Below are 126,978 nucleotides of genomic sequence, written 5' to 3'. Positions count from 1 at the left end.
ACAGTCCCCTTTGCCAATGGAGATCTCCAATACTCATATGTCACGTTCTGAGAGGGAGAGGAGGCGTTGTGCTTTGACTGTGGTGACCATGGTCATCTCTTGGCCAAGTGTCCAGTCTGACCACTTAAACCCCAAAGGGAAGATCTCTCCCATAATGAAACCAGCTCTACCAGCCCAGTGAGTTCTAAATCCACTTCAGTACAACAATCTCTTAAGATTCATGTATTGTTAAAACTCCCAGACTCGACCCATGTTCTTTCTGCCGTCATAGACTCAGGGACAGAGGGCAATTTCATTAACCTCAAAGTTGTCCTAAGACTCAACTTACCCACAGAGACACTCCAAAGACCAGTAAGTCTCAAAGTCATAGACGGTGGACCCACTGGGGAAGGGCTCGTCACTACTCGCACCTTGCCCATAGAGCTTCAGGTTGGAGCCCTCCATGTTGAGCACATATCCCTGTTCCTCACCTACACTGCACATTACGCTGTAGTTCTGGGTTTCCCCTGGCTACAACTCCATGACCCACTCATCACTTGGCAGCAAAGAGAGATTCTGAAATGGTCATCCTCGTGCTTTCATAAGTGTCTACAATTTCCACAGATCACCTTGACTTCCACGTCAGTAGAGAGTCCCTCACCCAGAGGTATCAAACATGTTCCAGCCTGCTACCATGAACTTCAAGAAGTGTTCAGTAAAGGTAAAGCCAGTGGCCTGCCCCCTCACCAACCTGATGACTGTGCCTTTGATCTCCTCCCAGGCACAACACCTCCACAAAATTCCATTTATCTGCTTTCCATCACTGAACAAGCTGCCATGGAAGAATATGTCCAGGAAGCTTTGCAACAAGGATATATCCATCCATCCAAATCCCTGGCATCTGCAAGCTTATTTTTGTGGAAAAGAAGAAGGGGGGGCCCTCTGGCCCTGCATTGATTACAGAGGAGTAAACCAGATTACAATCAAGTATCCTTACCTGCTTCCACTAGTACCATCTGCTCTAGAGCAACTAAGAACCACCAAGATGTTCACTAAACTAGACCTCAGAAGTGCATACAACCTGGTGAGAATATGTGAGGGGATGAATGGAAGACTGTTTTCAGCACTACATCTGGTCACTTCGAATACCTGATGATGCCATATGGACTTTCTTGCACTCCTAGCGTCTTCCAGTGCTTCATCAATGACATCCTCAGAGACATGCTAGGAGGATATGTTATAGCTTACATTGATGGCATCTTGATTTACTCCTGATGAAGCCACTCATCATCAGCATGTCAAGTCAATGCTGACCTGGCTCCTAGAGAACCACCTTTATGTCAAGGCAGAAAAGTGCAAGTTCCATGTGATGCAGATTTCCTTCCTTGGATACATAATTAGTGTGGAGGGCGTAAGCATGGATGCCAGTTAGGTCTCCGCGGTTACCACCTGGCCCACACCAACCACTGTTAAAGAACTGCAACATTTCTTAGAATTCACCAATTTCTATCACTGTTTCATCCAGGGTTTCAGCACCATTGCCTCTCCTCTCACTACCTTGCTTAAGAAGGGTCCCAAATAGCCTGGGCCTGCCCATCCTAAGTGTGACGCAACACGAGGGCCTGTTGCGAGCTTAGTCTGGCAAGGCAAGCTATCTCCAGCTCTTCCAAGCTCCCGAAAAATCGGGAGCCAATCAACTTTAAGCGTCTCCAACGGCCCTGGGTAGAGGCGTGTTCAAGGCAGTGACGTAGTAGAACTGCGACCGGAAGCCATAAATTGTTTACAGAATCTATGCCGGAAGCGCTTCATTCACTAGAAACATTACGAACATGGAGCAGCGGCAAGCCTTTGACACAGCGGTAGATGCTGTATTGAAAGCATTCAACGGGAAGTTCTCATTGAAAACGGAGCAAAGAGCAGCCCTGGAGGTATTTATCTTCTTCCTGTTACTCAAGCAGTTTCTGTCGCGTCACATACGTCAGAGGAAAGAGTGATGTGATTGGTTTAAGCTTCATCACAGCCTTTTCTGGCTTCGACCAGTAGCAAACTGAGGCATTTCAGGGAGGCGGGTCAACCATGCCTTTGGGAAACGGTTGGGCTTAATATCTTTGCCAGACCAAATGCTCGCAGAGCTTTGAAGTCGCGTTAGCCAGACTAGGTCCCAAATGCCTCCAATGGAACCAAGCTATGAAGGAGGCCTTTGAAAAACTCAAGATGGCTTTCATGTCAGCACCCATTTTCAGGCCACCAGACCCAACCATACCCTTCACAGTGGAGGTAGTCACCTCAGAAATGGGAGTAGGAGGGGTGTTGTCCCAGCGCTTCAAGGAAAAGCACAAATTACACTCCATGGACTTATTTTCCAAGAAATTCGGACCAGCTGAACCTAATTACGATACTGGAAATCAGGAACTTCTTGCCATCAAATTGACCCTTGAGGAATGTAGACATTGGTTAGAGGGGGCAGCACATCCATTCATAATCCTTACTGATCATAAGAACCTTGAGTACCTGAAAACCACTAAATGACTAACCCCCCGGCAAGCTAGGTAGGTACTGCTCTTCACTAGATTCAGATTCTCCATTTCATACCATCCCAATTCAAGAAATACTAAGGCCGATGCCCTCTCCAGAATTCACACCGCCTCAAACAATAATCCAGAACCCCGTCCCATTCCATATCCTGAATGCTTCGTCAAAGCAATTACCTGGGACATTGACAAGGGTATAGCTCAACCCAACCACACAATCATCTGGAAGCCTGTCCTCCCGGTCTCACATATGTTCCTCCATAGTTCCGCGGCTAACTCATTACCTAGGCTCATTTGTCCCCAGCTACAGGTCATCCCAGTAGTCAGCACACCTCATCAGTAATAAGTATTAGTGGGAGAACATGATCTTTGAAATGAACAAAGTTCCTTTCCTCCTGCTCTACCTGCACCAAAACCAAAGTGCCCTAGACTCTACCCACTGGCAAGCTTTGCCCGCTGCCTATACCCCAAAGATCCTGGTCACACATAGCCATAGATTTCATCACCAACCTACCCAGGTCTCAAGGCAATACAGTCATTCTGGTGGTAATCGATTGCTTCTCAAAAGCTTTGAAACTCATTCCCCCGCCCAGCCTACCCACAGCCTTTGAAACAGCCAAACTCCTGTTCACTCACGTCTTCCAATATTATAGGATCCCAGAGGATGTAGTTAGCAACTGGGGCCCTCAATTCATGTCCAGAGTTTGGATAAAGTTTATGGACAAGCTAGGGTTTCTGTGAGTTTAACCTTGGGGTATCATCCCCAATCTAACGACAAGTGGAACGTGCCAGTCAGGAGATCGGGTGTTTCCTCAGAGTGTTTTGTATGGAAACCCAGAAGGATTGGGCACAATACCTTCCTTAATACAGAATACACGCAAAACTCATTAAAACATTCAGTCACCCAGTTAACTTCATTTTAGTGCTTTCTTGGTGGCTACGTCTATTCCCATGGGACGATTCACCCTCACAAATCTTGGCAGTGGATTCCTGGTTCAGGAGGAGTGAGCAAGTATGGGAAGAGGTTCATCAAAGGCTAGAACAGGTAACCGACAGGTATAAACGCTATGCCGACAAGCACAGAGGGGAAACACCCGTATACTCTCCAGGCAACAGGGTGTGGGTATCCACAAGGGACCTACGAGGACCCAACTCATGCAGAAAACTTCATGCCTGGTAGATTGGGCCCTTCAAGGTCCGCCGCTGAACAAACGAGGTGTCTTACAAACTAGAGCTCCCACCACATTGCCGCATGTCCCCAACATTCCATGTATCTTGCCTAAAGCCTGCTATTCAGGGAGCCCTAGCCATGAACATGCCCACTAACAAACCCCTTTCTCCCGTAGAAGTAGGAGGAGATGCAGTTTATCAGGTACACAAGATCCTCAACTCCTGTTGTAGACAAGGCAACTTAGAATACCTCGTGGACTGGGAGGGGTACAACCTGGAGGAACACAGCTAGGTAAATGCAAGAGACATCTTAGACCCACTTCTCACCCAAGAGTTCCACTCTGAACATTCAGACAAACCAGCACCCAGGAAAAGAGGCTGCCCCAAAAAGGAGAGTGCTCCCAGAGCACCTCAGGGTGAGGGGAGTTCTGTTAATAACGCTGAAAACCTGAGTTTGGAGTGGCAGCCAAACATGGCCACTATGGACTACATTTCCCAAATGCCACAGAACTCCTCTTCTCAAGAACACTAAAGGCACACCTGTTTCCCATTCTCCCAGTAATTAGCCCTGCTACTTCAGCACAGCAAACACACGCACTGCGAAGTAACATCGTGTCTCCATACTTGATCGTACCAAGCCGTTTATTTAGTTCCCACATAGACCAACCGACCGACCCCTGCATGACCCTGACTTCATCTTTTGGCTCACGTATTGGATTTTGTTACCAGTCTCCCCTGCATCTGCGTGTGCGCTTGTATATATGCATGTTTGTTTGTTTTACTCTCATTGATTCTTGAGTTTTTGGACACCCTGGACATTAAATAAAAAAAGTGTGATTTATTTATTGATCCTCACTGTAAAATAGACAACACAGTAAGATTGAGATCTACTTTTTAAAAAAATATGAAAGCTCACTGAAAATTAGATTTTTATCAGCCTCAGAATTGAAGACAACTTCATAGATCTGTATAATTTTCAGAAATATCATAGTGATATGACTTTGGAAGGTCTTACCATTGCTACACGATGTGACCAAAAGTTAGCACCTTCAAACCACACCCACACATGCTTGTTTAACATCCCATTCAAGATGTAGACCTCCTCTACTATTATAATAACCTCCACTAGATTTTGCAGCATTAGTGAAGCACTAATGATGGGCCAGGAAGCCTGAGACACAGCTGGCATTCCAATTAATCCCCAAAGATGTTCAGTAGGGTTAAGATCCAGGCTTGGTCAGGTGTCAATATAGTGTAGCTCAGTTATGTCACATTAGATATTGGAACAGTTCAGATTTTAATCCAAACTGGCACTTACCGGTATAGGGAACAAAAGACTTACCTTTCTGTTAGCCAGTGTCTGTCATTTGATTCAATTTCCTGTGTGTGAATTCACAGGTGCACTTGACTTCTATTGGGTAATGGGACTTTCATTCAAAGACAGAGGGGAATGCGCTAACAAAACATCACACTAATACATGGCCACACTTAATTTTATATATATATATATATATATATATATATATGCATGCATATGCGCCCTGTGATGACCTGGCGACTTGTCCAGGGTGTACCACGCCTTTCGCCCGTAGTCAGCTGGGATAGGCTCCAGCTTGCCTGCGACCCTGTAGAACGAACAGGATAAAGCGGCTAGAGATAATGAGATATATATAAAAAGTCACCAGTAGGGCTCTGCATTTCTGCAGTCTTCATGTTTTCTGCCGAACATGAAAACATTCTGGGAAGATGATTCCAAGTTTGTGGTGTGCGGACTCAGAACATTCACTCTAGCTCTTCATGTCTCTTATGTCAGATAAGTACAGCAGTTAGTCCTCTTCCTCCTCTATTCTGTTTTTTTTAAATAAACAAACATCTACAGAAAAAAACCACACTGACAACTTGAGAATTTAACTGTTACAGCAGCTGCCGAATCATCAGCTTCACTTCAGCTGAAATACAGTAGAACTGTACACTCACTGTAACAAGTTAACCCCCCCCCTTTTTTTCTTTCAGCCAAAGGCAAATGTCTTTAAACACCAGGGATTTAATTATAATCAGATTTCTGACACTAATGATCTGATCTCAGCAGTTATCACATTACTCAAGTTGTCATGATCACTCTAATCGGATTAAAGATGTAAAATCTGATTTTACCACAGTAATTAAAGTTCCTCAGTACATGTACTGCACACTGGAGAGAGACAATCCTCTATCCCCCCCCCCTTATTGTGTCAGTTAATCTTACTTCATGGTTCTCACTTACCCTCTGCGCTCTCTGGATATGGCAATGAATGTAAACAGTCATGACCATATCACTGATCAGAAACAATTTTAAAACAGTTATGCTTTTGTAAGATTGTACAGAAATCTTAAATCTCTCTTTAAGAACCCAATACTGTTCATCTCTCTATCACTTATTTCCTCATGAGTGCAGTGCTTTGTTTGGCAAGGATTTACAGCTCACTGCTTACAGTTAACAAGCTTACAGACAGATATGTGTTTATGTTGAAAACTTTTATTTCTTCCTGTAAAAAGAACACTAAATGTGCAGAACGTGGAACTGTCCACACTAATCAATGTGGAACATGTGGACATGCCTTAACCTTTAAAAGAAGTTCATGAGTTTTGCAGTTACAGAAACATCTGCATTTCATGCACTACAAAGAAAAGCTGATCGTATTTCAACGAAAACAAAATATATACGGCAACCGCGTTGCTTTAAAAATCTTTTTAATGTTTAAAATTGTGTTTCGGGTCCCTAATACCGTTCAACTGTGAAAGAAGGCATGAACATGAGTGAAAGAAAAATTTAACAATGAACATAAGTTGTATGCGCAGCTCAGCCACAAATGTTCAAAATGATTGGAGAAAAAAAAATAGGGATGAACCCTTTTAAACCTGCATTCAACAAAACTAATTAGGAATACAAGCCAAAAAAAAAAAATCCAGGTCAAAGGAGGCAATTTGATTATGCTTTTTACTTAGTTTCCCAAATGAACATGCTCGCCTTCATAAAAGCAGATGAAAACAGACGAGTCATCCAGTGTGTAAAGAAAAATAGACCAAGACTGCCTGTAGAGGGGTTATGTATGAAGATTTTATCTATTTTTTGCAATATGATTAACTGGGGGGGAGGGGGAAAAAAGGGGGGGGGGTGAATTGGGAGGGGGAAGAACCCAAAGAGCTTTTAGTCATCATCGAAGTTCTGTTGTAAAAGGAAATTGGCAGCCAAGTTCTCGTTCTTCTCACAAGCGAAGTAGGCCTGAATAACAAGTCCTTCTGGGAATCCAAGTGCCTTTAGCTACAGATGTGAAAGAAAAGATAAGGGGTTAGTGTTTCATCGTGGTCTTAACACACACTAAGGTTGTAATGCAATGACACGATATGCATTTGAACCGGAAGTTTAATTAAAAAAAAATATGAACCCATTGTGACCGTGACCCCCAAAATGGGAAAATCTGGAACACCACATGCACACAACAAAACACGCTGGAAAAAGAATGATTAGCCCGTAAAACTTTTACAACAAAACACAGCTTGAACTTAAGGTATAGGTTAATAGTTTATTGCTCTACCGAGAAGTGACAGAGGTGCTGTAACACGGAAATGGCATTTGCACACAGGCCATAGTATTTGCATAACCTCTCTTTAGGTCACAATTTTCCTCAGTTGCTGCGAAGGTCTACATTCAGCACTCCCTTCAGTGTGTAGTGAATCTCAGACCCCTGATGGCTGTTTCAATTCCATGGACTAGTGCACCATGTGGTGAACATGGTGTAGCGTTCCAATGTGACTCACCCTCTCAATTGCTTCCTTTTCCTGGGGCGTGACCTGGATGTAGTTCATATGCCCACCCCCAGCCTCAGACACACCCCCTCCACCTCCTTGCCCCGTTTCCTGTGCTGGTTCATTCAACATCTGAATAAACTGCTCCTGGTGGCTGCTGATTTGCTGATGAAAGAAAAGGTACATGCACAACAAAAAACTTGATTGGATGATGAGCTGGAACTAACTGGCGATTTTATTTTGGGGAAAACAGGAGATTTCATAAAATACTTAAAACACAAAAATCACACAAGAATGCGCGTTAATGTGAGTCCTACAGCTACCTGCACTGCATGTGTGTTCATATTACTGTACTTGTGAGGTCCAACTATTGAGGTCCTACCTTCTAGTGTGAGCATTTTGGGAAGTGAGGTCCAAAATACTGGACTTCAAGTTTTTGCTTAAAATGGCCTCTTATGACCACAGACTCATGCGACAAGGTTTCTTTGAGGCCCTTATATGAATAGTAAAACGCCAAATTTGACATTTGCTTGTGCAGTGACTCAAAAGGTCACACTCCTGTACCAGTGGGTTGACTGAAGTAAAGAGCAGGATTTTTCTGACTGGGCTGTGGTCAGCCCACTCTAAACCCGAGATTGGCCAATGCTTTTAGAGGGAAAATATTTTCCCAGCATGGGCGTGGCTTGTCCAGAGACTAAAAATATTGCAAATTCTTATTCAGTCAATTTAAAACCAGCAAACTATTTAAGCCCATATTTGTTGGTGTAATTATTCACACTACATGTTTGTCTAGCAAGAATTTCTCTCTCTCAGGATTATGATTTGCATTTCTGTGCAGACAGCGTAATATGGTTGAAAATTCATGTCACTTTACACCATGTCTCGCATTGTAAAATGCTCCACTTTGGTAGGAAGTCCTGACTGTATGAGGTTTATGCATCAACCAGATGCAGAAGGTCCAGTTTAAATACAGAAACCAAGACACTGTCCATATAGTCTATAGAGAATTAGTCCTACATACTGTTTTAGTTACCACAGAAACCAAAACGATATTAAAATATTTTCACCTGTTGTAGCCAACGCTATCTGAAATAACAAAAGTGGCAGAATCAATGTGTCCAACTCCTCCCACCTTGTCAAACACTGTACAAACAATGTTCAACAAATAGGAGCACATTTTTTTTTTGTCCTCCGACAACACTGTCGCATCGGACATTAAACGTTAAATAACAGTCATTATATCTTTATTTTGGGAAATACACAGTCTGACCCACGTTCAGAAGGCTGATGCTGCTCCTTGCTGATGAACGCTCCAGGATCCCTTTTAAAAGCTTTTTAATCCAGCCTTGAACTGCAATGTATTTTTGGAGACTTTATAAAATAATCAAAATCCAACACTGAATATCTTCTGCGATTATTTATCCACGTGACTGATCAGAAGCTGTGTGTATGACTGGGCATGCATGTTCTCTGTTATGATCAACACATTCCCCACTGGAATAACACTGAACACAGTCCTATCAACAGATCTACACTATTACAACTATACCTGAAATAGTAGCAGAAAATTGTGTACATTCCCCTTTGCATCTTTGGATAAATGGTGCTGAGCTGCTTTGAGTATTCCATGGATATAATAACTGATAGTGTGTATGATCATGTATATTGTTATATACAATAGTTGTGGCATCAAAATTTAAAAAAAAATCTTATTTATAAAAACAGTCAAGTTAGTCAGCCAAAACATTAAAAGTCAGTACTTTGTAGCTGTCAGTTAAAGTTGAGAATTTACAAATTGCAGATTTTTGCTTTTACTGCATTTAAAAAAATATCCCAGCTTTTCTGAGAATAGGATTTGTACATTCACACTGAAACTACACCTCAACCTGCCGTTACTCCCAAAGTACTGAACAGATCTTAAGATAAATTTCTTTAGAAAGCAGAGAAGCTTTTTAATAACAGTATTCACGATAGAAAATATGCAAGAATTAAACAACAACCGATTTGGAAACTCAGATGACCGTCTGCACGACGACGGCCAGCGAGCATCTGATATGCCGACTACTAGCAGCCAATAAAGCACCAGGTGGTCCCTTCCACCCTGTCAGGTTTATGTCGCACCCGTGGCCAATCAGAAAATACCACCGATTCCACCAGCCGATCAACAGCCGGTCTTCACTTGTGCGACATTCTACACATTTGCTTGAGTGTGTTGGAAATCTAAAAGTAATGTGTCGTATGTCTGTCTGTAGCCACTGAGGGGGCCAAAGCCTGAATACCATGAGAAAGGGTGGTCCTCAGAAGAAGGCAGCCTGACAAGGTCCTCATTAGTATAGTAAAATGTTTGTGTACCTGCAGTAACTGGGGCTGTGTGCATGCATGGGTGCACACATACCTGCAGTAACTGGGGGTTCTCTCGGCCGATCTGTTGCAGCAGGGCAGGCAGCAGTGAAGGGTTCTGTTGGATGATCTGCCTCATCTGCAGGAACTGAGGCTGATTCCTCAGAAACTCCAGAGGATTAGCTACACACAAAATAAAAAAATAAAATAAAAAAAAACCCACAAGAAAAACAAATTATACATACCATTTCAAGTCAAACCACTAATTATCCATTATAAATTGAATAATTTCACAATTTTTGTATGAATCCCTGCAAGCAGCCCTCCAACCCACTAGGACTGACGCGCAATGTGGCTGTCATATGATTTACAAATAATCAACATGGTTTGATTTGTTGAAGTCCACACTCATTCGCTGAAGTAATACACGGCACTGAAATAACATTGGAAAGAGTAAAAATCCTACAATTAGACAAACTGCATCGCGTCCCTTACAGGGACCTACCATTCAGGTTCTGTTAAAATATCTCAGTGGCAACCCTATCAAATACCTGCTAAAAACTGCCTGGCCAATGGGAGCCATGTTTAAGTAATAGGGCCATTAAAAATCCAAAAGATGTAGTGCACCAAATTTCAACTTTATTGGGCTTGCAGTCCCTGAGAAACAGTTATCAGAACTTGGAACTCCCCTGTGCGTAACCATGCCTCAAATTTGTACATGATTCCAGAATCTGGTCCTGTATACATCTTTCAATTTTCATGCAAATCCATAAACTCGTGAATATTTGCATGATCAGTTTGAGTAAATTAAGCTGTGGTGCATGTGGCAGCCTTATGGTTTACAAATGTCAACATGTTTGACACCAATTTTGTTAAGACACGACAAAAATCCTAGGACTAGTTTGCAAAGTAGGTTCCACAAGTTATGCAAATTGGCTCAAAATCCAAGTGGAGCTTAATGGGTCAAACTGCAGATTACATAATTAGCAAAGGAATCGGATGAAATAATTTGGTCTCTAGGACTCCAGGTTCTCAAAATATGGGGCAAAACATACAACGTTGCACCATGGTACCAAACTCAGGCTGACTGGGTTAAGCTTGCCTGAGTAGCAGGAGAGACTTTTATCTATTAGCCAAGTGTCACGTTTCTATGATTGATAGGCTGGTCTGCTAATATTTCAATATAGGTGAGAAAAAGAATAAGAACCAAAGCAAAAAAATAATCGTGTTTCAGCACTTTATGCTTGGACCCCTAAACATACCTTATATTAGTTTGTAGAAATGCAGTTTATTTTTAATACATTTAACTTGATCTGTTAAAAAGGCTGTTGATGTGAATAAAATAATGCATGAACTTTCTTTTCCTTGAGGAAAATTAGTGTGGATGCTATAGTGATGACTGTGTGCATATATTTGGTTGTATGATTGTGTACCTGCTGATCCCCCAGTGGGTTGCGTAGGTGTTGTGCTGGATGGAGATGAAAGTCCTGTGGGAGCAGCCGGTGCGCCCCCTGCTGGAGCTGCAGGATCAGAGCCTCCCACATTCCCCTCACTCTCCACTGGAATTCCCTACACACAAATTTAGAAAAGTAAACTTTCAGCATGTGTAAATGTGCCAATACAGACAATGCAACAGCAGTCCTCCATCCCGATTATAGCACACCCTTCATCATCCCCAATATATCCATCAATATCCTCCCTCATTCCTAATCCTCTTACGCAAATATCCTACTCACACCAACAGTCTCCCTCCACATTCCCATCAATCCAAATCTCCCTCCACATTCCGAACACTTCCACAATTACCCCCTCCGACCCAATCCCTCACAATCCTTGCCTCATTCCTAATCTCAACAAACCCTTGCTAATCCATCCATAACCCCTCTGTAATTTCTCCATCATTAATCCCTATGCAAGTCCTTTCATTCCAACATTCCCAATGTCTATAATCACTACCTCAAACCCAAGCCATGCATAATTCTTCCCTTATTCCTAATTTTTCCTCTACAATCTCATTCCTAAGCCCTACCTCATTCCCAGTCCTTACATGATTTTCTCCATTGCTAATCAATTCATGATGCTACCATCATTCCCAATCCCTCAATAAATGTTCTCTCATTCCTAAACATTCCATAATCGCTCTCTTCTTAATCCAGCCATAACCCTTCCCTCATTCTGAATCTATCCATGATCCCTCCCCCTCTCTCAATCATTCAATACCTCTTCATTCCTCCTCACTCCTAATCTCACCATATCAGCCTTTCCTTAGTCTCTCCTTCCCAATCACTCCATATCCTTTCGCTTCTAATCCTTCTATAAAAGATCTCCCTCAGATCTGGTAACTCCAATTCCTACATAATCCTTCCTTCATTCTCAACTCTTCCATGCTTCTTCCCTCATTCCATCCTTAAGTGATCCATCATTCCTTCATCTGTAACCTGTCCCTCTTCTAATCCCCCCCCTCAGAACCCCCCTCCAATTCCCTGCCCCGCCCCTCTCACCATGAGCAGGTACTCGACAGCTCGGTCTGGATTGTTGAAACTGGCACGCAGCGCTGCAACCACCTGCTCCCTCTCATAGCCCATTAACATGATCTCAGTCACCATGTTCTCGTATGACTGTCCCGTCACTGCGTGAAGAGAGACAAACAATTCACAATACAGATTCATCACTGATCATTAGAGCTAATGATTTAACAAGTAGACTGCTCATGTGGCATTAACTGCTTTCACCTCAATGCCTTTTGAAGTCTACATCAGCACAGTACATTCCTCTGTGCATTATCAGCTCTAGTGCCATCAGCTAACCAAAACTCTTTTGGAGCTTGTGCAAGGATATTGTCCCTACACAATTTCACATAGTCAAGATATTCAGTGATGTTTATTGCTGATCATATTACATCATCAGAACCACCACCCCTTTCCCAATCTCACATGCACTGAACCTGCATGTCGCTTTCTGCAAAGGCTGAGTTCGTTACTGCAAAATAAAATCTGGGTATGTTTAACTTGATAAATATATACTTGTCTAATGTTAAGCATCTGTTAGTTACAGTGCCCTCCACAATTATTGACACCAATGATTAGTAAAAAGGGTTGGGGGGGGGGAATCCACCTTTTGGTGAAGTAGTTTCATCTCTCACACAAAGAGAAAACCCCAGTCTTCAGCTGAAATTTATTCAGAAAAAAAAAGTTCAAGAAATTATTATAGAAATTATAGAAGCAAAAAAAAAAAACCAACAACATGTACCACTATTATTGGTACCCCTGAGTTTAATTCTTTCTACAACCTCCCTTTACCAGTAAAACAGCATTTCTCCTGTAACATTCTATATCAGGTTAGAGATATAGCGCAGGGCATCTGAGACCATTCCTCTTTAGTGTCTCTCCAGATCATCCAGGGTCCTCGGCCCTCTCCTCTTCAGGTTCCCCCACGGGTTTTCACAGGACTGAGATGGCCATAGCAGAAGCTTGATTCGGTGGTCAGCTAATCATTTTTGTGTTGATTTGGACATATGCTTTAGATCATTGTCCTGCTGGAAGATCAAATGATGACCCAGTTTTAGTTTCCTGGCAGAGGCAGCTAGGTTTTAAAATGTCCTGGTATTTCAGGGTCCATGATGCCATGTACCCCAACAAGGTTTCCAGGGCCTTTGGAAGAAAAACAGCCTCAAAACATGACAGAACTTCCATATTTTACAGTTGGGATTGAGTTCTTTCCATTATAGCCACTCTTATTTTTACATCAAGCCCACCTTGAGTGTTTACTGCCAAACATCTCCGTTTTTGTTACATCAGACCATAGAACACGGTTCCAGTCAAAGCTGTAATAGCATTTCACAAACTTCAGGTGTTTACATTTGTGGTTAACTGAAATTTTTTTCTGGCATGTTTTCCAAATAATCTGTTGGCATAGAGGTGGCATTTGATGGTGGTTTTGGAGACTGGGAAACCCCAAGATCTTACTTTTTCTTGTAATTCACCAAAAGTGATCCTTGGGAATTTTGATGACACTCTTACCCTCCTCCTCACTGTACACAGGGCAAAATAAACTTGTCCTTTTCCAGGCAAGTTTGTGACCATTCCAGTTGGAGTTCACTTTTAATTATTGCCCTAACCAGTAGAAATGGACAGTCACACAAGTAGCTTTTTTTTTTTTAAATAACCATTCACTGACCTTTGTAACACACTTCTCCCTCATTTGGTTTGTGTTCTCTTAGTCATCCATCAACATGGGAAAGATAAGGGAATTTGGCCTCTGCGTCACCTCATTTGTAGCCCAATGAATCAGTAAGCCATGGCTTCCAATGTGAAAGTTCCTACACACTCCAACCAACTCAAATATTGAATTTAAATGGGAAGCATGCTTGTTACATTGTGTTCACTATAATTTCCAGGGGTGCCAATAACAGTGGCACATGTAGTTTGTTGAAAGTAATTATTTGAGGGATTTGTTTTTCTCTGAATAAATTTTCCCAATTCAAGATTGGATTTTTCTCCCCCCAGTGTAAGATGAAGCTACTTCACCAAAAGGTGAATTTTTTCTAACCTTTTTAACTAATCTTTACAAGGGGTACTAATAAATCATAGAGGGGACTGTACATTATTGGGAAGATCACTAAAAAGATGGCCAAATAAGCCCTTTCAATTTTCAGCCAAAAGAGGAACAAAAAGTATTTTGATTAAAATAGGCCTACAACAAATTGTAAGGTGTTAGATATGACAATGGTGTTAATGTGATGGCAATTAAATGACAATTACATTCACTATTTTGTTTGTTTTTTTAAACCATTCTCCTGCTTGACAGAGCTCTAAAAAGGTCACCCAAGTGAATATTAGACAACCTAATTGTAAAAGACAGTTGGTTTATAAACACTGCAGTCTTCTCATGGAGTGATCTTTACCCAGAGCAGAAGTCGCCTCATCAAATATGTTGGCGTTCGTCGGGCTATCAGAACTGCAGGATAAAGAGGACAGGAGATGCATCAGACAGGAAGTTACACTCAGTCAGTATTCACCCAGCTAGTGCATCTATTCACTTAGCATTTACTGCAAAAAACTACAGAAATAAAACAATTAAAAGTTAGAGCAACCTCAACTGTTGGTCAGGGGTGTGTGTGTGTGTGTGTGTGTGTGTGTAGTGTTTCAGGAGTGCAGGAGGTGTGAAGTGTCATTAGGTGTGCGAGATGCACCTGGCAGGTGTAGATGATGGTGGTTTTTCCTCTGCTTTCTCCTCTTTGACACTGCTTTCAGATGTCGTGTCAGTGTTGGTGGTGGTGGTGGCGGCAGCGACAGGGGGGATTGTGGGAGTTGTAGTGCTAGAGGCGGGACTACTTGATGCTGCAGGAGTTGAAGGTTGAGTGGCTGCAGGAGCAGCTTTAGGCTGGAAAACACTTGCAATAATCAGTCCACACAATCTGAAAAGTCTTAAACCTGCACAGTTCTGCAGAGCATCTGGAACAGCAGCAGCTTTGGTAATAGCTGCATTTACACCACTCTAATCTGTTGCTTTAGGCTAAAATTCTAACAATATTAGCCTGCAGAAGCATCTCACAGCATTAATATAGCAGTGTCATTATTAGAACTTAGTATAAATATGCAGGTGATTATAGGAAATCATGTGCACTAATCTGATCAAGAAATAGTCCAAATTTCTCGATCGATCACCTAGAGTGACTTGACAAAATGGCTGCCATTCACTGTCGCAGTAAGCGAGGAAGAATTACAAATTATGAAAAAATGCTGATCCTAAAAGCACTAAAGAGGTTATGAAGTTTGGTCTAAAATTATTCAAAACTAAGGTGGACTTGATTCATTTTATCCATTTCAAAACAAAGTATTTTACATGATTTGGCATAGATAATTGACAAGTCTGTGCTGCACCTTTATTACATTTGCATGGTGCTTTTGAAGTTTGAAATAAGTCTTTAAAAAAAAAATTATATATATATATATATATATATATATATATATATATATATATATATATATATATATATATGAATGAATGAGTGATTCCACGCTTATGGGTACTGAAATGGGGACATTAACTTATTTTTAAAAATTCACCTAAAACCATTTCTTTTTACCATCAGGTCACAAAACATGTAATCTTTAATGAATGATATGTTAAAAGATAACTTTAATTTTCTGAGATGTAATAAAAACATTTATATGCTAAAGTCAGAACGTAACAGAAGTGTTGTGAACATATATATTCTCAATTTTAACAATGTAGAATTACTTTTTGAAACATAGGAAGGTGATGTTTTAGCAAATATAATTAATGAACATGTGTAGTAGAATAAACATACACATTCTTTCAATAAGATTAACATGGTATATAGCTAGATTGTAATTAATTTGTAACAGACGTGAGATGGACAATCGTAACAGAAGTAATGTAACAGACATCATTTTGGAACTCATAGGCTTGACTTTGGCATATAAATATGTTATTACATCTCAGAAAATTAAAGTTATCTTTTAACATATCATTCATTAAAGATTACATGTTTTGTGACCTGATGGTAAAAAAAAGAAATGGTTTTAGGTGAATAAGTTCATGTCCCCATAAGCGTGGAATCACTCTCTCTCTCTCTCTCTCTCTCTCTCTCTCTCTCTCTATTATATATATATATATATATATATATATATATATATATATATATATATATATATAAAAAAATGATTGCCTGTGTATTTACACAAACAATTATCCACCTCAGGCTTGGTGAATATCGATGAACAATAAACCCTGACTTGTCTTGGTTATTATTTTACCCAATGTTCACTTCATTAAATACTGACACAGTTTTATAAAAGTAAGTTAATTAAAACTCCTTACTCTTTCAATCACTCCGAGTCCAGCATCACAAAAACTGCAGCAACACCAAACTCATAACATGTTGGCTACATTAGTTTCGTGTCTGGTGCTAAATTGAAAATATTCACACAGCAACCACTGTTTGATTCACATGGATCCAGCTGATCCCCATTTACAGTCATGTGAAAAAAAATAAAAGTACATCCCATGGAAATTGTAGACTTCATATTTAAACAAGCAAACATTCCACACTTGATACAATGCATATAGAGAAGTGATTCTTGAACAAAAGAAGGAAAATTAGCTCCTTCAATCACTTATTCAACAAAAATATATCAATAGAAGTAATATGCTTCTGTGCAGAAAGCAATTAAGCCCTTGGCTTCAGAAGCTAGTATTGCCCCCTTTAACAGAAATAACTTCTTGTAGGCGTTTTGCATAATTGTCCACCAGTCGGACACTGGCTTGCTGAAATTTTTGACCACTCTTCCATGCAGAATTCCTTCAGTTGCAAGTTTTTTGTTTTCTTAGGCATGTGCTGAGCTTTTCAAGTCTTCCCCACAACCTTTCAACGGGGTTCAAATGTGGGCTTCGATGAAGCCATGCCGTAACCTTCTATTTCTTCTTTTTGAGCCATTCCTTAGTAGATTTGCGAGTGTGCTGAGGATCATTATCTTGTTGAAAGGTCAACTTTTGAACAGATGGCCTCACATTATCTACAAACTGTTTGAAACCTATGCCACTTGTAGATGATTTTCCTTACAGTGGAATGATTTATTTCTAATATTTAGAGAGAGTTTTAAATCCCTTGCTAGATTCATAAGCATCCACAACCCCCCGAGGTCCTTAGAGAGCTCTTTAGATCTTGGCATGATAACACCAGACCCTAGATGTCAGGTTTAACTAAGACAGGTTCCAAATCAACGGCATGTAATCTGGAAACACCTGATTCTAGTTTTATGGACTTCAAAACGTGTACTTTTTCCCAGTTTCTTTTTTAACTCTTTAAATTATGAAAACTACAAAAATGTCAATTTCTGTGTCATTTGTTGGAGTATATTATCTTTGTCTGTAGGCATCATAAAGAGTGAAATGTTTGCTTGTTTAAATGTTGAGAATCTACAATTTCCGTGTGATGTACTTGTTTTTCACATGACTAATTTCACAGATCTGTAGCTTTGTGTGATGACCACGACAGCACTACTCTCCTGCTGAACTCATTAAAAACTGAATAGAAAATATAAAACTAGCATTTTGTTTGATCAGAGAGATTCATTACTTACCTTTGCTACCATGACAACCACAAAGTTCTTCTCATCTATCTTATACTCCTTTAGTGCGGTGTCATCATTTAGGATTTTACCTGCAGAGCAAAATCAGCAAAATAATTAGACAATTTATCAGCCACATCTTCATTCCTGCCCGTCTCATTCTTGCTCTCACTCTTCTTGATTCTCTCACCTCATTGTCATAGCACCTCTCATGGCCCACAATGCCCCCCCCCCCCCCCCCTATACACAACTAAGAATATTTTATTAAATGTGAGTTCAATCAGAATTGAACAAGTTTGTGTCGATACCTCAGTCCGAACAGAACACACCAAGGTCAATCTGAATTAAAATTTTATACAAATAAACAAGGTGGATAATCCCTTTATAATCCAACAGAACAGAAGAATCTGCAATTGGAATAAATTAATTCAGAGCAGCAAACGTTTTGCACATCAACACAGCCACTGTCCATCTCTCTCTCCCTCCATGTGTCTCTCTCACACAAAAACAAAACTTAGCTTTGCCATAGTGAGATATACATGTACATCCATTATGGCTAGGAAACCACCGCAGCTTGCGCCAATTAGGTACAATGGCCCTATTGTACCTAATCTGCATGTCTTTGAACTGTGGGGGAAACCAGAGCACCCGGAAGAAACCCACACCAGACATGGGGAGAATATGCAAACTTCATACAGAAAGGCCCCGTCAGCCATGAGGCTCAAACCCGGAACCTTCTTGCTGTGAGGTGACAGTGTTAACCACCACACCACCCATCCAAACACTGTTCCTCTCAGCCCATACACAGAGAGAAAGACTAACCTGCATAGATCAGCTTTTGTCCAGCAACAGGAAAGCTCTCCTTTCCTTTCTCATTCTCAATTTTCTCCTTTAACGCCTTTACCTGGAAAATAAACAAACAGACAGCTCAGCGGTACAGTGGGAGCATGCACTGTACACACACTCCCCAATAAATATTGATCACAAAATGTTGCAATTATGGACACTTTGCATTTTGGAAGCTGTTTCTTAAACACACCGAGTACTTCAATCTAACACTATACACCGCAAAGATGACTACACAGTTGATACATGTTCGTAGTGCAGTGCCAAAAATCATCTCTCAGATTCTAGCATAATCATCCAGTTATTACATCTCACTAAGCACCCACACTACTGCACAGTTTGAAACACAGCTCAAGTTTCCATACATGTTCTCACACACCAAATAAAGAATGACAGAGGAAAAAGTCAGATTTAATCCATGGGTACTCTGTCCTCGTTTTGTTTGTGGAAGTTACATTTAACAACTTTTAATGAACTATAAATTGTGTTCCAATTACATTTAGTCTATTGTGCAAAAGTTTGAATACCCTTAGGACATATCGGTGTGCTGCTTTAGTAAAAGTACTGAGTGACAGGGTGGTGTGATGGAGTAGCTACTGTTAATACACAGAGGATTCTTATTTTCCTAACACAGATTGGTTCCAGATGTTATTCCTCTTATACCACAGCAGCACTTAACACGTCAGGTATTTTAAGTTACATTTAATACTGTGGAACCAAGCGAGTTCCTGTTATCGCTTGCTTTACGTAGCCAGTCACTACTATGAAATAAACCCTGACAGAGAGATGCAGGGTCCCAATAAGAAGCAGAAAGATCTCGAATCACTCCAGAGAGGTTTATTTCACAATAATTACTCGCTGTACATTATCCCATTTAATAAAATAATAAATAATAATTACAAAATATTGATTTAAAAATGACTGTTTCTGGTAATGATAAGGTCTAAAGCACCAGTCTGTTATACAGAAATAATGTGGAACTTCTGGCACATAAGTTCCTGCGAATGAGTTGTTACTATAGTTGTAATATATAGGGCCAAATTACTCAATTCTGATTGGTCAATCAAGGAGGGCTTTTTCCTTAACACGGGGCTGTATTTCTGAAATGGTATTGGCTAATTCGTTGCTGGGTTACGGTTACAAAAATTAGCAAATTGTGTCAACAAAATGGCTGACTCAGCAATGCCGTGATCCGCTATATTTGACGAAGAAATGATAAACCAATTGAAAGTTGCAAGCGAAAATGAAAATACCAAAAGTATGAATTTTTGGCTTTCCGTGTTTAAGAAATGGGCCGCAGAAAGACAAATAAACAACTATCTAGTGGCATATGAATGCTGTGAGTTAGACAAGATGCTATCGCAGTTCTATGCAGAAGTGAGGAAAGAAAATGGGGAAAACTACGAACCAGACTCTCTTAAAGTAATGCAGGCAGCACTGGATCGGCATCCGAGACAAGATAAATATCCGGGATCAATCCTGAAAGATGTTACTTTTCAAGAATCACGAAAAGTCCTCGAGGGAAAAGCAAGAGATTTGCGAAAACAAAGAATGCTTTAGAAACTGATAGTCTTGCACCCTGATTGGTTCAGAAAACGTGAATGACAAAATGTTGTGAACTTGAATGGCTTCCGAAGTATGAATTTGGCCCTATATATTATAAACAAGTAATCATATGGCTCCTCGTAAAATTAAGGATCAATTTCACTCATGATTTCGAAGTTTTGAAATTGCCCTCGTCGCGAAACTTCGAAATCACAAGTGAAATTAATCCTTGATTTTACTTGGCCCCATACGATTACGTATACAAATAATTTATTAGGAGTACATTTGTGACTTACAGCTACACTATTGTCAGAGCTGCTGTAACAGAAAGTTCAACACCACCTTGTTACCAATCAGAACCAAACAGTAGTGATGTCTGATATGAGAAGAAGCCTTTGTCACACGTACACACAGTGAAATTCTTCCTCTGCATTTAACCCATCTGAAGCAGTGAACACATGCACACACAAATGAGCCCACACATATACCCAGAGCAGTGGACAGCTATGCCACATATACACAAATTAAGATAAATTTTATACACACATCCTGCTTTTTTAAAAAGTTCAAAAAGCACCATTTGTTTGGTGCTATATACACATATATGGTTCCCACTGACAAACCATCAGTGACGAAAAGAAAATTACTAACCGTAATGACGACTGTATTTGTCATCTTTTCTAGAAAATCACTCCATAAATCCCAACCCCAGTGAAAAGATGGCGTGAAGTCAGAGTGTAAACAACGAGCACGTGCTTGTGACCAATAAAAATCGACTACACAATGACCAAATGAGCGCCAAGTTTTTGACCAACAGCAATGTGTCTTAATAGGCCTGGTGTGGTGGTGTAATTATCGCTGCATGAATGAAACAATGGCACAGTCTAGGCTGAAGAAGATTTTTTGAGTGGTCTTCAAACACTGAAGATAATTTAAGGGCTGAAACAGCCCCAGGGAAAAAATACTCAGAGCCCCGACCGTCCAGGAGCACATCGGACAGGGGTCTGTGTGTGTGTGTGTTTTTTTTTTTTAAAAACACCCTTGCCAAAGTGAAAGTGCTATCAGCTGGCAAGCAACTGAAGGGGGCCATGTTCCATGGGGCATGACGTGTCGAGTCCCCGTGGCGAACATATAATGAACGCAGTGTCCTTCTGTGTTCAGCTTCTAAAGCTACAGGACTCCACTGTTGGTTGGTCCAAGACTCTTTTCAACTGTAAATCAGGTTGTGTGTTGAAGTAAAGGGTAAGGGGAGTCCTAATACCTCTTTGGAATAATTCCATGCTAAAATAACCTTAAGTAAGCGCAAACTAAAGAGGTTTATTTTAGTTTGATGGTGCGCAGGGCAACCAAAACCAAATTATTAGAGACTGGAGTGAAGCCTAAGTTTTATATGTAAATGGAGAGGCCTTTATCTGTATAAATATTTGAATTGTGTCAGCTTGGTTGGTATAAACCTGCATTAAGTCCACTTTGATATGTCAGTAAGTGAGGGGAAGAAAAAAAAAAAACAGACCAAGTGAAGAAAAAATTAAAAACGTGAATAATTTCTTTGACTTGATTTCTCGAGGAAAAAAAAATCAGAACATTTTTCAGAACTCAGAGGGACCACTGTATTAAAAACACACACAAAACATGCCAATGTATGCATGTGTGGATATATATAGATCTCCCACCATATAGTATGGATGTGTATCTCTCTCTCTCACACACACGTGTCTTCCCCCCCTTTTAGAAAAGACTGTAGACACATTCATATCTAAGTGTGGTTCAGAGTGCTGGTGTGAACATGATTTACAGTTCCTGCAGCTGCACGGCTTCAGGCCCGACCTCAACTTTCTCTCCCTCACCTTTATCATGTTTTCATAAAGCCATGTCATCGGTGATCCCTATCAGGTGAAAACGGAGTAACCAAAAAAAAAGTGCTCATTTGCATTCAAATGAGCAAAAAAAACCCTTGAATTTAAGTTCGCTAATTATCCAGTTAACTTAAGTGTGATTCAGCAGGCCACGCAATGCTAGCATGCTAGCTTGCTCACGTTAGCACATCAGCCCCGTGTTCGTAGCTAAAAGTAAAAAAAAAAAAAAAAAAAAAGCACCATTTACGAAAACTATGCTATACAAAAAAAAGTTAATAAATAAAGATCATGTTGCTCAGCACGGTTTCCTAATGACTACAGAGTTTTATTCGTAAACGTCAGCTAGCGTTAACTATACAATTAGCCAAAGGGCAGAAAAGCTAACTAACAAACTTGGTACCATTTTCTTAAATAATAAATAAAAGTACTGTATCAGAAATTGGGTCTTAAAATATGTTAAAACGTTCACACCAAGTTCAGGACTACTGATGTCAAACATGCTAACTAGTAATCACGCTAACGTGGATAGCAGAGGTAGCTAGCTAGCTAGTTAGCTTAGCATCTCTGAATTGGCGTTCTCAACTTTTCTCTCACAACTCAACTAACACACAGTTCACGCCATTCTCCGGAAATGTTAATAATTTAGATAAACTAGTATTCAGTTTACACATGTGACGTTTTTAGTATCTTATATCGGTCACAAACACGGATTATGCAGTGTGTGTGTATCGTTAGCATAGCTTAGCCACAACCCAACTTTCGCGGCCCCGTGTCTCGAGCCCTTAAACCGAGTGAATCTCTCTCACCGTCTCCTCTGCGTCGATGTCGATTTTAAACGTCTGCTGCTGCAGAGTTTTCAGTGTGATCTGCATTTTGAGCAGTTTCCGCGCGTGTGTGAGGAGAGACTGTGATCTTTCCCGAAGTGTGACAGTGAGTCCAATAGCTATTTTCGCTAGCTCATCACAGCCTGCTCGCCGCCATTACGCTCTCGCTTTTTTTTTTTTTTTACAGCGCATAAACAAACCACAATCACACCGCGCATGCGCCGACTCTACAGCTCTTTACACGCCTGCGCAGTATGGATGTATGACAGACGTTTTGATTTTTAATCAGGAACGTCCCCTTTTTTGTAATTGGCTGTGGCTTCTTAAAGATAGAGGTGCCATCAAGACCTCATCAGAGGCTCACGGGTGTGAGTTCGAAGGTGGTCGTTACGAAGTGGTTTTGGTCAGAAATATGGACGCCGAGGGTGGCACTGTGGCTTGACAGCAAGCAGGCTCTGGGTTCAACCTATTGGTCAACCCTGGCCTTTCTGTGTGGAGTTTGCATGTTCTCCTCGTGCCTGGGTGGGTTTCTTCCCAGTGATCCGGTTTCCTCTCTCAGTCCAAAGACATGTGGATTAGGTCAATTGGCTACACTAAATTGCCCATAGGTGTGAATGTGAGTGTGACCGGTTGCCTGTGTCTCTGTGTTGGCCCAAACAGACTGGCGACCTGTTCAGAGTGTACCCCGGCCTTCGCCCAATATCCAGCTCACCCATGACCCGTAATGGATAAGCGACATAGAAAATGGATAGATGGATGGATACTGACCATGATTCACCATGCCTTGTTTTGTTTTTAAGCATAGGGATGATGATTTTCAATGATCACGAATAAAACGTGGCGGCATGGTGGTGTAGTGGTTAGCGCTGTCGCCTCACAGCAAGAAGGTCCGGGTTCAAGCCCTGTGGCCGGCGAGGGCCTTTCTGTGTAGAGTTTGCATGTTCTCCCCATGCCTGCGTGGGTTTCCTCTGGGTGCTCCGGTTTCCCCCACAGTCCAAAGACATGCAGGTTAGGTTAATTGGTGACTCTAAATTGACCGTAGGTGTGAATGTGAGTGTGAATGGTTGTCTGTGTCTATGTGTCAGCCCTGTGATGACCTGGCGACTTGTCCAGGGTGTACCCTGCCTTTCGCCCGTAGTCAGCTGGGATAGGCTCCAGCTTGCCTGCGACCCTGTAGAGCAGGGGTCTTCAATCCTATCCACAAAGGGCCAGTGTGGCTGCAGGCTTTCATTCCAACCAAGCAGGAGCTACACCTGATTTCACTTGTTTAATCATTTCACCCTCGTCTCCAGTCAACAATCAAGTGAGCCTCCAATTTGGCTGTAATGAAAGCCTGCAGCTACACCGGCCCTTTGCGGATAGGATTGAAGACCCCTGCTGTAGAGCAGGATAAAGCAGCTAGAGATAATGAGATGAGATGAGACGAATAAAACGTGGAAATTGCGCAATCGCTTGTCTGAAACAGAACTGCCATTCTGATATGGAAAACAGGGTTTGTCGGCATCCAGTTTCAAAACCCAAGAAATTCAATCCACACAACTATACAGCGAGTTTTTTTTTTTCTTCTTTCTTTTGGCAAAAAGTAATCAAATCTTTGTGTAAACCAGGTTGTCAACAAACTATCAACGTCCCACAATGTTGTAAATTACGCGAGGGCTTATGATCAGTGTGCACACTGATTGGATAAAAAAGATACCTGGGCATTATAAGCAGGAACGCCTCACCCTGGAAAATTCAAAGCAGCTCAAGATGCTGATGTACAATGGTGATATTGAGGCTTGATTTAGGTGAATCATGCTGAAGCGGGCTTCCATCTGTTTCTTCATCAGTTACCAATTCATGTTCATTGCTATTTTTGTGATTTGAGTACTTTGTGAAATTATGTTGATATTTCATCATGCACATGCAGGGCTCAACATTATAACAAGTGCATGTGTAAAAGTAACCATATCGTAATATATAATTATAGATCATTAGACTTTGAATTAATCAAAATTCAAAGTCTAATAATCTATAATTAGATATGAGTCTTTCTGGGAAAAAATGGATGAAGTGGTTGAAAGTATGCCAAGGGAGGAGTGCGTGCTGATAGGAGCAGATTTCAACGGACATGTTGGCGAGGGAAACAGAGGAGATGAGGACGTGATGCGCAGATATGGTGTAAGAGAGAGAAATGTGGAAGGGCAAATGGTGGTTGATTTTTCAAAGAGGATGAATTTGGCAATAGTCAATACATACTTCGAGAAGAAAGAGCAGCACAGGGTGACGTTTAAGAGTGGAGGAAGATCTACACAGGTGGACTACATACTCTGCAAAAGGGGTAATCTGAAGGAGATTGGAGACTGTAAAGTGATGGCAGGGGAGAGTGTAGTTAGACAACATCAAGTGGTCGTGTGCAGGATGAGCTTGAAAGTGAAAAAGAGGAAGCGTGAAATAGTGGAGCCGAAGATTAAGTGGTGGAAACTAAAAGAGGTTGAACATCAGAAGGAGTTTAGGGATGAAATGAGACGAGCATTGAGCGGTCATGGAAGTCTGCCAGAAGATTGGAATACTACTGCTGTACTAGTAAGAGATGCAGCAAGGAAGGTAGTAAGGTGGTCATCGGGAAGGAGGAAGGAAGACAAGGAGACATGGTGGTGGAACAAAGAAGTGCAGGAAATTATAAAAGAGAAGAGCCTAGCAAAGAAGAATAGGGACGATCAGAGAGACGAGGAAAGCATGCAGTTATACAGAGAGGCGAGACAGAAGGTAAAAAGAGCGGTAGCGAAGGCAAAAGCAGATGCATACCAGGAGTTGTACAAAAGACTGGAGACCAAAGAAGGAGAGAAAGACCTGTACAGACTAGCTAGGCAGAGAAACAGGGAAGCAAGGGATGTACAGCAGGTAAGAGTGATGAAAGATGTAAATGGAAATGTGCTGACAAACAAAGAGAGTGTATTAAGAAGGTGGAAAGAGTACTTTGAGGATTTATTAAATGAGGAGAATCCAAGAGAGAAAAGGTCAGATTCATTGGAGACAGCAAATCAGGGAGCAGAGTTGGTTAGTAAGGATGAGGTGAGGGCAGCCATGAAAAGAATGAAGACTGGGAAAGCAGTCGGACCAGATGGTATCCCGATTGAGGCTTGGAGGTGTTTGGGTGAGATGGCTGTGGAGTTCCTAATGAGATTGTTTAATAAGATCCTAGAGAATGAGAAAATGCCAAATGAATGGAGAAAGAGTGTGCTAGTCCCAGTATACAAGAATAAGGGAGATGTACAGAGATGCAGTAATTACAGAGGAATAAAACTGATGAGCCACACCATGAAGTTATGGGAAAGGGTATTGGAGGCGAGACTGAGAAGAGAGGTAGCAATTTGTGAACAGCAGTATGGGTTTATGCCAAGGAAGAGCACGTCGGATGCAATTTTTGCTTTAAGAATGTTAATGGAGAAGTACAGAGAAGGCCAGAGAAAGCTACATTGTGTGTTTGTAGACCTGGAGAAGGCATACGATAGAGTGCCGAGAGATGAGTTATGGTATTGTATGAGAAAGAGTGGAGTGAATGAGAAGTATATTAGAGTGGTGCAAGACATGTATGAGAACAGTGAAACAGCAGTGAGGTGTGCAGTTGGAACAACTGAATGGTTCAAGGTGAAGGTGGGACTCCATCAAGGATCTGCTTTGAGTCCTTTTTTGTTTGCCATAGTGATGGATAGCTTGACGGACGAAATGAGGCAACAGTCACCATGGAGCATGATGTTTGCGGATGATATTGTGATATGTGGTGAAAATAGAAAGGAGGTTGAGTTGGGTTTGGAGAGATGGAGGTATGCATTGGAATGAAGAGGAATGAAGGTGAGCAGTAGCAAAACAGAATACAAGTGCATCAGTGAGAATGGAGATGAGAGTGTAGTGAAGATGCAAGGAGTAGACGTAAAGAAAGTTGGTGAATTCAAGTACCTGGGGTCAACTGTGCAGGAAAATGGGGGCTGTGATAGTGAGGTGAGAAAGAGAGTGCAGGCAGGGTGGAGCAGTTGGAGAAGGATTTCGGGAGTCATTTGTGATAGGAAAGTCCAAGCAAAAATGAAAGGTAAGATGTGTAAGACAGTAGTGAGACCAGCTGTGATGTATGGATTGGAGACCGTACCCTTAACAAAGAGACAGGAGGCAAAGTTGGAGGTGGTGGAGTTGAGGATGTTGAGGTTTGCGATGGAAGTGACAAGGTTGGACAGGATAAGGAACGAACACATCAGAGGGACAGCACATGTGGAGAGCTTGGGAATTAAGCTAAGAGAGATGAGACTGAGATGGTATGGGCACATTCTGAGAAGAGATGCAGAGGATGTGGGGAGGAGAATGTTGAGGATGGAGCTGCCAGGAAAACAAAAACAAGGAAGGCCAAAGAGGAGATACATGGATGTGGTGAGAGAGGGCATGAAAGTGGCAGGTGTGGTAGAGAAGGATGCAGAAGACAGGGAGCAATGGAGATGAAAGATCCGCTGTGGTGACCCCTAATTGGGTGCAGCCAAAAGAAGAAGAAGAATTCATTGAAATTGGAGAAACATGATCAAATACCTCAATAAAATAAATATGTGGTTATTCTTCGTTTCATTCAGACATTCATTGTAATTTATTTATTTATTGTATGGTACACATTAACCATCACAAATGTTGTAAAATATTTCAGGGGAATTTTATGACAGTGTCAAACTCACTTATGGTTTGTTTTCATTTGCAATGTGATTCTATCACCTTTATGCCCAACTTGTTTTCTTTCGGTTTTATTTCTTTAAATTCATTTATACTTCACATTTTACTGGATTAGTCAAGATTTAACTTTATTTCCCCCAGAAACTTTGAATTCGGGTCAGTCTAACTCTTAAAACTGCAGATCAGGGAATGGGTTATAACAACTGGATAGTTTTTATTGTCAGGGTACAGGCACTTACAGATGCAAACACAGGGGAGAGTGGGTGCATCACAAACTGGTAACCAAATCCAAATCAGCAATCGAAAGACATAGTAGGGGACAGGCAAGGGTCGGTCGATTAACGAACGTCGTGTCAGATAACAGGTGAAAACTCAAAGTCCATGAAAGCATGCAAAGGAGGTCAAAGTCACTGAAAGTCAGAACGGGACTGCAAGGCTCAGTATGATCAGGTATGTGGACACAGAACAATACTTCACAGTGAGCATTTGTGAGTGCTGGGCTTATATAGGGGAGTAATTACGGGGAAATGGGAAACAGGTGTACTTCCTAGAATTCGGGAGATGAGGGGTGCTGTGGTGCTTGGGAAATGTAGTCCGGAGCAGGCATGTTTGGAGGCTGCTCTGAACTCAGGTTTTCAGTGCTATTAATGACAGAACACCCCCACCCTCCACCCCAGAGGTGCTCACTCTGGGAGCAATCTCCTTTCTGGGATGACCTCTTCTTCTTGGTGCTGGCTTGTCTGGGTGTTCAGTGTGGAATTCCTGAGTGAGGAGTGGGTCTAAGATGTCTTGAGCATTTACCCAGCTGCGTTCCTTCAGGCCATACCCTTCCCAGTCCACTAAGTACTCTAGTTGCCCCTGTCTGTACCGAGAACTGAGGATCTTGTGTACTTGGTATATTGGGTCTTCCTCCCATTTCACGGAGGGGGGAGGTTCTCTGATGGGTGTGTTTGTAGCTAGGGAGCCTTGGATGGTGGGTTTCAGGCATGACCTATGGAACATGGGAGCCATTCTGCAGTGAGGTGGGAGTTCCAACTTGTAGGAGACTTCATTGATTCTACGGATTACTTTATACGGACCAATGTATTGGGCTTCGCGCTTCTGGCAAGAGTTGGGCTCTCGTAGATCCCTAGTGCACACCCACACTTGGTCATCTGGGGCATATTCAGGAGTCTCCCCTTGATGTTTGTCTGCATATTGTTTGTCCTTGCTGTTGACCTGCTCCAGCCTCTGATGAACCTTCTCCCACACCTGCTTGCTCCTCTTAAACCAGGAGTCCACTGCCACGATTTATGTTGGGGAATTATCCCAGGGGATGAGTGATGATTGATAACCCAGGATGCACTGAAACAGTGTTAACTGGATGGCAGTGTTTTAACAAGTTCTGGGCATATTCGGCCCAAGGAAGGAGCCGTGCCCAATCCTTTTGATTCTTCATACAGAAGAGCTTGAGGAAGCACCTGACTTGCTGGTTAGCGCACTTCACCTGGCCGTTGGATTGTGGATGGTATCCTGAGGTTAGGCTCACAGATGCCCCTAATCTGTCCATAAACTTGGTCTATACCCTGGAGATGAACTCGGAACCCTAGTCGCTGACAATGTCAACTGGGATGCCATAATATCGGAAAATGTGATTAAACAGGGGTTCTGCAGTTTCAAATGCAGTGGGTAGGCTGGACAGAGGAATGAGCTTGAGGGCCTTGGAAAAGCGATCAGTGACAACCAGGATGACTGTGTTACCTTGCGATCAGGGTAGGTCAGTGATGAAATCGATGGCTATATGTGACCAGGGTCGTTGAGGTACTGTACCAGGAGCAGACGGAGCTTCCTGGCAGACAGAGCCCGAGGCACTTTCGCTTGGGCACAGGTGGAGCAGGATGAAACAAAGTGGTTAATTTCGGACACCATGTTCTTCCACCAGTACTTATTCTGGAGGAGTTCATAGGTTCTTTGACTGCTGGGGTGCTCTGTGGCAGGAGAAACATTTGCCCAGGTGATGAGTTGACCTTGAAATCAGGGCAGCACATACATGAGTCAAAGAGGACAGTTCTCAGGTGAATTTGGAGGTTGTGATTGTGCCGTTTCCCTATCTACTGGGCGGCGCGGTGGTGTAGTGGTTAGCACTGTCACCTCACAGCTCTTGAGAAAGGCACCCAACCCCCAACTGCTCCTTTGGTGCTGTAGCATAGCTGCCCACTGCTCTGGGTATATGTGTGCGCTCATTGCTCACATGTGTGTGCATGTGTGTGTTCACTGCTTTAGATGGGTTAAATGCTGAGGAAACATTTCACTATGTTTGTGCTTGAGTGTAAGTATGACAAATAAAGGCTTCTTCTTCTTCTACTACTACTTCCCATGAAATGGCCTGTACGAAGCACTTGGGTGACTCCAAGCCCAAGTCCTGTCCAAAGCTCGAGCCCAAGTCCAGTCAGGAACACAAGTCCTATCCTGAGCCCAAATCCATGTCCAGTCCAGAGCTCGGGCCCATATCCAGTTCAGAGTCCAAGTCATGTCCAAAGCTTGAGCCCATATCCAGTCCAGAATCCAGGTCCGGTCAAGCACTCGAGCCCATGTCCATTCAAGAGCTCAAGTCCATGTTGAGTCAGGAGCTCAAGCCCAAGTCCTGCCTGGAGCTCGAGCCCATGTCCAGTCCAGCATCCAAGTCCTATCCTGATCCCAAGCCCACATCCAGTCCAGGGTCCAGGTCCTGTCCAGAGCCCAAGCCCAAGCCCCCACCTGAGCCAAGAATCCAGTGCCATGTCAGCACAGAGCGGAGCACCGATGGCATGGTATCCAGCGTCAGGCTGGATACCAGCGTTATCCCCAGGACTAGGGAAGATGGATTTAAGCTTCTGCGGGGGTGCTTCTATCACACCTCCATGGATCAGATAGACTCTCAGGCGCACTCCGAACAGCGCACACACCAAGAGGACTCTTGCATGTGTGCCGTAAATGACTCAAACCTACACAGGATTATGGCGCAATCAGCGCACCAGTAGAAAGACTGTGAAAGCACAATTACTCTGCAAAGTATTGAGTTGCGTTGCTGACACTTTACCAAGCTGTGTTCCTTGATTATTTTCCTGGTTTCCTGATCCCTGATTTTCTATTTCTCGTGTTTGGTTCCTGCCTAGTCTTTGATGGCCTGTTTGTGCCTTGCTCAACCTATTGCCTGTTTCACCGTTTTATGATTTTGCCTGCTGTTCTGGATTGTTTACCTGTCTTCACTTTTATTAATAAACACACCTTCTGCACGGCGGCACGGTGGTGTAGTGGTTAGCGCTGTCGCCTCACAGCAAGAAGGTCCGGGTTCAAGCCCCGTGGCCGGCGAGGGCCTTTCTGTGCGGAGTTTGCATGTTCTCCCCGTGTCCGCGTGGGTTTCCTCCGGGTGCTCTGGTTTCCCCCACTGTCCAAAGACATGCAGGTTAGGTTAACTGGTAACTCTAAATTGACCGTAGGTGTGAATGTGAGTGTGAATGGTTGTCTGTGTCTATGTGTCAGCCCTGTGATGACCTGGCGACTTGTCCAGGGTGTACCCCACCTTTCGCCTGTAGTCAGCTGGGATAGGCTCCAGTTTGCCTGAGACCCTGTAGAACAGGATAAAGCGGCTAGAGATAATGAGATGAGATGAGACACCTTCTGCACTTACATCCATCTCTCAACCATTCCTGACATAAGTTCTGAGACTTTACAACTAGAGGCTTGTCCAAACTTTTGCACACACTATAATTACTGTTTTATCCCTATTACTTAAGTTAATCAAATAATAGGTAACAGCATTTGCTGAATGAAAAATGTTAGTTTTTCATGAGTTAGTTTGCTATAGAGTTTGTGTTTAATTGTTTTAAATGTCAAAATCAACAAAAATATATAATTTGGCCAGGGTTGTCCAAACAATTGTGTACAATTGTATGCCATACATGTTTGAGCCAAGGTTGAGTGTCAACAACACTGATGCTTAAGATGAGCTGCAGGATCATCATTGGGAGGCTTTTACTGATAGAGCAAATGATATTATTTACTCATACTGATGGAGAAGCCCTGACAATGTATAAAGATGGAATTGCATTTTCTATCAGTCTGAGGTAGCAACATTTTAGCATTGAACAGCCCCAAGTTGGTAAAACACTCCTCTGAAAAATGTCTGTTACAAAATCACCAACTTTCACAAATTCCACCTTCTTCCAAATGAATAATCTCCAACCATTGTTTTCTCCAGAAAGCAATAGTTGGCAAAGGAAATGGCATGCAGGAAGACACATTGCCTAAAATACACCCACAAACCATGATTCCTGTTAACATGCTTCTACTGTAGAGGAAGACATGACCCTGGAGGTGGGGCATATATGCATTTAATTAGGGGAAGTCATGGTCTAATGGTTAGAGAAGCAGCTTTGGGACCAAAAGGTCACCGGTTTGATTCCCTGGACCAGCAGGAATGGCTGAAGTGCCCTTGAGCAAGGCACCTAACCCCCAATTGCTTCCTAGGCTGCTCTGGGTATGTTGTACATCGCTCTGGGTAAGAGCATCTGCTAAATGCCGATAATGTAATTGACACGAGTCTAGTACAGAAGCATCATCAGAAACTTTGAAGAGCTTTCCTGAATGTGATGAACTATAAAATTAAGACACAAATATTTTTGTATTTATTTTTCTAGATGGGCAGCACGGTGGTGTAGTGGTTAGCGCTGTCACCTCACAGCAAGAAGGTCCGGGTTCGAGCCCCGTGGCCAACGAGGGCCTTTCTGTGCGGAGTTTGCATGTTCTCCCCGTGTCCGCATGGGTTTCCTCCGGGTGCTCCGGTTTCCCCCACAGTCCAAAGACATGCAGGTTAGGTTAACTGGTGACTCTAAATTGACCGTAGGTGTGAATGTGAGTGTGAATGGTTGTCTGTGTCTGTGTGTCAGCCCTGTGATGACCTGGCGACTTGTCCAGGGTGTACCCCACCTTTCGCCTGTAGTCAGCTGGGATAGGCTCCAGCTTGCCTGCGACCCTGTAGAACAGGATAAAGCGGCTAGAGATAATGAGATGAGAGATGAGATTTTTCTAGACATACTGTCCTAAGGGACAGGCACATCAGGCTCCGAAACACCAATTTGATTGATTTACTTTTAGGAAAGGTTCTTATGATTAAGCTTGAAGATCAGAAACAGAGCTCCTCATTTATGAGCTAAAAAATAATAATTGAAATTAATATGAATTTATTTAAAAATTATATTTCCAGTACCTTTAAAAAATTTTAATGTGTATTTTTTTTAAACATTATCCTGTACAAATGTCCAGTTCAGCCTGTTCCCGCTCGTCGTGTCCCCCATCACTGTGTGTTTGTGTGGTAACAGAAAGATAAAGTGACAGATGCAGAAGCAATGGGAGGTGATGGTCTACAGGAACAGAATGGTTTCCCAGATAAAAATTCCCCAAAACACGTCATCATGTCCCTGAGGAGCCGATCGACACATTGCACTGCCAAACTGCTCCAAGTGCTTATCACAACACATTAAGTAGGATAACTAGGGCCTTAATTATTACAGTGGTGCTTGAAAGTTTGTCAACCCTTTAGAGTTTTCTATATTTCTGCATAAATATGACCTAAAACATCATCAGATTTTCATGCAAGTCCTAAAAGTAGATAAAGAGAACCCAGTTAAACAAATGAGACAAAAATATTATACTTGGTAATTTATTTATTGAGGAAAATGATCCAATATTACATATCTGTGAGTGGCAAAAGTATGTGAACCTTTGCTGTCAGTATCTGGTGTGACCCCCTTGTGCAGCAAGAACTGCAACTAAACGTTTCCAGTAACTGTTGATCAGTCCTGCACACTGGCTTGGAGGAATTTTAGCCCATTCCTCCGTACAGAACAGCTTCAACTCTGGGATGTTGGTGGGTTTCCTCACATGAACTGCTCGCTTCAGGTCCTTCCACAACATTTCGATTGGATTAAGGTCAGGACTTTGACTTGGCCATTCCAAAACATTGACTTTATTCTTCTTTAACCATTCTTTGGTAGAACGACTTGTGTGCTTAGGGTCGTTGTCTTGCTGCATGACCCACCTTCTCTTGAGATTCAGTTCATGGACAGATGTCCTGACATTTTCCTTTAGAATTTGCTGGTATAATTCAGAATTCATTGTTCCATCAATGATGGCAAGCCGTCCTGGCCCAGATGCAGCAAAACAGGCCCAAACCATGATACTACCACCACCATGCTTCACAGATGGGATAAGGTTCTTATGCTTGAATGCAGTGTTTCCTTTCTTCAAACATAACGCTTCTCATTTAAACCAAAAAGTTCTATTTTGGTCTTATCCGTCCACAAAACATTTTTCCATTAGCCTTCTGGCTTGTCCACGTGATCTTTAGCAAACTACAGACGAGCAGCAATGTTCTTTTTGGAGAGCAGTGGCTTCCTCCTTGCAACCCTGCCATGCATACCATTGTTGTTCAGTGTTCTCCTGATGGTGGACTCATGAACATTAACATTACCCAATGTGAGAGAGGCCTTCAGTTGCTTAGAAGTTACCCTGGGGTCCTTTGTGACCTCGCCAACTATTACACGCCTTGCTCTTGGAGTGATCTTTGTTGGTCGACCACTCCTGGGGAGGGTAACAATGGTCTTGAATTTCCTCCATTTGTACACAGTCTGTCTGACTGTGGATTGGTGGAGTCCAAACTCTTTAGAGATGGTTTTGTAACCTTTTCCAGACTGATGAGCATCAACAATGCTTTTTCTGAGGTCCTCAGAAATCTCCTTTATTCGTGCCATGATACACATCCACAAACGTGTTGTGAAGATCAGACTTTGATAGATCCTTGTTCTTTAATTAAAACAGGGTGCCCACTCACACCTGATTGTCATCCCATTGATTGAAAACACCTGACTCTAATTTCACCTTCAAATTAACTGCTAATCCCAGAGGTTCACATACTTTTGCCACTCACAGATATGTAATATTGGATCATTTTCCTCAATAAATAAATGACCAAGTATAATATTTTTGTCTCATTTGTTTAACTGGGTTCTCTTTATCTACTTTTAGGACTTGTGTGAAAATCTGATGATGTTTTAGGTCATATTTATGCAGAAATATAGCAAATTCTAAAGGGTTCACAAACTTTCAAACACCATTGTAAGTGTACATTTGTTTGCAAATGGTTTGGTACTCATCACAGTCCAACTCACACACTGTTGATTTTTGAAGTGAAAAGCCGTAAAAACAACCTCTGCAGCAAATGCTTAAAAAAAATCTGAAAACCTTAATGCACAGTTAATTTATATTCAATTAAATTAAAAAACAGGAAATAATAAAATCATAATTATAGCATGTGCAAAAGTTTGGACACCCTTCAAGTCTTGAGCAAAGTCTCAAAACTAAATTAACTTGTTAAGCCTGGTTTATTTGTTAAGATTTGTTACTCAGGGCAAGAATTGTGAACACAACAAACATGGGCTCCTCTAAGCAGCTACTGAGTTAAGTTTATCGATGCTTACAAAGCACAGGAATGCACTTAAGAGGAACTGTGGAAGTCAAGATGCAGAAAACTATGAAGACTTTTAAATACAATGGACTGTATGCTGGGCAGAAAGGCAAAGCAAAATCTCCAAATAACAGCAAGGGCCTGCAGGAAGGTTGATCTGACACATGAGTGGTGCACTGTTCGATTCTGCAGCGTTGCTTGCACAAACATGATCTGCATGGAAAGCTTACCTGTGACCTTATTGCAAAAGTCAATGTCTGGTGTATACAAAACAACATCTGGATAAGCCAGAGGCATTTGGGAAATAAGTGCTAAGGACAGATGAAGTAAAAAAATTTGAACTTATTGGCAACACTCAGCAAAGGTGAAAAAAAAGGAGTACGGTTTGATGAAAAGAATATCTTCCAAACTATTTAGCCTGGAGTGGATCTATTATGCATGGGGTTGTGTGGCAGTCCGTGGCACAGTAAACATTGTATGGGTAGATGGAAGATGGATTCTAGTATATAACAGCAAATTCTGGAAATAAATGTGACACAGCCAATGCTGATAACAGACTGGCTTCTACAACTGGACAATGATTCAAAACATACCTCAAATTCCACCATGAGCTACTTCAAGAAATATAAGCTGAAACTTTTGGAATGGTCCTTACAGCCCTCAGAGTTGAATATTGTTGAAAATTTGTGGGTATATCTTAAACATGTTGTGAATGCAAGGTCGCCCAAGAATAACTCAGAACTAGAAATGTTCTGTAACAAAAAATTGTGGTTGAAAAATTCTTAAACAATAAACGAACGATTCCTACATGGCTACAAAAAAGCCTTTGCAAGCTGTGATAAAATGGGTGCCCAAGGGGGTGTTACTAAGTACTGATGTCCGAACATTTGCACACACTACATTTTCTTTCTTCTATTTTTTAAGGTAATCAATTTGAGAAACATTTGGGGAAAAATGTTGTTATTATTATGCCTCCACCACTAGGTGGCACTATGTTTTTGGATTGTTCATGCGTCTGTCTACCCGTGCATCCGTCCAAGTTTCTCAGTAATGTCTCATTTACAGTGGATATAAAAAGTGTACACTCCCCGTTAAAATGATAGGTTTTTCTGATGTAAAAAAATGAGACCACGATAAATAATTTCAAAACTTTTCCCATCTTTAATGTGACCTATAACCTGTACAATTCAGTTGAAAAACAAACAAATCTGTTACGGGGAAAAACAAATAAAAAACGTACAATAAGCTGGTTGCGTAAGTGTGCACACCCTTAAACTAATAGTTTGTTGAAGCACCTTTTGATTTCATTGCAGCATTCAGTCTTTTGGGGTACACACCCACCATCAATTAAAATGACTCTGATTAACCCCAAATAAAGTTCAAACCTTTACTCAGTTGCATCCTCCAGCAAAAGCCAGGGTTCACAGAGAGCTTACAAAGCATTGACGGGATCTCATTGTTGAAAAGAATCAGTCAGGAGAAGGGGACAAAAACATTTCCACAGCATTAGATATACCATGGAGCACAGTGAAGACAGCCATCAAGAAGTGGAGGAAATATGGGACAACAGTGACATTACCGAGAACTGGACGTCCCTCCAAAATTGATGAAAAGTCAAGACAAAAACTGGTTCGGGAGGCTGCCAAGAGGCCTACAGCAACACTGAAGGAACTGCAGGAATTTCTGGCAAGTACTGGTTGTGTACTACATGTGACAACAATTTCCTGTATTCTCCATATGTCTGGACTATGAGGTAGAGTCAAAGAAAAACATCCAGGCCCGGCTAAATTTTGCAAATAATACATCAACTCTCCCAAACACGTGGGAAAATGTGTTATGGTCTGATGAAACCAAGGTTGAACTTTTTGGCCACAATTCCAAAAGGTATGTTTGGCACAAAAACAACACTGCACATCACCAAAAGAACACCATACCCACGATGAAGCATGGTGGCAGCAGCATCATGTTTTGGGATTGTTTTTCTTCAGCTGGAACAGGGGCTTTAGTCAAGGTGGAGGGAATTATGAATAGTTCTAAATACCAGTCAATTTTGGCTCAAAACCTTCAGGTGTCTGCTAGAAAGCTGAAGATGAAGAGGAATTTCATCTTTCAGCATGACAATGACCCCAAAAAAGTTTTGGAATGGCCCAGCCAGAGCCCAGACCTAAATCCAATTGAAAATCTGTGGGGGGACCTGAAGAGGGCCGTGCACAAGAGATACCCTCGCAATCTGACAGATTTTGAGCACTTTTGCAAGGAAGAGTGGGCAAATACTGCTAAGTCTAAATGTGGCAGGCTGATAGACTCCTACCCCAAACGACAGAATACTGTAATTAAATCAAAAGGTGCTTCAACAAAGTATTAGTTTAAGGGTGTGCACACTTATGCAACCAGCTTATTGTACGTTTTTTATTTTTTTATGTTTTTCCCCTAACAGATTTGTTTGTTTTTCAATTGAATTGTACAGGTTATAGGTCACATTAAAGGTGGGAAAAGTTTTGAAATGATTTATCGTGGTCTCAGGTTTTTCTGATGTAAAAAAACTATCACTTTAACGGGGTGTGTACACTTTTTATATCTACTGTATATGAAAATATCATTGTATCCAGCAGGTCAACTGATTAAATACTGGCAGTGGTGGCTCAGGTTGTGTGTTACTGATGTGAAAGTCAGGGTCAAAGTCCCAGCACTGCCATGCTGCCATTGTTGGGCCCCTAAGCAAGGCCCTTCACCGTCTCTGCTCCAGGGATGTCATCTCATGGCTCACACTGTGCTCGGATCCCAGCTTCCTAACAAGCTGGGATATGTAAAGAAAAGAATTTCACTATGCTCCAATGTACATGTGACAACTTCCTTTCTCTTTTAAATATATTATGTACAAATTTGTAACAAGAAGGACCAGGCTTGTTAGTCTACTTTTTATTTTTTATGCCTCTGCCACCGTAAGGTGCAGGAGGCATTATGTTTTCGGGTTGTCCGTCTGTCCCGAAACCTTGTGAACGCGATATCTCAAAGGCTAATGAAAGGAATTTCACTAAACTTTCACCATTTGTGCGCTTTGGGACAAACATGAACTGATTAGATTTTGAGATCAAAAGGTCTAAGGTCAAGGTCACTGTGAGGTCAAATGTCTGTCCAAAAACCTTGTGAACACAATATCTCCAAGGCAGATGAAAGGAATTTCACCAAACATTCACCATTTGTGCATTTGGGGACAAAGATAAACTGATTAGATTTTGAGATCAAAAGGTCTAAGGTCAAGGTCACTGTGAGGTCAAATGTCTGTCTGAAAACCTTGTGAACACAATGTCTCCAAGGCAGATGAAAGGAATTTCACCAAACTTTCACCATTTGGGGACAAAGATAAACTGATTAGATTTTGAGATCAAAAGGTCTAAGGTCAAGGTCACTGTGAGGTCAAATGTCTGTCTGAAAACCTTGTGAACACAATATCTCCAAGGCTACTACAAGTAATTTCACCAGGTCAAGATTACTGTGAGGTCAAATGTCCATCCCCAAATCACAACTTAATAAGGTGTGTGGTCTACCAGGCGGAGGCATCCCCATCGATGCCGTTGGTGTCGAGTTCTGTCTAGTTATTTTTTTTAAGTTTGCTTCAGAGATTGTCTTTACTTCAAAAATCAATGAAATATGTAAGCTGGTGAGGGGTGCTCAAACTTTTGCATACAACTGTATATGAAAAGACCTACAAATGAAACACGGCAATGTGAGGTTTTAACTTGACAGCACTTTAACTCGTGATTCATGTAGCCTTTCTCTGATGGCTTTGTCTAACAAATTGAAAATGGCATACTAGTGAGCCGGTCATGTCAGATATCCAGTTTCAGTGCAAATGATTGCGTCCAGGTAAGCTTATTTTTAGCAATATCATAACATTTAAAATTTATTGTTATATGTTGATAAGTTTCATTTTTAATTTAAATGTGCGGCGGGCACATCGGGGCACTTGCCATGATCGGTAAACGACATTTATTTTTGGGTTTTGTTTGACTTTTAAGAACACTGACAGCTGTGTGATTGATTTGGATGGAGCTTAAACAAGCTTTAACCCAGATAAGTTTCTCCCACTTTGCGCTGAATGATGGTGAAGTTCATGTCTAATATGATTTATCCTGTAGATTGTGAGTGCGACTTTAACCAGTTTAAAACCCATGTTTAAGTGGAACAGAAGAATGCAGACCAGCATGTTTCTTGTTATCTGATAACTTTATTAACAAGTTAAAAAAAACCCAATGAATTACAATATTTACAGAATATCCAGAAATCAAAGTGTAAACAACAAACTTCTAGTCAACATCACGGGTTTCACAGGAAGAAGGCGAGATGGAGGAGCTACTGTCCAACTAACTCCAAAACAAACAAACAAACAAACAAAACTAAATCATATGTACAACAATCCAGTGTGTTCAGAATTTAACGGGTTTCTGTCTTTTACAAACTTTTAGGCTTATAAAGAAAGAAACTATTTATTTTCTTTTTTTAAGGTAGAAAAAGAAAAGTATTTCCTATAACCACACAAAATAACGTTTTTTTTTTTGTTAAATATGGACGACACAAAACCCCCACCATATTCCCAAACACTTGACATGATGCTTATGTTAAATGAAAGAAAGGAAAAAAAGAAAAAAGCAGATTACCCAGAATACACATGGATTCTCCTTCCCTGCTAATCAGACAAGGCAAGAAAGATAATCATGTAGGTGTTGTTTTTTTTTCCTCATCAGTGATGTCACAGCTCCTGATGATTTCTGTTTCGTTATCAAAAATGTGATGAATTCTAAACTATTTTTATAAATTATTTTTGCTTGCTTGCACACAGACGTGCTGAAATTAAACTATTATTATGCAGGTAATTGTGTAATACTATGATAAAAACATTAAATACAGAGTCAATTATTACAATATTTTGTTTCAAAAAAGTTACTAATTTATTCTGAGAATTCTCTGAGAATTATGGGATTGCTGTAGAACAGGACAAAATTAATCTCACTGCCCCAAAAAATGTTCCCTTACTTTGGGACGTAATTGTATTGTACTGTGACTGCACCAAATTGTGTTTAGAAAGAAACGGAGCAAAATGACTTCAATAATAATAATAATAATAATAATAATAATAAGGCTTCAGGGTTTTTGAGCAGCAACTTTCATCGCATACAATCTATTCATTGTTCCTTTAAGGAGAAGCATAAAAACAATTATTCAAATAAAACAATTTTTTTTTATTGGCGTGATTGCTTGTTGGGACGAGCTGCTCGATATAAAATAGCTAAACCCAAAATGCTACTCTTCATCAGTTCTTGATTCCTGTAATCATGCATAAAGAAAATGGAGCCATGGAGTTGAAGGTGCTTTAAGTTATTAGATAAACATGTTTTTTTTTTTTTGGTTTTTTTTAGTTTTGCTTTCATACATGAGGGAGTGCAGGAACATGCCTTAAAAGCAGAAACTAAATAAAATTAGAATTAAAAATAGAATAAAACTACAGTAGCAATTTGCTACAAAACTTTGGGGCCCAGTGTTTGTCCATATACTAAAAAAAAAATTAAATAAAAATAAAATCAACAAACGTCTGATACAAATAAGATGGCAACTATTCCTGATGGAATTCAGCTACAGGATTAAAGATTAACACAAGGCTAAAAATGTAAAAAAATATTGAATCTGTAAGTCAGCGTTCAGGTCAAATCACACGATCTGTGTGTCCGGTGTTACAGAATCATCAATAAGGGATATCTGTCATTTTAGTGTCCTGAAGCTGTAAAAAGCTCGGTGTTTTTGAGCTGCAGTAGAAATAATTTCACTGGGTTTATAAGAGAGTTCTAAGAAAAAGAATACACATGAATTTTGGCTCCCAGAAATGAAGTAGTAATAACATATTTAAATGCCTAAAAACCCTGCAATTTAGTGTTCTGAACATATACAATAACAATTCTGTCTTTTATGTTGATACATGTGCCAAATAAGTAAATAAAAATATATTACAGACATGCTTATTGGTGTTTAACACAGCCAGCAATTTCTTCTTTAAAATATATTTTTATAATATAATAAAATACAATTAAATTTTTGTCAGTATGGACAAATATTATGTGGCTACAAAATATAAAACCCAATCCACTAAGTATTTGCTAAAAAACAAACAAACAAAAAACAACATAAAAAAGAAAAATTATTTTAAAGTATAATTAATTTATTTGGGGACAAAATAGAGACCAATATAGCCATAATATCATAAATAAATAAATAAATATCATCATCATCATCATCATCATAATGTTGAATCCTATACTTGGACCAATTAAGTATCTTCTGGAGAAAATTCACACACAATTTTATTGATATTAATCTTCCATGGGGTGCTGGGGAAACAAAAACTGTTCCATTTATACAATTCCAGTGGAATGAATCATTCTTCTTATTTCTCCCAGTGCATGTTTCAAAGTTTGAATAGTTTTAGCATTTTATCATTAATATATTGGGCATTCAGAACGAAAGCAAACTGGGGGACATTTTTAACACACCACTTTACAGGAAGTGTTTATTTGACCTGAACAGAGTTCTTACAGATTCGTCACTATTGGTTACCAATATATTATTAGCATCTGTCCTATGGGACCAAGTCACACTTTTTAAAGGATCAGCGATTTTAACACACAGCTAGGATGTAACACAACCTATAGAACCCATGTTTAACACTTAAAATCTAACAATGCTTCAAAACCATGAACAGTTTTGCTTTTTTTCCTCACTTTTTAAAATCAAGTGTCCATGAAGCAGCCTATTTTTTTTTTTCAACAACAAACCATACACCATTATAACACAGTACATTTCTATATGTCATTTTTGGTCTCTCAATTTTCCTCATTCGGAACAGAACTCTCCGACTGGCTGGACTGATACACTCTCTCGACTTCTGTAGTGTTAGCTGATTGGTCAATGCCCCCATCTGTTATTGTTACCGAGGCAACTGGGCTCATAGCGCTCATGCTGCTGTTAACAGTCCTGAAAAGAAAAAAAGTCTCAAAGTTAAACCAAGTTTGAAGCTGTTATTATTTTTATTTTTGTTAGTAATACGACAACAACAGCAACAACAATAATACTACTAATAATATATTTAATGTATTTTCTGTGGTGCTATTGGTTGCACTTGAACATAAATATGACTGAAGGCTGCTCACTCACATGCCGTGGCGGAGAACATGACGTTCCCATTCCAAACTAAGAGAAAACGTTCGGCCACAAAACTCACATGGAAACTTTTTTCCTGCGCTCGGAGAACACGGCATCATCATTTCTGTAACAGCACACCATCCCGAGAGACGAGAGAGAGAGGAGGGAAGGAGGAGGGAGGGAGACACACAGAGACAGAGATGGTTAGTGTCAGCAGGAAAAAAGGCTTTAATAATACTGTAGATTTCTTAAATTAATTATCAGTCCTTGTAAATTCACTAGTTTTCACGTTTCCAGTTCCTCAGTCTTGTTTAAATGGACTAAATAAAAAAGTTAAATGAATGTATCATTCAAACTTTTATAAGAACATAATTCTTAATAACTTTTTTATGCAGTGATGTAGTTTAATGTTTACCTGCCGTCTCTGCTTCCTGTTTATTCTCTTCCTGTGTGGCTGTCACGTCTTCCTCCTCCATCTTTTCCTCTTCTCCGCTTCCTGCCTCCTCGGTTTGCTCTTCATCCTCAATTGCCATCAATTCCTCCTTTTCTTCCTCTTCCTCCTTCATATCTTCTTCCTCTTCACTGTTTATTTTCTCTTTCAGAACATCCAGCTGATCCAGATTCACTCGGCCCATCAACTCAAAATTACGGATGACCTGGTACCAAAAACAGAACATAAATAAACAACTTTACCATCAGCATACAAGTGGAAAACCATCAGCATGTGCCATTAGCATTTGTGTGTTACGGTGTTTAGGACAGAGCCATAAAAAGTGTTGAAGTTTAAGTAAGAATACCATGTAGTGTTGATGTGCTCTTTGGAACAAAGGATTGAGGCTGACCTTGTGTTCGTCTCGGAGGTGATCTTCAAGCTGCTGCTGGTGTTTTGTGTCATAGTAACACAGTCGACACTCATATGGTTTGGGCTCTTCGTGTTTGTCGATGTGCTGTTGCAAACTGTCGCCACTTGAACATGTGAACGTGCACTTATGACAGCGGAAGACCAAACCATCCAGGTGACGAGACAGTTTAGAGCGAGACACTTCCAAAGGGATCACTCGCTCTTCTGGGGGGGACAAAGAGAGAAATGATCAGTACTATGGTCTAGAGGACAGTGGTGTAGTGTATAGGGTGTAGTGGAGAGTACTATAGACCCCTTGCACTGACGTCACATTTACGTTAGCAACCGTCACTACCCTAGTCCTGGGGGGCAAGCGAACTTTGTTTACATACTGTTCACATACTGAAGCCAAATGAAGATGTCCAATGTCTGTTGCTGTTGTCCGAATAAAACTGCAGCTAAAAAAGTTTTACAACCGGATTACTTGGATAATCTTAGTCAGAAAGAAGCAAAGGATATATATATGCGGAAATTCAAGTTTATTGGCGGTTATAATCCGTACAAAGTTCCTCGAAATGACTGGAGTGACGGCGGAGATTTGTGGCCTAGCATTAGCTGCAGTCTCTTGCAAAAGCATTCATCCCCCCTTGGTGTTTGTCCTGTTTTGTCGCATTACAAACTGGAATTAAAATGGATTTTGATGGGGGGAATCACCATTTAATTTACACAACATACCTACCACTTTAAAGGTGCAAACTGTTTATTTATTTAATTTATTTATTTTTATTGTGACAAACAATTAAGATGAAAAAACAGAAATCTGGACTGTGCATAGGTATTTACCCCCCAAAGTCAATACTTTGTCGAGCCACCTTTTGCTGCAATTAGAGCTGCAAGTCTCTTGGGGTATGTCTCTATTAGCTTAGCACATCTAGCTGCTGGGATTTTTGCCCATTCCTCAAGGCAAAACTGCTCCAATTCCTTCAAGTTAGATGGGTTGCATTGGTGTACAGCAATCTCCAAGTTATGCCACAGATTCTCAATTGGGTTGAGGTCTGGGCTTTGACTAGGCCATTCCAAGACATTTAAATGTTTCCCTTTAAACCACTCCAGTGTAGCTTTAGCAGTATATTTAGGGTCATGGTCTCAAACCTCTGGCTGACTCAAACAGGTTTTCCTCCAGAATTGCCCTGTATTTAGTGCCATCCATCTTTCCTTCAGTCCTGACCAGCTTTCCCGACCCTGCAGATGAAAAACATCCCTACAGCATGATGCTGCCACCACCATGCTTCACTGTAGGAATGGTGTTCTCATGGTATTGGGAAGTGTTGGGTTTGCGCCACACATGGCATTTTCCACAAGGGCCAAAAATTTAATTTTAGTCTCATTTGACCAGAGAATCTTCTTCCATGTGTTTGGGGAGTCTGCCACATGTTGTTGGACGTTTTCTTATTTTTTTCTTTAAGCAGTGGCTTTTTTCTGGCCACTCTTCCATAAAGCCCCACTCTGTGGAGTGTACGGCTTAAAGTGGTCCTATGGACAGATACTCCCATCCCCACTGTGGATCTTTGCAGCTCCTTCAGTGTTATCTTTGGTGTCTCTGTTGCATCTCTGATTAATGCCCTCCTCGCCTGGTCTGTGAGTTTTAGTGGACGGCCTTCTCTTGTCAGGTTTGTAGTGGTGACATGTGCTTTCTATTTTGCTATAATGGATTTAATGGTGCCCCGTGGGATATTCAAAGTTTGGGATATTTTTTATAACCCAACCCTGATCTATACTTCTCCACAACTTTGTCTCTGACCTGTTTGGAGGCTCCTTGGTTTTCATGTTGCTTGCTTAGTCGTATTGCAGAGTCAGGGTCCTTCCAGAACAGGTTGATTTATACAGACATCATGTGACAGATCATGTGACACTTTGATTGTACACAGGTGGATCTTAATCAAATAATTATGTGACTTATGCAGTGAATTGGTCGGAGCAGCTCTTATTTAGGGGTTTCATATGAAAGGGGGTGAATACCTATGCACACTCCAGATTTCATTGTTTGTGTCACAATAAAGCAACAATTTGCATCTTTAAAGTGATAGGCATGTTGTGTAAATCAAATGGTGCTAACCCCCCAAAAAATCAATTTTAATTCCAGCTTGTAATGCAACAAAATAGGACAGACACCAAGGGGGATGAATACTTTTGCAAGACACTGTACATAGATGTTGGAATGTACCTTCTTTTTTCTGAAGAGTCCCGACATGGAAGAACAGTTAAAAAAAACTACAAAAGCAAGGAAACCTTATTTGTGGAAAGAATTTTTCCCAACATCAACTTTTGTGAACAAAATGTGGCGAAAGCCAAAGCATTTACCCTCAAAGGACTCCTACCTGAATTGCTGGCTTGATGGTATTCCCAGCCTTCCATGTCTCAACAAAGACATCTAGTTACAGAGCTATTTGCACCCTATCATTTATACATTGATACTTATTATTTTTAAAACAATATCTGAAGTGTTATTTGTAAAATAACAAAATATCTTGGTCTAGACTTTCAAAAAATATTGTAAGATTTTCATTTTAATTTTACCTAATAGCGGATAGTACAATAATTACAGGGGCAGCACGGTGGTGTAGTGGTTAGCGCTGTCACCTTACACTGTAAAACCCCTTTAAGGTCACTGAGCTCAAAAATTTTATTGAAACCGATTACGTAAAAATTTTTGAGGTAAGTAACTTAAATTTTTTAAGGTAAGATTTCTTAAAAACTACACTATAGTTACACTTAATTGTAATTTTTAAGAAATCTTACCTTAAAAAATTTAAGTTACTTACCTCAAAAATTTTTACATAATCGGTTTCAATAAAATTTTTGAGCTCAGTGACCTTATCGGGTTTTACAGTGTACAGCAAGGTCTGGGTTCGAGCCCCGTGGCCGGCGAGGGCCTTCCTGTGTGGAGTTTGCATGTTCTCCCCGTGTCCGTGTGGGTTTCCTCCGGGTGCTCCGGTTTCCCCCACAGTCCAAAGACATGCAGGTTAGGTTAACTGGTGACTCTAAATTGACCGTAGGTGTGAATGTGAGTGTGAATGGTTGTCTGTGTCTATGTGTCAGCCCTGTGATGACCTGGCGACTTGTCCAGGGTGTACCCCACCTTTCGCCCGTAGTCAGCTGGGATAGGCTCCAGCTTGCCTGCGACCCTGTAGAACAGGATAAAGCGGCTAGAGATAATGAGATGAGATGAGACAATAATTACAAGCGCTAACAGAGTCCAAACATTCCAGTTGTAGCTGTAGTCATATTGTAACTACAATCACCCTTGCAATAATAATTTCAGTAAATGGTTAATGTTCAGTTCCCTCTTCATTTATTCTCGATTCAAGAGGTACAACTGAGTCACACAGGCTGATCAGTGTGTAACAGACAGTAACAATTTTATCCAAAGTAGTTTTTCCTGCCTTAGTCGATTTATTTCCGTTTCACATGTATGCAGCTGTTGTAAAGTTCAGTCTGTTTGTGTAGAACACCCGCAAACTGTAGGGTCATTGCTACACTCTGGCTCCATGGGGACATTTTGCACAGGACTGGGTTCCTTTGATAACAGAAGCAAAGCTTCAGTGCTCGCTGCTCTGAATCTTTTCTGTTCTTTCAGGATATATCATGCATGTCGCTCTTTATTGTTTTTTTTTTACTGAGTTATGTCCGAGTTGTTTGCTTGATGCCCAATCTGGGTTTTCCGTGTCGAATAAGGAAGCTGGTTCACCTGTCAGAAAATCAAACACTTTCATGACGAAGCTAACTCGAATGTGAGTAGAAATAAAACAAGATTCTTAAGTAAACTCTTCCATACTCACTTATGACTTTCTATTTTTTTTAAAGTACAAATTTTTACCTGAAATAAACTGATTGTTATAAACGCAGGTATTCACGAATTTCTCTGGAGTTTTCAGGCTTAGAGCCTCTCATCGTATTCTCTTTAACCCCTCATTTCGTCATTGTTCTTGAAGCATTTGCTTATTTGTTTACAATTTTCTTGATAGGAGGGAAACAGTAATACCTTTTATCTATTTCTCTATTTAACAGATTTGAACAACCAAAAACAGCGCAAAAATGAACCATATTTAAGACAGATTTAAGACAGAAAGGGGAAGTCATGGCCTAATGGTTAGAGAAACAGCTTTGGGACCTAAAAGGTTGCTGGGTCGATTCCCCAGACTAGCAGGATTGACTTAAGTGCCCTTGAGCAAGGCACCTAACCCCCAACCGCTCTGGCAAGAGTGGTGGTGTACCTTGTGTCTGATTAGCCAAAGAAAAACTGATGATGTGATCATCAGTTCGGGCATTGAACCCGACCAACTGAAGACAGATTAAGCCTTGTTTACATGAAAGATGGTGTCTGTTTGTCCCCCAGGTGAAATTATCATGTGATGCATGATGTCATGCGTAAGGGGTCTTTAGGGGTTTGGTGGTGCAGAGGACAATGGTATAATGGACAGTGGTGTAGAGCAGTGTTTCTAAACCACTGGGCCGTGGCCCACTAGCGCCATCTAATGGGCTGCAATTTTTTTCCAAGTTTGAAGCCAAATACTAAATAGTTCAGGATGTCGTAGTGTCCCAAATCCGGTAGCTGGTTTGACGTACACCTTTCGAGCGGAATAAATACATTTGTGGGTAAATTAAGAACAAGGCTTTATTATTGCTACGTCCCCCCTTTGTGCACGCGTACACACACAGAGCACAGGCGCACACGCACACACACAGTGTGCACGTGCAGTGGACAGAATAAATAAATATGTTTGTGGGTAAATTATATGGATCTGCTGGAAGAGAAAAGCAGGGAGGACTCAGAATCGAGCGGCTGTGGCTTGTTTACACCCAATATTAAAACTTCTAGCGTCCTAGCAACTAGAGGTCTGCGCAGGACAGAATTTTCAGTCCCGCTTCCACATTGTGCAGTCCCGCTCCCGCCTGCTCCCGCAAAGAATTATGATTTTCAGTCCCGCTCCCGCCCGTGCCTGCCATATTTTGTCCCGCTCCCGCCCGCAAATCCCGCATGATGCAGACGTTCGCGTTATTTCTCACGAAAGTTCTTGTCATTGGCTTGGGGAATTAAACATGCTGAGCTTAGCTGAGCTCTCCACTGACCGATCCTTCACCTAGCACACGTAGCGAGGGTGCGCGTTGCCAGGCGGCATGCGCAGCTGAGGCTTTACAGAGATACTCAGAACTTTTTGGCACTTATCACAACAAGCAAAGGGCAGCTGATTTCCCTCTGTGTCGTACATGAGTGAGAACGACTTCCAAATGTCTGATTTCAGGACTCTTGACTTTTTAACGGAAAATGTACCTCTTTTTAAAGCAGCACTTACTTCTGAAGCACTGTGAGCTTCACTAGAGGAGCTCTGCTCTTCTGCCATGATCGGAGATCTCAAACACGGAAGAGTGGAAAGGAATCGGAAACGTACGCGAGATTAGACCACATCCGCAAATTTAGGCATCTTAAAATGTTTTTATTAATGCCAAATAAAATATCCAGCACAAATTATATACGATAGACATAAATTAATAATTTATAAATTTTATTTTAAACACGTTTTTAGTTAGTGGGACTGAAGCTTATTACCTCTCCCGCCCGCTCCCGCATTGTGCACTCCCCCTCCCGCCCGCGCCCGCAACGAGCTTTCAAAATTTGTCCCGCGCCGCACTGCTTTGCGTTGGGTCCCGCGGGACTCCCGCAGGAGTGCAGGGCTCTACTAGCAACCATCGCAAAGACGCATACAAAGCCCAGAAATTCCTCCTTATCCGGGCAAAAACGATACAGGATTTATCGTATAGTGTCCTGATCCCCAGATCTTAAACCCAGACACACATAAAATGTTGTACGCCTCCACGCTCTTCCAGGTTTTCATCTGATTGTTCATGTAGAACGATGTCTGCAGCACCAGGAAGTTTGAGATGTCTGGGAACTCAACGGATGGATAATTTTCCAACTCGTAATGAATGAATGAATAATTATATTTAAGCATAAGTTGATCAGCAGAGCTGGTGGGGTCGTGCATGTACAGATACAAATAATTACAAATAAAAAAGACTAAAACTAAACACAATCTTAAAAAAACCTTAAAATCTGTTGATTATCTGTTAATTATCTTCACATTAAGTTAATTAATAGTATGCATAACTACTGTCTTTGTATTTAGTTTCGGCTACAATAGGATCAAAATTTATTCTACTAATGTCAAATTTAGGTGGTAAATTTTTCTTTCATAGGAAAAATCCTTCTTTGTTAGCGTGTAAGGATCTAATCCCATTGAGTGGTTTCTATATCCACTTCTTTTGAGTGCACTTCTTGGTTTTAATAATGTGCTTGTTTGCTGTACACAAACATGGCAATAAGTTCTTGTGTTAATCGATCAGACTCCACTGTTGGATCGTTAATCCCTTTTGACTGAGAATGCCCTGCATGCATGGTTTGGCTTCTGGCACATCCATACAGTTTTAAATACAATACACACAATTAAAAACAGTTTGTTTTTATTGCATTTAATTCCTGGGCTCCCATCTGTAACAGGGAGTGATGTTGCATCCCATTAATACACGTTACAATAGAATATTAGATTCTAATAAAATAGATCAGCCAAAATAATTGGGGATCTTTTTTAATGGGCCCAGACTCGTTATAAGTATGAATAGGTGGGCCTCAAAGCAGAAAAGGTTGAGAACCCCTGGTGTAATGGACAGTGGTGTAGTGTACAGTAGTATACAGGATAGTGGTGTAATGGAAGGTGGTGTCGTGGACAGATGTGTAGTGGACAGTGGTATAGAAGATGGTGGTGTAGTTGACAGTGGCGTAGTGTACACTGGTGTAATGGACAGTGATGTAATGTATGGTGGTGTAGTACACAGATGTGTAGTGGATGGTGGTACTGATGAAAGTTGTGTAGTTTTGTGGTGGTATAGTGGAAGGTGGTGTAGTGGACAAATGTGCAGTGGACAGAGGTATAGAGGATGGTGGGGTAATGGACAGAGGTGTAGTGGATAGTGATGTTGTGTACAGATGTATCGTAGATGTTGGTATTGAGGAAAGTGGTGTAGTTTGTGGTGGTATTCTGGAAGGTGGTATAGTGGATGGTGTGTCCATACCTCTGTGAAGGAGGACATGGTCGATCATGTGACTCTTGGACTTGGTGTGATAGAGACAGAAAGGACACCGCAGTTCTCTCAGTCCATCATCAGAGGTGGGACTGTGTCCGGCCTCCACATGCAAAGTGAAGGTGGACCTGCAAGACAGACGCCAAATAAATAACAAAACAAAGCACTAAAACAAACTTGAATAACACCAAAACAAACAGCAAACAAGATCAACTGTGAGCTACTGCTCACTTACGTATATCGCCGCTCTCGCTTATATCAGAATGCAAGCAATCGAAGGAATAGGACACTTATTATGAATGTTGACTTCAAGAAATAATTAACCCTTAAACAAGTAAGTAAAGAGCAGTGTCCTCCCCAGGGATTTCAAATAGCATCCTGGTAAACTGCCATTTTGAAATAGCATTTTGCTTCTTGAAATAGCGTCAAAATCCACCCTATATGTTTCGTAAATACATTCAGTCGGTAAACAGGAAGCCGATGTGGGACAGACGTGAAAATGGTATACACAGTATAGAACCCCAAGCTGAAGCTCTTTACCAAATATCAAGCGGTTGTGATTTGTAATTACTGAGAAAAGTGTTACGAAAATTTTGTAAATCCACCCTATATGTTTCGTAAGTATATTCAGTCGGTAAACAGGAAGTTGATGTGTGACAGACCTGAAAATGGTTTACACAGTATAGAACCCCAAGCTGAAGTTTGATACCAAGTACCAAGTGGCTATGGTTTGTGGTTGCTAAGAAAAAGGGTGTTTCGGACGGACGGAGATATGGACAGACGGACAGAGGTAAACCAGTATAAACCCCCCCCCCCCCCCCCCCGGAATGGGGGTATAATAATAAATAAATAATAAACACCAAACAACAGTTGAAATAACACCAAGGGAAAAAAAAAACAAACTACCAACACGAAAATCAAACAAAACACAAAAAGCAAACACCAAAGCAAACTCAAATAAACACCAAAACAAAAACAATTAAAACTATGAAATAAACATCAAAGTAAACACTAAAATAAACACCAAACATCAAGAAAATATACACTCAAAACAAAAACCAAAATAAACACATGTTGATAAAGTGATTATGATGACTATGATGGTAATGATGATGATGATGTATTTACTTGTAGCAGGTGAAGAAGGAACAGTCTTTGCATTTGAAGAGTTTCTTCCCTCCGTGGCGGTCTCGGTAATGTCTCCTCAGACTCTGCATATAACCCGAGCTGAACTCACAGAATTCACAGGTTAGGGTGGAGTCAGGGCGGGACAGAGTTGCCCCTAACGTTTCTGCTGCTGTTGATGGGGAGGGCCCAGGAGAAACCGACAAGAGAGGAGGTGGGGCCTGATTACGAGACGCCAACTGGTAATGACTCAACTGCTGTTGAACATCCGGTGGCTCCAAATACACCACAGGGTCTGAAATACAGAGAGAGAGAGAGAGAGAGAGAGAGAGAGAGAGAATTGAAATAATAAAATAAAAGAACATTTGACCATGTTGTGTCCAAAATTTCACTTGCTCAATATTAATTTCTTGTTAATGGAACTGTTGTATAACAGCAATATCACACTCAAGGACGTGGTGCTGTTGTACTGAATATCAAGATGGCTGTGACCGTACTATGACCAAATAACAGCCGTGCAAATATTCAAGTACAACAGCACTCCCTCTCGTGTGATAGTGCTTAATTTACACAACCTTCATGAGGATAATGCATGTCTATGCGTGTGCCATTATTGGTCTAAATGTGTGAGCTTTGACCTGAGTACAGTGTTGGTTCGTACCATTAGTGGTGGCGTTGCTAGGTGTGTGTTGTGTGTCGTTGTGTGTGATTGTGTGTGTGGTGCGCAGAATAGCTCGGGCTCTCAGTCGGGGCAGCGTGAGAGTTTCTCCGTGTTCTCGCAGTGAGTGATCCTTCAGTTGACTAATCGTCATCGTTGAGAATGGACATGAGATGCACTTATACGTGTTCTCACCTGAAGCAAACAAACATGCAACAATAACAACAACAACAAAGGCTACAATAACAACAACAACTGACACCTAGAAATCCGTCACAGATAAGCCAAACACAATTGTGCAAGTGTGGATGTGTATGTGTGTACCTGCATGTGATTTGTGCAGATGACTCTTCAGACGGCTCAGGTAGGCTGATTTAAAGGGACAGAGTTTACAGCGGAACGGTTTGTAATGTCCGTGATGAGACTGAACATGTCGGTCCAGACTGAAGGATGAGACAGATGCAGATGAACAGAAGTTGGTTCCATGCTAACATTTAACTGATATGATAAAGTATAAATTGGCTGTTTCATTTTTTGGATATTTCTCGTCATACTTGTGCCTGAAAGCCGACTGGAACTGACAGTACTGGCAACTGTACTTGTCATCTCTGCTGATCATTGCTGTAGCTGAATGGCTTCGTTCGTGAGATCGGAGTCCCTGCATGGACATGAAAACTCGATCGCACATCTCGCACCGATGTTCCGGAACCCTCTCTGTGATGTCTGTCGCCATGCTGACCAACACGCTGTCCTCTGTCTCCGTGGGAATAGAGTCTGTAGTGACCACATCCTCAATGTTGCCGTTGGCGACGCTGTCCGAAATTTCGACCACTTCCTGCTGTCAGAAGAAACAGATTTACATATAATTCACAAATTTACATAACTGCGTTCATGATCTTTTTATTTTAGCTACAGTAATGATTTTTTTAAACTTTCGTTGCTAGTTCCTTCATTTCAATAAATAAAACTTGCGTCTGGTTGCAGGATAAAGTCTGCAAGATGTAACCAAAGCAACAAACATATATAATGGTAGCTTATAGAGAAAGTTATCTAAATAAAATGACCGCATGATGCAGTTTTCATACAATTTGTGGAAGTACAACATGAATAGTGTTTTTACCTCCACGTGTCCTTCTTTGACTTCGCCGTATTGAACATGCTTCCTCAGGTGATTGCAAATAGCTCTAAGCGTCGGATGAATCTCAACACAAAAGTTGCATCGGTAGCCAATAGGAGCTTTTTCAGCTGAGCCATCCGTCTGTGAAACAAGTGACAAGGTATTAGTTTAGTCCATTTTAGTGTTAGGCTTAAACATTCCCAAAGATAAATAAAACAAAAATGTACTCATTACAGCTCACCTTGTTTTCTGGTTGTTTCTCCAGTGTCTCTGTGGATTTCCGCCTGTTCTGGAGCTGCTTTCTACGTTCATGGCGCACTGTCCTTTTCTCAAACTTCTCATTGTGCTTCATAAGGTGGATGCTCAGCTCAGGAAGAGTGAGGAACTTGATTTCACAGTGAGCACATTGGTAAAGCTCAGCCCCTTCCCTCACTGGGCTCTGTATGGTGACAAAGTCCCGCTTGAGCTCGTTGCTGTGGTAATCATTGTAATGCGAGACAAGAAGGTCTGTGGTGTCAAAGGTCAGCTTAGAGCACTTCATACACTTGAACTGTGGCCATTCCAAGTCATTCTCCATATGTTCTCCATCATTCTCTGATTTTACTTCCACAAGTTCAACGTCCTCTATAACGGCTGGTGTCTCTGGATCCTTGGGATAAATCACAGTGAAGTAACGACCGAGTTTGCTGGAGGATTGCTTTTTTGGAAAAACCCCCGGGTGGCGCTTGACATAGTGTGAAATAATGCTTTTCCTGCTGAATGCCTGGAAAGAGCACAGTGAGCACTTCCGTCGGTCAACTGCTTGCCTCAGCTCCTCACTCATTGCTGACTTATCTTCTTCGGAGGCCAGAGGTAAAGTCACTTTGTTCGGTTTCTCACCCAAGGTCTTGGAAGCAGCGAGACAGTGTGTGTAGTAAGCATCGATGTCATGCCGTTTCTGATAGTGAGCAGCCAGACCTTTGCGGATGGGATTGGTGTAGGAGCAGAGGGCACACTTAAAGACATTGTTCTTGCCTTCGGGCTGAGCTCGTACATTGTTGTGCTTGATGCGGTAGTGCCGAGCGATACCCTTCCTGGTTGAGCAGAAGTATTTGCAGAGCTGACATCTGAACACGGTATGTTTCTCTCCCTTTGCAAACTCTGAGAGGGCATGGTCAAGCTCGCACTTTTCAGATGCTTCAGTCACACTGCTAGCACTGCATTCAGCAACAGTGTCCTCTTTTCTAACCGTGGACTGCACATGCGTTGGCGTAAATATATCCGAAACAGACTGGTTGTGATATTTCTCATAATGAATCTTCAGTTTCTCAAGAGTTCCATGAGTATAAGGGCACATCTTGCATCTATAGGCACCGTATCCCTGCCTCTGGTTTTTTGATTTTTCATCTCCATCTGGCACCAAGTCTTTGACTTCCTCAATATCATCAGCAAAGTCTTCAGCTGTGACTTTGACCAATGGATGCCGTTTCTGGTAATGTGTGAGGACCCCATGGATGCGGGAGTTTACATATGGACAGTGCCTGCACTTGTAAACTGAACTAGGATTGATATCTGCTTCCTGTGCAAAATCTGCAGCCTTCACTTTCATGCCTGGATGTTTCTTGCCATAGTGAGTCAGAAGTCCATGAAGGCTATTGTACTCAGACAGACACACAGTGCATTGGTAGGGATTGTTTGATATAGAGGAACTGGTGGAGAAGGAAAGGTGGGGATGATGTTCAGGTGCTGATCTGCTAATCTCCACAGTGCCTTCATCAGACTGGTGACTGTTAAATGGGCTGGCTGTTGAGACATTTCCCTTTCCCATCGAAGACGTTAGCCTGTCTGATGTATGGTTTCCTTTAATGATGTCAATGAGAACAGACTCGTCATCTTTGATAGCCCACGGATGAACAGCTTGATAATGGTTGGTGATGTCCCAAACAGAACAAGCCTCAAAGGCACAATCTCTGCATTGGTAATGCTTTACCTCAGAGTTTCCCCCCTGCTTGGAGGTGGACGTATCAGGACCAGCCCACAACTTGCTGGCCATGTAAGCATAATCAACATTGTGCTCTGGGTGTCGTCTTTGGTAATGCATGAGCAGCCCACTGGGCTCAGCATGGGAATAAATACACCATTCACAGTGATAACCAGCTTCCAAGATCCCATCTTGATAAGCCCAGCGCAAGATGGTCATGGCTGTGGCCTTCACAGTGGGGTGATCCTTCTTAAGATGCTTCTTCAAGGCATATACGTAGGGTGATGTGTAGACACAGTGTCTGCACTTTAAAGCTCTAAGTGCTCTGGATTTCTCTGCATCAGTGGCTGAGGTTGCAGTGGATGTGGAACTTCCTGTTTGGATCATCTGAGCCCTTTCCCTTTGACTGCGAACCACAGCTGTGTGTCTTCGAACCAAATCTGCATTTGCTTTTACATCTCTGTGCTTCTTCTGGTAATGGATCAACACACCTTTCACAGTGCGATTCCCATAGTCGCAGTGCTGGCAGAAAAACAGCATCTCACCCTCCCCCTTCTCTGCAGTTCCTTTTGGATGCAAGTGATTGGATCCATCAGTTGCACTGCTGCTTAACTGTTTCAGAAACTGTTTAGGAGGTGCAATCTGCAACTCATCCATTAGTTTCATCAACCCAAGTGTAGGAGGTGCATGCTTTATGTATTTAGCAGTCACCTTAATTTCTGGATGGCGCTTTTGGTAATGAACGAGAACACCTACCACAGATCGGTTGTTATAAACACAATGTTTGCAGTAGTAAAGCTCATCATCTGGAGTCAAGGGCATAACAACATTTGAGGACTTTGGAGTACTTGACAGGGTAAATGTGGAGTTGGATGATGATTGTGCTTGATCTACTGATATGACTCGCATGGTCTTCTGTATGCGAAAGTATGATGCCTTCTGTTCAGGATGCTTTTTCTGATAGTGGACCAATACGGAGTGCATATTGGGGCTTGCAAATGAGCACATGTCACAATCATACACCACAACATTACCATCGACAATTTCTCTAAAAGCTTCAGTGTCCATATTTGAGTCAGGTGTTTTGATCGAGTTCTTAAGGGTGGGACTGGAAGAAGCCCTTGAGGCAGAGTGGGTGAAGCTTTTGGGCCCTGAATTCAAGATTTCTCTCAGTGTCTGTGACTCTGTAGTTCCTTTCTGGGGCTGATCAACTACATAGCTTGAGAAGATCATGGCATTGTTGATTTTCACTGAGGGGTGCATTCTTTGGTAATGAGGCATCAGGCTTCTCACATTTGGGCTGGTGTAAGAACAAAAGCGACATGTGTATACCAAATCTGGCTGGTTGAAGTTGAGAACATTGCTAGCTTCAGGATGGTGATCCATATAGTGCTGGTGTAAGTCAGTGAAGTTGTTGTATTCTATGAAACACTCTAGGCAACGGAAGACAGCACTCTGATCCTCTGGATCAAGAATGTATTTAAAGCTAAACTTAATATAGGGGTGCATACGTTGGTAATGGGTGCTAACACTGCGAGCAGACTTGTTTTGGTACTCACAGTGTTTACAGTAGAAAAGGTTACCAGGTTCCTCTGTGTACTCGGTGCTCTCTTGATATGTCTCTCTGCTGTCTCGACTGCTTTGATCTTGGATATCTTTAGACTCTGCACAAAAACTATCCTCATCATCAGAAACAGTGACTTGGATAGGAATGTTTCTTGATGTTAACTTTGACTGCAAGCTACGCTTCCTTTTGCCGACACCACGCTCCGTTTGAACACAACCAGGTTTCCTGATGAACAAATGCTGCGTATTATAGGTGAAGCGTCGACTTTGAATCTCAGAGTTCTCTTTCTCTTTTTTCTCATTGCCGGGATTTTCATTTTCCTCTTCCTCATCCTCCATATCATCAAGATTAATGACATCCTCTTGCTGCTGACTTTGACTGATTTTACTTTGAAGGTTATTTGCAATTTCATCAATTCTTGTCCGTTTCTTGACTGGGGAAAGATCCAGAGGCAAGTCATTTATGGACTTTCTGGCCGTCTTTCCAATAAGGTGCTTTCTGGAGGAAAATCCAAGGATTGATGTTTGAGTTTTTTGCACAAAGTTCAATGCATCGTATGATTCCGATTCAGAATCCTGCTGCTCATTCAGTGAATCATTTTGACTTGTAGGTTGCATACCATCACAGTATGAGTGCTTATGTTGCTGGTGGACACGTAAACCTTTCAGTGTCATTGTAGAAAAATTACAGAGTGAACAATGATGAGAATTTTCCTCTTCTACATCAATGGATTTCTGGCCATTCATGGTAGAGTTGCCATTTCCTCCATTGACTGAGTCTTCAATTTGGCCATCTTGGCTTTCATTGGTTAGGTCCATGATGTCCCATTTACAAGACGAGCCACTGTGACATTGCTTATGTGTGGCAAGTTTTACTGAACTGGTAGAAAGAAATGTACACTTGTCACACTTGTACAAGGTGCTTCGGCTGGCTAAGTGTATGTTTTCTATATGCTGAGAGATAGTGCTATAATGTTTAGCCAGAAAAGAGCAGAATGGGCACTGGAACCTATTCATATACCTTCCAATCAGAATTCCTTCCATCTCCAGCAGTTTATTATCTTCCTCTGACAGAAGCAGCTTCGCAGAATCCTCAGCACACAACGAGTTGGTATCAGTAGGATCATCAATGTCATTGAGTTCATCATCAGAGCTGCTCTGTGAATCATTCAGCACGCTGGTATCCAGATCTACCCTTGAGTGTGACTTGTCTGACATAGCAAAAGTTGACCTCTCGGACAGTATGGAAGATCCTGTGCTGTTGGGAACCTTTCCTGCAATCTGGGAATACTGAAAATGTGACAGCCCTGATTGGGACTTCACTGAAGCACTGCCTTTCACAGATGCTGAGGAGCCTTCATTGCCACTTAGATCAGTTGACATCAAGTTTGATGTTGGAGTGCTTCTTGGTGATGAAGGAGAATTTGATTTGGAAGATCCTGCACTTCCATCTGCTTTGGGCTTTTGCAGCGATACCATAATCTTAACCATGTTTCGATGCTTCTTCATCATGTGCTCACATAACTGTTGTCTTTGCAAGGTCTGGAAGCCACACCACTCACAGCTGAATCCACCTCTGGACCGGGCTTTGATCATGGATTCCAAAACATTATGTTCAGTAAGATCCTGTGATTCCTCATACTGTTCTTCCGAAGACATGGCATCTGAGTCCATGTCCAAAACCTCCATTTCGGCTTCTACTTCAACAGGAGAATCCGAATGGGCCAAAATATTATCTTTGTGGTGCATACTCTGATGTTTCAGTATTCTCGCTCTACGAGGAGATTTATATGTACAATACTGACAGGAGTACAGCTTCTCTATGCTATGATGCGCTTTAACGTTGAAACCTGACTTGGAGGTATCGAGTGACTTTGAATGGTCATTTGAATAAGCTCCTACTTCAATGCCATGGACCTTCTTAGCATGCTCATTGAGGAGGGATTTTGATCTGAAGTAGCGCACACAAAATTTGCACTGAAAAAATGGGTTTGTTGTCTTGTCGGCTGACTGATTGTAAATCGTTTGGTTCGAACTGGAGAAGGGCCCCGAATCTGTGGTGAAGGCATTGAGGCCTGAAACATAAACATAGGAAAAGCAGCATTTATTTTCTTGCACATCATTTATTTGCATATGCACTTAAAGAAGAAAAGGCTAGGTGTCCTTTCATCTGGAATCTATAAAATGACCCTTTATGACAAATAGGATTTTACAATTTACTACATTGCTTAATAGTATCATAAGCAAGAAGAATACTACAACAAACATTAACAACAAGGTGATTAAAAGCAATTCATAAAATTATTCTATATGTGGTGAATGACCTGGTGCCGTGTGTGTCAATACTGCATCCACACAATTTTCATGCAGTTTTTAAACCATGCCTACACACACTCCGAATCCCAAACCAGCAAATTATTTAAATGTTATTTAATTTAAATGAGATGATTAAATGTTGTTCTATAATCTGTTCCAATGCACATAAAAATCATGTGCATGGAAACTCAAATTACGTTGTTGTTCATGTGGGAAATGAGGTTACATTGAACATTTTAAGCCATGAAAGTATAAGCAAAAGTGTAGAAATGAAAGCATGCATGAAAGATGTCAACACTGTTAGAAGACATACTAAATGGCAGAATTAGGATGGAGCACTTATTTATTTATTGGGCAATAAGGCCTGTCGTATGAACAGATTTTGGTTTCCAAGTGCTATCCTCCTCATGACCGCCTTAAAGAATCACACTACTACTAAAGGCCAATTTATGCTGACAACCCAGTCCTCGCAGACAGCGTCGCAGATAGCGTCTGCGTAGCCCCCCCCACCTTTGCAGACGCTCTGCGCGCACCTCCCAAAAACTGTGACCACCGCAGAAGCCTCGTAGACAGCGTCGCAGACAAGAGGGCTCTGATTGGTCCACTCTACATCCGCTGTACACGCACTTCCGCTTCCCTACTTTCCCGGTTTGGTTTGTTTTCACGACCGCCATTTTTAAAAACACGAGCGAAGATGGAGCAGCACAAAGAGCGGTTGATTGAGGAAGTGAGGAAGTACGTACATCTATACGACTCCAGTTCTAGTCATTATAAGTAACCGGAGGATAAACACTCCACTAACCACACCCACCAACTACTCCTAGCGATTTCGTGACTTCGTGCCCCCTTGCGTTGTGGCGGTGAATAACATCGCGCACGCCTATTACTCCCCGCTCAACGATAAATTACAACTGTCTGCGAAAAGCTATCTGCGAAAGCCTTGTTGCAAGAGCATGCAGAGGCCCTAAGGCTTCAGATCCTGACCAAAAGGGAGAACCAAAAGATATCTCCTTGAACGTTGGCCTGCACAACGTGAGCTGTATGGGGCCATATATACTATATGTCACCCAGATACATAAATTTCCTAATACTGTGGTTAAACTGACCACCTGCACATGTGTGTGATGCAATGAAGACGCAGATGTTAACATAAAGCATTTTTCATTTCATCAATATGCAGCTCGACATGATTCATGACGTGATGCACATAAGCCTGACTAATGTTGTGGAAAGATGTCTAGGGTGATTCATTAATTCTGAGAAAAACAGTAGCGATGAAGCAGTGTGTGCTTTGATAAAAACAGCAGCGTGACCAGGGCCAGAGATAGAACAGAGAAAATGGAAGGACACTGGGATTCATGGGGAGGTGGACATGGTTTAAAACACAATCATATCAATGGCATAACAAAAACCCACAGGGCTGTTTACGTAGGTCTAACAGAACAAAAAAAAAATTCTGGCAGGCTGATAAAAGTTTCGGTAACACAAATTTTCTTCGCACTCAAACGCGTATGTTGTTAAATGATAAATCAGTCGTCAATGACCAAGTGTGTTCACGGCGCAGCTGTATAGTGATACCTACAAAAGTCAGAGAAAATCTCACAGAGAGCTGAAAAGGACTAAGGCCGAATCCCATTTCACCCCTTGGACCAACCCCTTGGCCCTTCCCCTCCATTTTGCGCGTTCACGTGAAGGGGTAGGGGTATCCCAATCCCAGTTAACGCGGAGGGGTAGGGGAAGGGGGAGGGCTTCTGTACCCCTCCAAACGGAGATTTTCCTGGAGCAGACTCCGAACGAAGGGGTTTGAGTGATTTCCCACAATGCCATGCGGATTTCAGCGAGATTTCATGCGGATTTCATAAAGATGGCGGTTCCCGCGGCGAAAGATTGTCATAAATGTATTTTCTCCATTATTTACGTGTTTTAAGTTGTTATCCAGAGGAAACACGCCACTTGATTCGCTTTCGAGCTGAGAATGAGCAGCGATTTCTGAAATCCAAGCTGCTGCTAAAAAGCTTTGGGAGTGAGTATTGTTTTCGGTTGCTTTACTGCGTACGTTTTGTTCTGTTATTCTCGCTTTTATTGTTTACATGAGTGTTCTGACACCTCATTCTGTCGGATGTGGTGCACGAAGCGCCAAAGATATCCCATTCAGTGGTGTTAGTTAACAAATCACACCCTGCCAGCAGAGATTTCTGGCTCTGACTGTAGCGGCTGGTCGCAGCCAATGACGCATTTGGTCGCGTTTTGCTAACGTAAACGCTGACGGAGGTACGCGATGACGTATGCGATCGTTGAAGGGCTATCCCAATATGTAAGGGTTGAATTTCAAGCCCTATCCCTTGTAGCTCAGTTTCAAGGGGAAGGGCCAAGGGGAAGGCAGAGGGGAAGGGGGAGGGGTAGAAATTAGAATTGGGATTGGGCCTAAATGACGACTGCATATGAATGACTGCCTCTTAAGTGTTGTGTATGTTCAACTTTCCAGTAATGCAGCTCAGCCAGCGCAGCATGCCGGTTATTATAGACACAATAGTTTTTCCTACTTTCACAGGGTGTCATTTTGTTTGTCCTAATGAAACACCTCGTCTCAAAGTTCAAGTTCAAAGTGTTTATTGCCATATGCACAGTAAGGACATGTCCTCTTGCACAATGAAATTCTTAGTTTGCTGTCCACCATGAATGCCAATTACAAAAAAATAAAATAAATAGGCAGAAGAAATAATACAAAGTAAAGGCAATACAGTGCAAAATAAAAGCAAAAAAAACCCCAAAACACCCAGTATAGTACAAAATAAAGTTAAATGTAGTGGAAAATGGGTAGTGTAATACAAAAATAAGGCAATGGTCGGACGTAACAGCAATAAGGGCAGTAATGTGCAAACAATGTAACCAGATGTAAACAGTCAAGGAAACATCTTAATAAAGTCTTAATTATGGTCTTAATTATTGTTTGGATTGCTTGTTTTCAGGTCATTATTATGAAATGGCAGAGTTTGACTCTATTCCAGCCTTTCTCAACCGGGGTGCCGCGGCACCCTGGGGTGCTGTCTGGCTTCATTAGGGGTGCCGTCAAAAATGATATATTCTAATATTGAAATAAATAAAATGAATTAAAATTCCAAAAAACGATAGTTACACTAATGCAGATCATTGCTGCCTCATGCATCATCAAAATTTGTCTCACGGCCCCCTTTCCCATGTCACAACGTCACTGCCGGGGTCAGTGAATGGTCAGCGTGACTGCGTATATTTTATATGGGGGTGTCTTGAGAATTTGCATACTTCTGAAGGGTGCCGTGACTGAAAAAAGGTTGAGAAACGCTGCTCTATTCTACTTGTGTACTTGAAATAAATAAATAAATAAATAAATAAATAACTTACGCTTGACGTCATCTGTCCATAAAATTTCAGTAACTCATTGCCAGATATACAATTTGAATCCAATCAAAAGCTGTCAGTGAATCTCCTTATAAGTAAATTTCTACAAACTCAGGAGCAAAATGTAGTGTATGAACATTTTTTCCAACCAGACTGTCATCACTACCAGTGGTGCAAATGCTCAGAATACCAATGCTTTTTTTTCGCAGTCAGTTGCTCACATTTAGAACCACATTCACAAATGTGATCAAACTGGAATTCCTCGAAAACTAAGGTGTGGAACACACATCATGCTGCTGTGGAGACCTGTGTTCTGCTCAAAACAGGAAATGTAATGTTTATTAAAATAGGTGCTGTTTACATGACACAGTTTAACACCTCATTATCACCTAAAACTAACACGTCACTTTCACGCTGGCTCTACTGCTGCAACTTAAACAGCATGAGTTGCAATGTTCCCGTAACACCAGAACCAGGTGAATGGAACTGAGCCAATAGCCAGGGACGCTTGTGAGAACATCACTTTTAACATCTGTCCTTTTCTATTTTTAAAACACCCACCACTTTATCGGTGTTCGTGTTTGTTACTAATTTCAGACACCAATTTAGGCCAAGTTTACATTAGACCGTATCTGTCTCGTTTACTTCGCGGATGCACTGTCCGTTTACATTAAAACGCCTGGAAACGCCGGGAAACGGGAATCCGCCAGGGTCCACGTATTCAATCCAGATCGTGTCTGGTCCGGTGCTGTGTAAACATTGAGAATACGCGGATACGCTGTGCTGAGCTCTAGCTGGCGTCGTCATTGGACAACGTCACTGTGACATCCACCTTCCTGATTCGCTGGCGTTGGTCATGTGACGCGACTGCTGAAAAACGGCGCGGACTTCCGCCTTGTATCACCTTTCATTAAAGAGTATAAAAGTATGAAAATACTGCAAATACTGATGCAAATACTGCCCATTGTGTAGTTATGATTGTCTTTAGGCTTGCCATCCTTCCACTTGCAAGTGGTAAGTGACGCGCATGCCCGATATGCACTAGGATCACACACACAGCGGCTCAGTCCCGAATCACTGCTCGTGCGCTATACTCGCGCGCTCTGTAAGCTGCGCAGGGCCGGAGTGCGCACCCTCCAGAGGGCACTCGCTGTTCAGGGCGGAGTGATTTGGAGCGCAGGATGCCTGCGGAGCCGAGCGTATCTGTGTATTGGCGTTGCTGTGTGCACGCAAATCGTGTATTGGCGTTGCTGTGTGCACGCTAATCATTTTAAAAACGTTAATCTGATGATCCGCTGATACGGTCTAATGTAAACCCCACCTTAAACTTCCCATGAATCAACAACTGATATTAATTATGTCACCAGACAAAGAAAAGAGAGGATTTGTAGGCCAAAGTACAATAAAAATTGAGAAGGAGAAAGTCCAAGAAAGTGGAGAAAGTAGAGGCGGTAGAGATGGAGACCAAGAAAGTAAAGCAAGTGGAGAAGGTGGATTAAATTGAAGAAGGTAGAGAACGTGGAGTTGGTGGAGGAACTGGAGAAGTGAAAGAAAGTGGAAAAGGTGAAGGAGAAGAAGAAAGGAAAAGATGTAGAAGATGGACAAGGTGGACAAAATACAGAAGGTGGAGAAAAAGAAAGTGGAAAAAGTGGAGAATGTGGACAACATAGAGAAAATCTGGAAGGAGAAGGTGGCTATAGTAGAAAAAACAGAGAACATGGAGAAGCGAGAAAATAAAGTGGAGAAGGCGGAGGAAGTAAAAAAATACATGCTAGAGACATTAGATAAGGTGGAGAAACTGGAGAAGTTAGAGAAAGTAGATCAGGTGTAGAAACTACATAAGGTAGAGAAATTGGAGAAGGTAAAAAAGTGGAGAAAGTACAGAAGTTGGAGAAAATAAACAATGTAAAAGTAAAAGAAAGTAGATAATATGGAGAAAGCAGAAATGATAGAGAAATTGGAGAAGGCAGAGGAAGCTAAGAGGATTCTCCATGTTTGTATAATTTTACATTGCTCAGAATGGTTAAGAGAAAAGATGTACAGGATCCTTCAGGCTTTGTGCTTTCACCACACTTATGATACATCAGGTGTGGGGAAAAAAAAATTAAAAAAAATCCTGAGCTGGACCTCTAGGTGCAGCTGTACCTGTTTCCTTGTGTGGAAATTCACATTCATTATTAGTGATATCCTCGTCGTCCTCCTCCGTGTGACTGAAGGAGTTCAAGGAATCGGATCTTGACCTATGAGGCGATTCGTTCCCGACATCTGTAGGCTGCAGGAAAACGGTATGAACATCCTGAATGTGAGCCTTGAGCTCATCGCAGGACTCTGCACGGAAATCGCAGCCATCGCACTGTAGCACCTCCATCACTGAACACTCCCTGGAAAATCAGGGAAACCTGCAAAGAAGAGAAAATAAAATCATTAATTAATTAACAAACAAACAAACGAAGGACTTGGTGATGTGTAGAGATGTCTCTCATACTGCAGCGACCCGTCTCATCACCCCAGCCCTAGATTTTAGCACTACGGCAATCACAACTATGTTAAATCCCCAGTGCATCTTCATTTCAACCTCACCAAGATCGATATGAACAACACTGATGGAAACGGCACTGAAAACCCTCCTCATGCTTGATGCGTCTTATATTCTGACACAAAAGACAGCTTGTTTCCAGGAACACTTGCTGAGAAGGGATTACGGCTGGATTCGCTGTCTTTCTTCTGACCTTGGGATAAAGCCGCAGCTGGAGAACACTGGCGTGTCTCCGTATTTACATCACACGTCTTCGTCACACTGCCTCAGGTCCTTCTGGAGCGATGAGCACTGCTCGGAGCCATCAAATCAACCGGAGGTGCCATAATTATCCCAGAACCCAGAGATAATCAATAACAGTCTCACTGAATCTCTGCCACACCGATAAATTTTCACTAAAATATGGACAACTGTGCTTTCAAAAAACCTGACATGTTTACTGAAGCAAAGCAATAAATACAAAGAAACTGGTAAACCTCCAACACCTCCAACAACACACTTCATATATGATGCAATAAAGCACACAATAAATAAGTAGTAAAACACAGTGTGTGGTGCTGCTACAGTAAACACTGAGTGACGGGGTGGTGTGATGAAGCAGAGTCACTGTTACCACCCCAAAGTTGATTATTTTCTTATAACAGCACATCCTAAATGTTTTCATCCTCTTGGCCCATAGCAATTTGCCAATGTTTTCACATATGTCATAACCGCTATAAACATTCTTTTATTCACCAGAAACATTCTCTCTCTCGCGCTCTCTCTGTTAATAAGACAAAATAATACACAGCTTTGAAACCACAAAGGGTAAAATTCCCTATACTGAAGACTTTCCTATGTCAGAAAATTTAAAGTTACACCTTTTACGTGACTGTCACAAAGCATTAACATTGTTTTATATATATATATATATATATATCAATAAATATACAGGCTTTTTAATGGGTTTTTGTGGCGCTTCTCCCATACAAGTCCTGATGAGTTGTTACTATAGAAACAATAACGTATTAGAACAAAGGTGTTAAAGGAGAACTGAAGGCAAATTTTTTTATAAGCAAAATTCTATTTATCTCCTTTTATAAAATGTAAGAATGCATTCTGACAGCTTTTTTTGTCACTGCTATAGGGTCAATCCATGTGAAATCACCAGAGGCCTTGCCACTGACCGTCTCAGATTTGCTTCATACTTTCTGGAAATATTGTCAGTGTGCCCAATAAATAGTGTACAAAATTTTAGGCTTGTACCTTCATTAGTTTCTGAGATATAGGGGCTTAAAAAAGGGGGCGTGGCCCCAATTTCACTGTTGAAACGCATGCTACAGAAAACGGACCTAACTTCCGTAAGTCATTACTTTTAAACTATTCATGCAAGATACATGAAATTTTCAAGGATTGTTCTTCAATGCCAGATGCCTTTAAATACTATAATAGAAAGTTCACAGTTCAATATTTGCCAAGTTATGGCTTGCTGAAAATCATAAAAAATGTCTTCTATCGTGCTTTGGAGCAAATTTGACGCCCCATATCGCCACATTAAAGCACACCAGATCTTTCAAATTTTCTTATTTATTACTCACGTTATAGTACTCTTTAGGCAACTAGGTGTGTGTTCAAAATAAATCAAACTTTCTGATTTATTAGGCTTGAAAAATAAAAAAATACATTTTGCGCCGATAATTCAAATGCATATTGCAAATGTATGACAAGGTCTACCATAAAAAGAGTTATACCACTGGAAAGAGCTCGTTCTGATTAGCAAATGCACAAAATATTAAGTTGGTACCCTAAACCAAGCTATAAATATTAAGGTATCAAGTGCGGCATGTTTTACGATAATCGGAAATGCTGTTTTAAGGCATATTACAATACAATTACAAACCTACAGTGTAGGAAAAATAACCTTAAAAATACTTTATTTGAAGAGCTTAAACAGTGTATTGATTTGCTTTTCCACGTCAGATGGAAGTTTATACTGCCTGCCAGTTGATGTAAGTGGGGTATCAGTGATTTTCATGACATGCACCAGAGGGACCCAACAGTTATCCTCTCTGCTGGGCCAGCTGTAAGTCAGATACCCCTTTTCCACCAAATCAGTTCCAGGGCTGGTTCGGGGCCAGTGCTGGTGCTGGTTCACAACTCGTTCAACTTGCGAGCCAGCTGAGAACCAGTTTGCTTTTCCATAGCTCGGGGTGCTAAGGGGAGCCACGTCATTACGTCGCTGCATACGTCAGTTACGTCACTGCGTTTGCATTAACCTTGGCGCGAACATCGAAGCAACAACAACATGGAGAAGAAGAAGCAACAACAATAATAATGGATGACTTCGCATTTGTACAGCTGCTGCTTCTTGTCGCTTAAAAATGGCGACCTTTCGCGGTCTTGCTATTGTTGTTGGTCTTAACAACTCCGCCTCCCCCCCGCTGACGTAAGCGGTTCTTTCCTCTGGCCCAGCAAAGAGTTGGTGCTAGCCTGGAACTAGGGTATTAGGCAGAAAAAGAAATTTACCAGTCAAAAATAATATTTTATATAATCCTGATAAGCGCCGCAGGTGCGAAGACGAGCGCCGCAGGCGCGAAGTCCCTCTAGGGGGGTCTGGGGGCATGCCCCCCCAGAAAATTTTTGAAATTTAGACTTCATTTCCTGCATTCTAGGACATTTTCAGGGTGAAATGGCGTGTAATTTTTGATCAGAAATATTGCATATTTTTACTTTGTATTTTTTTCAGTTTCACTCCTGAATGTATCAGATGTATGTATGGTGTTTGATTTGGTAACAAAAGTGAAAAGAAAATAAACAACAATGAATTGTATATAATCTTTTGATCTAGTTACAGTATTTAATAAAAAAAAAAACCCAACAGTATTCTATTTTACCATACCCCAATGAACCCCCCTTGTTAATCAATGTATCACACATACCTTTTCTGTCTTTTTGTGGAAAAACGAATCAGTTTTTGTCACATTCAATTTGGGGCGTTTGTTGGGATTCATCTTGATCCAGAAGAGTGAGTCAGCAAAAAAAAAATGCGGTTCTCCCGCCAAGAAAGAGGAAACTACAACGCAGGGTGTTTGGCAATTTTCGACCAATCAGAATTCGCGATTTATTCAGTCCGCATGTTACAAGATTCAGTGCGGGCCAAAATGGCGGAAACGATGAAATATTCTGATTTTTCATTTCAAGTTTTCAGTATTTTTCGTATTAAACTGTGTTTCTTACGATTTGTAAATGATGGCGGAACCACACACGGACTGGCCATCGGGAGTAGCGGGAGTTTTCCCAGTGGGCCGGTGGTTCAGTGTGGGCCAGCGGAGAAAAAAAAAAAAAAAAAAACAGTTGCGCGCTGGCCTTTAATATGATAAGCAATGTTAACAGTTTCTTTAACAAACTGTTAACATTGCTTATCATATTAAAGGCCAGCGCGCAACTGTAATAAGCAATGTTAACAGTTTGTTAAAGAAACTGTTAACATTGCTTATCATATTAAAGGCCAGCGCGCAACTGTTTTTTTTTTTTTTTCTCCGCCGGCCCACGCTGAACCACCAGCCCACCGGGAAAACTCCCGCTACTCCCGATGGCCAGTCCGTGTGTGGGTGGAACATAACTGGATTTATCGGATGACATGTGGGAGTATTCATGTGCGAAAATTTTCGGCATTATCGTCCGTTTCAGTATCCGTCTGTGTGTATACTTGCCCGTTGAAATCGGCAATTGCCCGTCAAATTTACGGGTGGACGGGTCTCTGCCTAATACCTTACCTGGAACCGGTTTTTCTGGCCCCAGAGCCAGTTCTTTGTCAGTGGAAACAGAAAACCCGGTTCCAAACTAAGCACTGGCCCCGAACCAGCCCTGGAACTGCTTTGGTGGAAAAGGGGCATGAGAGGGACCATGAAGATGCATAAATGTTACTTGTACATCTTGTTCCTCCTCTGATAATGCATGAATGTTGCCTATCCACCACTGTCTGTCATACAAACATACAACATATTTACCAGGAATTGTATCGGCCAGAGAGACTGCTGATTTAACAGGGGTTTTATGCATTACTTGTGGCTGATTCCCACTCTTATCCACAATGAACCTTGGACCACCTGACACCCTGCTGACCTGCCGCTGGTTGGACATGACTGGAACGAATGAGTGGTTGTCTCTTGTTCCAGGAATAGTAGCTGACCTTGAAAATCTTGTCTCCAATGCTTTTCCACTCTCCATAACTTCCCCTGTACCAACCCAGATGAAATGGATGTTCTTGATATTTTTCTGCCCACAAAAACAGATCAGATGGGGTTAGTATGTGATCACTCGTGACTGCCTGTAAACTAGCTTGAGCTGCTGACCGCTTTACAGTGTCTCCAATACCATCACAGGATGATTTACCATGAGAAGTGGCAAAGAAATGCCATTCTGCCAAAAGTCCAAAATCGTCTGGATGCTTTATTAGATTTGTGAAATTTTTATAGTTTTTGTATTGGGCTGCTGATCTGTCACTGAAGTAAATGACCTTTTTCAGCTGGGGATGTATCTGGCTGGCAAATGGAAGCTCAAATATGTGCTTCTAAGGGATAGTGATAAAAATCCTCATGAATTTTGTGGTTTTTCAGTTTTTATGCATCTCTGGATGCATCCAAGTAGATTATATGCCTTAAAACAGCATTTCCGTCTATCGTAAAACATGCCATACTTGATACCTTAATATTTACAGTTTGGTTTAGGGTACCAACTTCATATTTTGTGCATTTGCTAATCAGAACGAGCTCTTTCCAGTGGTATAGCTCTTTTTATGGTAGACCTTGGCGTACATTTGTAATATGCATTTGAATTATAGGTGCAAAATGTATTTTTTTTTATTTTTAAAGCCTAATAAATCAGAAAGTTTGATTCCTTTTGAACACATTCCTAGTTGCCTAAAGAGTACTATAACATAAGTAATAAATAAGAAAATTTGAAAGATCTGGTGTGCTTTAATGTGGCAATATGGGGCGTCAAATTTGCTCCAAAGCATGACAGAAGACATTTTTTTATGATTTTCAGCAAGCCATAACTTGGCATATATTGAACTGTGAACTTTCTATTATAGTATTTAAAGGCATCTGGCATTGAAGAACAATCCTTGAAAATTTCATGTATCTTGCATGAATAGTTTAAAAGTAATGACTTATGGAAGTTAGGTCTGTTTTCTCTAGCATGCGTTTCAACAGTGAAATTGGGGCCACGCCCCCTTTTTTAAGCCCCTATATCTCAGAAACTAATGAAGGTACAAGCCTAAAATTTTGTACACTATTTATTGGGCACACTGACAATATTTCCAGAAAGTATGAAGCAAATCTGAGATGGCCAGTGGCGAACATTTTTCTAAATCTGGTGATTTGGGGTGGAATTACCCTATAGCAAGTTAAGAGTGTTTGAAATATGCTATGTAATATATCAGTCCATAAGTCAAAGCAATGGCCGTAAACGAGATTCGTTGAGACCTGTGCGAGACTTCGTAGGACGGAAGTAAAACGTACAGCGGAAATCAAAGTGACCAACATCTGCCAACGTTGTCAAAAGACGCACGTGCCCTCCCTCGAATGCTGACGTGATCAAGCCGGAAGTTTCCCCTGTGTCCGAAATCGCTCCCTGCTCACTATATAGGGCACTATATAGTGGGGAGGCCATTTTGTAGTGCTGTCTGAAACCTTAGTGAGAATTATGTGGGAAATGCACTCAGTATAATATGTATTTATTACAAAAATACATGCATGTATTTATTATTTTGAAAACCCACCAGCCGCCTGATCTGGCACGTTTTAACTGTGCGACAGTAATGACGTAAATACCAGCGCAACAGACTAGTCCTTATCCTGTCATCTTTCCAACTCTTCTCTATGCCATGTTGGTTTGAGGTCGTATGGAATAATCTCCATGTCATGTACGCGAGGGAGGCGGATGTATACAGAAGTATACAGTTTAATAAAGTGCAAAATATTTATACAGTGAGACAATATATACACAGGTAAACAATCCAAAACGGCAGGCTAGATCAAAAACGAGAATACAGACACAAGGGTCAGTCGAGGCGCAAACAGTACATCAAAGGCTAAGCGAGGACAAGAACGAGAAACAGGCACAAGGATTGTGAAACAGGAATCAAGACAAGGGGTAGAAAGGCTTGGTAATGCGTACATGCGTATCGTAATACTTCACGATGCAAATGCATCAGCACAGTCCCTAAATAGGCAAACGTATAGTTCCTTAATTGAGCCCAGGTGCGCCTTGTTCTCGGTGCGCGAGCAGCCCGAGGTGCGCCTTCAGGTGCACGTGCCACAGCGCGCAGGACTGACACTCCATCACCGATGAAGCTGGCAAATCTCTAAATTAATCTAAATTGGAATGATATGGCGATCTGGCCGCTGTGTAAACAGTTTTCAAAATGGCGGCGCTGACACTTCACGTTTGAAGTCTCGCACAAGTCTTGTGAAGATCGCGCGGATAAGCGATGCCTGCCGTGGACCATACGAACGACATTCAACATGGCTAAAAAACGAAAAAGCTGATAAGTGTAATATAATATGCCAATACGAGTCACGATATAAGGTAAATAAAACCGAAAACGTAATTGAATAACACGTTAATTCAGAAATAAAGCAAGTTTACAAATGACTTCAGTTCCCCTTTAGTATAAACTAGAGCTGCAACTGACAATTGTTTTGATAATCAATTAGTTATGAAGTAATGTGAGAAACTCCTCACAGGCACTAACCTGAGCTTAGGATCGAACCCAGAACTCTGGAGCTTTACTAAGTCTGAGTTCACACAGTCGTTTGCAGATACACCATGTGTCTTATCTACATTTCAAACCCCTATTTGTTCAATTCTGACCAGACAAATTCCAAGCAAAAGCAAAATAAATATCTCACTGGCTGTCTCACTAACTGACTCTCCGATGCTAAACTCATTTTGTTCATCTCATGTGTGTGCGTGGGGTGAATCATTTTTGGTGTGTGACTCCAAAACTTTTAATTGTCAGAGAACTCCCTACTGTTACAGCATGTTTACAACAGAACAAGCCATGGCAATGCTACAAAACTATCAAGAGGTTCAGGTGCATGCTATATATATTAGTGCTGTCAAAAATGTCGCGTTATTAACGCGTTAACTTGACTCAATTTTAACGGCGATAATTTTTTTATCGCGAGATTAACACTCTGTGGCATGATGTAGGTTTTTCATAAGCTTTTGAAACTGCCAGGAACTTGGAACAGAGACTTTGGTTAGAAAACCGATAGCAGCTAGACTGTAATGCCCCGCACAGCCAGAGTCCTCTGCCCCCCAAGAACCAGCGTGGGCAGGGCGCGCTAGTAGAGATGGGATTTATGGCTCTTTGATGGGATCCGCATCTTTGTGATCCGTTCTTTGAAAAGAGCCGTTCAAAAGACTGGCTAATTTGGCTCTTTTTAAATATTTATTCAGTTTTAAGAAGACAGCGTCTAAAGAAGCCAGATCCCTCTGAACTGTAAACTCAATGCTATCCCAGAAATCCTTCCTGTAATATGCAAATTTGGCCGCCTCTGATTGGACAGCGCGACGCATCAACAGGCAGAAAGTGTAAAAGTACAAAATGTGTTAAGTGAGCTGAAACAGTAAAGATCAGATTCAATGCAATATTTATCAACGAACAACTTAAACTTAATATAATAGTGTACTTTATATTATAATCAAGCATGTCAAGCCTACCGTCACTATGTAACCTGTCTCTCTGAGTTGTAGACTAACTCAAACAGTAGATCATTTCACTCATGGTTCTCTTGCTAGCCCCGCGCCGGTGCTCGGCTTAGGTTTCACTTTGCGGTGGCTGTGTCAAGACGTGTTATGCTTTGCAATAAAAAAAAAAAAACATTGGTACAAAGCAAGCCCATTCACTTTTTTATGCTGATAAGAGAATTACAATGGTTTTTTATGTGACAAAAATGTGCGATTAAATTGCGATTAATCGCGAATTAACTATGACTGTCGCGACATTAATCGTGATTAAATATTTTAATCGCTTGACAGCACTAATATATATATATATATATATATATATATATATATATATATATATATAAAGTGTGTTTGTTCATTAGGTTCAAATGGCATGTCCAAAACTGTCAATCACCGCATCAACCACAGCTTTTATTTATCATCAAGCAACTCCAATAAAACATATTTAATATAGAGAAAAAAATGTGTCAACTGAACATGAAAAAAATTACATGAACACTATTCCTGACCAGAGCGTCAGCGACACAGTAGCTTATATGGCCGTACCATGAGAAACCAGACTCGTTTATAATTAGCCAAGTTGCTCTTCATGAGAACAAATAGAACAATTTGATCTTTCAAACAAAGCAATCAGAATCAAAATCCATTGAAAACTGAGGAAGGAGTAGCGATTTTCCCAAAAGTTCGTTAATCTGCTTAATTAGCAACTTGTTAATGAGAAATCACAAAACCAGGGAGTAACTTTTGTGCAAACTGATTAGATCTTACAAACAAAACAATCAGAATCTAAATCCACTGAAAACTCAGGGACAGGGTGGCACGGTGGTGTAGTGGTTAGCGCTGTCGCCTCACAGCAAGAAGGTCCGGGTTCAAGCCCCGTGGCCGGCGAGGGCCTTTCTGTGCGGAGTTTGCATGTTCTCCCCGTGTCTGCGTGGGTTTCCTCCGGGTGCTCCGGTTTCCCCCACAGTCCAAAGACATGCAGGTTAGGTTAACTGGTGACTCTAAATTGACCGTAGGTGTGAATTGGAGTGTGAATGGTTGTCTGTGTCTATGTGTCAGCCCTGTGATGACCTGGCGACTTGTCCAGGGTGTACCCCGCCTTTCACCCATAGTCAGCTGGGATAGGCTCCAGCTTGCCTGCGACCCTGTAGAACAGGATAAAGCAGCTAGAGATAATGAGATGAACTCAGGGACAAGTAGCATTTTTTTGTGAATTGTGGAAAGGTGGACGGACGGACAGACGACGGACACTGCGTGATGGCAGTAGCTCATCGCCCCTTTGGCCGGTAAGCTAATAAAAATACTTTATGGATATGCCATTTAAAAAGTAAGTTTGGCTCCTTCTCCATTCACTAACATGGGAATGGGCCACAAGAAAGCCTCCGAGACATTTTGGCTTTACTTTTAAATCCCTCTGATATCCACTCATATATAGTCATTGAGCACAACTCAAAGCACTTAAGAAGCAAGGTTCAAGCAGGTACCTCATGCTGCCACCAACAGGGAGTGGGTTCTGTGCTGGTTCATGTACCAAACTTTGAACCGCCCAGAGCATTTTGACCAAAAATAAAGTGGCTTGGAACCTGAAAAGTTGGTTCACAGCTGGAACCAAAATATAGATGGTTTTTCCAGTACAAACCATGATGACATCCGTAGGCATGTCGCTAGTTAGGAGAGGAAACAGAGCACAGCAATGGAGAAGGCAACAGAAAAGGATACATCTGAAAAAAAGAAAAAAAAGGACTGAAAACAAATATCTGCAATAACAGAACAAAAGCTCGCAGGTAATCAATGTGCACTGCCATCTTGCTGCTGTTTACTCCCGTTGTGAATTGTGCAACGCCTGCCGTTCATGACACATCCTTGGTTACAACAGATCCACTCAAAACTGGTGAAAACACAGGCTGGTTCAAAGTTTCTGAATGGAACCGGTTCAAGAACTTGTTCCCTGTTGGTCAAAAAGTAAACTACATAGTAATGTAACAACTGACTACGTAGTCATTTAACGATTCACCCAATTCATGAGTCATCCATCCATTATCTGTAACCATTCATCCATCCACTATCCATAACCGTTTATCCTGTGCAGGGTCGCAGGCAAACTAGAGCCTATCCCAGCTGACGATGGGCAAGAAGCAAGGTACACCCTGGACAAGTCACCATATCAACGCAGAGCTAACACAATTCATGATTCAATTTTCTGATATTTTGAAAAAAAAAATTAAATGAAAAACATTTTATTACCAAAAAATGCTAAAAATTATCAATATAATATTCAGTTTGTTAAATGAAAACCTTTTGTTTCATTTTCTTAATAGCCAACAATAATTATTTACACACATTTGTAAAGGTTAGAGAAAAATATAACAGCCTATTAACTAAAATATTCCTTTTATTAACTAGATAGAACTCGACGCCAACGGCGTCGATGGGGATGCCTCCGCCTGGTAGCCTTATTAAGTTATGATTTGGGGATAGACATTTGACCTCACAGTAATCTTGACCTGTGACCTTTTAACCTCAAAATCTAATCAGTTCATGTTTGTCCCAAAGCGCACAAATGGTGAAAGTTTGGTGAAATTCCTTTCATCTGCCTTGGAGATATTGTGTTCACAAGGTTTTCGGACAGACATTTGACCTCACAGTGACCTTGACCCTAGACCTTTTGATCTCAAAATCTAATCATTTCATCTTTGTCCCAAAGTGCACAAATCGTGAAAGTTTGGTGAAATTCCTTGCATTAGTCTTTGAGATATGGTGTTCACAAAGTTTGGGGATGGACATTTGACCTCACAGTAATCTTGACCTGTGACCTTTTAACCTCAAAATCTAATGAGTTTATCTTTGTCCCCAAATGCACAAATGGTGAAAGTTTGGTGAAATTCCTTTCATTTACCTTGGAGATATTGCGTTCACAAGGTTTGCGGACAGACATTTGACCTCACAGTGACCTTGCCCTTAGACCTTTTAACCTCAAAATCTAATCAGTTCATGTTTGTCCTAAAGCGCACAAATGGTGAAAGTTTGGTGAAATTCCTTTCATTAGCCTTTGAGATATCGTATTCACAAGGTTTCGGGATGGACGCACGCACGAACAACCCGAAAACATAATGCCTCCTGCACCTTAAGGTGGCGGAGGCATAAAAATGAAAACGGTAATAACAAATATACCTTTCCTTAAGAAACTTTTATGAACATTATCCCCATTTGCTTCTCTTTTCTTTAGCTTTCGGCAGTCTGTAAAAAGATAGGTCCGGTTTCTTGTTAAATCTGTTTGTACAGTCAACTGCACAACAGCTCTTTCCCATTTTAGATCTGTTCTTTTGTGTGTTTTCTCTGCATTAGAGCTGTGTTATTTCTGTCTAGGGTGAAGTCACATGCATTCTCGCTACTGTGGGTTATTGCCCTCTCTGCCATCTAAACGATACAATTACAGCTAGGAAAAACTAAGTGATTACACAGCCTGATAATAATCATTATTAATTTTCTTATTTCAACAATTCAAATCATCATAAATTTGTATTACAATTTATCACCGCACGATATATCGCTACATGCCTACTGATCACTAACGAATGAGCACAAGCTATGTCATGAGGCCAACAGCGCAGTAGAGGAGGTTAGTTCTGTTGAAACGCATGCCTCCATTTCAATCAAATAATGTTATTTTGTCTAAATGAAGTGGCGTAGCCTGCCACAGCATGCTTCAAAACACAGCCTGTGAGGAAATTCATTGCCAAGTATTTTTTATCATCAAATTTTACTGATTTCACTGATTACTTGTTGCAACCCTAATATAAACCTGTGATTTGTAGATGCACTACTGTCAAAGCTGCTGTTATAGAAAAATAGTCCACACTTTCCAATCAGAATAAAAAAAATTCAACAGCACTGTGGTATAACGAATGTTAAATCAGTACTAACACAAGGGCATTAGGTCACACTTTAAAATTATAACTATATATAACAAAAAGCTGAGCTATCGCCTTATGATTGGTAAAAGTGTAGCTTTTATTCTAGATTAGCTGCACCCTCTTTACACTGAAATAGGAGAGATTGTAGATAATTATTCGACACTACAGTGCAATACAGTAATAGTGTACAAGTGATGTACAGCGTACAATTTCACAGGCTTTATCATTGCGCAAGCACAAATTAGTAGAATTACTCTAAGTACTAAAAAGTACTACAAGCTAACAAGACCATCAGCTCGACATTAAAAATGTATTTTTAAGGTTCGTGTGATGTGCAGCCTTGCTGTGAGTCGGAGTAAGGACACAATTCCACAGAAGGCCTTGAACGTGGAGAAACAAAACGCTGATCCCTTCTTACGGACAAACTGATCAGGCGGGCCGGCTCTGTGGTCGGCATGAAGCTGGACTCCATGGTGACGGTGGCAGGGAAGAGGACTATGGACAAACTACTGAACATCATGGACGATGCTAGTCACCCTCTGCACACCGTCATCAGCAACCAGAGGAGCCTGTTCAGTGACAGAATGCTCCTTCGCAAGTGCAGGACTAACAGACTTAGAAACTCCTTTGTCCCTCACGCCATCAGACTGTACAACTCCTCTCTGGGGGGGAGGAGGGGTAACAGGAGGACAGAGGACGGGAAGGAGCAGTAGCCAAGCCTGACAAAAAGCAATACTGAACAATGTGCTATATAAATGTGCAATGTAATGTGCAATACCTCTCCTGCTAAACTTTTTTCATATTTTATTTTTTATATTTCTATATGTTAATACTTAATTTATCTAGAAGTTTTTCTCCATTTTCTATTCTCTGTTTATCTTGTAATGATGCTGCTGGAATTGGAACCCTCCCAAAGGGATCAATAAAGGTCTGTCTGTCTGTCTGTCTGTCTGTCTGTCTGTCTGTCTGTCTATCTATCTATCTATCTATCTATCTATCTATCTATCTATCTATCTATCTAATTAATTCCAGAACCTTACACACTCCAGACCTCGGAGGCAAACTGACTTGACGGTTGATAAACAAAAGTGCAGCGTTTCTTATAGTCAAGGACAGTAAGCGAAGGACTCATTGCTCAAGTGGTCCAAGGCTGAGTGATGAGTGAAGGTCTGAGGAAGTGTAGAGCTGTAAACAAAATAAAAACAGTGTGCAGGACAGTGTGTTCACTGTCAGAGAAACGTTAATTTTATTCAGAACGTTTATTTAAAAACTTTACCAAAATCAACTAATTGGAGTTTCACTCACACTCCTTCACTACTCTCCGTCTGAGAGACCACACCCCTTTCACTGTGATGAACAGACACAGAGGGCACGCTCTTTTTACTGGGATTGACAAGTTCAGAGGCCATGCCTCTACCACTGATCTGAGGTGCTTTCAGACCAGAGAACCCTTTTCCATAGTTCTTAGAACCGCTGGAAGAAATTCCTCTTTGTGTGTCTGCATTGCAGGAAACTTCTTAAAATGCTGTGCTGAAGGGCTTTTTTTAGCTCCTATTTCAGGGTAGGTACTCTCCCAGCAAAACAGGAACCATGAGTGGTGTACGCGTATGGTGATTGGTCCAGATGTAAGTCTACATTGATTGGCTGAACATGAGCCAGTGCAGCAGCGGCAACTGCCATTTTTAAAAATCTGTGTAACATCTTAGCTGTGTAAACAACAGCTTTTAATGTTAGCATTAAAAAAAATTAAAACACGGACAAATGGACCGACGGAGAAGTCCCGTGTTTATTGAGTCTAGATGCAGAGGAAAGACAGTGCAATTTTGACACGTCCGTGCAAAATATAAAAATCTTCGGCGGCATTTCCTGCTAATGTCAGCAAGCCTGGCTTACATCACTTCAGTATCCCTGTTGGCGGTGTGAATGCAAACAGGAAAAAAAAGGAAAAAAAAACCCTTGCAGCTGTGTAGTTTTTGAGGGAGCCCCCTAGTGGTAGTTCCTCTCAGTATGTCCGAGAACTGTTTGGTCTGAAAGCACCTAGAGATAGTTTTCACTGACGTCACGGCATTCCGGGGAACGCCCCCCGGCCGCCATCTTGGGGGGCTAACAAAACGGACCATCGCCACTACCGGCTACGTTATCTCGGACGAATTTATGAAGTTATATAGTCAGTTTTCTAAAATAATGATCAATGTCGGCAAAATCAAGCAAACAGAAGTATATAGATACATTAGACGACATCTCACGACAACGGTATGCAGCCATACTGGCCTTGATTGGGGGAACTGACCCCTACGAAGTGGACAAAGATGCATTTTCAAGTGACTATGCAGGGCTGCCAAAGCCTGAAACTGCCAAAGCCTGCTCCAAAGCCTGCAACTGACTTCATCAAACTTTAAAGGCTGTCTGATATATACAACTTTATATATTCACAGTGCGCCTTTTGGCGGATGCCGCCTGAATCGCGCAGATCCGATTTTTTTTTTTGGGGGGGGGGGGGGGGGGGGGGCGTTGGAGTGCCTGATTATAATTTCAAAGTAAATTCTGTATTAAAATTACTAAATAAGCAAATCCGTTACAGTCCATGAAACAGGAAGTATAAGGATGAGAAAAAAACAGTTTAAATCGCAAAGCTGCACACATTTGCACAGTCCTGCACACCGTTCGGGCTGCGCAAATGTGCGCAGCTTCCTGATTTAAACTGTTTTTTTCCCATCCTTATACTTCCTGTTTCATGGACTGTAACGGATTTGCTTATTTAGTAATTTTAATGCAGAATTTACTTTGAAATTATAATCAGACATTCCAACGCCCCCCCTAAAAAAAACGGATCTGCGCGATTCAGGCGGCATCCGCCAAAAGGCGCGCTGTTTGCATCCCAAACACAAATCAAATCATACAGAATAGACCTAAAATGTTTTTCAAAAATGACCCTTGCGTGAGTGAAGTGACAAGTTTCAAATAGAAACGTGACAAACGAGCGATTATTAAGTGTACATTACAATGTAAACGTACACTCAGCGGTTCCAGTTAGGCATTATCCAGAGATTGTTCACATGATGTTTTGGTTTCCAAAAACAAACTTAAACACAATTGATTGTTTATTTAAACAACTTACCACTTATAAAATGATCGGAGCAGACTTTGCTGTGTTTGGAAGGCTGATAATCCTTGCGGTTGATTCTCGCAAGCCATAAATTTCTCCTTTGTATGCTGAGTTTGTTTGCTCGCCTTCGTGCTCCCGTACAGTGGGAATTCCATAAAAGCTCCGCTTGACTTCATCATCTGACCTATTACGACAGCCGTGAATACAACAGGTGTGCACCATTGCTAGCTTTAAATAGTCTGCTTGGGTTCTTTTGAAGACTTTCTACTTGCACGTTACAATGTGTGCTCAGTCACCCGTATGGTAAGCTGGACCCCCAAGATGGCCGCCAGTAGGGAATCCCCGACTCTGTGACGTCATGTGAAAACTATCTATTGGCACGTACAAAGGCCATGCCACCTTCATGGAGACTGACAGGTAGAGAAGCCACACCCCTTTCACTAGGACTGACTGGCAAAAAGCCTACACTTCCTTCACTGGGAAAGACACTCCAAGGACACATCTTCTTAATTGGGAATGACAGGGACAGAGACCAAACCCCTTCTTTCCTTCTGAAACTTCGTGGGTAGAGCTCTTTTTCATGGAATAATTTACATTCAATGAGTCAGGAGGGAAGATTACATTGTATAACTTTTATTTTTGTGCTTTTTGCTGTTTTATTTTTAGCAAGCTCAAACTAGTATGCACAAATGGTGTGATTTTGTATCTCTCAAGTAATGCTGAAAAGTTGAAGTGCTTTTACGAAGCTAAACTAATCAGAAACTGAATAGCAGGCCTAGCAATAATTTTTGGTTACACTAGATGGCCAAAAGTTTTTGGAAACCTGATAATCACACCCATATGTGCTTGTTGAACATCCCATTAGCTCCCCCTTTGCTGGTATAATAACCCCCATTCTCCTGGGAAGGCTTTCCTCTAGATCATACAGCATGGCTGTGGAGATTATTGTTCGTTCAGCCACAAGAGCATTAATGAGTTTGGGCACTGATGTCAAGTGGAGAGGCCTGGGGTGCATTCCAGTTAATCTCAAAGGTGTTCAAAGGGCTTGAGGTTAGGGTTCTGTGCAGGAGTTCTTCCACTCCAACCTTAGCAAAACGTCTTCATGGACCTTGCTTAGTGCACAGGGACAGTGTCATGCTGGAACAGGTTTGGGTCTCTTAGTTCCAGGGAAGGGAAATTGTAATTTTACAGTATGCAAAAGACATCATACACAAATGTGGGCTTCCAATTTTGTAGCAACAGTTTGGGAAGAAACACATACGAATGCGATGATCAAACGTCCACAAATGTTTGACCATATAGTGTAAATGGTTTCCCCTCATCCTACCAAGAAAATCGATAGCTACAAATGAAACACTACAACTGAAATCCTAAGTCGAAGCATTTTTTGTTGTCCATCTTATGGTCCCCAAATTCTGCTTGGAAAATGGCATCGAGAAATGTGTTTTTGTGTGTGTGTGTGACAGCAAAGGACTTGAAGGTGAAAAAAATAATCATCAGAGGAGAACCATCTGCCTCTGTGCAGTGCTAACTGCTAATGGCTAATAAGAGAAATTTTCCAGGTCTTTGTTGCTGTGACAAGTGAAGAGCAGTGCAGGTCCTTTGAGATTCAAGGACAGCAGCCATTTTAAGAGTCGGCCGTGTGTGTGTGTGCGTGCGCACACGCACACACGCAAAGTGTCTGGTGAAATATCAGTCCATTGGCTATAACCTCATATCCCTGAAATCTTTTCAGTTTCAGCTATGATACATGTATAAAAGACAGATGCTAATGCAAATGCTAATGATGTGGTATGTACAAGGAATGATGTTTCTCTGGAGAAGTGCTGACAAAAAAAAAAACGTGTCCTGCAAATGCACAGCTCAGCAGAAATGCTTCACTTCTGCCAACCTGACTTGGCCATTTTATATGTCAGAACGAAACCTCAGCCCATCTCAGGATTAAACACAGAGCACAAACATAGTCTCTGAGCAGGTTCTCAAGGACAATTGCTTCTTAAAAAAATAAATCTTCTGCAGGCTGGAGGAGGAAAGTGCCAGCTCGGCTCCACGAAAGGGTCTAAAAATGCAAAGCATGCCTGAAACGTCCTTTTTTTCCTCTCCAGAGCTCAAAAACATCTGCAGCGCTGGGGAGAGGAGCAATGAGATGGAGAGAGATAGAACTGTAATGATACACTAGTACGGCTGTAAAAAGAAATCTAAAATGGTTCTACCGTTAATGTTACACCGAATCACTAGAAGGTTCCTCAACAGTTCTTTGGATGGTCAATGATTCCAGTTTTCTTAGAGATTCTGTTTAGAAGATTTTCAAAAAGGGGAAACTTCCTCCAAAACGACAAATTTAAAAAATGCAGTTTAACTGCTAGACATAGACATCACCTTTCTTTTCCAAAAGACGCTGCAGCTCCATAAATTATCATCTTCCTGAATGTTCTCATTGTCACCAGAACCAAACTGCGGCATGTAGGTGGGGCTAGACACAATGTCGGTCAACACAATGATAACAGAAATCACCCTAATAAGGTTGTCTCTTAATGACGGCTTGTTCATTTTCTTTTCTAATCTTTCTGCATGCTTTACAATCATGATGCTCATCCATACCTGTCCATTTCGGCCCAAATAATATAAACTGTAAAAACGTTATAAAAATAAAATTTGTTTCTTTTCTTCATGTGATTAAATTCTGTACAGATAATGTACAGTTGTACAGTATCGGTGTTTTGGCTCAGGAAGGTTTCATGCTCTTGGTCAGAAATTTTAACTGTGATCTTTTTTTTTTGGTAGTCATTCTTCATAAGAACTAAACATGCAGCAATGTTGCCGTGTGGTAAGCACCAACCGGTTTATCCACATCAGCTCATTCTTCTAGCCGTCACATCAGGTCAAATTTTACACTTGGATCTGTCTAATGATGGCTTTAAATAAAAACAGAGGACCTGTAAAAATCACTTAAATAAAATACCATAAGACATTAAATAAGAAATGATTAAACTACAACCCCAGAAGGTGTGCAGAATGTGGTTCTGCGTTGTCTTGTTGAATTATCCCTGGGAAAGATGTCGTCTTGAAGGCAGCATATGGTGCGCCAAAATTTCAGTGTACTTTTCTGCATTAATGCTGCCAATCACAGAAGTGTAAGTTACCTTTGTAAAGGACACTGACACAACCCCATACCATCACAGTCCCTGGCTTTTGGACTTGTTGCTGGTAACAGTCCGGATGGTCCGGAGCACATGCCAACCCTTTCTACCAAAAAAGACCTGGAATACTGATTGATCTGATCACAATACACATCTCCACTATGTGATGGTCCATCCCAGATGCCTCTGAGCCCAGAGAAGTTATTGGCGCTTCTGGGAACAATTAACATAAGGCTTCCTTTTTGCACAGTAAAGATTTAACTGCCATTTGTGGTTGTAACTCCGCATTGTAGTGCTTGACAAAGGTTTGGCAAAGTAATCCTGAGCCAATGTGGTTATATCACCTATAGATGAATGATGATTCTTGATGCAGTGCCACCTGAGGGATCGGGATCACGAGTGTTCAGCTTAGGCTTGGGCCCTTTCCTTTTAGGCACTGAAATTCCTCCAGATTCCTTGAATCTTTTAATGACATTATGCGCCAGGGTGAAATACTCAAATCCATTCATATCTTTCTTGGAGGAACATTGTTTTTTTTTTAAACATTTCAACAATTTTCTCACACATTTGTTGACAAATTGGAGATCCTTGGCCCATCTTTGCTGCTCAAAGACTGGACCTTTCCTGGATAATGATTTTGTACCAAACAATGATTACAATTACCTGTTGGCATCACCCATTTCAAATCATATCATTATTTAATTGTTTTACCTCATTACGAGCCCTAAATTTCCCCCGTCCCAACTTTTTTTTGGAATGTGTTGCAGGCCTGAAATGCAGGAATGGATGCATATTCACAAATGAAATGAAGTTGACCAGACAAAGCATGAAATATCTTGGGTTCATACTGTTTGCAGTGAAATACAAGTAAATTCAGAAATCACTGCTCTCTTTTTTAAAATTGCACTTTCCATACTATGACAACGTTTTCTGATTTAGGGTCGTAAGATAGTATTTAAAACTATGATAAAATAGCATGAATATCTCATCTCATGGGCGGCACGGTGGTGTAGTGGTTAGCGCTGTCGCCTCACAGCAAGAAGGTCCGGGTTCGAGCCCCGTGGCCGACGAGGGCCTTTCTGTGTGGAGTCTGCATGTTCTCCCCGTGTCCACGTGGGTTTCCTCCGGGTGCTCCGGTTTCCCCCACAGTCCAAAGACATGCAGGTTAGGTTAACTGGTGACTCTAAATTGACTGTAGGTGTGAATGTGAGTGTGAATGGTTGTCTGTGTCTATGTGTCAGCCCTGTGATGACCTGGCGACTTGTCCAGGGTGTACCCCGCCTTTCGCCCGTAGTCAGCTGGGATAGGCTCCAGCTTGCCTGCGACCCTGTAGAAGGATAAAGCGGCTAGAGATAATGAATGAATGAATGAATCTCATCTCATCTCATCTCATTATCTCTAGCTGCTTTATCCTGTTCTACAGGGTCGCAGGCAAGCTGGAGCCTATCCCAGCTGACTATGGGCGAAAGGCGGGGTACACCCTGGACAAGTCGCCAGGTCATCACAGGGCTGACACATAGACACAAACAACCATTCACACTCATTCACACCTACGGTCAATTTAGAGTCACCAGTTAACCTAACCTGCATGTCTTTGGACTGTAGGGGAAACCGGAGCACCCGGAGGAAACCCATGCGGACACGGGGAGAACATGCAAACTCCGCACAGAAAGGCCCTCGCCGGCCACGGGGCTCGAACCCGGACCTTCTTGCTGTGAGGCGACAGCGCTAACCACTACACCACCGTGCCACCCTGAAATTATATTTCTATATACAGTAAATAAAGTAAAAATATAAATAGCATTAAACATTTATGAACTGCTTTTTATTAAACATGAGACACTGAAAATATTTTTTACAACATGTGCTTCCACGTTATTTGTGATTTGAAAAAGAAATGTTGCAGTTGTATAGAAATGTAACACAATGGTGTGAGGCAATGGATCAGCATATTGTTAAGCACAAACCCGAACAGGAGGTTAAGCTGATTAAGTCGCAGAGTTTTTTAGTCCTCTCTGTTGCACACTATACACTATTTTATGTTATGTCATTGGAGAATCCCATTCACAGTGAGCTGAGCTTTAACACACATCACATCAACTCTCTTGAACTTCTTCAAGAAAATAAGCACCAAATGACGGAGAACATGCTCTGGTGTGGTTCGTCCTAACATGCAACATCACACAATAATATGAGCGCTGGACCAATAATAAAAACAATATTAGAAAGACCAGTGTGGAGAGTAGAAAATCAAAAATAGCAACTAAAGGTCTTTCACAGTGAAAACTCTTCATTACCAACATGTTCTGGGGTTGTATTCAGTCGTTTGTTTGCAGTGGGTTTTTTTTCTCAGTTAAGGCAGAAATCACTGGAATGCTTCCGACTCGTCCAGTTCAGCTTGTTCTAGATGACTGTCCTTCATACACTTCTTTATCAAGTTCTTACACAACTCTGAGGTGCGTCAACTTTGATTATTATCTTTGAGAAGGATGGAAAGCTGATTATTCAACAAGCTGTAAATGGCATGTTCTGCCATGAAAAGGCATGGCATCTTGAGCCATTCTGGTTAAACCCATCAGGATTGCAAGCAAAACATCCACAGATCATGATAGTGCCTTCTTGATTCTTGGTTTTCTTAGTCAGAACATGGTTCTTCCAGGTAGAAAGGCAATATGATTCTATGTGATTTTCATCACGTCCATCGTTATCACATAGTTTCTGCACAAATCTGATGTGCATCAACTCTGAGAAGAATAAAAGACTGTGCACTCATACTGATGGAAAATAATGCCACTTAATTTCTAGCCATTCTGTTTAAAACCTTGGCAGATCATGGCTCTCATCCATACCTGTCCATTTAGGGCCAAACACGATCTCCTCATGTTGTTACAGTGCTTTGCAAAAGTATTTACCCCCTTGGCTTTTTACCTATTTTGTTACATTACAACCTGTATTTAAATTTTTTTTTAAACTGAATTTTATGTAATGGATCTGCACAAAATAGTCTAAGTTGCTGAAGTGAAATGAGAAAAAAATATATTTAAAAAAATAAAAAACTGAAAATTGGCGTGTGCATATGTATTCACCCCCTTTGCGATGAAGCCCCTAAAAAGTTCTGGTGCAACCAATTACCTTCAAAAGTCACATAATTAATGAAATAAAATCCACCTGTGTGCAATCTAAGTGTCACATAATCAGTCAGTATATATACACCTTTTCTGAAAGGCCCCAGAGGCTGCAACACCACTAAGCAAGAGGCACCACTAACCAAACATCATGAAGACTAAGGAGCTCTCCAAACAAGTCAAGGACAAAGTTGTTGAGAAGTACAAGTCAGGGCTGGGTTATAAAAAAATATCCAAATCTTTGATGATCCCCCGGAGCACCATCAAATCCATCATCATCAAATGGAAAGAGCATGGTACCACAACAAACCTGCCAAGAGAGGGCCGCTCACCACAACTCACGGACCAGGCAAGGAGGGCATTAATCAGACAGGCAGCACAGAGACCAAAGGTAACCCTGAAGGAGCTGCAAAGATCCACAGCAGAGACTGGAGTATCTGTCCATAGGACCACAATAAGCTATACACTCCACAGAGCTGGGCTTTATGGAAGAGTGGCCAGAAAAAAGTAATTACTTAAGAAAGCAAGTTTGGAATTTGCCCAACAGCATGTGGCAGACTCCCCAAACATACGGAAGAAGATTCTCTGGTCAAATGAAACTAAAATTTAACTTTTTGGCCATCATGGGAAATGCCATGTGTGGCGCAAACCCAGCACCCTGAGAACACCATTCCTACAGTGAAGCATGGTGGTGGCAGCATCATACTGTGGGGATATTTTTCATCTGCAGGGACAGGACAGCTGGTCAGGACTGAAGGAAAGATGGATGGCACTAAAAATAGGGCAATTCTGGAGGAAAACCCGTTTGAGTCAGCCAGAGGTTTGACACAGGGATGAAGGTTCACGTTCCGGCAGGACAATGACCCTAAACATACTGCTAAAGCTACACTGGAGTGGTTTAAAGGGAAACATTTAAATGTCTTGGAATGGCCTAGTCAAAGCCCAGACCTCAATCCAATTGAGAACCTGTGGTCAGACTTGAAGATTGCTGTTCACCAGTGGAACCCATCCAACTTGAAGGAGCTGGAGCAGTTTTGCCTTGAGGAATGGGCAAAAATCCCAGTGGCTAGATGTGGCAAGCTCATAGAGACTTATCCAAAGTGACTTGCAGCTATAATTGCCACAAAAGGTGGCTCTACAAAGTACTGACATTAGGGGGGTGAATAGTTATGCACGCTGAAGTTTTCTGTTATTTTGTCCTATTTGTTGTTTGCTTCACAATAAAACAAAATTCACATTTTCAAAGTTGTTCTGTAAATGAAATGATGAAAACCCTCAAGCAATCCATTTTAATTCCAGGTTGTGAGGCAACAAAACCCGAAAAATGCCAAGGGGGTGAATACTTTTGCAAGGCACTGCACCTTCCACAGTTTCTCTGTTTTTGGCTCAGGAAGGGCTCATTCTTTTGGTCAGGACTTTTAACTGTGATTTTTTTTTTTAGTCATAGGAACTAAATATGCAGCTATGTTCTGACTCTTCCAATTCACATTGTTTTTGTGTCATCTTTGGTCATTGCATTTAACTAGCTGTAACCCTGAAGTCTAAATTTTAAAACCTGTATAAATTCGTGCACAGAATTCCCAAAACTAGGTTTTTGTTGTTTATTTTTCCATCTCAAAAGGTCGAGTTCCTTTTAGTCTTTTAAATTTTAACTGTGGTTGATGAAGAAGGCAGGAAACTTTCAAGTCAAGAACTTTGGGTTGTTATATTGATGAAAAACTAAAGACCTATTCATCTTCGTTGTGACCCTAATAAAACAGCATTCCAACGGAACAATATTAAGGCTAAAAATACTTCATGGACTTAGAAACTATTATCAGCAGATAACCACACACCACCTCCTCTATACTTGGTGGTTTTGTCAGGAACATTTCAAATTTGACTCCTCTGATCAAGAGACCCCAGTTTCTGTGTTTTGACACAGGGAACCTCTTCCTTTAATTCAGAACCTTGTTTCTTTACACCAAGTCTTCCAAATCATTTCTTAACTGAGCCATTGTTCAGAGAAAACATATACGCTACGTTCACACTGCAAGGCTTAATGCTCAATTCCGATTTTTTTGTGAAATCCGATTTTTTTGTGAGGTCGTTCACATTAACAAATATATGCGACTTGTATGTGATCCTTAGTATGAACGAAAAGCGACCTAAAAGTGTTCCGCATGCGCATTGCAGGATACGACGACGTCACACGCAGTGAGCATGGCCAGTGTTTACAGAAGTAAAACCGCCCGGTTGCGGTATGACCCATCCAATCTAGCTTGAATAGCTGTATCGCCCCAAGTGGAAATCAGCTCCCTAACCTCTGCGTCCTTCCATTGAGAAGATTCAGAACCTTCACAGCCCGACGCGTCCCTCGCATTGATGTCATGCGCAGGGGCGCAGATACGTTTTTTGAACTGGGGGGGACAAAAAACTGGGGGGGACAAAGCTGCCAGCAAACCAACCCCAACCCCGATATGCCTGTCAAACTTGTGGGTTACCATAGCAACCAAGCTCGAGCTCGCAACCTGTGCAGTCTGCGCAGCTCAACCAACCGAATATCAGTCTTTGTTTTGTTTTATGTGAGTTGTTGCAACTATGTATGTACTGCTGTGCACCTCAATAAACCGAATGGTAATTAGTCTTTTGATTTTTCCGTGAGGTTTGCCTTATGCAAAGAAAGACAGCATAGACGTTTTTTCCTCCCTATAAGTGGGGGGGACCGAGCGAGGTGAATTTAAATCTGGGTGGGACGAGTCCCACCCTCTATCTATCTGCCCGTGATTATGCACCATGTTGTTGTAACTTTTTTTGAAAGACCCGCCGCCTACTTCAGTGCAGAATAGTGACGTTTGTGGCTTGCTGATGACGTGTAAGTCGGATGAATGCGACCTGGCGGTTCAGACTGAAGTCGCATATGAAAAGAGCGGATAGGAATCGGAATTAGGACCACATATCCAAACGGCCTGGGTCGGATTTGAAAAAATCGGATCTGTGTCGTTCATATTGTCAATAAAAGATCGGATACAGGTCACATATGGGCGAAAAGATCGGATTTGAGTCACTTCAGCCTGCAGTGTGAACGTAGCCTTAGTTGCAAATGTTAGTTAGTAAAACATCTGGATGTAACCGTGGAAATTTTATAGGAAATTGTGCCTGGGAAGAACCTGTTTATTCATCCTGAGATACTCTCAGTCACAGCTGTTATTTAAAAAAAAAAGGGGTTCTGAGATTTGCCTTTAAGATTATCCTTCACTTCACTTCCTTACAGATGTCTTTTCTTCTCCCATAATCACCAAAAATCACATAAAATGAGGAGACTCTTTTGGTACGCAACATCCTAGTTGTCTCAGTTATTGCAAACCATCATTTTACCAGCTGAATGTCTACCTTCATTATAAATATTTTTAGTACAGCCCCTCATTTCTGAATCCATGGGAGAAGAAAAGACATCGATAAGGAGGTGAAGTGAAGGTCAATCTTAAAGGCAAATTTCAAAACCTTTGTTTGTAACAGCTGTGACTAAGGATATTTCAAATTAGATGACCTTTTGACTTCATAAAATCTGTGAAATTTAGTTCCCTCTGAAATGTGGTCATTGTGATGCATGTTTATTTCTGTAATATCTCACAAAATATCAGGCCATTCTGTGGCTGGGAAGTTATTTAATTTGAGGGGATTCCCGAGCAAATAATGTGCATGAAATCGCTCGCTTCGCACAGTCAAGCAGACAGAGGAAGTCCGTGTGCGCATCTACAGGTTTACCTTGACCGTGCACTGACAGTTACATCATTTTGTCACTAAACGAACAGTTGATCACACCGAGGTGCTCGCTGACCGCCGATATTTATTAGTTTGGTCCTGCGTTTCCTTTCCTTCGCAACATAACATCTATTCTTCTTGCTTTCCGTTACTGTAGTCGGTCTTTCACGTTTCATTCGCACGCTCATGTCCTCCATTTTTCTCCCCTGCTTCAAATTTGTATCCCACAATACCTTGCGCGAATGAGGAAAGCCCACCACGTGATGCATGATGTAGTATCTTGAATTGGGTCACGGTGAAGCAGGAAAAAAACAGCAGAGAATTTAGGGCAACACGGCCCTAAATTCATTAATTGTTCTATTTAAAAAAAATTTAAATAAAAACAATAAAATTGGAAGTCTGTGAGTCAAATTCAGTAGTTTTCGGTCCACTAAACAAAAATAATTGAGGTGTTGGGGAAAATTCTTTTTATGACCTACACTTGAAAAATCTGAAAGGCAGTCTACCTTTCAAGATAAATAAACAAGTTCAGTAAACCAGATGTACTGAAGCTCTGTCCTAATGTAAAAACGACTTAGGATCAGTGTATACTGCACGTGGCTGACAATAAAAACCACAGACATTTTGCATGATGTGATTTACCCATGCAAACGGAGGCCTTTGCATCATCAAAGGCCAAGATCCTGTCAGGTAGAGCAAGTGACTTCTTCATATGCACACCACTGCTCACTTATCTTCTTATATTTCACAAAATTTATATAAAGAATTATAGTTATGAAATGATTTAAGGGTGGTACCACAAGGTTAGGCCTAAAGTTTCAGGTTAATCAAGACTCTAAACACTGGGCCTAACCAAGAGCCATACCTCTAACAACAGGAACTAGCCAAGAGTCAGAGCCATAAAAAAAACTGGGACTAATCATGACTCAGAAACCTGAACACTGGGATTAAACAAATGTCAGATCTCTCAAAGCTGGGATGAAGAGAGTGAGAAACCTAAACAATGAGACCAACTAAGAGTCAGAGCCCTAAATACTGGGATTAACGATAACAAATCTAACTTCTTTTGATCATTTCCCTTTCTTCTTCTTTTTCTATGTGAACATGATAACATTTATATTTCATATAAAGCAAACAAGTCAAACACTATATTGTTATTCAACTTTGATGCGTCAGAGCAGGAAACGACTGAAAAAAGAATTATTATTTATACTGCCTCAAGCTAAACCAATGGCCTGAACATCTACAAATTATTCGAGATCTTCTAATATTTGCAAGCTAGTGTGCTGGGCCTCCTGCTGTATCTGCTGTAATCTTCTGCTTCCCCCAGCAAATCCCTTTCAGAGCAGATGGCAAGAGACCTGAACTGGGTCAACCATTAACCAGTTACAACATCTGAATGAAGCACCAACACACACATGCGCAAAAAAGAAAAAAAATGGTATCAGTTCTACTTCTGCTCATAAAAAAACACACATTTCTTTCGAAGTTTCAAAACGGGTTGGGGGGGTTAATTTGACGGGAGTGTATGTGTTTTGATGACATCCTCTTGCCAAGTTTCCTGAAAGAATCACTTCAGTGGAAAAACACTTCCTGTTTAAATTTCCTGGCTTTGGGACCTCGGGTACCTGGAGCCTATTTCCTTTTCATGGAGGTAAATCATGCTCTTTGACCTCAGTAATTCCCGTAACACTTTAAGAGGCCAATTTCACCTTTATGGAAGGAGTCTCCAGTGTCAGAATTTTGTAAATGTCAAAGCCGTAACTGTCACTTTTTCAGATACAGGAAAGTCTTCAGGACACAGGCATTTCTCAGTAATATGACAAACTGCAATGGTTTATTAAATTTGACTGAGAAAAAAAGAGACGCTGGTGTGAGAATCTTGATTTATTTAACACTTAACAATAGACATTAGTAAAGCTGCTATAATGCATGTTCCACAACAAGATCTGTATTTATAATGGATAAAAAGTGTAATTGAGTAAATGAAAAAAAAATTTTTTGCAAATTGCTATGGTATAAAAGGAATAAAATGCTTGGTGATGCACTGTTACAGTAAAATAATCAACATCAGGGGGAAAAAAAAAAAACACACACACACCAGGCTGCAAGATGATTTGAAAAGAATCCATACCAGGGTGGTACGATGCTTCATGTCGTGCCGTTACCACCCTGAGATGGATTATTTTCATGGAACAACACAGTCTGGAGTGTGTTATTCTGCTTATACCACAGCGATTTGCCAATGATTACAAAGTTAATTTATTAACGAACAACACCTTGTACACTTTAATGGTTTATAGTTAAGAGCTGTGGAACATCTGAGAGACAAGACAGTTCCTGCTATTTACATTATGTCGCAGCTTGTAATTTTACCAAGAAACCATAAAGCATAAACTCTTCTGTCCTGAAGACTTTCCCATGCTGGGAAACTTGGCAAAGCACACCTGAGACTCCAGCAACACATTTTAGTCTTCATGTTACAGCTGGAGCTATTATCCGAGTTGTGCTATTATACAAAAAAAAAAGAAAAGGAAAAAAAGAAAATACACCTCCTGACCACTCAGATTTGAGAATTCAACAGCACTGTGGTACAATATTATGGATTATTATACATACGGGCCACTTTTTCCATGGAATAGAAACATGTATTCTATTCCCTTCTAATAGGATTATTGATGGCATGCAATATTGTTATCATATCGCTTATCCTCCATGTATTATGCCACTCTGCCCAATGGAGAATGAACGTGCAATATTGTTATAATATTGCATGTTGTCAAGACAACATGACATCACACTCGAAGATCCAATGACAAAACTTTTCTGTTCCGCATGCGCACAATCATTTCTTTGTCGGCCAAGACAGAGAGAAGACGGGGTTACTTTGGTGCTAGGTTTAAGCACTAAATAAATAAACTGAAACTAAAGACGCGCTGAGCACCCAAAAGGCTACCAAAACTTCATTACATATTCTTCACACATATTTACAAGACAAAAACATACCAACGGACATCGAAAAACTGGAAAAGAGACATGTTGGAGAGGTAAATCTTCCGCACTGGTGAGGACAATTTGTTCACAAACACGACCGTGAGGTTTGCTTCGTTAAAAGCCAAAGATTTAAAGAGAAAGACGCACTGAACACCTGAAAGGCTACCAAAATGTCCCTGGATATTATTCACATATTTATTCTTCCGCATTAAATATATGGAAAAACTAGAAAAGACACAAGTCGGAGATGTAAAACTTCCACGCTAGCGAGTGACTGTGATAGTTTGTAAACAAGCATGGCTACAAGGTTTGCGTCATTAAATGCTGAAGATTTAAAGAGACAGACGCTCTGAACACCCGAGAAGCTACCAAAACTTCGCAGGATATTCTTCATGCATATTGACAAGAGAAAAACATGCCAACGGACATCGAAAAGCTGGAAAAGAGAGCAATAGAGAAAATATAAAGTTCTACTTGGAGGTGAAGAAAAGTGACGGAGACTTTGACAAGAGGACTTCACTCAGCAAAGCCCTTTTGTTTTGAACAACTGCAATGTAACAATTAGCTCCTACCAAAAGTAACTTTGAACTTGAACTGTCGACCTGGATATAAGTTGGGTTGTTGTTCAGGCTTTTTGGACTTGTACCATTTTTATTGTTAGAACTTTGACTTTGTACAGTACATTGGATTGACAGAACATTGAATTACATTCGATCAGAATCAGCATTCAATATTGGTAAGTTTCCCCCCCCTCCGTTCTTAACTTTTTGTAAAATCTATAATTGTTCCATCGAATGTGTATGTATAATAATATTGGCTGGCTTTTTTTCATGGTATATCAGATATATTCCATTCAGCTACTCATCTTTGACTCTTTCAGTATCATGCTAGCTGAATGGAATATATCTGATATACCATGAAAAAAGCCAGCCAAAATTATTATTAATAATAATAATAATAATAATAATAATAATAAATAATTAACGTTACAGGATCATTAACCCAACCATTTATCAACTGACAAAAAAAGTTCATCGCATTTCTTAAGCGATTTAGCATCAAGCAAAATCCAATCTGCGGTGTGAAAAAGAAACCCAACATCTCCACCAGGAAACGTGCTGGAGGTAGTGATGGAGCTTTAAATCAGAACACAACAGTTTTTACCATATTATCTCACTATCTGTGGTAAAGCATTAATGGTACTCTCTTCCAGTGAACACTGGAAGCACATGTTTGTCCAAAAATAAAGCTCTTTAGAAGACGACAGCAGTCTTTATTCCTTCCTGATGAATGCGATTTGTTTTATCTGCTCTGAATGATTCCCACCTCCACACACAGCTTTCTCCTGACAGGAACATTGCTTAAACCGATCTGTATAACAGGAGTGGAGGTGACCCTCAGTCTGTTCCGCTTCAGAGAGAGTCCATTTCAGCACTGCTAACATTCATCTGTCCACCATTTTGTGCTCCTCAAGGCTATGAAGAGGGCCTTGTTCCTTTTTTTTGTTCCTCCACACTCCCTCCCTGAACCTCGCTATCCTATTACACACATGGCATGGAGTAACCTCCAGCAAAGATCTTCAGATCCGCCTGTTTTTTTCTTCACACTAGTGCTTGTGAAAGCAGAAATGTTGTTGATTCAACGTCTTTTTTCTTAGAGGATCTGCTCGAAACAGACAGCAGTGGAGAAGAAGCAGAGCTTGTTTCTCCAAAATGTTCTGTTCAAGAACATGAGAGGAACTTAGTCACATTTCCATGACTGAGATTCCAAACAAAGGAATCAAAAGGAAGATTCTTTGTTAACTCAACTTTAATGATTATAATTACTGACTGCATTAATAACAATGTGATTCTCACAGGTGGAGTTTGTAATTTAGTTGATAATGAAAGTTTGATTTATAGTTTGAGCTTTCACTATTTTATGAAAAAAAAAAAAAAGATTTGAAGCAAGCCCTGTGATGACCTGGCGACTTGTCCAGGGTGTACCCCGCCTCTCACCCATAGTCAGCTGGGATAGGCTCCAGCTTGCTTGCGACCCTGCACAGGATAAGCGGTTAAGGAAAATGGATGGATGGATGATTTGAAGCATCTGTGTGATGATTACTTGCTTACAGTCAGTGCATCATGCTCTAAGCTACATTACTTGTTAACTACATTGCATCTCCAGAGCAAAACTAAACAAGCAAACTGTAGCTACGAACACTGTACACATTTCAGACATTATAAAAATGTTTTGTTTTACAGTAGAGTAACAGAATAAATAAACATGCAGTTGTGTTCCAATAAGATCCTCTCATGATCAACGTGAAATGGCATCAATGAAATACACACACCACAAACACACACTTTCTATGATGTTGTTTCCTGTACGCTTTATCCACACACATGCATGCACGCACACACACACACACACACACCACTGCACTAATGGTTTCTCAAAACAGTATGACCCAGGGTTGACCTAGTTAGTTAGCGAGCTAAGTCTTTAGTAAAGCCACAGCGATGCTCTGTTACAATGACAGCAGGTCACTCCCTCTGGCTGCGTCTCAAACCATCAAACCTCTTTAGTAAATAACTGGGGTGTAATTACACCTGTATTCACAAACCCACGTGCAGAACATCACCAAAAACTCAATCAGTCTCGACATTTCTGTGTGTCCCCCTCCATTTCTTGTTTGGATTTAGTGATCCACAAAATCAAAAGTTAGATGAAAGATAATGGAAAATAATGAGCGAGGAGAGAAGAAAAGAAAGCTCTGAGGATCATAGTGGTGTTAAAGAAACTGCAGCAGCTGGCTGGTCACTTCACCACACCACTCGAGACCCTCCTCAAGAAGTGTGTGTGTGTGTTTCAGTCATAGAATAACCAGTCACTGTGGAACAAAGGTCCATGTTCCTCACGTCTGCATGCTGAGCGGTTTTTACTTTAACCTGCTCCACAACACATTGCTGTAACATTGACCTCATTGCAGCCGGAGTTACTAGTTAACTGGAGTAATTAGTTATTTAAAAAAAAAAAAATCAGTAGCTCATTTCTACGTGATTCCACACTGAATTCTGTGTACTCTTTTAAAACATAAGATTAAGACACAATAAGTTCAACTTCACATGGTCAAAGACACGATTTCAAAACATGTTATAAAAATTCATATCCAAATCAGAGAGGCATTCATTAGTCCTAAATAAATTAATAATAACAACAACATTACATACACCAGTCAGCCATAACAGTAAAACCACCTGCCGGCTAATATTGTGTAGGTCCCCCTTGTGCCCCAAAACAGCTCTGACCCATCGAGGCCTCTGAAGACCTCTGAAGCTGTGCTGTGGAATCTGGCACCAAGACGACAGCAGCAGATCCTTTAAGTTCTGTAAAGGACGAGGTGGGGCCTCCATGGATTGGACTTGTTTGTCCAGCACATCCTACAGATACTCGATTGGACTGAGATCTGGGGAAATTGAAGGCCAAGTAAACACCTTGAACTCTTTATCATGTTCCTCAAACCATTCCTGAACAATTTTTGCAGTGTGGCAGGGCGGTTTATCCTGCTGACAAAGGACCCTGCCATTAGGGAATAAATACCGTTTCCATGAAGTGGTGACTTGGTCTGTAACAGTGTTTAGGTAGGTAGTACGTATCAAAGTAACATCCACATGAATGGCAGGACCCAAGGTTTCCCAGCAGAACATTGCCCAGAGCATCACGCTGCCTCTGTCAACTTGCCTTCTTCCCATAGTGTATCCTGGTGCCATCTCTTCCCCAGGTAAGCGACACACACACACACACACACACCCAGCCTTCCACATATTTCATCAGACCAGACCACCTTCTTCCATTACTCCATGGTCCAGTTCTGATGCTCACATGCCCATTTTAGGTGCTTTCAAGGGGGAACAGCAGTCAGCATGAGCACTCTGACTGGTCTGCATCTACGCAGCCCCATACACTACAAGCTGCAATGCACTGTGTGTCCTGACACCTTTCTATCTTCGCCAGCATTAACTTTTTCAGCAATTTGTGCTACAGTAGCTCTTCTGTAGGATCAGACCAAATGGGCTTGCCTTCAATCCCGCACATTAGTGAGCCTTGGGCGGTCTTAAACTTGCTGTTCGTTTACCAGTTTCTTTTCCTTGGACCACTTCTGGTATGTACTAATGAATGCAGGCTTTCGTCTAAACGGGGGAACAGGGGCGCTGCGCCCTCTTACTCTCGGCGTGCGCCCCCTTACCGACTCCGTGAAAACATCCCAGCAACACCACGTGACAATGTGTCTGATCATCAAATATGTTATAATTGCTCCAAAAATATTCCAATCATAGTAGATACACCGCCAGACGGTGCAAAAACAATCCGAATTGGCGTTTTCCAGACTGAGGCGCCATGTTGTTTTGTTGTTTAGTTGTCGCGGCTGCTCTCGCGAGATTTGACATGGGTTACATACAAGGTCAGCTGACTTGTAGAGTGAGATTTCTCGAGACTGAATGACCTTTCACCCATGGGCGCGGGAGCTTTTGACAAGTAGTTCGCGAGTTGTTTTTGTTGACACTTGGGCATTTAAAGATGTCATCCCACGGCACGAAGCGGAAGAAAGCCAAAGACTGTCCGGGGCAGAAGAAGATTACTTCTTTCTTTTTCAATGTTGACAGGCAATTTGTTACAATTTCCCTCTCAGATAGCCTCAGAATGTCCCATTGGAGCATTTTTCAAAGGCTTTGCACGGCGGGGGGGGGGGGGGGGGGGGACAACCGGCACCATCCCCCCCCCGCTTCGCTCTCTCGCCATGGTGAGCGCCCTCATACTAAATTTTTCTAGAAAAAACCCTGGAATGCATACCAGGAACACTCCACAAAACCTTCTGTTTTGGAGATGCTCTGACCCTGTTGTCCAGCCATCACAATTTGGCCCTCGTCAGAGTCGCTCAGATCCTTACGCTTGCCCATTTTTCCTGCTTCCAACACATCAACTTCAACAACTGACTGTTCTCTTGCTGCCTAATCCCTTGACAGGTGCCATTGTAATGAGATGATCAATGTTATTCACTTGACCTGTTAGTGGTTTTAATGTTATGGCTGATCAGTGTATAATGCTAGAGAAGGAAAAAAAAAAAAGAAATTGTGAAAATGAAGAGATTTAAACAATAATATTTTAAAGCTTCTTGAATTTATGATCTAGGATATGAGAAGTTCTACTCCAAGTTGGAAGCGGTAAAGAAACTGAATGATGCTGTGATTAGAGCTTATTTGGACATGACCTCAATATTCCGTCTGATTGTAACGATTATGGGTTAATTTTGTTGTCTTATTGGTATTAAGGTTAATATCTGAATCAGTCTGAACAACTAGATTTTGAATCTGGTTTTTAACATAGTCAGTCACCTCAAGGAATTTTAGTTATAAATAAAATAATAATCGCCATGGGCGGCATGGTGGTGTAGTAGTTAGCGCTGTCACCTCACAGCAAGAAGGTCCGGGTTCGAGCCCCATGGCCGGCGAGGGCCTTTCTGTGTGGAGTTTGCATGTTCTGTGTGGAGACATGCAGGTTAGGTTAACTGGTGACTCTAAATTGACCGTAGGTGTGAATGTGAGTGTGAATGGTTGTCTGTGTCTATGTGTCAGCCCTGTGATGACCTGGCGACTTGTCCAGGGTGTACCCCGCCTTTCGCCCATAGTCAGCTGGGATAGGCTCCAGCTTGCCTGCGACCCTGTAGAACAGGATAAAGCGGCTAGATATAATGAGATGAGATAATCGCCATTTTGCTTTTTTTTTTTTTTTGAAGGTTTCTGCATCTAATCCTCAGTAGGCTTTTTTACACAGCGAGTCTGTGGGAGTGTAGTTTGACATGTTGTCTAAGTACTTACAATGCATGTTTGCAGCATTTTTGCATGTTTTTGTGTGTGTGATTAGGTTCAGTGACAGCATGTAGTTTCAATAACAAAGGTGCAAAAAAGTGAACCTTGAGGCACTCTTCAGAAGCAATATGAGAACAGAAACTCAGAAACTGTGTGTGGACTGGAAATTAGATGAGGTAGTGAATTTGCAGGGAAAACAGTATTTATTCGTTACAAAGCTGTAGCTCACAGTTAATAAAAGTAAATTTATAAAATGAGCCCTGACGTTACTCATGAACCCCGTAAGCTGACACATGGTGATATGGCATGAGAAAATTCCAGAATAAAAAGTGAAGATTTTTGCTTTTTTCATTCCTGAACAATATTGTAAATTATGCTGTAGACATTTTTAGGTCACTAGTTAGATTATTTAGCTAACATTATCACAGCGCTATGTTTTACTTTCATGCCATGACATTTATTTAAAAGGTGCTACATCAGTAATGTTTCTAATTATTTATGATCAGTGCTGAAATGTTCCTTCTTCAGCTGAATGCAGAGTGAATTCATTAATGCTAAAGGGGCGAGTGAACTTGTTCAATGTTTAATCGGTTTGGAGATCAGCAGGTCTTTTGGCTGTGTAGAGGAAGTGAGAGGGGTGAAGGTTCCTCTCCTACAGAACACTGCTGTTCTTTCTGAAAGGATGGCTTGTTTTCTCACCACTTCTCCATTCACGACACCAAGAAGCGCAGAGGAATTTCTCACACACAATCTTGTTTTTATCTAAGAAACACTGATCTCTTGGTTATTTTACCTTTTTTAAACCTATCTTGAAAACACTTTTTTAATGATTTTGCTTGTTTCAACAGCTTAAGGCCTCTGCATGCTCTTGCGACAAGGCTTTCGCAGACAGCTTTTCGCAGACAGCTGTAATTTATCGTTGAGCGGGGAGTAATAGGCGTGCGCAATGTTATTCACCGCTACAACGCAAGGGGGCGCGAAGTCGCGAAATCGCTAGGAGTAGTTGGTGGGTGTGGTTAGTGGAGTGTTTATCCTCCGGTTACTTATAATGACTAGAACTGGAGTCGTATAGATGTACGTACTTCCTCACTTCCTCGATCAACCGCTCTTCGTGCTGCTCCATCTTCGCTCGTGTTTTTAAAAATGGCGGTCGTGAAAACAAACCAAACCGGGAAAGTAGGGAAGCAGAAGTGCGTGTACAGAGGATGTAGAGTGGACCAATCAGAGCCCTCTTGTCTGCGACGCTGTCTGCGAGGCTTCTGCGGTGGTCACAATTTTTGGGAGGTGCGCGCAGAGCGTCTGCGAAGGTGGGGGGGCTACGCCGACGCTATCTGTGACACCGTCTGCGAGGACTGCGTTGTCAGCATAAATTGGCCTTTAGTTTTCCCTTTTTCACCGACTGAAGTTTGCTTTTTAAGTTTCCCACTGGCGCTATGAGCCTAACTTAGCTAATGGAAGCCTTTAGCCTCAAATTTAGCATGGTGCAACCTGCAGGCCTGAGATTACTGAACTAGTCGGTGTGGTTCCATGCAAGTATCATAAAGTTTCCACTTTTACTATCTAATATAGTTTGAATAACAATCCTGCAGTCAAACTGTCAAAATTTCTAACATACAGTGTCTTGCAAAAGTATTCACCCCCTTTGTGTTTGTCCTGTTTTGTCACATTACAAGCTGGAATTAAAATGGATTTTTTGAGGGTAGCACTATTTGATTTACACAACATGCCTACCGCTTTAAAGGTGCAAATTGTTGTTTTATTGTGACACAAACAATAATTAAGATGAAAAAAAAAAGAAATCTGGAGTGTGCATAGATATTCATCCCCTTTCGTATGAAACCCCTAAATAAGAGCTGCTCCGACCAATTCACTTCATAAGTCACATAATTAGTTGATTAAGATCCATCTGTGTACAATCAAAGTGTCACATGATCTGTCACATGATATCTGTATAAATCACCCTGTTCTGGAAGGACCCTGACTCTGCTACACTACTAAGCAAGCAACATGAAAACCAAGGAGCCTCCAAACAGGTCAGAGACAAAGTTGTGGAGAAGTATAGATCAGGGTTGGGTTATAAAAATATCCCAAACTTTGAATATCCCAGGGAGCACCATTAAATCCATTATAGCAAAATGGAAAGAATATGGCACCACTACAAACCTGACAAGAGAAGGCCGCCCACCAAAACTCACAGACCAGGCAAGGAGGACATTAATCAGAGATGCAACAAAGACACCAAAGATAACACTGAAGGAGCTGCAAAGATCCACAGCAGAGATGGTAGTATCTGTCCATAGGACCACTTTAAGCCATACACTCCGCAGAGTGGGGCTTTATGGAAGAGTGGCCAGAAAAAAAGTAATTGCTAAAGAAAACATGTTTGGAGTTTGCCCAACAGCATGTGGCTGACTATCCAAACACATGGAAGAAGATTCTCTGGTCCGTTGAGACTAAAATTGATCTTTTTGGCCATCATGGGAAATGCCATTTGTGGCGCAAGCCCAACACCCTGAGAACACCATTCCTATAGTGAAGCATGGTGGTGGCAGCATCAGACTGTGGGGATATTTTTCATTTGCAGGGACAGGAAAGCTGGTCAGGACTGAAGGAAAGATGGATGGCACTAAATACAGGACAATTCTGGAGGAAAACCTGTTTGAGTCAGCCAGAGGTTTGAGACTGGGACGAAGGTTCACATTCCAGTAAGACAATGACCCTAAACATACTGCTAAAGCTACACTGGAGTGGTTTAAAGGGAAATTTTAAATGTTTTGGAATGGCCTAGTCAAAGCCCAGACCTCAATCCAATTGAGAATCTGTGGCAGAACTTGAAGATTGCTGTACACCAACGCAACCCATCTAACTTGAAGGAGTTGGAGCAGTTTTGCCTTAAGGAATGGGCAAAAATCCCAGTGGCTAGATATGCTAAGCTAATAGAGACATACCCCAAGAGACTTGCAGCTGTAATCACAGCAAAAGGTGGCTCTACAAAGTATTGACTTTTTTTTTTTTTGGGGGGGGGGGGGGGAACCTACGCACACTCCAGATTTCTGTTTTATCATCTTAATTATTGTTTGTGTCACAATAAAACAACAGTTTGCACCTTTAAAGTGGTAGGCATGTTGTGTAAATCAAATGGTGCTACCCCCAAAAAATCTATTTTAATTCCAGCTTGTAATGCGACAAAACAGGACAAACATGAAGGGGGGATGAATACTTTTGCAAGACACTGTATTTGTGTTATGTTGTTGCCCATCTCACAAAACATTTTAAACTCACCCATACTGAGTCATAAATGTTGTCATTTAAATGTCTAGGTGCATGTATACAAATCTTTTTAAAAACGCAGAATGTGTCAAATACACCGATCAGCCATAACATTAAAACCACCTGCCTAATATTGTGCAGGTCCCCCTTGTGCCACCAAAACAGCTCTGACCCCTTGCATGAACTCCACAAAACCTCTGAAGGTGTGCTCTGGTATCTGGCACCAAAACTTTAGCAGCAGATCCTGTAAGTCTTGTAAGTTGCGAGGTTGGGATTCAAAGATCGAGCTGGTTTGTTCACAGATACTCGATCAGAATGAGATCTGGGGAATTTGCAGTGCGGCAAGGAGTATTATCCTGCTTAAAGAGGCCATTAAGGAATATGGTTGCCCTGAAGGGGTGTCTTGGTCTGTAACAATGCGAGCTGTGATGCAGTGTGAGTTCTGATGCCTTTCTATCATAGCCAGCATCAACTTTTTCAGCAATTTATGCTGCAGTAGCTCTTCTGTGGGACTGGACCAGAAGGGCTAGCCTTCACTCCCCGCATGCACCAATGAGCTTTGTCAAGTCATTTGTATAGCACTTTTAACAACAGACACTGTTGCATTATCCTGTCACCAATACACCGGCTGTCCTTCCTTCGACAACTTTTGGTAGGTACTAACCACTGCACACCAGGAACACCCCACAAGACCTGTCGTTCTGGAGATGCTCAGACCCAATCATCTAGCCATCACAATTTGGCCCTTGTCAAAGTTGCTCAGATCCTTATGCTCGCCCATTTTTCCTGCTTCCAATACATCTACTTCAAGAGCTGACTGTTCTCTTGCTGCCTAATACATCCCACCCCTTGACAGGTCCTATTGTGACGAAATAATCAACGTTATTCACTTCACCTGTCAGTGGTTTTAATGTTATTGCTGATTTCTGTGCATTATTAGCATGAGCATACAGGACACAAGTAGTCAGTCTATACCTCCTGCTAGACAAATGAGCATGTAAATGTATACACATACATCAATTACTAAATAAAATAACCTGCACTAATCAATAAAGCAAATGTTTGCAGTCATGCTGGAAATCTGTGTGTGTGTCCATCTGTGTGTCTCTCTCTCTCTCTCTCTCTCTCTCAATCTGACTGCCTGTGTCCATCTGTCAATCTGCCTATACTTCTGTCTGTCAGTGTATGACATCGCTACAGTTTCTTTAATAATCCTAACTACATTCAAAATGAACCAATCAATGTCATCCTAAACACAGTCGTCACACAGTAAAAAAGGTTATGAAAAAAAGTCCTTGTGGTTAATGAGCCTGAACACATACTGAAAAAAATTAGACCGAATCTAAATCTAATTTTAATTAGAGCAAATTTATTCATAGAAAATTTAAGTGAAGAAAAGTTATAAAAAAATAATAATAATATATAACAAAGTCACATGTCATAATTAGTGGTGTCCCTGAATTTAGTACTGTGTGTCACCTCCCTCAACTCTAGTCATAAATTTGGCCCATTTTTACCTAGGGTGCCAATACTTCTGGAGCTGAATTTATACAAATAGATAAAAGGCAAATAATAATAATAATAATAATAATAGTAATAATAAAAGAAATAATCAGCTCACACACACCTATAGTAAGAAGTGTGTTTTATATGCACACACACACACACACACACACACACACACACACTCCCTTTCTTGGTGTGATCGGCTCTCAGCTTGTCTGTCTCTCTTCTCACCTTCACATTTTATGAATCAGGGACCTGCTAATGCTAACACACACCAACAAACACTGGCAACTCCCTATTTTGCAATTCCCTAGATAAAACTGCCTACAAAGTCCCAAGAAGTTCCCTTTCCCCACTAGAATCTCAACATCCTGGAGCGTGGACATTTTGAAGATCATGGCTCTGCACTGAGGTCTAATCATCTGGAGAACGTTCTCGCTCATGTTCTCCCTGCTCAAACTCATGCTCTCACTTTCACCTGACAAAAAAGTTGAGAGGACTGTAATGTTCTTCAGTACACTGTAGTTACACTGTAATACGATTCCCCTGAACATGTGATTTAAACAATCTGTACAAAATAATGCATTAATAAGTAAGGAATAAAACACTTGGGGGGATGCTGTTATAGGCAAACAATCCACATCATTGTGGTGTGAAGCGGCCTGATGTACAGAGGAAATACTCTTACCACCCCTTCACTGATTATTTTACTTTAACAGCATGTCCAAGCTCTAGTCCATGTTTTACTCCTCTTACACCGCAGCGATTTTCCAATTATTATTTTACTTATTAAAAGAACGATACAGACTTTTTATTCATTTATATTTGCATTTAGTATCATGGAACATTGTGGAAACAAGTGAGATCTGGTTAATATTTACGCTATATCAGCTATGAACTTTTGTTCCCTCACCAGCCTCTTTTTTTCTCCTCTCTCAAAGTTAATAAGAAAAAGAAAAATACGACTTGTAATGTTACTGAACCACAAAGCGTAAACTTCTCTGTTCTGAAACCGTTCCTGTCCCAGCTTTGTCACTGACTTACAAAGTGCTGACACTGGAGACTCCTTACATAAATCTAAAAGTAAAAATAACAAAAAAGTAAAAATCTGCTTATGGAAAACGTCACCATGTCAACACTTACACAAGTTTTTAATCCACTAAGGTCCACCATACAAAGTTATTACTATAGAAACGATAAATTACTAGAACAAGCACATTCATACAAAACTAGGATTTGCAGCTGGAGGCCTTCTGACCAGTCAGAATCCAAAATTCAACAGCACTATTCCTCCTGGGTTGTGAAAAATATTCTCCACTTTTTTTCCTTGAAAAATCAAGTCAAACTAGAAAAGCGCTCGGAGAGCGCAGACCTCCGCCAAGAATCCTTTAAAAAAATCCGGGATCCAGAAGGTGATCCGGATCACCGCCAAAATGTAATGGACTGTTACTTGTGCCCAGTCACACCTCTGGAAAAAAATTTCAGAGCAATCCGTTCATAACTTTTTCCGTAATGTTGCTAACAGACAAACAAACAAACAAACAAACCAACGCTACTGAAAACATAACCTCCTTGGCGGAGGTAATTAATTCCAGCCTCTAATAAGAGAGACTTGGTTTTGGGTGCCCTGTGCACCATCAAGCTAAAATAAACCTCTTTAGTTTGAGCTTACTTAAAGTTATCTTAGTTATTAGGACTCCCCTTACCTTTCACTTCAGCACGAAGCTTGATTTACAACTGAACAGAGTCGAGAAGTGTCTTGGACCAACCAGCAGTGAAGGAATCCGAGTTTCCTGTCGATTTAGAAGCCGAACGCAGAATACACTGAGTTCTAATTCACTGGACTCGACAGGCCACGCCCTCTCGATACGCCACGCCCCCAGAAACACAGCTCCGTTCCGTAGCCGACAGCACTTTCACTTTGGCGTTTTTTTTTTTTTCCTTTCCCTTACTGTATTACTGGCGCTGTCCGAAGCGCTTGGGGACGGTCGGGGCTCTGAACGTGCCTCCCTTGTGGCTGTTTCATCCCTTAAATCATCTTCAGTGCTTGAAGAAGACCACTCAAAAAAACTTCTTCAGCTTAGACCGCGCCATTGTTTGATTCACGCAGAGATAATTACATCGCCACACCAGGCGCATTGTGATTGGTTAAAAGCTTGGCACTCATTTGGTTATTACGTGTAATCGATTTTTATTGGCCACAAGCACGTGCTCATTGTTTACACCCAGGCTTCCCTCCCGCCGCCTCTTCACTGGGGCTGGCTTAATGTGGAGCGACTTCTACAAAACATGACTTATGATAAAGATGACAAATACATTCGTCACTGTGATGACCTGCTAGTAATTTTCTCTTCGTCACTGATAGATTATGAGGAGCGCCAGCAGGAACCCTGCACTGTGGGAAACGCACTACTGTTCCAAAAATCCACATAATGGTTTATAAAAAGCACTTGCAGATTACCAAACACCCCCATACTGCGATATAAATAGCCCAATATAAATATCATTAGCCAACTCACACTATATGGCCAAAAGTATGTGGACACCTGACCAAAACATTTGCATGTGCTTTTTGAAGATCTCACTCCGGATTTAGCTCCTCTTCAGTGGTGTAAGTGGTTAGCACGGTTACCTCACAGCAAGAAGGTTCTGGGTTCAAGCCCAGCAGCTGGCGGGGGCTTTCTGTGTGGTTCCTCTGGGTGCTCCGATTTCCTCCAAAAACATGCAGTTAAGTTAAAGTGCACATCACGGGTAAATTCAAGATCAATGTAATTCTCCTATTTTATATTAAACTTTGGTCACTGTAACTTCTGCATTCTCTGCAATTTTTTTACCTTGTGTAATACCAGAAAAATTCAGTTGAAATCAAGCCATTTGAGGCTAATTGGTCCGCCTCTGAAAAAACTTGTCATTTGGATTTCCCGGGAAACATTGATTTTCGTGACGTCATCTGCGGAACGCCTCCCTCTGAATCCTACGTCAGCGCTGGTTTGTTTATGAGAAAACGACCTGGTGGTTTTCTGCAAATTTCTTCAATGTTATCGCGTAATTATTAAAATGGTTAACAGATGTATCATAGGAGGGTGTAGCAACACCAATCTTGACGGGATTAGTACTCATCATTTTCCAAAAGACTGGACAATGAGAGAGAAATGGGAGTGCTTGGTTTACACAGGCTGTGCACTGAAACTGCGCAAAGCTCGCGCAGCCTACTCGCGCTTCCACAGATAACGTCACGAATCTGGCTCCAGACTCCCTTGGGATTTTTCCAGACGCATTTTGTTATTTTATTTTTTTCTGCTGTAGACAGATGGCCTTGTGCAAAATTACCCTTCTGAAGGAGTGTGTAAAGGGACATACTTTCATATAAAAAAAAAAAACGAAACTGGTCCAGAATATGCCCTTTAATATGGGATGGCTTTGGGCTGAGGTGCCCTTGAGCGAGGCACCTAACTCCCAACTGCTCCCTGGGCACTGTTAGCATGGCTGCCCACTGCTCTGGGTATGTGTGTGTGTGTTCACTGCTTCAGATGGGTTAAATGTAGAGAGGATGATGAATAAAGTTGTTCTTTCTTTGCTGTTATAAGAACCTCCAACCTTCTGAGAAAGCTAGATTTTGGCTGTGGGAATGTACTCATTCAGCCACAAGAGCATTAATAAGGTCAGGCACTGATGTCCGGTGGGGAGGCCTGGGGTGTAGTCGGTATTCCAGTTCATTCTGAAAGTGCTCAATGGGGTTGAGATCAGGACTCTGTGCAGCCACTCGAGTTCTTCCACTCCAACCTCGTCAAACCATGGAGCTCGACTTGTGCACAGGGACCTTGTAAAGCGAGCACAGATTTGGGCCTCTTAGTTCCAGTAAAGTGAAATTGTAATGCCAAAGACATCATGTGTGCTTCCAGATTTTTTGCAACAGTTTGGGAAAAACCCACATATGGGTGTCATGGTTAGGTGTTCAAACTTTTGGCCATATAGTGTACCATAGTGGTCAGCTAACTGCCAGTAATTTCACTCAGATTATGCAAAGGTGGGATGTCTTGATTTACAGTACTGTGCAAAAGGTTTAGGCACCCTAATTTTTTTTAACACAAACTTTATGAGCTTTTATTTTTGACTTCTACATTATAGAACCAGTACAAAAACACATTTGCTTTCCAAACATTAGTTTTCTAGCACAAAATTAAATGTTACAGAAAAACGTTTGTATGTCTGTAAAGAAAGCAGCATATTACATAAAAGACCACTTTTCAGACAAAAACATCATGAAGGCTCCTGGGTTTTGCTGCAAAATTAAGAAGGAAGTGTGACAGTCAAAGTGTCCAGAAGAACTATGGCTGATTCTGTAAGATGATCAATGAAACCATAGCTTACTGGTTAGAGAGGCAGCTTTGGGATCAAAAGGTTGCCGGTTTGATTCCCCGGACTAGCAGGAATGGCTGAAATGCCCTTGAGCAAAGCACCTAACCCTTGACTACTCTGGGTATGTTGTATGTTGCTCTGGATAAGAGCTTCTGCTAAATGCTTGTAATGTAAAACATACAGCTCATTTCCTTATAAAACTGCACTAGCCACACCTGAGACTGCTATTTTTTTAAGCAAAGGGTTGTCACACCAAACACTGACTTTTTTTTCATGCATTACAGGATAAGCAGCTACAGATAATGGATGGATGGATACTGCTTGCTGATCTTTATAGTATTCTTTAAATGTAGAAATATTTAATTTAATTATTTTTGAAGGCATCTTTGCTCTACAGCATTTCATTGCATGTGCCTAAGACTTCTGCACAGTACTGTATGTACTCATTTTCACATGGATTTATTTAACAACAAAACCTGTTAGAATATAATATCAAGACAACTACATTGGAATAATTGCTGTAAATGTACAGCAAAATATTTTTATATTACTTTAGTGGATAAATAGCTGGCAGTTTGAGCAGTGCACTGATTTACAGTAAAAAAAAAAAAAAGCAGAAAATGCAGTGCATAGTGGGACATCTGATGTTTTTGGCAGGAGCAACAGTGTTAAAAATTCTCTTTGTGTCAACATCAGAAAATTAGTGGATCGTTTTTGTGACCTTTATTTTAGCAAAGTATTAGGCGAAAACGAATCCTCCGAGTTTAAGTTTATATGCTGGCAAACACTTTTTGTTTAGTAAAGCAAATCATCTTTTAGTACGAGTTTTCTCGAGCATGTCTTTGAGCAACTGTATCCTGTCTCAATTGTTAATTGCAGATGTAGTGTATTATATTTTATTTTAAACTTATAGTATGTTCTTGGAAATACAGTGCATGTATTGTAAACACAATACAGTAATTACCTGTAAATATATCACAATATTTTATTGCAAATGTTTAGACTTATTTTGCCAGCTTAGCTAGTTAAAATAACCTTATAACCTATGCTAGCTTAGCCCACAGTTTCTGAAACTAAATGTTTCTGGTCACCATGTTGTTATTCTGTAATAATTTACATATATTTGCATAGTGGGTTGTGAAAGGATCAAGAGATTAAGTTTTATTTAATGACTTCACAAGCTGAGCTCATATATATATATAGTCCTGCCCCCAAATTAGTTTTATGCAAAAGTGGAGTCAGTGTTTTCAATCGAAAAATGTGAATTTGTTGAGAAATTTGTACAATCACATCAAATCTGTATAATCATACTCTGGGTCCAGGAGGATATTATTTAAACACTACGCTTTAGAGTTCAGGTAAAGTTTAAATAAAGTGAGCAAACTCTTACATCATAACTACTACATTCTTCCTGTGCTATACAAATTCATGGTCTTTATTCCTCTGTGTCATGCAGAACTGCACACAGCTGTGTAGAAATATATTTATTGTCATTTCTGGAGAAATCGCTTCAGTGCTAGACCCACTTCATTTTTCTTTCTGAAGCAAAAACCAAACAGAGCTGTAACCATAACTGAATGAGAGTGTGAAAGGGTTAGCATGATGCTACACATAGATTCAGAATGCATATTCTATAGATCTACTATCTGTCTGTGGTTGTTTATGGATTGGTGAACAAGTGGGTCAACACTGAAAGTGAACCTATGGCTAGGACTCTGTTACATAACACAGCTTTTAGCTTTTCCAGGCCTCACACATACACACACCACACACACAAAAGAACAGTCATGTGTTTCCATCACCTCCCATCTCTGTTTAACATCCTGAAGCAGAGCAGAATGATGTCATCAAAGAGCGCCAGAGTGACAGAGAGACAGTAACACATACACACTGTGTACGACATCATTTATTACACACACACACACACACACACACACACACACACACACACACACACACACACACACACACACTATGTCTGAAACCAAATTATGCACTGTTAGAAAAAAGGGTTCCAAGTGTTTCAAAATAGGTTCTAACTGGAACCATTTCTCAAAAGGAGACCCTTGTTGGATTAAGGTTTCCTCCAAAATGGCAAAGCGCTAAAGAACCCTTCAGGAGGGGAATGGAGTAATGTCAAAGTTGAACTTCACATGCACTGTAAAGAGTTTCTCAGTTACAGTGACAAATGTGTTACTGCATCTGGCAGTACCTCAAACCACTAAATCAGATAAACACACACCACTGCAGTCAGCCTCATATTTTACTGTTATGATTTTGAGTGGTAATAATTGAAGCATTCGACCATGACCCTGACACTGGGATGCACACCATTATTATGATTTGAATTTAAAACAGTGCATTGGTCATTTTAATGATCAATTTATTATTATTATTATTATTATTATTATTGTCAGCAGTAGTCGTAGTATTCACACCAATATCATGATCCATTAAAACACTCACACATCTACAGTGGTCATAGTGCTCAAAGAACCCAGTCAAATAAAGTGGTTTGTTTAAGAACTCATGTTTAAAGATAGCAGTTTTACTCAGACCATAACAGTGGTCATGATTGGTTATCCCACTGTGCTGTTGAATTCTGAATACTGATTCTCAGAAGGTTTTGATTAATTAATCAGTATCGCACGAGAGGGAGTGCTGTTCTACTTAATATCAGCACGGCTGTGATTCGGAGTGCTGTAGCTAATCACCGCCGTGCTGATATTCAGTATAACACCACGACCTCGAGTTTGATCTTGCTTTTATATAACAGTTCTATAAACAAGAAATTAATGTGTGTTGTTTGGGACACCTATGGCCAAATGTTCTGGTTATTTTCGCTCTGCAAGCAGAAATAGACCCCAAAGAAGCCAGCACGTCAGCTAGCTAGCTCATAACGATTTATTCATTCCCATTAAAGGTCAATCAATCTAAGGTTTGTTTCTCTCCTGAAGGAGGAACCTCTCCCCAGCCTGCCTATAGCCATCCTGACTGCAGCCCAACCTAGTCCACAGTGGTCCCAGAAGTCCATCTTGTTTTTGGTCTCCTTCTTGGTCTTGTCCACCTCCTTGGTGTGCATTCTGTCACTTTAGCAGTCTAGTTACGTGTCCTATCCAGCGATGTAATGATTTTCAGTAGTCAAAAGGTATAGTCCTGAAATGTATAATTTGCCATGTCCACTGATGATGTTGCTAAAACTACCGTGATAATTGATTCAAAGTAGCCAGTGTTCCCGAAATATCATCGGACACCGGTCATGACAGACGAAAAATTCAGTTGTCCTACGTAATTAACATAAACGTCAGTCAACCTGACCGATAGCTATTGTAATTACTAATCAGACCCTCCAGGATTTCGCGATGTTGCGATTTGCAACTTCAACGCAAATTCAACCAATCCCCGCGAATTCAGGGCAGTGTTGCAATTATATCCAATCACCGCAACTTTCCCACAAATTTGACCAATCGGTGGCGTCGTCTTGAGGTGACGTCGACAAACTACCTTCCGCCTTACTTCTGTGTATACGTTCAAGAGAAGCAGCATGTGCGCAGTGTTGCCAGATTGGGCGGTTTCCCGCCTAAGTGCATTTTGGCGGGTTTTGAACATATTTTGGGCTGGAAAACATCAGCAATATCTGGCAACATTGCATGGTGTGAGAGTCAGTGTTTATGTAGGCTTAAATTCTGTTACTGAAAGAGCGTTATGTTTACAGTGAAGGACTGTGTGCACTTTATATTATTTTTTTACTTAATACAAGAAATTAATGGATGCCAACATTTTTGCCAAAATAGTATTTTATTTTCCATTGTTTAGGCAGCTTCAGCATCATACTGTGAGATTCTGTTCAAATTGTTTTTTTTCTTCTATGAAGCCTGAGCCATTTATTTTATTAGTTTATAATTATTGTTTAATTTAGTCTTCAGGAGAGACTGCCTGCACACAGTACTAGTATTAATAGTTTTTTTTTTTCTTACATGAAAGCTGAGGCATTTATATTATATTTTAAGGTAACTTCATGTTGTGCTGTGAGGTTCTCTGCACTTTAACTTTTGAACCAACAGGTGCATTTGGATAAGTAAAGCCTATTTTTCTGCATTTTTGTAGTCCTGGTAATCTTTTATATTGGTAAAGTTGTTTATAGGACCATTTCTCAGTGTCTTTGTTTTTTTAATCAATAGTTTTTCAGTAATAACTTAATATTTAACATATCACTCAATTTTAATCACAAAAAGAGAAAATCGCAACAGTTTCTCGCAACTTTCACTTCCTCCCGCAATGTAATCGCAACAAAAACCTAAAAAACACCGCAAGTTTCATCACAATTTTTTGGAAAACCCCCCGCAACATCAGACATTTTAGCCCGCAACAATCACAAAAAAGGCCCGCGAAATCCTGGGGGGACTGACTAATATAAACATCCAAATCTAAAACATGCCTGAATTTAACGTGAGAAAAAAACACTCACAAATATCGTATTTATCGCAACTTAATAAACAAAGTTCTAATACTCCATGCATCGATGTCTCTACGTGGTTTCACATACCTTAAATACACGTCAATGGTGCACAGAGTTTTCTCGCAGCGACCTACTTAGTTCATTGAGAAGATACGTTATCGATCAATATGCTGTCCGAATGCATTCGCGCCATATTTGTTTACCTTGTCACTGTATGGATGGCTCTGATTGGTCTGTCTATTGAGGCCTCTCCCTTTATCCAATCAAAAGTCGCCTTACTACCTCCTTTGGTTGCTCGCTGTCAAAATGTCCATGCTGAATGCGGCCGGTAAAAGCGTGCATTGGTTTTTTGGAAAAAATGCAAAATCGGACACCATCAAATGGCAAGTTGCTTTCAAAAGGAAAACATCTGTCAATTCTGAAGGGGGGTAAGCAGCCATGTTGTCGTTTTCAAGAGGCATGGCGAGTTGGGAGGCCTGATCTTGATGCAGGCTATGAGAGCTTTGATGAGCAGGATGAGGAAACTAACAACCGTCTGCTTGAGAAATTCAGAAATGAGCTTTGATGTGTTCAGTGATAAACTGATACAAAAAATATCATCAGTAACTGACCGTTTCAATGTGCTGGAAAGGACATTGTCGAATAGGACACTGTGGAATAAATAATAGTCCTTGATTTTCTTGCTTGTTTTCATTCATTTTACACAAAGCTAAAATTGTCTGACAAGGTCTGAAAATGTCTGACATAGATCTGCCCAACGTCAGACAATATGACTGATGTTAAGGAAAGTTTTTCGGGAACACTGAAGCACAGAGTGGAGTTTTACGTGACAAGCAGTGTGATACATGCAGTCAAACATCCAGATACTGTTATCGTGAAATATCAGCTCGACCAATCACATTAGTGGACCGGAACTAATTGTTATATAATTTTCGATAACAGAAGCTCTGACAATTGTGTAGCTGCAAATCGCAGATTTATAATAAATGTGCTTATTCTTATTAGAGTATTATCATTTCTATAGTTACAGGTCATTCTCAGCGACTTGTACGCTCCAAATCTGCATTCACAAAAACTGTGTAATTATTGATATGAGAAGCTTTCTCTAAGGATAAGTTTACTTAACATTTAACGAAAGAGTCTCCAGTATTGGCGCTTTGCAACAGTCAGAGGTAAAGCTTTAACTTTAATATTTTCGACATGGGAAAGTCTTCACACTTTACACTTTGTGTTTTCTCTCAAGAGAGAAAGAAAAAAAAACAATTGGTGACAGAATAGCTGTTTATAGTTGATATATAATTGTATGCATAAGCAAACACATATTTTATTGATTTGTGAAATGAAAAGACGTAAACGACCCCTGTAGCAAACTATATAATCACGATAAACATTTTCTGCAAACTTTAATAGATTGTTACTTTATATCTGATGACCTTAAAAAATAGAAAAAATAATTTACTTGTTTTAAATCATTTCTCAGGTCAATTAGGACTTGTCAGCTGAGGACAAGTCCAAAGCGTAATAAATTCTCTGACTCTTCAAACCTGGTGCAAACACTCATCAACCACTGGCTTGTCTGAGCAGTTGACTGAGGCTCTGAAAAGGAAGTTACAAAGCAGAGGAAGGCTAGAAAAAGATACTGAAGTACTTCAAGCTCATGGTTTCCACTGTCCAAAACGTCATGAAGAACTGGCAGTTAAGCGGACATATAGAAGTCAAGATAAGATCTAGAAGACCAAGAAGACTCTCAGAAAGAGTTGCCTATATGCTGGACAAAAAGGCAAAGCAAAAGAGACAAATGACACGAAGGACTTAAGGACTTGCATGAAGGTTTTGCTGACACATGAGTGGTGGTGCACTGTTCTACGCTGCAGCATTGATTTCATAAACATGATCTGCATGGAAGAGTCATCAGAAGGAAACCTTACCTATGACCTAAATCACAAACGTCAACATCTTATGTATACAAAACAACATGTAGATGATTTTTGTTTCGATGTCAACATGCTGCACATGCAAGGTGGCCCAAAAATATATCTCAGAACCATAAATGTTCAAGGATTAGGAAGAAAAAAAATCATTTGCAAACTGTGATATCTGCCAAATGCACACTCTTTTATACCCACGTCTAAAAAACCATATCACATCTCATTTCTGTGTATCCATTTTTACACCTCACACAGGAAGAACGCTCGCTCATTAGATGTTCTAATATCTTGATTCAGTTTTTGTGCCTTATACTCAAATTCCACATTTACATAAACACAAGTGAGGGACATGAAAACGCTGCAGAAGAACATGTTCAAACTGGACTGGCAGGTTGGCAGAATGAAGTTATGCTGACAAGACACAAACACACACCATACAGAAGCGCATTGTGTGTATGCTGACAAGTTCAATTTAGATGGACAACACTACAACATTTTTAAGTGTAAACACGTATCAAGCCTGGATCAGACACTGGGTTTTCACTCAGCTGTGCTACAAAGTAACAGCACAGATATCTAAACCCGAAATCCGACATTACAGAACACCTCGAAACTCCTTGATCTCAATTCCATGTTCATCAGACAAACCAAGTTGAGCACATGCATCAAGTTTCATGTGTAAAAGTCAGTTTTAGCTTTCACACACACACACACACACACACACACACACACACACACACACACACACACACACATCCTCCATTTTGAATTTTAAAAGCTCGTCCTCCTCAGTTGTCGCAGTGATCTCAGTGTCAGCAGGTTTCTACACTGGCTGGAGTTATTGCAGAAACAAGCGCGCACACACACGCACACGCACACACACACCTTCAGTCATTCACATTATCTGGCAAAGACAGGGGAATGAAGAGATAAAAGAAAAGATAAAAATAAAGAATCTGTGAAGCTGTAAAACCACACTGTTAAATTATTACATTGTATTTTTGTCTATAATTTCATTCGCAATAAATATTTGAAACATGAACTTGTTATTTCCTGTTAAATACAGCGTAATAAATGTGTAATAAATAAATGCAATCCATGTTCACACCACATCAACCACAGAATATAATGAGAACAATGTCTTTCTAATCCTAGAAACCAAACAAGAAACATATTTTGATATTTAAAATCTTCATGAAATATTAAACATGTGCAGAACTCAAGCAGGAACTTCACAACAGCTTTCTAGATTTGGAAAGGACAATAAAAGCCATGCTAATATTTTAAAATTAGCCTGAGAACATAAGGAGAACCTGAGGTGGAAACATATCAACAAAAACTCCATTAAAGTGTTTCAATCTTTAAAAAAAAATGCCCTAAATCACCATTTCGAGATTTAAATATGTTTCAAAACACAAGCAGAAATTTTCAAAACTTTTCATTACACTAAAGAATAACTAAAATGTATGCTAACTTTCATGCTAATGTCAAAATTAGCATGTGGATCTACAAAAACCATATAAAGTGCTTAACCATTAGGAAAAACTAAAACATATACAACATTTTAAGATTTAAATAACAATTTAATATCTTAATACATGCTAAAATCATCTTAAAACTTCAAAACATCCAACAAGAAAAGAAAAGGTCACTGAAATTCATTCTAATGGTCATGCCAATAAGTTACAATGACATAAAGAACATAACAGGAACCTGTGGTAGAACTTTAAGATCCACAAACATTTCAAAAAAGTGTTTTTAAAATCAAGAAGAAACCTCAAAATAACCAAATCGAGGTTCAAAATCTCCAAAAGTACAACCAGGAACTTTGAAAACTTCTCACTAAACGTCTGAAGGCCACTACTGGTAGAACATTAGCATGAATGTGGCGGCATTAACATTCTCTTCTCATCCACGGCTGAATGTGACAACCACCATCGCAGCTTCTATTCACCAAAAAAAATCTCCCCCAAAAAAGGAACTACTACTCCAGCACACACAGACACGAACAAAACCATCGAGAACAACAACCTGAGTTCATCCTAAACCTCAAACAAACCTTAAACCCCTGAGAAAAACAAAAGAAGAAAATATTTACTTTAACAGCTCACTATGTGAGGTTCCTCGTCCAAGCGAGAGTAGAAGCCAGAGAAGAGAAGTCAACCTTTGTTCTCCTGTCTCACTCCTCCTCCTTCCTTTCTTTCTTTCTCTCCTCGGAGACTCATCCACCTCCCTCCATTTTACGGAGAATAATGCCGTACCTGACAGCACGTCCAAAAAGACGCCAGAGACGAAGAAGGAGGAGAAGGAAAAGGAAGAGAAGGAAGTCCAAACACTTCACTTTTCACCTCCACTTCCATCCATCCACATGAGCGAGTGCATGAAAAACATCCAGATCGTGTTCAAGCTGAACGTCAGGGAGCAGGAACATTGGCTTTTTTGTACTCTGTGTGTGTGTGTGTGTGTGTGTGTGTGTGTGTGTGTGTGTGTGTGTGTGAGTGAGTGTGTGTGGACGTGGAGAGGAGCTGCAGCAATGCCAGCCACACTGACTGTCGCTTAATGGACGATCCCACAGGAGAGAAAGAGCAGAAAAGAAGCGCAATGGCTTCTCCTTCTTCTCTTCCTCACTCACTCACTCACACACACACACACACACACACACTAGTGAAATAAAGCTATAAAGATCTTTTGGACCAATTCTCTCTCCAAAGACCTCAAGCAAAGGTCCATTAGATGATCTAAACAAAACACACACATTAGTGAGGTTTATAAATAGAGGGTTGGAAGAAGAACTGAACAGGAAGCTCTTCGTCTGCTTCACTTTAATAATACTCTGGATCATCTCAACCTTCTCTAGATCTTCACCCAACACCAGCACGCAGCAAATCTCCACCATTTGATCAAAACCAAACCATAAAGAAGGAGACAGAAAGACAGACAGACAGACAGACAGACAGAAGCTGCTTCGCAGGTCTTTCACGTCGAGCTTCAATTTCCAAATAAAGCACACAAACACAAACACACACACACACAAGCACACTGTCAGCGCGTCACAGACCACCAAACACACCGGGGCTTGCTCCACATTGTTGCGTTTTAGACCCGCTTATTCCGCTTTACTCACTATTTCGGATCTTCTTCCTCGACTTGTCCCCGTGTGTCCTGCTCTAGTTGATGGCCGCCATTTTTTTCCCTCCGCCTCCTCGTGCGCCCTCGCGTGCGCGCGCCGCAGCTGCAGATGACCCGAGATCCGTCCGTCCGGTTCCCAGTACACACACACACACACACACGCATACACACACACACACACACACTGAAGAAGCAGGAGGAGAAGAAGCAGGAAGAGCAGACATGAAGTTTTTGGACAGCAGCAGGCAGTAGAGGGAGCGCGCGAGGTTCAGAAGACAATCAGCACGAGGAGTTATTAATGTAAATAAGATTAATTGGCGAATACATTAGCAAAACTGATAATGGAGATATATTATATTATATTATATTATATCTACTAAATACATCATTTTATAGAAGAAACATCAGCGGAACTCTGAATCTTTCCTTCTTCCAAGTGAATATATTACACAAGCAGGTTTGTTTATTTATTCAGTGACATTTCTGAAAGGCCCAAAGCTTATGAATGGCAGATCATGTTATACATAATATTATATTCTATATTTTATATCCAGTGGATATAAAAAGTGCACACCAACTGCAGAAACCAAGAAAAATCAAGTCTGGGGGGCAGCTTACAACAACAACAACCTGGTTGTGTAAATGTCAATTACGTCACTTATGTCAACAATTTCATAAATGCATCAACGAAGTGATTCTGATTAACCTTAAGTAAAGATCAGCTGTTTCTTCTTGGTGGTGTAGCGCCTCACAGCAAGAAGGTCCTGGGTTCGAGCCCCGGGGCCGGCGAGGGCCTTTCTGTGTGGAGTTTGCATGTTCTCCCCGTGTCCGCGTGGGTTTCCTCCGGGTGCTCCGGTTTCCCCCACAGTCCAAAGACATGCAGGTTAGGTTAACTGGTGACTCTAAATTGACCGTAGGTGTGAATGTGAGTGTGAATGGTTGTCTGTGTCTATGTGTCAGCCCTGTGATGACCTGGCGACTTGTCCAGGGTGTACCCCGCCTTTCGCCCATAGTCAGCTGGGATAGGCTCCAGCTTGCCTGCGACCCTGTAGAACAGTATAAAGCGGCTAGAGATAATGAGATGAGATGAGATGAGATGAGATATAAAAAGTGCACACCAACTGCAGAAACCAAGAAAAATCAAGTCTGGGGGGCAGCTTACAACAACAACAACCTGGTTGTGTAAATGTCAATTACGTCACTTATGTCAACAATTTCATAAATGCATCAACGAAGTGATTCTGATTAACCTTAAGTAAAGATCAGCTGTTTCTTCTTGGTGGTGTAGCGCCTCACAGCAAGAAGGTCCTGGGTTCGAGCCCAGCGGCCGACGAGGGCCTTTCTGTGTGGAGTTTTCATGCTCTCCCCGTGTCCGCGTGGGTTTCCTCCGGGTGCTCCGGTTTGCCCCACAGTCCAAAGACATGCAGGTTAGGCTAATTGGTGGCTCTAAATTGACTGTAGGTGTGAATGGTTGTTTGTCTCTGTGTCAGCCCTGCGATGACCTGGCGACTTGTCCAGGGTGTACCCCGCCTCTTGCCCATAGTCAGCTGGGATAGGCTCCAGCTTGCCTGCAACCCTGTAGGACAGGATAAGCGGCTACAGATAATGGATGGATATAAAAAGTGCACACCAACTGCAGAAACCAAGAAAAATCAAGTCTGGGGGGCAGCTTACAACAACAACAACAACCTGGTTGTGTAAATGTCAATTATGTCACTTTTGTCAACAATTTCATCAATGCATCAACAAAATGATTCTGATTAACCTCAAATAAAGATCAGCTGATTCTTCTTGGGGGCGGCATGGTGGTGTAGTGGTTAGAACTGTCACCTCACAGCAAGAAGGTCCTGGGTTCGAGCCCAGTGGCCAGTGAGGGCCTTTCTGTATGGAGTTTGCATGTTCTCCCCGTGTCTGCGTGGGTGTCCTCCGGGTGCTCCGGTTTCCCCCACAGTCCAAAGACATGCAGGTTAGGCTAATTGGTGGCTCTAAATTGACCGTAGGTGTGAATGTGAGTGTGAATAGTTGTTTGTCTGTGTGTCACCCCTGTGATGACCTCGCGACTTGTCCAGGGTGTACCCTGCCTCTCGCGCATAGTCAGCTGGGATAGACTCCAGCTTGCCTGCGACTCTGTAGGACAGGATAAGCGACTGCAGATAATGGATGGATGGATATACAAAGTGCACACCTCCTGCAGAAACCAAGAAAAATCAAGTCTGGGGGGCAGCTTACAACAATAACCTGGTTGTGTAAATGTCAATTATGTCACTTTTGTCAACAATTTCATAAATGCATCAACAAAATGATTCTGATTAACCTCAAATAAAGATCAGCTGTTTCTTCTTGGGGGCGGCATGGTGGTGTAGTGGTTAGCACTGTCGCTTCACAGCAAGAAGGTCCTTGGTTTGAGCCCAGCGGCCGACGAGGGCCTTTCTGTGTGGAGTTTCTTCTTGGTTTGACCTGACTGCAGAAGCCATGGTCCACAAAGAGCTTACAAAGTATGTATGGGATCTGTACCATCAAACACCTTTAAGGTTATCATCAGCGAGTGGAGAAAATGGGGTATCACAGTGTCATTATCAAGAACAGGACATCCTGGCAAAATTGACAAAAGGACAAGAGGAAAACCTATCATGGAGGCTGCAAAGAAAGCTTTAGCAGCATTAAAGGAGCTGCAGGAATATCTAGCTAGTACTGGTCGCTCATTGCATGTAAAATCTCTTGTACAGTATGCTTGTGTGAATAGTTGTTTGTCTCTGTGTCAGCTCTGTGATGACCTGGCAACTTGTCCAGGGTGTAGCCCGCCTCCTGTCCATAATCAGCTGGGATAGGCTCCAGCTTGCCTGCGACTCTGTAGGACAGGATAAGCGGCTGCAGATAATGGATGGATGGATGGATGGATGGATGGATGGATGGATGGATAAACAAAGTGCAAACCAACTGCAGAAACCAAGAAAAATCAAGTCTGGGGAGCATCTTACAACAATTACCTGGTTGTGTAAATGTCAAATATGTCACTTTTGTCAACAATTTCATAAATGCATAAACGAAATGATTCTGATTAATCTCAAATAAAGATCAGCTGTTTCTTCTTGGGGGCGACATGGTGGTGTAGTGGTTAGCACTGTTGCCTCACAGCAAGAAGATCCTGGGTTCGAGCCCAGCGGCCGGTGAGGGCCTTTCTGTGTGGAGTTTGCATGTTCTCCCCATGTCTGCGTGGGTTTCCTCTGGGTGCTCCGGTTTCCCCCACAGTCCAAAGACATGCAGGTTAGGCTAATTGGTGGCTCTAAATTGACCGTAGGTGTGAATGTGAGTGTGAATAGTTGTTTGTCTGTGTGTCAGCCCTGTGATGACCTGGCGACTTGTCCAGGGTGTACCCCGCCTCTTGCCCATAGTCAGCTGGGATAGGCTCCAGCTTGCCTGCAACCCTGTAGGACAGGATAAGCGGCTACAGATGATGGATGGATGGATGGATATAAATAGTGCACACAAACTGCAGAAACCAAGAAAAATCAAGTCTGGGGGGCAGTTTACAACAATGACCTGGTTGTGTAAATGTCAATTATGTCACTTTTGTCAACAATTTCATAAATGCATCAACAAAATGATTCTGATTAACCTCAAATAAAGATCAGCTGTTTCTTCTTGGGGGCGGCATGGTGGTGTAGTGGTTAGCACTGTCGCTTAACAGCAAGAAGGTCCTGGGTTTGAGCCCAGTGGCCAGTGAGGGCCTTTCTGTGTGGAGTTTGCATGTTCTCCCTGTGTCTGTATGGGCGTCCTCCGGGTGCTCCAGTTTCCCCCACAGTCCAAAGACATGCAGGTTAGGCTAATTGGTGGCTCTAATTTTGACCGTAGACGTGGTGTAAATAGTTGTTTGTCTATGTGTCAGCTCTGCGATGACCTGGCGACTTGTCCAGGGTGTACCACGCCTCTTGCCCATAGTCAGCTGGGATAGGCTCCAGCTTGCCTGCAACCCTGTAGGACAGGATAAGCGGCTACAGATAATGGATGGATATAAAAAGTGTACACCAACTGCAGAAACCAAGAAAAATCAAGTCTGGGGGGCAGCTTACAACAATTACCTGGCTGTGTAAATGTCAATTATGTCACTTATGTCAACAATTTCATAAATGCATCAACAAAATGATTCTGATTAACCTCAAATAAAGATCAGCTGTTTCTTCTTGAGGGCGGCATGGTGGTGTAGTAGTTAGCACTGTCGCCTAACAACAAGAAGGTCCTGGGTTCGAGCCCAGCGGCCGGTGAGGGCCTTTCTGTGTGGAGTTTGCATGTTCTCCCCGTGTCTGTATGGGTGTCCTCCGGGTGCTCCGGTTTCCCCCACAGTCTAAAGACATGCAGGTTAGGCTAATTGGTGGCTCTAAATTGACCGTAGGTGTGAGTGTGAGTGTGAATAGTTGTTTGTCTATGTGTCAGCCCTGCGATTATCTGGCGACTTGTCCAGGGTGTACCCCGCCTCTTGCCCATAGTCAGCTGGGATCGGCTTCAGCTTGCCTGCAACCCTGTAGGGCACGATAAGCGGCTACAGATAATGGATGGATGGATGGATATAAAAAATGCACACCAACTGCAGAAACCAAATAAAATCAAGTCTGGGGGGCAGCTTACAACAATTACGTGGTTGTGTAAATGTCAATTATGTCACTTATGTCAACAATTTCATAAATGCATCAACAAAATGATTCTGATTAACCTCAAATAAAGATCAGCTGTTTCTTCTTGGGGCGGCATGGTGATGTAGTGGTTAGAACTGTCGCCTCACAGCAAGAAGGTCCTGGGTTCGAGCCCAGTGGCCAGTGAGGGCCTTTCTGTGTGGAGTTTGCATGTTCTCCCCGTGTCTGCGTGGGTGTCCTCCGGGTGCTCCGGTTTCCCCCACAGTCCAAAGACATGCAGGTTAGGCTAATTGGTGGCTCTAAATTGACCGTAGGTGTGAATGTGAGTGTGAATAGTTGTTTGTCTGTGTGTCAGCCCTGTGATGACCTGGCGACTTGTCCAGAGTGTACCCTGCCTCTCGCGCATAGTCAGCTGGGATAGGCTCCAGCTTGCCTGCGACTCTATAGGACAGCATAAGCAGCTGCAGATAATGGATGGATGGATATACAAAGTGCACACCTCCTGCAGAAACCAAGAAAAATCAAGTCTGGGGGGCAGCTTACAACAATAACCTGGTTGTGTAAATATCAATTATGTCACTTTTGTCAACAATTTCATAAATGCATCAACAAAATGATTCTGATTAACCTCAAATAAAGATCAGCTGTTTCTTCTTGGGGGCGGCATGGTGGTGTAGTGGTTAGCACTGTCGCCTCACAGCAAGAAGGTCCTTGGTTTGAGCCCAGCGGCCGACGAGGGCCTTTCTGTGTGGAGTTTGTATGCTTTCCCCGTGTCCGTGTGGGTTTCCTCCGGGTGCTCCGATTTCCCCCACAGTCCAAAGACATGCAGGTTAGGCTAATTGGTGGCTCTAAATTGACCGTAGGTGTGAATGTGAGTGAGAATCATTGTTTGTCTCTGTGTCAGCCCTGCGATGACCTGGCGACTTGTCCAGGGTGTACCCTGCCTCTCGCCCATAGTCACCTGGGATAGGCTCCAGCTCGCCTGTGACCCTGTAGAAAAGGATAAGTGGGTACAGATAATGGATGTTTCTTCTTGGTTTGACCTGACTGCAGAAGCCATGGTCCACAAAGAGCTTACAAAGTATGTATGGGATCTGTACCATCAAACACCTTTAAGGTTATCATCAGCGAGTGGAGAAAATGGGGTATCACAGTGTCATTATCAAGAACAGGACGTCCTGGCAAAATTGACAAAAGGACAAGAGGAAAACCTATCATGGAGGCTGCAAAGAAAGCTTTAGCAGCATTAAAGGAGCTGCAGGAATATCTAACTAGTACTGGTCGCTCATTGCATGTAAAATCTCTTGTACAGTATGCTTCATATGTCTGGGCTATGAGGTAGGGTGGTAAGATGGAAAAAAAGAAAAAAATTCCCTCTTCCAATCCCACCTAAATTTTGCAAATCACCCATCCATCCATCCATCCATCCATCCATCCATCAGTGACCTCCACAATTACTGGCCCCCTCTTGTAAAGATTAGTAAAAAGAGAAAAAAATCCACCTTTTGGTGAAGTAGCTTCATCTAACACTGAAAAAATGAGAAAAATATCCAACCCTTAATTGAAATAAATTTATTCAGAGAAGAACAAATCCTTCATCAAAAGATAATTATTTTCAACAAAAATACATGTGCCACTATTATTGGCACCCCTGGAAATTATAATGGACACAATGTAACTGAAGCATATCACCCATTTAAATTGTCCATTTTTTCTCAGAATAAATTTTTCAATGAAATGTTGGATTTTGCTAAATTTTTCAGTGTGAGATGAAGCTACTTCACCAAAAGGTAGATTTCTTCTTACCCTTTTTCACTAATCTTTACAAGGGGTGCCAATAATTGTGGAGGACACTGTAAATACTCACCCCATTTTCAGAAAAGTTGGGATATTTTCCAAAATGTACAACCCCGATTCCAAAAAAGTTGGGACAAAGTACAAATTGTAAATAAAAACGGAATGCAATGATGTGGAAGTTTCAAAATTCCATATTTTATTCAGAATAGAACATAGATGACATATCAAATGTTTAAACTGAGAAAATGTATCATTTAAAGAGAAAAATTAGGTGATTTTAAATTTCATGACAACAACACATCTCAAAAAAGTTGGGACAAGGCCATGTTTACCACTGTGAGACATCCCCTTTTCTCTTTACAACAGTCTGTAAACGTCTGGGGACTGAGGAGACAAGTTGCTCAAGTTTAGGGATAGGAATGTTAACCCTTTCTTGTCTAATGTAGGATTCTAGTTGCTCAACTGTCTTAGGTCTTTTTTGTCGTATTTTCCGTTTTATGAGGCGCCAAATGTTTTCTATGGGTGAAAGATCTGGACTGCAGGCTGGCCAGTTCAGTACCCAGACTACGCAGCCATGATGCTGTAATTGATGCAGTATGTGGTTTGGCATTGTCATGTTGGAAAATGCAAGGTCTTCCCTGAAAGAGACGTCGTCTGGATGAGAGCATATGTTGCTCTAGAACCTGGATATACCTTTCGGCATTGATGGTGTCTTTCCAGATGTGTAAGCTGCCCATGCCACATGCACTAATGCAACCCCATACCATCAGAGATGCAGGCTTCTGAACTGAGCGCTGATAACAACTTGGGTCGTCCTTCTCTTCTTTAGTCCGAATGACCCGGCGTCCATGATTTCCATAAAGAACTTCAAATTTTGATTCGTCTGACCACAGAACAGTTTTCCACTTTGCTACAGTCCGTTTTAAATGAGCCTAGGCCCAAAGAAGACGTCTGCGCTTCTGGATCATGTTTAGATACGGCTTCTTCTTTGAACTACAGAGTTTTAGCTGACAACGGCGGATGGCATGGTGAATTGTGTTCACAGATAATGTTCTCTGGAAATGTTCCTGAGCCCATTTTGTGATTTCCAATACAGAAGCATGCCTGTATGTGATGCAGTGCTGTCTAAGGGCCCGAAGATCATGGGCACCCAGTATGGTTTTCCAGCCTTGACCCTTACGCACAGAGATTCTTCCAGATTCTCTGAATCTTTTGATGATATTATGCACTGTAGATGATGATATGTTCAAACTCTTTGCAATTTTACACTGTCGAACTCCTTTCTGATATTGCTCCACTATTTGTCAGCACAGAATTAGGGGGATTGGTGATCCTCTTCCCATCTTTACTTCTGAGAGCCGCTGACACTCCAAGATGCTCTTTTTATACCCAGTCATGTTAATGACCTATTGCCAATTGACCTATTGAGTTGCAATTTGGTCCTCCAGCTGTTCCTTTTTTGTACCTTTAACTTTTCCAGCCTCTTATTGCCCCTGTCCCAACTTTTTTGAGATGTGTTGCTGTCATGAAATTTCAAATGAGCCAATATTTGGCATGAAATTTCAAAATGTCTCATTTTCAACATTTGATATGTTGTCTATGTTCTATTGTGAATACAATATCAGTTTTTGAGTTTTGTAAATTATTGCTTTCCGTTTTTATTTACAATTTGTACTTTGTCCCAACTTTTTTGGAATCGGGGTTGTAATAAAAACAAAAATCTGTGATTTTTTTTATTCATGTGAACCTTTATTTAACTGACAAAAGTACAAAGACAAGATTTTCAATAGTTTTACTAACCAACTAAATTGTATTTTGTAAATATAAATGAAGTTAGAATTTGATGCCTGCAACACATTCAAAAAAGTTGGGACAGAGGCATTATTACCATTGTATTACAGTACATCACCTTTCCTTTTAATAACACTTTTTAATTGTATGGGAACTGAGGATACTAATTGTTGCAGTTTTGCAATTGGAATTTTTGTCCATTCTTGCTTGATACAAGACTTCAGCTGCTCAACAGTGGATGCTGTTGTCTGATTCTCCTCTTCATGATGCTCCATACATTCTCAATAGGAGACAGATCTGGACTGGCAGAAGGCCAGTCAAGCACACACACACATGAAGCCACGCTTTTGTAGCCCATGCAGAATGAGGCCTGGCATCATCCTGCTGAAATAAACATGGACTTCCTGGGAAGAGATGTCTTGATGAACATGTCTCTCGAAATTCCCAGTATATGCCCTAATGTATCAATGGTACCTTCACACACACACACACACACACACACACACACACACACACACACACACACACACACACACACACACACACACACATCTCACCCATGCTGTGGACACTGATGCACCCCATATCATCACAGATACTGGCTTTTGCACCTTTCTCTGATAACAAACTGGATGGTCGTGTTCACCTTTGGCACTGACCTGATTTATTTTGGTTCCATCTTCTGCATCACAAAAACTTACAATTTTGCAGAGGTGTGTAGACTTTTTTATATCCGCTTGATTAATAGGTGTTGAGAGACTTTCACTACTAATATTAATATTTTACAATAAATACTGTCTATTGTTATGTAATGAGTATAATGGGGCGGCACGGTGACTCACAGCAAGAAGGTTCTGGGTTTGAGCCCAGCGTCCAACTGGCGCTTTTCTGTGTTGAGCTTGCATGTTCTCCTCGTACCTGTGTGGGTTTCATCTGGGTGCTCTGGTTTCCTCCCACAATCCAAAGACATGCAGATTAGTTGGCTGCTCTAAATTGCCCATAGATGTGTATGTGTACCCAGCCACCAGATGAGGGTTTGGGTCCCTCTGGTGTTCTATAATCACCCAAGAGAATTCATAGATGCTAGATGAGAAATTTGCAGAATGGTTTCCTAGATCACTGACCCTTAACTATGAGGATGGTGACAGGCAGAAAGATGAGTATAACATAGAGTCCCCTCTGAAAGTATTAGAACAGCAAGACCGATTTTTTTTACATTTGGGCTTGAGATCAATAGATAGATCAGAATTTCAGATTTCATTTCCTACTATTTACATCTGTATGTGTTAAACAATATAGAAAATGGCGTCTTTGATTGCAGACCACCCAATTTTTAAGTGAGCAAAAGCACTGGAACAGAATAAACTAAATAACACTTACCATAATATATGGTTGCACATCCCTTGTGTACAATAACTGCATCAAACAGGCAACCTACTGCCATCACCAAACTATTGCAATCTTCTTTTGTGATGCTATTCCAGGCCTGTACCATAGCTTTAGTCAGTTGTTGGTATTTTGGTGATTTT

At 41.3% G+C, this 126,978-nt stretch overlaps 2 protein-coding genes across 5 annotated transcripts; both read right to left on the bottom strand.

Annotated features, from left to right (window-relative positions):
- Positions 1-6,175: 6,175 nt before the first annotated feature.
- On the bottom strand, positions 6,176-23,193 carry rad23b (RAD23 homolog B, nucleotide excision repair protein). Its single transcript, XM_060936019.1, has 10 exons — positions 22,956-23,193; positions 18,725-18,806; positions 17,915-17,994; positions 14,998-15,188; positions 14,710-14,762; positions 12,308-12,435; positions 11,240-11,375; positions 9,862-9,989; positions 7,479-7,631; positions 6,176-6,981 (listed from the first exon to the last, which is right to left on the bottom strand). Exons 1-10 carry the CDS (start codon positions 23,019-23,021, stop codon positions 6,868-6,870), a joined length of 1,131 nt encoding a protein of 376 aa, XP_060792002.1. The 5' UTR covers positions 23,022-23,193; the 3' UTR covers positions 6,176-6,867.
- A 16,160-nt stretch (positions 23,194-39,353) lies between these two features.
- Positions 39,354-117,421, bottom strand: znf462 (zinc finger protein 462). Of its 4 annotated transcripts, none has more exons than XM_060936018.1 (13): positions 117,229-117,421; positions 64,580-64,833; positions 53,456-58,815; positions 53,218-53,355; positions 52,652-52,932; positions 52,422-52,540; positions 52,101-52,292; positions 51,443-51,734; positions 50,306-50,442; positions 43,179-43,402; positions 42,752-42,992; positions 42,349-42,460; positions 39,354-42,168 (listed from the first exon to the last, which is right to left on the bottom strand). In XM_060936018.1, the coding sequence occupies exons 2-13, from the start codon at positions 64,800-64,802 to the stop codon at positions 42,018-42,020; spliced, it is 7,470 nt and encodes a 2,489-aa protein (XP_060792001.1). In that variant the 5' UTR covers positions 64,803-64,833; positions 117,229-117,421; the 3' UTR covers positions 39,354-42,017. The 4 variants fall into 4 exon arrangements, with proteins under 4 accessions (XP_060792001.1, XP_060791998.1, XP_060792000.1 ...); XM_060936015.1 differs by having other exon boundaries at positions 52,652-52,935; positions 117,229-117,420; XM_060936017.1 differs by lacking the exon at positions 117,229-117,421 and adding an exon at positions 116,216-116,556 and having other exon boundaries at positions 52,652-52,935.
- Positions 117,422-126,978: the final 9,557 nt, after the last annotated feature.

The sequence above is a fragment of the Neoarius graeffei genome, chromosome 12 (assembly GCF_027579695.1).
Source record: "Neoarius graeffei isolate fNeoGra1 chromosome 12, fNeoGra1.pri, whole genome shotgun sequence".
Lineage (NCBI taxonomy): Eukaryota > Metazoa > Chordata > Actinopteri > Siluriformes > Ariidae > Neoarius > Neoarius graeffei.
This window is presented reverse-complemented; position numbering and strand designations above follow the sequence as displayed.

Bases quoted from the DNA above. Each gene is read 5' to 3' on its own strand.
- znf462 (XM_060936015.1), bottom strand. From the start codon at position 64,802: ATGGAGGTGCTACAGTGCGATGGCTGCGATTTCCGTGCAGAGTCCTGC. The intron at 53,356-53,455 runs GTGAGCTGTAAT...CTTGTTTCACAG, and splicing joins AGAAACAACCAGAAAACAAG to ACGGATGGCTCAGCTGAAAA. The intron at 52,293-52,421 runs GTACACACATAC...TGTTTGCTTCAG, and splicing joins TCTGCACAAATCACATGCAG to GTGAGAACACGTATAAGTGC.
- rad23b (XM_060936019.1), bottom strand. From the start codon at position 23,021: ATGCAGATCACACTGAAAACTCTGCAGCAGCAGACGTTTAAAATCGAC. The intron at 17,995-18,724 runs GTTAGTCTTTCT...TTTGCTCTGCAG, and splicing joins ACAAAAGCTGATCTATGCAG to GTAAAATCCTAAATGATGAC. The intron at 7,632-9,861 runs GTATGTGTGCAC...TTCTTTCATCAG, and splicing joins AGAACCCCCAGTTACTGCAG to CAAATCAGCAGCCACCAGGA.